This window comes from Antedon bifida, chromosome 5, assembly GCF_963402885.1.
Source record: "Antedon bifida chromosome 5, ecAntBifi1.1, whole genome shotgun sequence".
Classification (NCBI taxonomy): domain Eukaryota; kingdom Metazoa; phylum Echinodermata; class Crinoidea; order Comatulida; family Antedonidae; genus Antedon; species Antedon bifida.
The window spans coordinates 22,836,153-22,980,331 of record NC_136230.1 but is presented as its reverse complement, the minus strand read 5'-3'; the positions used below and the strand labels follow the sequence as shown (position 1 = coordinate 22,980,331).

The window sequence follows — 144,179 nt, the reverse complement described above, 5'->3', positions numbered from 1 at the left end:
TAAATCTATTTGCTGCCACATTTTTAGTATTATCCATATGGATATTAAAATCTCCACAAAAGACAATTTCAGCCGAAAAGAGAATATAGTCAAACAACATTTTTTCAAAATCATTGAGGAATTTTGTAACAGACAAGATTGGTGGTCGGTATATGTTAACTAAACGAAGAGATTTCGAGTTAGACGTAATCTGCACATGTATAGCCTCAAATGATGCATATGTACTGTACATCAGTTTTCATGTTTACAACTAAGCTAGACTTAGACAGAATTCCAACACCACCCCCTGTTTTTTCTACCCTAGGGACATGCACAAAACGATATCCAAGTGGAGTTATATCTCCAATCACAAGATCATCATCTTGCCTTAACCAGGTTTCAGACACCGCCACTACATCTAGATTATAGCTACCAACTAGATCCACAATCACACTTATTACGCAGTGAACGTGCATTTAGAACGCCAAAATTAAGATGTGATAGTGCTTTTACTCTGGACCTATATGCTTTTTTCTGGATTGAATATAGCCGAGATTAAATTGTTAATGTAAAGATAACGGTATAAGCGGAAAACCACGTAGCTTGTTCTGTACGGGAACAACCCATCCGCGTTGTGTGTAAATTCTATATCTTTCTTACCGTTACGTAGTCTGGGCTCCAGACAGAGCTTTGTCTTAATATTAGTAAAAATATAAATATTTTTGCACATATGGCGTTTCATACGTGTATTACTTGAGTTTGGATACGCCGTCTGTCTGGGCATGGACAAAGAATATATATCACAAGAATGAGTATTCCGCGATTTTTGCATGAGAAATTTGTAACAGAGAGCTCCAGAGAGTGATGCCCGCCCTCATAAGGGCGGATGTATACATACTAAATAAGACTTGAGTTAATAGATATTATACATGTCACATTAAATAGAATTATGATAATATATTTTGCAATTGTAAACTATTTTATAATACATATTTATTAACAAACTAGTGTACATTCACTTTTACAGACAATTATTTACTAACATGCTAAATTAGTTCACAAAAAAGGCCTAACACAGCAACACCAAAAATCAACGAATCGTTACTCAACGGCCTATTCTTTACCATTGCCGCGTACTACTCTACGCCCGGTAAATTAAGTATTGTTTTTATGATATAAATTAGTATAAAATACATGTTATTAATAGGATAAAATGTTAAATTTCATTAACATTTATTAACACCAACACGCCCGGTCACGCTATCGTAGCGCCCGGTTGATAAAGCGAGCTGTTTATACGGAAGTTTTTACTAAATAAATTGCCTAAAACGAACAATTAAATATCCAAACAGCATTTAACATGATGTTGGCATGTAGTTGATAACATTTTTTAACATGAAAATACTACCGGTGGTCCAGCCTTTGATTAGTGAAACCGTCACAAAAAGTTGTATACATCCCAGATACATCCTCACTTATGGCGGCGCCCTACCACATGGACAATATTACTGTTACAGGGAAAATCGCGGATTACTCATTCTTGAGATATATATTCTTTGGCATGGATTAAAGAATTCTTTAATCCATGGTCTGGGGAAACACGCACAAGTCACGTGGTTTGACTCCAAGAATTCTTGGTGCATAAATTATCCAGTTGACTAGTTTCAGCCGCATGCCATTGGCTACTCACTCGTACGCAGTTTTAATATTCATATTTCAGAATGTCAAAGCCTCAACGTCTAAGACATGCGCTATGTTACGTTTAGACAATGTATACTTTTGGGTACATTGATGAAAGTTTCTGAAGGCTAGAAATTATTTTATATGCCTATATAATAGTAGTCTGGTAAACATTTGATGGGATTTTTCCCAAGAACATGAAAACTCGTCTTGACATGATAGGCTAGCTTCTCCGCAAATCAAACATTGAATGTGGATCATTTATTATGCGGAGATAATTTGATTTAATTCCCACCCAGACCCTGTCCTGTTCTATGTGGTGGTGTAGCCCTGTTGTGTGCCGGTCGGTGGTGGTATGTACCTTATTGGCGTTTTATTTGGCAGGTCATACGTACGAGTTGAGTAGCCTTACGAAGGAGGGCCAGGCCAGGACTAAACAATTAATAAACAAAACAACTTGGCAACACGATTTTATATTTCAACAGTTGTTGTCTTGAACGTACATTCAGCACTATACGCATTCGATCTTTTTCATTTTGAAACAAAATGATCATTGGTTGATTCGAAATCCATATTTACATACCGCCCGCCCCATATAGCCAAATACGGTATGATAACCTACGTCATTCGTATCGGATGTTTGCGGTCTGCAAATCGATTTCTATACGTGTTTCACAAGTCTGTATTTTCAGACAAAAATCGCGATCGAAATAAAAACAAATAAATAAAAAAAAGACAATAAATACAGACTTGGGGGCAAGTCTAACCGTTACGCTACCGTCTGTGTAATTTGGTCTTAGGGGGTAGTAATTTCCTGACGAATACATGCTCATTCAGCAGTGCTTCTGCTCTGCAATTCCACCTCCCAAAAGGATGTGTGTCTGAGTTAATACTCATGATGTGACATATTAATCAGAATGTTGGTAAATCTCTTGAACGGTGGTTCTGGAGGAGTTGCACATGTGATGTCATGTTGTCGTTAACTTTTAAATATTCCGCCGACACATACATGCATGGAAATTATGATTTCGGTGGGCCATGGTGCATGCTGGCAGTTTGACATTCCATCCTATCGCATTAACATTAACGATAACATTGTAAATAAAACAAAATAAAAAATTAACTGTTGACCCCGAGTATTATTATTATTATTATATTGCATTGTTTCATTGTCTCTAGCTAGTAAACTTTAAAATAAATATATATTAATAAATATGATGTATTACAGCGATGTCCAGCAAAAAACGAAGTGGTGCGGTTTATCAAGGAAAGGGAACTATTATTCTCTGTTCAAGCCACTGGGTTTTCAAAGGCCTCTTTGTGGAAAGTGGTCAGGTTGAAACCTTACCAACCGTACTGGTGGCTACGGCCCTGTATTATTACAGATCTGGTGTGAGGTAATACAAATCCTCGAGTTCGTGCATTATTATCATCATCATGCGATATAGACGGAAGCGCGTTATCTTATGCGATTATATGCACACGTCACATCGGAAATGCGCCTTGTACGCACGCGCTGTCTCGTTGTCATCGTTTCGTTGCCCTGGCAAACAAACTTAGTCTATTATAATAGCATAGCAGGCAAACTTAACTGATTTCTCTCGCAAAATTGTTGTTTTTAACGAATTTATACTGTATTAACTGAAAAACTTCCATTGAATTCACAATGATGAAAACAGGTATGCAAAATTGTATTGTTTTTAGTTAAATATTCTATATTGCATTGCGAGTTTACGGCGCCTGTTTGATCACTGTTGAGGTAGAGTTGATTGAACAAAAAATGTTATTCTTCCGCTATTATAGATAGGGATGGGAATATGTAATTCATAAATTTTATGATATGTACTTTAATTTTAAAAATAACATTAATTAAGTGTCATTATATTTAGACATTATTAATTAGTATACAAGGAGGGTTAGGCTTACAAGATAAATATTAATAAACAAAATATTATAAGAAAATCACATTATTGCTACACTGCATGTTTGTATATATTTGTTATTATAGAATTATCAGATCATAAAGCAGACTGGTGGGAGGCTCCGGCAATTGTAATCCCTCTGACGGATTCCATAGCTCATTATCTCGACTGTGATCCCAGACCATTTTGGTACTACCGAAACTATCCGAAGACTGACCCGATTGAAGGCCGATGTCGATCAACCAAAGTGGTCCGACATCGTGCGTGCAGTGAAATGTGCGCCAAGTGTGTCTGGATGATGCAAAAGGATTACACTAACGAATCTGTATATGACACCGAGCGATCCTTTTCTAGTAGAGAAACATCTCCTAAGAAAACTCCAGATATTCAGTCAGAAGAAGAAGAAGATGATGATGATTCAGCGAGTTTTTATTCTGTTGATACCTCAATGTCAGAATATGAATATCAATCATGCTACGACTTCACGTTCACAGGTAATTCTTCATTTTAAAAAAGGGATATGGCCTAATAAAATACGAAAAATACATTGTAATATTGGTTACAAACACATTTTGTCAAAGTTCCTGAGTCTCAAATAAAATGTTATCACTAGGAAAGAGTCACTCTTTCCTGGTCATCACTCAAGTACTGGCATGTTTCTTTCCCACTAAATACTCACATTCGAAAATGTGAAATTTTAATTAATATTTATATCAAAATTAATATATAGGCCTGTATAGACATATGTGTACTTTAGACTTCCCTTGTTGGTTTCAAATTAGATATTTACCAATTTAACCGAGTACGAAGACGAAATGGTTCTGTCGCCACAACTGAAGACTTACCACAGTTAGAAGTGATCGAAAGTAATATTCCAGTGGTTCTTCCAAAAACACAGGAGTTAGAAGTGATCGAAAGTAATATTGCAGTGGTTCTTCCAAAAACACAGAAAAAGCAAAAGAAAAGGAGATGCAACTTATTCAGAAAAAAGAAGAATGTTAGTAAAGAGAATGAGGTTAAGAGGAACGAAGTGAACGCTGTTAATATAGAAGATGGTGATGAGAGCTCGCAAATTAAACAAAAACGCGGGGTATTACAACGCATCAAGAGTTTATTTTGTTGCTTTGGTGGTTGAAACATGTATTTTTTTAGAAGATTCTCAAGACTTTTCAAAACAATTATGACACATTTCTTAAAGCACAGAGGACACTGAAGATCAAACCAATCAATAAGGATTACACGTAGCGTAGGCATTGATAGCCTTAATATAATGAAGTTAATGACGTCTTTCAGCTGAAAACATGAATCAAGATGTTAAGCCGGAACCAACAGAAGGAAAGTTCCGAGTGGATCTTACGTGTAATTGCAGTTCTTCTTCTCGTATTAAAATTTAAAAAAAATTAAAATTAAAACCAAAACAATTTGAACGTGGGGTATTACAACGCATGCATCAAGAGTTTACTTTGTTGCTTTGTTGGTTGAAACATGTATTTTTTTAGAAGATTCTCAAGACTTTTCACAACAATTATGACACATTTCTTATACGTACCGAGGCAGTAATCCATAAAGCACAGAGCACACTGAAGATGCAAACCAATTAATCAGGATTACACGTAGCGTAGGCATTGGTAGCCTTAATATAATGAAGTTAATGACGTCTCTCAGCTGAAAACATGAATCAAGATGTTGAGCCGAAACCAACAGAAGGATAAAAAAAAAAAATTTAAACCAAAACAATTTGAACGTGGGATATTACAACGCATCAAGAGTTTATTTTGTTGCTTTGTTGGTTGAAACATGTATTTTTTTAGAAGATTCTCAACTTTTTCAAAACAATTATGACACATTTCTTATACGTACCGAGGCAGTAATCCATAAAGCACAGAGCACACTGAAGATCAAACCAATCAATCAGGATTACACGTAGCGTAGACATTGATAGCCTTAATATAATGAAGTTAATGACGTCTTTCAGCTGAAAACATGAATCAAGATGTTAAGCCGGAACCAACAGAAGGAAAGTTCCGAGTGGATCTTACGTGTAATTGCAGTTCTTCTTTTCGTATTAAAATTAAAAAAAAAATTAAAACCAAAACAATTTGAACGTGGGGTATTACAACGCATCAAGAGTTTATTTTGTTGCTTTGGTGGTTGATAGAAGATTCTCAAGACTTTTCAAAAAAATTATGACACATTTCTTATACGTACCGAGGCAGTAATCTATAAAGCACAGAGCACACTAAAGATGAAAACCAAGCAATCAGGATTACACGTAGCGTAGGCATTGATAGCCTTAATATAATGAAGTTAATGACGTCTTTCAGCTGAAAACATGAATCAAGATGTTGAGCCGGAACCAACAGAAGGAAAGTTCCGAGTGGATCTTACGTGTAATTGCAGTTCTTCGTAATAAAAATTTTAAAAAAAATAAAAAAAATTCAAACCAAAACAATTTGACTTGACTTAACTTAATTTGCTGTTAACCTTAAATTAGGCCTACTCTTCGATACATCGAGCTTGGAAAAGATAATATTGACTTTGATTATTAGCATAGCCATGCTGGTAGTTTGAAATAAAAGTAAATAAAACGAAATGAAATATAACTTTTGTTATCCCATGTATTATTATTAGTATACTTACGACGACGACTAGGATTCAGCAAGTTTTTATTCTGTAGACTTCTGTCAGAGAGTGGATAGCAAGCCTGTCATGACTTCACGTTCATGAAAACAAAAATGTAATGATGATGAGATTTTATTTTGCTGTGTTGGATGAAGGGGATTCTCAAGACAGATTGCTTGTACTGAGGAGGCAGCATTCATACTTTGAATTGAAAGCCAGCTGTGTGATTATATGATCTACATAATAGACGTTTCGCTCATAAAATCATGAACTAAGGTTTGAATCGAGACAAACAGAACAGCTGCGTAGGTCTGAAGAAAATAATTTAAAGAAGAAATTTAATTTAATTTCGTATAGAACATGCAAAAAAAAAACAAGTTGATAAAAAAATAATAATTATCATAATATCATAAATAATTGATGAGATTTTCAATATAATAATAATAATAATAATAATAATAATAATAATAATAATAATAATAATAATAATAATAATAATAATAATAATTATAATAATAATAATAATAATAATAATAACAGGATTTTTATAGCGCACATACCACTCAAGAGTGCTCAAGGCGCATTAAAAAAAAAGATAAAACAAATCATACAAATGCCCGACAAATAAAATGCAATTTCTTTGGAGGGTCCCCATCCGTTCTCGTTCTGTCGCGGTCCCGGACCCCTACCTAGGTGACCAAACAAAGGAACAGGATACACATTTGCCTTGCCACAGACGACCGGGTGCTCAGAGACAACAACCAAGACAGAGGCACCCCAAAGATAATGCTGGTCAGGAAAAAGTATACTATACAATTCTAGAACTTTAAGAAACCTCATGATTTCCATATGCCTTAATGAATAAATGTGTTTTTAATAATTTTTTAAAAGTAGCAACAGTTTTGCAAAATCTGATAGAGCTCGGTAGAGCATTCCATAGACGAGGAGCAGTAACGGTGAAAGCTCTGTCTCCCCCATGAGTGGTGAGACTTAGGTTGATGTAGAAGCAGCGTGTCACTAGAACGCAGATTCCGTCTGGGAACATACAGCCTAAGCATGTCAGAAATATATTCTGGAGCCATGCCATTAATAGACTTAAAAACAAAGAGTAATATTTTAAAAACAATGCGGTACCTAACAAGAAGCCAATGCAAATTTTCCAAGGTATTTGATATGTGTGCATATCTTGGTAGTTTTTTAACAACTCGTGCCGCTGTATTTTGAATAAGCTGAAGCCTGTGGAGTTGTTTTTGTGGTAGCCCATATAGCAATGAGTTTCCCATATCCAGTCGTGAAGTGACAAAAGCATGAACAAGTTGTTTAGCTGCTGCCTCATTAATAAACTTTCGAATCCTTCGGATGTTTCGTAAGTGAAAAGACGACGTAGAAATAGTTTTTGAGATATGAGAAATCATAGTCATACCCGCATCCATTTCAACCCCTAGATTTCTAACCTGCCTAGCCGGGTCTATTTGGGTTTCACCAAAGAACTTATAACACAAGAATCTCCTGTTATCAATTTGCATTCAAAACACAGTATCGGAAGTACAGGGTTAAAAGGTCAAACTGGGCGACGCCATTTCACAGCATGGAGAAGCGCCCCCTCCAAACTAGGAAGTCAATTACTCTACCCCCATAGAGTATTAGCAGATCCCCTCTATGGTTTTGACTTTCTAATTTGATGCGGGCGCCCTACTCCTCAGTCAATTACTCGACCCCCCCTAGAGTATTAGCAGATCCCCTCTATGATTTTGACTTTCTAATTTGATGCGGGCGCCCTACTCCATGGCTCACAATGGCGCCACCCATAGCTCTATTCTATCCCACAATGCCTTTCGAAATTGTTACGCGCTTCGGACGAACAGGAGATTCTTGTGTTATAAGTTCTTTGGTTTCACCAATGTAAATAAAACTTGGTGGCAGTTTTTCCAACTGCAGCTTTGATCCAAAGAGAATATATTCTGTTTTTTCATCATTTAATTTAAGAAAGTTGTTTTTCATCCAGACACGCAATTCATGGATACAATGTTGGAGCAGTTCCAAAGAAATGTCAATGTGTGTCATTGTAGGTTTAAAAGAAATATAAATCTGAGTATCATCAGCGTAAACATGATAGTACAGATCATATTTACTAATGATATCCCGTATTGGGTGTAAATAAATTGTGAACCATTGCGGCCCAAGAACAGATCCTTGTGGTACCGAAAAGTTTAAAAAAGAAGCTGTTGAGATATCATCACCAATACATACGTGTTGAGGCCTTTTTTCCAAATATGACCGACACCAATCAAGTGCTTTTCCTTCAATACCAATATACGTACTGAGTCTATTTAACAACACGGAATGGTCAACCGTATCAAATGCTGCACTTAAGTCTAATAATACTAGAGCAGTTAGCTTTCCATCATCCATTGCACGTAGGATATCGTTATTTACACGAAGTAATGCAGTTTCAGTACTATGATGCACTTTATAGGCAGATTGATACGGATCAAGTAGACTATGGTTTTGTACATGCGACAATATCCGTTTAGAAACAACCTTCTCAATTATTTTTCCTAAAAAACTAAGATTCGAGATAGGTCTGTAGTTTTTCAGAATCTCATGGATCTAGACCTATTTTTTTCAATGTGGGTCGAACATGAGTGACTTTAAGAGACTCTGGGAAAGAACCACTTTCAAGAGACTTATTTACAATATGTGTGATTAATGGAATAAATGCAGAAGTACATTTCTTTATCAGTGAAGTTGGTACCGGGTCAAGTGCACACGATTTTGAGGGAGAATTTTTGACAATATTTAGAATTTCCTCCTCACTTGCAGGTTCGAACTGAGAAAGCTGTATGGACCTAGTTAAATCATAAGATTTATTTATATTTATACATTTACCAGAAGCAGTTGTAACTTCTGCAGTATTTTCATTTTCTAGTGAATCACGAATTGATTTAATTTTATTTATAAAAAAAACAGAAAATCTTTCAGCAAGAGCTTCATCTGAGACAGACGAAGGAAGGACTGATGACTTGGAACGATGTAAAAGTTTATTTACTAAATCAAAAAATGTCTTTTGATCACCTGTGCAGTCACTAACCAGACTAGAGTAATACCGCGTCTTGGCCTTTTCAATCAGTCCATTTACAATACATCTTTGGTCACAGTATTCCTGTCTATCCTTAAGAAGCTTTGATTTCATCCACTTACGTTCAAGTTGACGACGTAATTTCCTTTCAGATCGAATTTCATCTGTATACCACGGTTAGCTTCCTTTTGCCTAATTGTTTTTTTCTGAACTGGCGCATGTAAATCAAGTACAGCTCTGAGATGAGAATAGTTTTCTACACTATCTTCAAGAATCACACTTACATCGGTTATATTAGACACACACGCTTGAATGTCATTTTGGAATTTCTCAATATCAATTTGTTTTAGGTTGCGACTTTTCCTTACAGTTTTACGGGTTGTGGGCCGTTTAAGATCAAACTTGCAAAATATGGCAAAATGATCTGACAGGCCAGGATGTATCTTAACATCCGGGAGCAGTAGATCATCTCTAGTGATTATAAGGTCAAGGCAGTGCCCACAGTGTGTGGGTTCATTTATATGCTGCTGGAGACCAAACGATCTAAGCATTGTTTTAAATCTATTTGCTGCCACATTTTTAGTATTATCCATATGGATATTAAAATCTCCACAAAAGACAATTTCAGCCGAAAAGAGAATATAGTCAAACAACATTTTTTCAAAATCATTGAGGAATTTTGTAACAGACAAGATTGGTGGTCGGTATATGTTAACTAAACGAAGAGATTTCGAGTTAGACGTAATCTGCACATGTATAGCCTCAAATGATGCATATGTACTGTACATCAGTTTTCATGTTTACAACTAAGCTAGACTTAGACAGAATTCCAACACCACCCCCTGTTTTTTCTACCCTAGGGACATGCACAAAACGATATCCAAGTGGAGTTATATCTCCAATCACAAGATCATCATCTTGCCTTAACCAGGTTTCAGACACCGCCACTACATCTAGATTATAGCTACCAACTAGATCCACAATCACACTTATTACGCAGTGAACGTGCATTTAGAACGCCAAAATTAAGATGTGATAGTGCTTTTACTCTGGACCTATATGCTTTTTTCTGGATTGAATATAGCCGAGATTAAATTGTTAATGTAAAGATAACGGTATAAGCGGAAAACCACGTAGCTTGTTCTGTACGGGAACAACCCATCCGCGTTGTGTGTAAATTCTATATCTTTCTTACCGTTACGTAGTCTGGGCTCCAGACAGAGCTTTGTCTTAATATTAGTAAAAATATAAATATTTTTGCACATATGGCGTTTCATACGTGTATTACTTGAGTTTGGATACGCCGTCTGTCTGGGCATGGACAAAGAATATATATCACAAGAATGAGTATTCCGCGATTTTTGCATGAGAAATTTGTAACAGAGAGCTCCAGAGAGTGATGCCCGCCCTCATAAGGGCGGATGTATACATACTAAATAAGACTTGAGTTAATAGATATTATACATGTCACATTAAATAGAATTATGATAATATATTTTGCAATTGTAAACTATTTTATAATACATATTTATTAACAAACTAGTGTACATTCACTTTTACAGACAATTATTTACTAACATGCTAAATTAGTTCACAAAAAAGGCCTAACACAGCAACACCAAAAATCAACGAATCGTTACTCAACGGCCTATTCTTTACCATTGCCGCGTACTACTCTACGCCCGGTAAATTAAGTATTGTTTTTATGATATAAATTAGTATAAAATACATGTTATTAATAGGATAAAATGTTAAATTTCATTAACATTTATTAACACCAACACGCCCGGTCACGCTATCGTAGCGCCCGGTTGATAAAGCGAGCTGTTTATACGGAAGTTTTTACTAAATAAATTGCCTAAAACGAACAATTAAATATCCAAACAGCATTTAACATGATGTTGGCATGTAGTTGATAACATTTTTTAACATGAAAATACTACCGGTGGTCCAGCCTTTGATTAGTGAAACCGTCACAAAAAGTTGTATACATCCCAGATACATCCTCACTTATGGCGGCGCCCTACCACATGGACAATATTACTGTTACAGGGAAAATCGCGGATTACTCATTCTTGAGATATATATTCTTTGGCATGGATTAAAGAATTCTTTAATCCATGGTCTGGGGAAACACGCACAAGTCACGTGGTTTGACTCCAAGAATTCTTGGTGCATAAATTATCCAGTTGACTAGTTTCAGCCGCATGCCATTGGCTACTCACTCGTACGCAGTTTTAATATTCATATTTCAGAATGTCAAAGCCTCAACGTCTAAGACATGCGCTATGTTACGTTTAGACAATGTATACTTTTGGGTACATTGATGAAAGTTTCTGAAGGCTAGAAATTATTTTATATGCCTATATAATAGTAGTCTGGTAAACATTTGATGGGATTTTTCCCAAGAACATGAAAACTCGTCTTGACATGATAGGCTAGCTTCTCCGCAAATCAAACATTGAATGTGGATCATTTATTATGCGGAGATAATTTGATTTAATTCCCACCCAGACCCTGTCCTGTTCTATGTGGTGGTGTAGCCCTGTTGTGTGCCGGTCGGTGGTGGTATGTACCTTATTGGCGTTTTATTTGGCAGGTCATACGTACGAGTTGAGTAGCCTTACGAAGGAGGGCCAGGCCAGGACTAAACAATTAATAAACAAAACAACTTGGCAACACGATTTTATATTTCAACAGTTGTTGTCTTGAACGTACATTCAGCACTATACGCATTCGATCTTTTTCATTTTGAAACAAAATGATCATTGGTTGATTCGAAATCCATATTTACATACCGCCCGCCCCATATAGCCAAATACGGTATGATAACCTACGTCATTCGTATCGGATGTTTGCGGTCTGCAAATCGATTTCTATACGTGTTTCACAAGTCTGTATTTTCAGACAAAAATCGCGATCGAAATAAAAACAAATAAATAAAAAAAAGACAATAAATACAGACTTGGGGGCAAGTCTAACCGTTACGCTACCGTCTGTGTAATTTGGTCTTAGGGGGTAGTAATTTCCTGACGAATACATGCTCATTCAGCAGTGCTTCTGCTCTGCAATTCCACCTCCCAAAAGGATGTGTGTCTGAGTTAATACTCATGATGTGACATATTAATCAGAATGTTGGTAAATCTCTTGAACGGTGGTTCTGGAGGAGTTGCACATGTGATGTCATGTTGTCGTTAACTTTTAAATATTCCGCCGACACATACATGCATGGAAATTATGATTTCGGTGGGCCATGGTGCATGCTGGCAGTTTGACATTCCATCCTATCGCATTAACATTAACGATAACATTGTAAATAAAACAAAATAAAAAATTAACTGTTGACCCCGAGTATTATTATTATTATTATATTGCATTGTTTCATTGTCTCTAGCTAGTAAACTTTAAAATAAATATATATTAATAAATATGATGTATTACAGCGATGTCCAGCAAAAAACGAAGTGGTGCGGTTTATCAAGGAAAGGGAACTATTATTCTCTGTTCAAGCCACTGGGTTTTCAAAGGCCTCTTTGTGGAAAGTGGTCAGGTTGAAACCTTACCAACCGTACTGGTGGCTACGGCCCTGTATTATTACAGATCTGGTGTGAGGTAATACAAATCCTCGAGTTCGTGCATTATTATCATCATCATGCGATATAGACGGAAGCGCGTTATCTTATGCGATTATATGCACACGTCACATCGGAAATGCGCCTTGTACGCACGCGCTGTCTCGTTGTCATCGTTTCGTTGCCCTGGCAAACAAACTTAGTCTATTATAATAGCATAGCAGGCAAACTTAACTGATTTCTCTCGCAAAATTGTTGTTTTTAACGAATTTATACTGTATTAACTGAAAAACTTCCATTGAATTCACAATGATGAAAACAGGTATGCAAAATTGTATTGTTTTTAGTTAAATATTCTATATTGCATTGCGAGTTTACGGCGCCTGTTTGATCACTGTTGAGGTAGAGTTGATTGAACAAAAAATGTTATTCTTCCGCTATTATAGATAGGGATGGGAATATGTAATTCATAAATTTTATGATATGTACTTTAATTTTAAAAATAACATTAATTAAGTGTCATTATATTTAGACATTATTAATTAGTATACAAGGAGGGTTAGGCTTACAAGATAAATATTAATAAACAAAATATTATAAGAAAATCACATTATTGCTACACTGCATGTTTGTATATATTTGTTATTATAGAATTATCAGATCATAAAGCAGACTGGTGGGAGGCTCCGGCAATTGTAATCCCTCTGACGGATTCCATAGCTCATTATCTCGACTGTGATCCCAGACCATTTTGGTACTACCGAAACTATCCGAAGACTGACCCGATTGAAGGCCGATGTCGATCAACCAAAGTGGTCCGACATCGTGCGTGCAGTGAAATGTGCGCCAAGTGTGTCTGGATGATGCAAAAGGATTACACTAACGAATCTGTATATGACACCGAGCGATCCTTTTCTAGTAGAGAAACATCTCCTAAGAAAACTCCAGATATTCAGTCAGAAGAAGAAGAAGATGATGATGATTCAGCGAGTTTTTATTCTGTTGATACCTCAATGTCAGAATATGAATATCAATCATGCTACGACTTCACGTTCACAGGTAATTCTTCATTTTAAAAAAGGGATATGGCCTAATAAAATACGAAAAATACATTGTAATATTGGTTACAAACACATTTTGTCAAAGTTCCTGAGTCTCAAATAAAATGTTATCACTAGGAAAGAGTCACTCTTTCCTGGTCATCACTCAAGTACTGGCATGTTTCTTTCCCACTAAATACTCACATTCGAAAATGTGAAATTTTAATTAATATTTATATCAAAATTAATATATAGGCCTGTATAGACATATGTGTACTTTAGACTTCCCTTGTTGGTTTCAAATTAGATATTTACCAATTTAACCGAGTACGAAGACGAAATGGTTCTGTCGCCACAACTGAAGACTTACCACAGTTAGAAGTGATCGAAAGTAATATTCCAGTGGTTCTTCCAAAAACACAGGAGTTAGAAGTGATCGAAAGTAATATTGCAGTGGTTCTTCCAAAAACACAGAAAAAGCAAAAGAAAAGGAGATGCAACTTATTCAGAAAAAAGAAGAATGTTAGTAAAGAGAATGAGGTTAAGAGGAACGAAGTGAACGCTGTTAATATAGAAGATGGTGATGAGAGCTCGCAAATTAAACAAAAACGCGGGGTATTACAACGCATCAAGAGTTTATTTTGTTGCTTTGGTGGTTGAAACATGTATTTTTTTAGAAGATTCTCAAGACTTTTCAAAACAATTATGACACATTTCTTAAAGCACAGAGGACACTGAAGATCAAACCAATCAATAAGGATTACACGTAGCGTAGGCATTGATAGCCTTAATATAATGAAGTTAATGACGTCTTTCAGCTGAAAACATGAATCAAGATGTTAAGCCGGAACCAACAGAAGGAAAGTTCCGAGTGGATCTTACGTGTAATTGCAGTTCTTCTTCTCGTATTAAAATTTAAAAAAAATTAAAATTAAAACCAAAACAATTTGAACGTGGGGTATTACAACGCATGCATCAAGAGTTTACTTTGTTGCTTTGTTGGTTGAAACATGTATTTTTTTAGAAGATTCTCAAGACTTTTCACAACAATTATGACACATTTCTTATACGTACCGAGGCAGTAATCCATAAAGCACAGAGCACACTGAAGATGCAAACCAATTAATCAGGATTACACGTAGCGTAGGCATTGGTAGCCTTAATATAATGAAGTTAATGACGTCTCTCAGCTGAAAACATGAATCAAGATGTTGAGCCGAAACCAACAGAAGGATAAAAAAAAAAAATTTAAACCAAAACAATTTGAACGTGGGATATTACAACGCATCAAGAGTTTATTTTGTTGCTTTGTTGGTTGAAACATGTATTTTTTTAGAAGATTCTCAACTTTTTCAAAACAATTATGACACATTTCTTATACGTACCGAGGCAGTAATCCATAAAGCACAGAGCACACTGAAGATCAAACCAATCAATCAGGATTACACGTAGCGTAGACATTGATAGCCTTAATATAATGAAGTTAATGACGTCTTTCAGCTGAAAACATGAATCAAGATGTTAAGCCGGAACCAACAGAAGGAAAGTTCCGAGTGGATCTTACGTGTAATTGCAGTTCTTCTTTTCGTATTAAAATTAAAAAAAAAATTAAAACCAAAACAATTTGAACGTGGGGTATTACAACGCATCAAGAGTTTATTTTGTTGCTTTGGTGGTTGATAGAAGATTCTCAAGACTTTTCAAAAAAATTATGACACATTTCTTATACGTACCGAGGCAGTAATCTATAAAGCACAGAGCACACTAAAGATGAAAACCAAGCAATCAGGATTACACGTAGCGTAGGCATTGATAGCCTTAATATAATGAAGTTAATGACGTCTTTCAGCTGAAAACATGAATCAAGATGTTGAGCCGGAACCAACAGAAGGAAAGTTCCGAGTGGATCTTACGTGTAATTGCAGTTCTTCGTAATAAAAATTTTAAAAAAAATAAAAAAAATTCAAACCAAAACAATTTGACTTGACTTAACTTAATTTGCTGTTAACCTTAAATTAGGCCTACTCTTCGATACATCGAGCTTGGAAAAGATAATATTGACTTTGATTATTAGCATAGCCATGCTGGTAGTTTGAAATAAAAGTAAATAAAACGAAATGAAATATAACTTTTGTTATCCCATGTATTATTATTAGTATACTTACGACGACGACTAGGATTCAGCAAGTTTTTATTCTGTAGACTTCTGTCAGAGAGTGGATAGCAAGCCTGTCATGACTTCACGTTCATGAAAACAAAAATGTAATGATGATGAGATTTTATTTTGCTGTGTTGGATGAAGGGGATTCTCAAGACAGATTGCTTGTACTGAGGAGGCAGCATTCATACTTTGAATTGAAAGCCAGCTGTGTGATTATATGATCTACATAATAGACGTTTCGCTCATAAAATCATGAACTAAGGTTTGAATCGAGACAAACAGAACAGCTGCGTAGGTCTGAAGAAAATAATTTAAAGAAGAAATTTAATTTAATTTCGTATAGAACATGCAAAAAAAAAACAAGTTGATAAAAAAATAATAATTATCATAATATCATAAATAATTGATGAGATTTTCAATATAATAATAATAATAATAATAATAATAATAATAATAATAATAATAATAATAATAATAATAATAATAATAATAATAATAATTATAATAATAATAATAATAATAATAATAACAGGATTTTTATAGCGCACATACCACTCAAGAGTGCTCAAGGCGCATTAAAAAAAAAGATAAAACAAATCATACAAATGCCCGACAAATAAAATGCAATTTCTTTGGAGGGTCCCCATCCGTTCTCGTTCTGTCGCGGTCCCGGACCCCTACCTAGGTGACCAAACAAAGGAACAGGATACACATTTGCCTTGCCACAGACGACCGGGTGCTCAGAGACAACAACCAAGACAGAGGCACCCCAAAGATAATGCTGGTCAGGAAAAAGTATACTATACAATTCTAGAACTTTAAGAAACCTCATGATTTCCATATGCCTTAATGAATAAATGTGTTTTTAATAATTTTTTAAAAGTAGCAACAGTTTTGCAAAATCTGATAGAGCTCGGTAGAGCATTCCATAGACGAGGAGCAGTAACGGTGAAAGCTCTGTCTCCCCCATGAGTGGTGAGACTTAGGTTGATGTAGAAGCAGCGTGTCACTAGAACGCAGATTCCGTCTGGGAACATACAGCCTAAGCATGTCAGAAATATATTCTGGAGCCATGCCATTAATAGACTTAAAAACAAAGAGTAATATTTTAAAAACAATGCGGTACCTAACAAGAAGCCAATGCAAATTTTCCAAGGTATTTGATATGTGTGCATATCTTGGTAGTTTTTTAACAACTCGTGCCGCTGTATTTTGAATAAGCTGAAGCCTGTGGAGTTGTTTTTGTGGTAGCCCATATAGCAATGAGTTTCCCATATCCAGTCGTGAAGTGACAAAAGCATGAACAAGTTGTTTAGCTGCTGCCTCATTAATAAACTTTCGAATCCTTCGGATGTTTCGTAAGTGAAAAGACGACGTAGAAATAGTTTTTGAGATATGAGAAATCATAGTCATACCCGCATCCATTTCAACCCCTAGATTTCTAACCTGCCTAGCCGGGTCTATTTGGGTTTCACCAAAGAACTTATAACACAAGAATCTCCTGTTATCAATTTGCATTCAAAACACAGTATCGGAAGTACAGGGTTAAAAGGTCAAACTGGGCGACGCCATTTCACAGCATGGAGAAGCGCCCCCTCCAAACTAGGAAGTCAATTACTCTACCCCCATAGAGTATTAGCAGATCCCCTCTATGGTTTTGACTTTCTAATTTGATGCGGGCGCCCTACTCCTCAGTCAATTACTCGACCCCCCCTAGAGTATTAGCAGATCCCCTCTATGATTTTGACTTTCTAATTTGATGCGGGCGCCCTACTCCATGGCTCACAATGGCGCCACCCATAGCTCTATTCTATCCCACAATGCCTTTCGAAATTGTTACGCGCTTCGGACGAACAGGAGATTCTTGTGTTATAAGTTCTTTGGTTTCACCAATGTAAATAAAACTTGGTGGCAGTTTTTCCAACTGCAGCTTTGATCCAAAGAGAATATATTCTGTTTTTTCATCATTTAATTTAAGAAAGTTGTTTTTCATCCAGACACGCAATTCATGGATACAATGTTGGAGCAGTTCCAAAGAAATGTCAATGTGTGTCATTGTAGGTTTAAAAGAAATATAAATCTGAGTATCATCAGCGTAAACATGATAGTACAGATCATATTTACTAATGATATCCCGTATTGGGTGTAAATAAATTGTGAACCATTGCGGCCCAAGAACAGATCCTTGTGGTACCGAAAAGTTTAAAAAAGAAGCTGTTGAGATATCATCACCAATACATACGTGTTGAGGCCTTTTTTCCAAATATGACCGACACCAATCAAGTGCTTTTCCTTCAATACCAATATACGTACTGAGTCTATTTAACAACACGGAATGGTCAACCGTATCAAATGCTGCACTTAAGTCTAATAATACTAGAGCAGTTAGCTTTCCATCATCCATTGCACGTAGGATATCGTTATTTACACGAAGTAATGCAGTTTCAGTACTATGATGCACTTTATAGGCAGATTGATACGGATCAAGTAGACTATGGTTTTGTACATGCGACAATATCCGTTTAGAAACAACCTTCTCAATTATTTTTCCTAAAAAACTAAGATTCGAGATAGGTCTGTAGTTTTTCAGAATCTCATGGATCTAGACCTATTTTTTTCAATGTGGGTCGAACATGAGTGACTTTAAGAGACTCTGGGAAAGAACCACTTTCAAGAGACTTATTTACAATATGTGTGATTAATGGAATAAATGCAGAAGTACATTTCTTTATCAGTGAAGTTGGTACCGGGTCAAGTGCACACGATTTTGAGGGAGAATTTTTGACAATATTTAGAATTTCCTCCTCACTTGCAGGTTCGAACTGAGAAAGCTGTATGGACCTAGTTAAATCATAAGATTTATTTATATTTATACATTTACCAGAAGCAGTTGTAACTTCTGCAGTATTTTCATTTTCTAGTGAATCACGAATTGATTTAATTTTATTTATAAAAAAAACAGAAAATCTTTCAGCAAGAGCTTCATCTGAGACAGACGAAGGAAGGACTGATGACTTGGAACGATGTAAAAGTTTATTTACTAAATCAAAAAATGTCTTTTGATCACCTGTGCAGTCACTAACCAGACTAGAGTAATACCGCGTCTTGGCCTTTTCAATCAGTCCATTTACAATACATCTTTGGTCACAGTATTCCTGTCTATCCTTAAGAAGCTTTGATTTCATCCACTTACGTTCAAGTTGACGACGTAATTTCCTTTCAGATCGAATTTCATCTGTATACCACGGTTAGCTTCCTTTTGCCTAATTGTTTTTTTCTGAACTGGCGCATGTAAATCAAGTACAGCTCTGAGATGAGAATAGTTTTCTACACTATCTTCAAGAATCACACTTACATCGGTTATATTAGACACACACGCTTGAATGTCATTTTGGAATTTCTCAATATCAATTTGTTTTAGGTTGCGACTTTTCCTTACAGTTTTACGGGTTGTGGGCCGTTTAAGATCAAACTTGCAAAATATGGCAAAATGATCTGACAGGCCAGGATGTATCTTAACATCCGGGAGCAGTAGATCATCTCTAGTGATTATAAGGTCAAGGCAGTGCCCACAGTGTGTGGGTTCATTTATATGCTGCTGGAGACCAAACGATCTAAGCATTGTTTTAAATCTATTTGCTGCCACATTTTTAGTATTATCCATATGGATATTAAAATCTCCACAAAAGACAATTTCAGCCGAAAAGAGAATATAGTCAAACAACATTTTTTCAAAATCATTGAGGAATTTTGTAACAGACAAGATTGGTGGTCGGTATATGTTAACTAAACGAAGAGATTTCGAGTTAGACGTAATCTGCACATGTATAGCCTCAAATGATGCATATGTACTGTACATCAGTTTTCATGTTTACAACTAAGCTAGACTTAGACAGAATTCCAACACCACCCCCTGTTTTTTCTACCCTAGGGACATGCACAAAACGATATCCAAGTGGAGTTATATCTCCAATCACAAGATCATCATCTTGCCTTAACCAGGTTTCAGACACCGCCACTACATCTAGATTATAGCTACCAACTAGATCCACAATCACACTTATTACGCAGTGAACGTGCATTTAGAACGCCAAAATTAAGATGTGATAGTGCTTTTACTCTGGACCTATATGCTTTTTTCTGGATTGAATATAGCCGAGATTAAATTGTTAATGTAAAGATAACGGTATAAGCGGAAAACCACGTAGCTTGTTCTGTACGGGAACAACCCATCCGCGTTGTGTGTAAATTCTATATCTTTCTTACCGTTACGTAGTCTGGGCTCCAGACAGAGCTTTGTCTTAATATTAGTAAAAATATAAATATTTTTGCACATATGGCGTTTCATACGTGTATTACTTGAGTTTGGATACGCCGTCTGTCTGGGCATGGACAAAGAATATATATCACAAGAATGAGTATTCCGCGATTTTTGCATGAGAAATTTGTAACAGAGAGCTCCAGAGAGTGATGCCCGCCCTCATAAGGGCGGATGTATACATACTAAATAAGACTTGAGTTAATAGATATTATACATGTCACATTAAATAGAATTATGATAATATATTTTGCAATTGTAAACTATTTTATAATACATATTTATTAACAAACTAGTGTACATTCACTTTTACAGACAATTATTTACTAACATGCTAAATTAGTTCACAAAAAAGGCCTAACACAGCAACACCAAAAATCAACGAATCGTTACTCAACGGCCTATTCTTTACCATTGCCGCGTACTACTCTACGCCCGGTAAATTAAGTATTGTTTTTATGATATAAATTAGTATAAAATACATGTTATTAATAGGATAAAATGTTAAATTTCATTAACATTTATTAACACCAACACGCCCGGTCACGCTATCGTAGCGCCCGGTTGATAAAGCGAGCTGTTTATACGGAAGTTTTTACTAAATAAATTGCCTAAAACGAACAATTAAATATCCAAACAGCATTTAACATGATGTTGGCATGTAGTTGATAACATTTTTTAACATGAAAATACTACCGGTGGTCCAGCCTTTGATTAGTGAAACCGTCACAAAAAGTTGTATACATCCCAGATACATCCTCACTTATGGCGGCGCCCTACCACATGGACAATATTACTGTTACAGGGAAAATCGCGGATTACTCATTCTTGAGATATATATTCTTTGGCATGGATTAAAGAATTCTTTAATCCATGGTCTGGGGAAACACGCACAAGTCACGTGGTTTGACTCCAAGAATTCTTGGTGCATAAATTATCCAGTTGACTAGTTTCAGCCGCATGCCATTGGCTACTCACTCGTACGCAGTTTTAATATTCATATTTCAGAATGTCAAAGCCTCAACGTCTAAGACATGCGCTATGTTACGTTTAGACAATGTATACTTTTGGGTACATTGATGAAAGTTTCTGAAGGCTAGAAATTATTTTATATGCCTATATAATAGTAGTCTGGTAAACATTTGAAGGGATTTTTCCCAAGAACATGAAAACTCGTCTTGACATGATAGGCTAGCTTCTCCGCAAATCAAACATTGAATGTGGATCATTTATTATGCGGAGATAATTTGATTTAATTCCCACCCAGACCCTGTCCTGTTCTATGTGGTGGTGTAGCCCTGTTGTGTGCCGGTCGGTGGTGGTATGTACCTTATTGGCGTTTTATTTGGCAGGTCATACGTACGAGTTGAGTAGCCTTACGAAGGAGGGCCAGGCCAGGACTAAACAATTAATAAACAAAACAACTTGGCAACACGATTTTATATTTCAACAGTTGTTGTCTTGAACGTACATTCAGCACTATACGCATTCGATCTTTTTCATTTTGAAACAAAATGATCATTGGTTGATTCGAAATCCATATTTACATACCGCCCGCCCCATATAGCCAAATACGGTATGATAACCTACGTCATTCGTATCGGATGTTTGCGGTCTGCAAATCGATTTCTATACGTGTTTCACAAGTCTGTATTTTCAGACAAAAATCGCGATCGAAATAAAAACAAATAAATAAAAAAAAGACAATAAATACAGACTTGGGGGCAAGTCTAACCGTTACGCTACCGTCTGTGTAATTTGGTCTTAGGGGGTAGTAATTTCCTGACGAATACATGCTCATTCAGCAGTGCTTCTGCTCTGCAATTCCACCTCCCAAAAGGATGTGTGTCTGAGTTAATACTCATGATGTGACATATTAATCAGAATGTTGGTAAATCTCTTGAACGGTGGTTCTGGAGGAGTTGCACATGTGATGTCATGTTGTCGTTAACTTTTAAATATTCCGCCGACACATACATGCATGGAAATTATGATTTCGGTGGGCCATGGTGCATGCTGGCAGTTTGACATTCCATCCTATCGCATTAACATTAACGATAACATTGTAAATAAAACAAAATAAAAAATTAACTGTTGACCCCGAGTATTATTATACAGATATTGCCTGCTTAGAGGTGAAATATAAGATTTGACATCCCCGAGGGAATGATATTATTATTATGTTCGAGGGAATATATATATCCCGAAGCGGCAGCTGAGGGATATATAATTCCCCGAGAACATAATATCATCCCGAGGGGATGTTAAATCTTATATTTTACCGATATAAAAGGCGATATCTGTTATATTATATAGCCAAGAACAAGTCTGCTGGTGAAGCTAGGCTAGGCCTCCTATTCTATAGTATTTGTATTGTATGTAAACAAGCCTCCTGCCTAGACACCTTACCTTGCGAAGAATAAGATACAGATAATTACTAATTAATGATTCCTTGGCAATAAAATATTCACTTAGGCCTAGGTCGTTTAAATTAACAGAAGAATTTCCATCAATAAGCCTATTAATAATAATATTATAATCAGGTAGGCCCAGAGCCATATATATAAAGAGTTACGACATTGGATTATAGTCACGTGATATGCAGATCAATTTGTGTCAAACTTGTCTCCGTTAATGCATGTAAAGTATAGGAGCAAGAAAATACTTTAAACTTTTTCTTATATTTAACAAAATGTAATTGCACATTTTACGGTGAAATATCGATGTGCACAGCGTACAGAAGTACTTGCGGCAAAGAATATTGCGCGCGCGTGCGCTAGTACATTATAAAGTTCGATTGATTGATTTTGGAACGAAACATCCCATAACTACGTCCTATTAACAACAATTATGTAATATTTTCAATTCATAATGCATGCTTTGATGACTAAATAAAATAATAGAGTGTCGTGGATATATTTGTTAATATATTGAATAGGGTATGAACAATATTAGAATAATAAAGGCAAATTATTACAAATGAAATGATGAACGAGTCTCTGAAAGCTTGTGTCAAAAACACACAGAGAGCCATATACTGTATAAAAAGAGGGGTGAATTTGTGTGTTTTTTGTATTGGTTCATGCTTTGATGTATCCTGACTTGCATGTAGGCCCTAGCATTTATTCTTTTGTTATTATAGACACAATATATATATGTTACCAAATTAATACCATTAATAAAATTAAGTACTAAAATAAAAACGGAATATAAGCGTTATTTCATAGACAAAAAAATCTAAAAATAATGCATGAACTACAGGAAAACGCTATACAAAATAGACGCGCGCGCCCTCAGCGTGCGAATTCTTTGACACAAAAATGGCTTCTAATTTTCAATGTCGTAACTCTTTATATATATGGCTCTGGGTAGGCCGAATAAACAATTCATCGTCTTCTCTCTTCGAGGAGCTAGCCGAATCACCGGATGTTCAGCGCGTAGTTACTAGGTTACTACCGTGAGTATTGACCAATCACAAACGGTGTTTCATCACATTTAGGGAGGACTAATAACAAATGAGGGCGCTATGTATGCATAGTTTAAAGGGGGATTCTGGGTTTGAAATTTTAAATATCGTTTATTTAATAAATAAAAAATATTATAACAATATAGACATGTCAGAATGAAGAAGTAATAACAAGAAATTAAAAAAATTAAATTTCATATACATTTTAGGGTAAATTCATGGAAAGTCTGTTTTTCAGCAGCTTAGGGAAGCTCATTAATATTCATGAGATATTAACAAAATCACGTCATCAGTGGATTCCAAACTCGCGACGTCAAGCTTGTACGTTGTGTTTGTCAACTTGCATCTCTCTCCCCTGTCAAACGACGACCACCCGATCATTGTGAAATACATTTTTTTGTAGATTTTCTAAGCTAGGCCTAAAGTGTAATAATAACAGTAGTAGCATATATTTATTTGACATTTAATGAAATACAAAATTTAGTACAGATTACGGAGTCATAAATTATACTATTTTTATACCTCGAATAGTACAGATCGTATATCGGCTTCACATACTAGGCTAGGCCTAGCCTAAATCATTTTATTCATGGGTGAGAGCCATTTCTGACTAGGGATTCCATGCCACGATGGCTACGCTAAAACATTGGGGCCATCATGGGCCTAGCTAGCCTACTACTAAACGATTGGCCCATTAATAACAAAACTCAGTGGATTCCAAACCCATCCTATCAACCAAACTCCTAAACAATCTAAACCTAAAACGTTCTACAAAATCGGCTGTAAATATTGAGGCAAAACAAGGTCCGATCGCCGTCCGCACGTATATGGTGTCCCGATCGTCTAATAAGTAGGCCTACAATAGGCCTAGTTTACTCTCCAAAAAAGCGGATACTGCATCAAGCAAGTAGATCAGGTAGTAGGAAGGAGACCTAGCCGATCCGGCCCAGTTAAAAATTGAGCTAGCTAGTGTAGTAGACCCTATGCGAATTGATACCACCAGGCCTTTTACTATAGGCTACACTTTTTAAAATTAGCAATACTTATCATATTCATATGTTTAAAAATATTCCAACTCTCTCATTCGAGCTATATTATCTATACCATTCCGGTAGGTCGAGTCGACCTTCAATCAAATACTGTACATCGTTCATGTTGTGATTATAGACGGGGTATACTCGACCCGACCAGTTTGGTATTGTATATTGTATCTGCTTATCACGTGACGATGCCAGGCATGGGCAGAGAGAGCACGTGTATCGTCGTCTCGCTCTCCTCGCTCAGCAGGAATGTATACGTTACGCTTCATTGATTTTGAAGGCTTTCCCTAAGTCAGTGCGAAAATCGGCAAACGTAAAGTGCAAACATATCTAATTTTTCACTGTTTTGATGGATTTTCATAAAAAATTGACTTTATAAATGGGAAGACCGACTAAAATTACATCAGATAAGTATAATTTTACAAAAGTAATTGATATGGTTAATGATAACGAGTCGTCGGAAGATTGACCATTTCACGAATGTCCTATTCTGTAACCACAGTGTGATTTTGCCGTAGCTGCACTTGTAATCTGGCCTCATTTCACAGCCTTCGTTCTGCTTCACTGGGCGCTTATATAAATTGAAACTTTTACCGTTCAAGAGACAAACAAATATATTTTACATTTTTTACTATTCATTTTAAACCCGGAACCCCCCTTTAAATAGTTTAGATGAATAATTTCTTCAAGCAAGCTGCGTGGCGCAACGGTGGAAGCGTTGTCTTGCGATGGAGTGACAATTCCACCCGAGTTCAAATCCAGTAGATGACTTTTGTTTATTTATCGGCAAACGCGAGTGTTGCCACACGAAAATTACACAGTCAATATCATCGAACTCGAGAATGTATATGTTTAATGACAAGGGGACACGATAATTACGCGAAAATTAATCGGTCAATATCATCGTTCTCGAGGATATATACGATTTACGATCCTCGCAGCGGTAGTCATGTGACGCAGTTTCAACCAATCACGTTCACGTATTTACATAGGCTATGTAATATTATTATTATATTGCATTGTTTCATTGTCTCTAGCTAGTAAACTTTAAAATAAATATATATTAATAAATATGATGTATTACAGCGATGTCCCGCAAAAAACGAAGTGGTGCGGTTTATCAAGGAAAGGGAACTATTATTCTCTGTTCAAGCCACTGGGTTTTCAAAGGCCTCTTTGTGGAAAGTGGTCAGGTTGAAACCTTACCAACCGTACTGGTGGCTACGGCCCTGTATTATTACAGATCTGGTGTGAGGTAATACAAATCCTCGAGTTCGTGCATTATTATCATCATGCGATATAGACGGAAGCGCGTTATCTTATGCGATTATGCACACGTCACATCGGAAATGCGCCTTGTACGCACGCGCTGTCTCGTTGTCATCGTTTCGTTGCCCTGGCAAACAAACTTAGTCTATTATAATAGCATAGCAGGCAAACTTAACTGATTTCTCTCGCAAAATTGTTGTTTTTAACGAATTTATACTGTATTAACTGAAAAACTTCCATTGAATTCACAATGATGAAAACAGGTATGCAAAATTGTATTGTTTTTAGTTAAATATTCTATATTGCATTGCGAGTTTACGGCGCCTGTTTGATCACTGTTGAGGTAGAGTTGATTGAACAAAAAATGTTATTCTTCCGCTATTATAGATAGGGATGGGAATATGTAATTCATAAATTTTATGATATGTACTTTAATTTTTAAAATAACATTAATTAAGTGTCATTATATTTAGACATTATTAATTAGTATACAAGGAGGGTTAGGCTTACAAGATAAATATTAATAAACAAAATATTATAAGAAAATCACATTATTGCTACACTGCATGTTTGTATATATTTGTTATTATAGAATTATCAGATCATAAAGCAGACTGGTGGGAGGCTCCGGCAATTGTAATCCCTCTGACGGATTCCATAGCTCATTATCTCGACTGTAGAGAAACATCTCATAAGAAAACTAATACAGATATTCAGTCAGAAGAAGAAGAAGATGATGATGATTCAGCGAGTTTTTATTCTGTTGATACCTCAATGTCAGAATATGAATATCAATCATGCTACGACTTCACGTTCACAGGTAATTCTTCATTTTAAAAAAGGGATATGGCCTAATAAAATACGAAAAATACATTGTAATATTGGTTACAAACACATTTTGTCAAAGTTCCTGAGTCTCAAATAAAATGTTATCACTAGGAAAGAGTCACTCTTTCCTGGTCATCACTCAAGTACTGGCATGTTTCTTTCCCACTAAATACTCACATTCGAAAATGTGAAATTTTAATTAATATTTATATCAAAATTAATATATAGGCCTGTATAGACATATGTATAATTTAGACTTCCCTTGTTGGTTTCAAATTAGATATTTACCAATTTAAACGAGTACGAAGACGAAATGGTTCTGTCGCCACAACTGAAGACTTACCACAGTTAGAAGTGATTGAAAGTAATATTCCAGTGGTTCTTCCAAAAACACAGGAGTTAGAAGTGATCGAAAGTAATATTGCAGTGGTTCTTCCAAAAACACAGAAAAAGCAAAAGAAAAGGAGATGCAACTTATTCAGAAAAAAGAAGAATGTTAGTAAAGAGAATGAGGTTAAGAGGAACGAAGTGAACGCTGTTAATATAGAAGATGGTGATGAGAGCTCGCAAATTAAACAAAAACGCGGGGTATTACAACGCATCAAGAGTTTATTTTGTTGCTTTGGTGGTTGAAACATGTATTTTTTTAGAAGATTCTCAAGACTTTTCAAAACAATTATGACACATTTCTTAAAGCACAGAGGACACTGAAGATCAAACCAATCAATAAGGATTACACGTAGCGTAGGCATTGATAGCCTTAATATAATGAAGTTAATGACGTCTTTCAGCTGAAAACATGAATCAAGATGTTAAGCCGGAACCAACAGAAGGAAAGTTCCGAGTGGATCTTACGTGTAATTGCAGTTCTTCTTCTCGTATTAAAATTTAAAAAAAATTAAAATTAAAACCAAAACAATTTGAACGTGGGGTATTACAACGCATGCATCAAGAGTTTACTTTGTTGCTTTGTTGGTTGAAACATGTATTTTTTTAGAAGATTCTCAAGACTTTTCACAACAATTATGACACATTTCTTATACGTACCGAGGCAGTAATCCATAAAGCACAGAGCACACTGAAGATGCAAACCAATTAATCAGGATTACACGTAGCGTAGGCATTGGTAGCCTTAATATAATGAAGTTAATGACGTCTCTCAGCTGAAAACATGAATCAAGATGTTGAGCCGAAACCAACAGAAGGAAAGTTCCGAGTGGATCTTACGTGTAATTGCAGTTCTTCTTTTCGTATTAAAAATAAAAAAAAAAATTTAAACCAAAACAATTTGAACGTGGGATATTACAACGCATCAAGAGTTTATTTTGTTGCTTTGTTGGTTGAAACATGTATTTTTTTAGAAGATTCTAAACTTTTTCAAAACAATTATGACACATTTCTTATACGTACCGAGGCAGTAATCCATAAAGCACAGAGCACACTGAAGATCAAACCAATCAATCAGGATTACACGTAGCGTAGACATTGATAGCCTTAATATAATGAAGTTAATGACGTCTTTCAGCTGAAAACATGAATCAAGATGTTAAGCCGGAACCAACAGAAGGAAAGTTCCGAGTGGATCTTACGTGTAATTGCAGTTCTTCTTTTCGTATTAAAATAAAAAAAAAATTAAAACCAAAACAATTTGAACGTGGGGTATTACAACGCATCAAGAGTTTATTTTGTTGCTTTGGTGGTTGATAGAAGATTCTCAAGACTTTTCAAAAAAATTATGACACATTTCTTATACGTACCGAGGCAGTAATCTATAAAGCACAGAGCACACTAAAGATGCAAACCAAGCAATCAGGATTACACGTAGCGTAGGCATTGATAGCCTTAATATAATGAAGTTAATGACGTCTTTCAGCTGAAAACATGAATCAAGATGTTGAGCCGGAACCAACAGAAGGAAAGTTCCGAGTGGATCTTACGTGTAATTGCAGTTCTTCGTAATAAAAATTTAAAAAAAAATAAAAAAAATTCAAACCAAAACAATTTGACTTGACTTAACTTAATTTGCTGTTAACCTTAAATTAGGCCTACTCTTCGATACATCGAGCTTGGAAAAGATAATATTGACTTTGATTATTAGCATAGCCATGCTGGTAGTTTGAAATAAAAGTAAATAAAACGAAATGAAATATAACTTTTGTTATCCCATGTATTATTATTAGTATACTTACGACGACGACTAGGATTCAGCAAGTTTTTATTCTGTAGACTTCTGTCAGAGAGTGGATAGCAAGTCTGTCATGACTTCACGTTCATGAAAACAAAAATGTAATGATGATGAGATTTTATTTTGCTGTGTTGGATGAAGGGGATTCTCAAGACAGATTGCATGTACTGAGGAGGCAGCATTCATACTTTGAATTGAAAGCCAGCTGTGTGATTATATGATCTACATAATAGACGTTTCGCTCATAAAATCATGAACTAAGGTTTGAATCGAGACAAACAGAACAGCTGCGTAGGTCTGAAGAAAATAATTTAAAGAAAAAATTTAATTTAATTTCGTATAGAACATGCAAAAAAAAAAACAAGTTGATAAAAAAATAATAATTATCATAATATCATAAATAATTGATGAGATTTTCAATATAATAATAATAATAATAATAATAATAATAATAATAATAATAATAATAATAGGATTTTTATAGCGCACATACCACTCAAGAGTGCTCAAGGCGCATTAAAAAAAAAGATAAAACAAATCATACAAATGCCCGACAAATAAAATGCAATTTCTTTGGAGGGTCCCCATCCGTTCTCGTTCTGTCGCGGTCCCGGACCCCTACCTAGGTGACCAAACAAAGGAACAGGATACACATTTGCCTTGCCACAGACGACCGGGTGCTCAGAGACAACAACCAAGACAGAGGCACCCCAAAGATAATGCTGGTCAGGAAAAAGTATACTATACAATTCTAGAACTTTAAGAAACCTCATGATTTCCATATGCCTTAATGAATAAATGTGTTTTTAATAATTTTTTAAAAGTATCAACAGTTTTGCAAAATCTGATAGAGCTCGGTAGAGCATTCCATAGACGAGGAGCAGTAACGGTGAAAGCTCTGTCTCCCCCATGAGTGGTGAGACTTAGGTTGATGTAGAAGCAGCGTGTCACTAGAACGCAGATTCCGTCTGGGAACATACAGCCTAAGCATGTCAGAAATATATTCTGGAGCCATGCCATTAATAGACTTAAAAACAAAGAGTAATATTTTAAAAACAATGCGGTACCTAACAAGAAGCCAATGCAAATTTTCCAAGGTATTTGATATGTGTGCATATCTTGGTAGTTTTTTAACAACTCGTGCCGCTGTATTTTGAATAAGCTGAAGCCTGTGGAGTTGTTTTTGTGGTAGCCCATATAGCAATGAGTTTCCCATATCCAGTCGTGAAGTGACAAAAGCATGAACAAGTTGTTTAGCTGCTGCCTCATTAATAAACTTTCGAATCCTTCGGATGTTTCGTAAGTGAAAAGACGACGTAGAAATAGTTTTTGAGATATGAGAAATCATAGTCATACCCGCATCCATTTCAACCCCTAGATTTCTAACCTGCCTAGCCGGGTCTATTTGGGTTTCACCAAAGAACTTATAACACAAGAATCTCCTGTTATCAATTTGCATTCAAAACACAGTATCGGAAGTACAGGGTTAAAAGGTCAAACTGGGCGACGCCATTTCACAGCATGGAGAAGCGCCCCCTCCAAACTAGGAAGTCAATTACTCTACCCCCATAGAGTATTAGCAGATCCCCTCTATGGTTTTGACTTTCTAATTTGATGCGGGCGCCCTACTCCTCAGTCAATTACTCGACCCCCCCTAGAGTATTAGCAGATCCCCTCTATGATTTTGACTTTCTAATTTGATGCGGGCGCCCTACTCCATGGCTCACAATGGCGCCACCCATAGCTCTATTCTATCCCACAATGCCTTTCGAAATTGTTACGCGCTTCGGACGAACAGGAGATTCTTGTGTTATAAGTTCTTTGGTTTCACCAATGTAAATAAAACTTGGTGGCAGTTTTTCCAACTGCAGCTTTGATCCAAAGAGAATATATTCTGTTTTTTCATCATTTAATTTAAGAAAGTTGTTTTTCATCCAGACACGCAATTCATGGATACAATGTTGGAGCAGTTCCAAAGAAATGTCAATGTGTGTCATTGTAGGTTTAAAAGAAATATAAATCTGAGTATCATCAGCGTAAACATGATAGTACAGATCATATTTACTAATGATATCCCGTATTGGGTGTAAATAAATTGTGAACCATTGCGGCCCAAGAACAGATCCTTGTGGTACCGAAAAGTTTAAAAAAGAAGCTGTTGAGATATCATCACCAATACATACGTGTTGAGGCCTTTTTTCCAAATATGACCGACACCAATCAAGTGCTTTTCCTTCAATACCAATATACGTACTGAGTCTATTTAACAACACGGAATGGTCAACCGTATCAAATGCTGCACTTAAGTCTAATAATACTAGAGCAGTTAGCTTTCCATCATCCATTGCACGTAGGATATCGTTATTTACACGAAGTAATGCAGTTTCAGTACTATGATGCACTTTATAGGCAGATTGATACAGATCAAGTAGACTATGGTTTTGTACATGCGACAATATCCGTTTAGAAACAACCTTCTCAATTATTTTTCCTAAAAAACTAAGATTCGAGATAGGTCTGTAGTTTTTCAGAATCTCATGGATCTAGACCTATTTTTTTCAATGTGGGTCGAACATGAGTGACTTTAAGAGACTCTGGGAAAGAACCACTTTCAAGAGACTTATTTACAATATGTGTGATTAATGGAATAAATGCAGAAGTACATTTCTTTATCAGTGAAGTTGGTACCGGGTCAAGTGCACACGATTTTGAGGGAGAATTTTTGACAATATTTAGAATTTCCTCCTCACTTGCAGGTTCGAACTGAGAAAGCTGTATGGACCTAGTTAAATCATAAGATTTATTTATATTTATACATTTACCAGAAGCAGTTGTAACTTCTGCAGTATTTTCATTTTCTAGTGAATCACGAATTGATTTAATTTTATTTATAAAAAAAACAGAAAATCTTTCAGCAAGAGCTTCATCTGAGACAGACGAAGGAAGGACTGATGACTTGGAACGATGTAAAAGTTTATTTACTAAATCAAAACATGTCTTTTGATCACCTGTGCAGTCACTAACCAGACTAGAGTAATACCGCGTCTTGGCCTTTTCAATCAGTCCATTTACAATACATCTTTGGTCACAGTATTCCTGTCTATCCTTAAGAAGCTTTGATTTCATCCACTTACGTTCAAGTTGACGACGTAATTTCCTTTCAGATCGAATTTCATCTGTATACCACGGTTAGCTTCCTTTTGCCTAATTGTTTTTTTCTGAACTGGCGCATGTAAATCAAGTACAGCTCTGAGATGAGAATAGTTTTCTACACTATCTTCAAGAATCACACTTACATCGGTTATATTAGACACACACGCTTGAATGTCATTTTGGAATTTCTCAATATCAATTTGTTTTAGGTTGCGACTTTTCCTTACAGTTTTACGGGTTGTGGGCCGTTTAAGATCAAACTTGCAAAATATGGCAAAATGATCTGACAGGCCAGGATGTATCTTAACATCCGGGAGCAGTAGATCATCTCTAGTGATTATAAGGTCAAGGCAGTGCCCACAGTGTGTGGGTTCATTTATATGCTGCTGGAGACCAAACGATCTAAGCATTGTTTTAAATCTATTTGCTGCCACATTTTTAGTATTATCCATATGGATATTAAAATCTCCACAAAAGACAATTTCAGCCGAAAAGAGAATATAGTCAAACAACATTTTTTCAAAATCATTGAGGAATTTTGTAACAGACAAGATTGGTGGTCGGTATATGTTAACTAAACGAAGAGATTTCGAGTTAGACGTAATCTGCACATGTATAGCCTCAAATGATGCATATGTATGTACATCAGTTTTCATGTTTACAACTAAGCTAGACTTAGACAGAATTCCAACACCACCCCCTGTTTTTTCTACCCTAGGGACATGCACAAAACGATATCCAAGTGGAGTTATATCTCCAATCACAAGATCATCATCTTGCCTTAACCAGGTTTCAGACACCGCCACTACATCTAGATTATAGCTACCAACTAGATCCACAATCACACTTATTACGCAGTGAACGTGCATTTAGAACGCCAAAATTAAGATGTGATAGTGCTTTTACTCTGGACCTATGCTTTTTTCTGGATTGAATATAGCCGAGATTAAATTGTTAATGTAAAGATAACGGTATAAGCGGAAAACCACGTAGCTTGTTCTGTACGGGAACAACCCATCCGCGTTGTGTGTAAATTCTATATCTTTCTTACCGTTACGTAGTCTGGGCTCCAGACGACAGAGCTTTGTCTTAATATTAGTAAAAATATAAATATTTTTGCACATATGGCGTTTCATACGTGTATTACTTGAGTTTGGATACGCCGTCTGTCTGGGCATGGACAAAGAATATATATCACAAGAATGAGTATTCCGCGATTTTTGCATGAGAAATTTGTAACAGAGAGCTCCAGAGAGTGATGCCCGCCCTCATAAGGGCGGATGTATACATACTAAATAAGACTTGAGTTAATAGATATTATACATGTCACATTAAATAGAATTATGATAATATATTTTGCAATTGTAAACTATTTTATAATACATATTTATTAACAAACTAGTGTACATTCACTTTTACAGACAATTATTTACTAACATGCTAAATTAGTTCACAAAAAAGGCCTAACACAGCAACACCAAAAATCAACGAATCGTTACTCAACGGCCTATTCTTTACCATTGCCGCGTACTACTCTACGCCCGGTAAATTAAGTATTGTTTTTATGATATAAATTAGTATAAAATACATGTTATTAATAGGATAAAATGTTAAATTTCATTAACATTTATTAACACCAACACGCCCGGTCACGCTATCGTAGCGCCCGGTTGATAAAGCGAGCTGTTTATACGGAAGTTTTTACTAAATAAATTGCCTAAAACGAACAATTAAATATCCAAACAGCATTTAACATGATGTTGGCATGTAGTTGATAACATTTTTTAACATGAAAATACTACCGGTGGTCCAGCCTTTGATTAGTGAAACCGTCACAAAAAGTTGTATACATCCCAGATACATCCTCACTTATGGCGGCGCCCTACCACATGGACAATATTACTGTTACAGGGAAAATCGCGGATTACTCATTCTTGAGATATATATTCTTTGGCATGGATTAAAGAATTCTTTAATCCATGGTCTGGGGAAACACGCACAAGTCACGTGGTTTGACTCCAAGAATTCTTGGTGCATAAATTATCCAGTTGACTAGTTTCAGCCGCATGCCATTGGCTACTCACTCGTACGCAGTTTTAATATTCATATTTCAGAATGTCAAAGCCTCAACGTCTAAGACATGCGCTATGTTACGTTTAGACATTGTATACTTTTGGGTACATTGATGAAAGTTTCTGAAGGCTAGAAATTATTTTATATGCCTATATAATAGTAGTCTGGTAAACATTTGATGGGATTTTTCCCAAGAACATGAAAACTCGTCTTGACATGATAGGCTAGCTTCTCCGCAAATCAAACATTGAATGTGGATCATTTATTATGCGGAGATAATTTGATTTAATTCCCACCCAGACCCTGTCCTGTTCTATGTGGTGGTGTAGCCCTGTTGTGTGCCGGTCGGTGGTGGTATGTACCTTATTGGCGTTTTATTTGGCAGGTCATACGTACGAGTTGAGTAGCCTTACGAAGGAGGGCCAGGCCAGGACTAAACAATTAATAAACAAAACAACTTGGCAACACGATTTTATATTTCAACAGTTGTTGTCTTGAACGTACATTCAGCACTATACGCATTCGATCTTTTTCATTTTGAAACAAAATGATCATTGGTTGATTCAAAATCCATATTTACATACCGCCCGCCCCATATAGCCAAATACGGTATGATAACCTACGTCATTCGTATCGGATGTTTGCGGTCTGCAAATCGATTTCTATACGTGTTTCACAAGTCTGTATTTTCAGACAAAAATCGCGATCGAAATAAAAACAAATAAATAAAAAAAAAGACAATAAATACAGACTTGGGGGCAAGTCTAACCGTTACGCTACCGTCTGTGTAATTTGGTCTTAGGGGGTAGTAATTTCCTGACGAATACATGCTCATTCAGCAGTGCTTCTGCTCTGCAATTCCACCTCCCAAAAGGATGTGTGTCTGAGTTAATACTCATGATGTGACATATTAATCAGAATGTTGGTAAATCTCTTGAACGGTGGTTCTGGAGGAGTTGCACATGTGATGTCATGTTGTCGTTAACTTTTAAATATTCCGCCGACACATACATGCATGGAAATTATGATTTCGGTGGGCCATGGTGCATGCTGGCAGTTTGACATTCCATCCTATCGCATTAACATTAACGATAACATTGTAAATAAAACAAAATAAAAAATTAACTGTTGACCCCGAGTATTATTATTATTATATTGCATTGTTTCATTGTCTCTAGCTAGTAAACTTTAAAATAAATATATATTAATAAATATGATGTATTACAGCGATGTCCCGCAAAAAACGAAGTGGTGCGGTTTATCAAGGAAAGGGAACTATTATTCTCTGTTCAAGCCACTGGGTTTTCAAAGGCCTCTTTGTGGAAAGTGGTCAGGTTGAAACCTTACCAACCGTACTGGTGGCTACGGCCCTGTATTATTACAGATCTGGTGTGAGGTAATACAAATCCTCGAGTTCGTGCATTATTATCATCATCATGCGATATAGACGGAAGCGCGTTATCTTATGCGATTATATGCACACGTCACATCGGAAATGCGCCTTGTACGCACGCGCTGTCTCGTTGTCATCGTTTCGTTGCCCTGGCAAACAAACTTAGTCTATTATAATAGCATAGCAGGCAAACTTAACTGATTTCTCTCGCAAAAGTGTTGTTTTTAACGAATTTATACTGTATTAACTGAAAAACTTCCATTGAATTCACAATGATGAAAACAGGTATGCAAAATTGTATTGTTTTTAGTTAAATATTCTATATTGCATTGCGAGTTTACGGCGCCTGTTTGATCACTGTTGAGGTAGAGTTGATTGAACAAAAAATGTTATTCTTCCGCTATTATAGATAGGGATGGGAATATGTAATTCATAAATTTTATGATATGTACTTTAATTTTAAAAATAACATTAATTAAGTGTCATTATATTTAGACATTATTAATTAGTATACAAGGAGGGTTAGGCTTACAAGATAAATATTAATAAACAAAATATTATAAGAAAATCACATTATTGCTACACTGCATGTTTGTATATATTTGTTATTATAGAATTATCAGATCATAAAGCAGACTGGTGGGAGGCTCCGGCAATTGTAATCCCTCTGACGGATTCCATAGCTCATTATCTCGACTGTAGAGAAACATCTCCTAAGAAAACTCCAGATATTCAGTCAGAAGAAGAAGAAGATGATGATGATTCAGCGAGTTTTTATTCTGTTGATACCTCAATGTCAGAATATGAATATCAATCATGCTACGACTTCACGTTCACAGGTAATTCTTCATTTTAAAAAAGGGATATGGCCTAATAAAATACGAAAAATACATTGTAATATTGGTTACAAACACATTTTGTCAAAGTTCCTGAGTCTCAAATAAAATGTTATCACTAGGAAAGAGTCACTCTTTCCTGGTCATCACTCAAGTACTGGCATGTTTCTTTCCCACTAAATTAATACTCACATTCGAAAATGTGAAATTTTAATTAATATTTATATCAAAATTAATATATAGGCCTGTATAGACATATGTATAATTTAGACTTCCCTTGTTGGTTTCAAATTAGATATTTACCAATTTAACCGAGTACGAAGACGAAATGGTTCTGTCGCCACAACTGAAGACTTACCACAGTTAGAAGTGATCGAAAGTAATATTCCAGTGGTTCTTCCAAAAACACAGGAGTTAGAAGTGATCGAAAGTAATATTGCAGTGGTTCTTCCAAAAACACAGAAAAAGCAAAAGAAAAGGAGATGCAACTTATTCAGAAAAAAGAAGAATGTTAGTAAAGAGAATGAGGTTAAGAGGAACGAAGTGAACGCTGTTAATATAGAAGATGGTGATGAGAGCTCGCAAATTAAACAAAAACGCGGGGTATTACAACGCATCAAGAGTTTATTTTGTTGCTTTGGTGGTTGAAACATGTATTTTTTTAGAAGATTCTCAAGACTTTTCAAAACAATTATGACACATTTCTTAAAGCACAGAGGACACTGAAGATCAAACCAATCAATAAGGATTACACGTAGCGTAGGCATTGATAGCCTTAATATAATGAAGTTAATGACGTCTTTCAGCTGAAAACATGAATCAAGATGTTAAGCCGGAACCAACAGAAGGAAAGTTCCGAGTGGATCTTACGTGTAATTGCAGTTCTTCTTCTCGTATTAACATTTAAAAAAAATTAAAATTAAAACCAAAACAATTTGAACGTGGGGTATTACAACGCATGCATCAAGAGTTTACTTTGTTGCTTTGTTGGTTGAAACATGTATTTTTTTAGAAGATTCTCAAGACTTTTCACAACAATTATGACACATTTCTTATACGTACCGAGGCAGTAATCCATAAAGCACAGAGCACACTGAAGATGCAAACCAATTAATCAGGATTACACGTAGCGTAGGCATTGGTAGCCTTAATATAATGAAGTTAATGACGTCTCTCAGCTGAAAACATGAATCAAGATGTTGAGCCGAAACCAACAGAAGGAAAGTTCCGAGTGGATCTTACGTGTAATTGCAGTTCTTCTTTTCGTATTAAAAATAAAAAAAAAAATTTAAACCAAAACAATTTGAACGTGGGATATTACAACGCATCAAGAGTTTATTTTGTTGCTTTGTTGGTTGAAACATGTATTTTTTTAGAAGATTCTAAACTTTTTCAAAACAATTATGACACATTTCTTATACGTACCGAGGCAGTAATCCATAAAGCACAGAGCACACTGAAGATCAAACCAATCAATCAGGATTACACGTAGCGTAGACATTGATAGCCTTAATATAATGAAGTTAATGACGTCTTTCAGCTGAAAACATGAATCAAGATGTTAAGCCGGAACCAACAGAAGGAAAGTTCCGAGTGGATCTTACGTGTAATTGCAGTTCTTCTTTTCGTATTAAAATAAAAAAAAAATTAAAACCAAAACAATTTGAACGTGGGGTATTACAACGCATCAAGAGTTTATTTTGTTGCTTTGGTGGTTGATAGAAGATTCTCAAGACTTTTCAAAAAAATTATGACACATTTCTTATACGTACCGAGGCAGTAATCTATAAAGCACAGAGCACACTAAAGATGCAAACCAAGCAATCAGGATTACACGTAGCGTAGGCATTGATAGCCTTAATATAATGAAGTTAATGACGTCTTTCAGCTGAAAACATGAATCAAGATGTTGAGCCGGAACCAACAGAAGGAAAGTTCCGAGTGGATCTTACGTGTAATTGCAGTTCTTCGTAATAAAAATTTAAAAAAAAATAAAAAAAATTCAAACCAAAACAATTTGACTTGACTTAACTTAATTTGCTGTTAACCTTAAATTAGGCCTACTCTTCGATACATCGAGCTTGGAAAAGATAATATTGACTTTGATTATTAGCATAGCCATGCTGGTAGTTTGAAATAAAAGTAAATAAAACGAAATGAAATATAACTTTTGTTATCCCATGTATTATTATTAGTATACTTACGACGACGACTAGGATTCAGCAAGTTTTTATTCTGTAGACTTCTGTCAGAGAGTGGATAGCAAGTCTGTCATGACTTCACGTTCATGAAAACAAAAATGTAATGATGATGAGATTTTATTTTGCTGTGTTGGATGAAGAGGATTCTCAAGACAGATTGCATGTACTGAGGAGGCAGCATTCATACTTTGAATTGAAAGCCAGCTGTGTGATTATATGATCTACATAATAGACGTTTCGCTCATAAAATCATGAACTAAGGTTTGAATCGAGACAAACAGAACAGCTGCGTAGGTCTGAAGAAAATAATTTAAAGAAAAAATTTAATTTAATTTCGTATAGAACATGCAAAAAAAAAAACAAGTTGATAAAAAAATAATAATTATCATAATATCATAAATAATTGATGAGATTTTCAATATAATAATAATAATAATAATAATAATAATAATAATAATAATAATAATAACAGGATTTTTATAGCGCACATACCACTCAAGAGTGCTCAAGGCGCATTAAAAAAAAAGATAAAACAAATCATACAAATGCCCGACAAATAAAATGCAATTTCTTTGGAGGGTCCCCATCCGTTCTCGTTCTGTCGCGGTCCCGGACCCCTACCTAGGTGACCAAACAAAGGAACAGGATACACATTTGCCTTGCCACAGACGACCGGGTGCTCAGAGACAACAACCAAGACAGAGGCACCCCAAAGATAATGCTGGTCAGGAAAAAGTATACTATACAATTCTAGAACTTTAAGAAACCTCATGATTTCCATATGCCTTAATGAATAAATGTGTTTTTAATAATTTTTTAAAAGTATCAACAGTTTTGCAAAATCTGATAGAGCTCGGTAGAGCATTCCATAGACGAGGAGCAGTAACGGTGAAAGCTCTGTCTCCCCCATGAGTGGTGAGACTTAGGTTGATGTAGAAGCAGCGTGTCACTAGAACGCAGATTCCGTCTGGGAACATACAGCCTAAGCATGTCAGAAATATATTCTGGAGCCATGCCATTAATAGACTTAAAAACAAAGAGTAATATTTTAAAAACAATGCGGTACCTAACAAGAAGCCAATGCAAATTTTCCAAGGTATTTGATATGTGTGCATATCTTGGTAGTTTTTTAACAACTCGTGCCGCTGTATTTTGAATAAGCTGAAGCCTGTGGAGTTGTTTTTGTGGTAGCCCATATAGCAATGAGTTTCCCATATCCAGTCGTGAAGTGACAAAAGCATGAACAAGTTGTTTAGCTGCTGCCTCATTAATAAACTTTCGAATCCTTCGGATGTTTCGTAAGTGAAAAGACGACGTAGAAATAGTTTTTGAGATATGAGAAATCATAGTCATACCCGCATCCATTTCAACCCCTAGATTTCTAACCTGCCTAGCCGGGTCTATTTGGGTTTCACCAAAGAACTTATAACACAAGAATCTCCTGTTCTTCAATTTGCATTCAAAACACAGTATCGGAAGTACAGGGTTAAAAGGTCAAACTGGGCGACGCCATTTCACAGCATGGAGAAGCGCCCCCTCCAAACTAGGAAGTCAATTACTCTACCCCCATAGAGTATTAGCAGATCCCCTCTATGGTTTTGACTTTCTAATTTGATGCGGGCGCCCTACTCCTCAGTCAATTACTCGACCCCCCCTAGAGTATTAGCAGATCCCCTCTATGATTTTGACTTTCTAATTTGATGCGGGCGCCCTACTCCATGGCTCACAATGGCGCCACCCATAGCTCTATTCTATCCCACAATGCCTTTCGAAATTGTTACGCGCTTCGGACGAACAGGAGATTCTTGTGTTATAAGTTCTTTGGTTTCACCAATGTAAATAAAACTTGGTGGCAGTTTTTCCAACTGCAGCTTTGATCCAAAGAGAATATATTCTGTTTTTTCATCATTTAATTTAAGAAAGTTGTTTTTCATCCAGACACGCAATTCATGGATACAATGTTGGAGCAGTTCCAAAGAAATGTCAATGTGTGTCATTGTAGGTTTAAAAGAAATATAAATCTGAGTATCATCAGCGTAAACATGATAGTACAGATCATATTTACTAATGATATCCCGTATTGGGTGTAAATAAATTGTGAACCATTGCGGCCCAAGAACAGATCCTTGTGGTACCGAAAAGTTTAAAAAAGAAGCTGTTGAGATATCATCACCAATACATACGTGTTGAGGCCTTTTTTCCAAATATGACCGACACCAATCAAGTGCTTTTCCTTCAATACCAATATACGTACTGAGTCTATTTAACAACACGGAATGGTCAACCGTATCAAATGCTGCACTTAAGTCTAATAATACTAGAGCAGTTAGCTTTCCATCATCCATTGCACGTAGGATATCGTTATTTACACGAAGTAATGCAGTTTCAGTACTATGATGCACTTTATAGGCAGATTGATACGGATCAAGTAGACTATGGTTTTGTACATGCGACAATATCCGTTTAGAAACAACCTTCTCAATTATTTTTCCTAAAAAACTAAGATTCGAGATAGGTCTGTAGTTTTTCAGAATCTCATGGATCTAGACCTATTTTTTTCAATGTGGGTCGAACATGAGTGACTTTAAGAGACTCTGGGAAAGAACCACTTTCAAGAGACTTATTTACAATATGTGTGATTAATGGAATAAATGCAGAAGTACATTTCTTTATCAGTGAAGTTGGTACCGGGTCAAGTGCACACGATTTTGAGGGAGAATTTTTGACAATATTTAGAATTTCCTCCTCACTTGCAGGTTCGAACTGAGAAAGCTGTATGGACCTAGTTAAATCATAAGATTTATTTATATTTATACATTTACCAGAAGCAGTTGTAACTTCTGCAGTATTTTCATTTTCTAGTGAATCACGAATTGATTTAATTTTATTTATAAAAAAAACAGAAAATCTTTCAGCAAGAGCTTCATCTGAGACAGACGAAGGAAGGACTGATGACTTGGAACGATGTAAAAGTTTATTTACTAAATCAAAAAATGTCTTTTGATCACCTGTGCAGTCACTAACCAGACTAGAGTAATACCGCGTCTTGGCCTTTTCAATCAGTCCATTTACAATACATCTTTGGTCACAGTATTCCTGTCTATCCTTAAGAAGCTTTGATTTCATCCACTTACGTTCAAGTTGACGACGTAATTTCCTTTCAGATCGAATTTCATCTGTATACCACGGTTAGCTTCCTTTTGCCTAATTGTTTTTTTCTGAACTGGCGCATGTAAATCAAGTACAGCTCTGAGATGAGAATAGTTTTCTACACTATCTTCAAGAATCACACTTACATCGGTTATATTAGACACACACGCTTGAATGTCATTTTGGAATTTCTCAATATCAATTTGTTTTAGGTTGCGACTTTTCCTTACAGTTTTACGGGTTGTGGGCCGTTTAAGATCAAACTTGCAAAATATGGCAAAATGATCTGACAGGCCAGGATGTATCTTAACATCCGGGAGCAGTAGATCATCTCTAGTGATTATAAGGTCAAGGCAGTGCCCACAGTGTGTGGGTTCATTTATATGCTGCTGGAGACCAAACGATCTAAGCATTGTTTTAAATCTATTTGCTGCCACATTTTTAGTATTATCCATATGGATATTAAAATCTCCACAAAAGACAATTTCAGCCGAAAAGAGAATATAGTCAAACAACATTTTTTCAAAATCATTGAGGAATTTTGTAACAGACAAGATTGGTGGTCGGTATATGTTAACTAAACGAAGAGATTTCGAGTTAGACGTAATCTGCACATGTATAGCCTCAAATGATGCATATGTACTGTACATCAGTTTTCATGTTTACAACTAAGCTAGACTTAGACAGAATTCCAACACCACCCCCTGTTTTTTCTACCCTAGGGACATGCACAAAACGATATCCAAGTGGAGTTATATCTCCAATCACAAGATCATCATCTTGCCTTAACCAGGTTTCAGACACCGCCACTACATCTAGATTATAGCTACCAACTAGATCCACAATCACACTTATTACGCAGTGAACGTGCATTTAGAACGCCAAAATTAAGATGTGATAGTGCTTTTACTCTGGACCTATATGCTTTTTTCTGGATTGAATATAGCCGAGATTAAATTGTTAATGTAAAGATAACGGTATAAGCGGAAAACCACGTAGCTTGTTCTGTACGGGAACAACCCATCCGCGTTGTGTGTAAATTCTATATCTTTCTTACCGTTACGTAGTCTGGGCTCCAGACAGAGCTTTGTCTTAATATTAGTAAAAATATAAATATTTTTGCACATATGGCGTTTCATACGTGTATTACTTGAGTTTGGATACGCCGTCTGTCTGGGCATGGACAAAGAATATATATCACAAGAATGAGTATTCCGCGATTTTTGCATGAGAAATTTGTAACAGAGAGCTCCAGAGAGTGATGCCCGCCCTCATAAGGGCGGATGTATACATACTAAATAAGACTTGAGTTAATAGATATTATACATGTCACATTAAATAGAATTATGATAATATATTTTGCAATTGTAAACTATTTTATAATACATATTTATTAACAAACTAGTGTACATTCACTTTTACAGACAATTATTTACTAACATGCTAAATTAGTTCACAAAAAAGGCCTAACACAGCAACACCAAAAATCAACGAATCGTTACTCAACGGCCTATTCTTTACCATTGCCGCGTACTACTCTACGCCCGGTAAATTAAGTATTGTTTTTATGATATAAATTAGTATAAAATACATGTTATTAATAGGATAAAATGTTAAATTTCATTAACATTTATTAACACCAACACGCCCGGTCACGCTATCGTAGCGCCCGGTTGATAAAGCGAGCTGTTTATACGGAAGTTTTTACTAAATAAATTGCCTAAAACGAACAATTAAATATCCAAACAGCATTTAACATGATGTTGGCATGTAGTTGATAACATTTTTTAACATGAAAATACTACCGGTGGTCCAGCCTTTGATTAGTGAAACCGTCACAAAAAGTTGTATACATCCCAGATACATCCTCACTTATGGCGGCGCCCTACCACATGGACAATATTACTGTTACAGGGAAAATCGCGGATTACTCATTCTTGAGATATATATTCTTTGGCATGGATTAAAGAATTCTTTAATCCATGGTCTGGGGAAACACGCACAAGTCACGTGGTTTGACTCCAAGAATTCTTGGTGCATAAATTATCCAGTTGACTAGTTTCAGCCGCATGCCATTGGCTACTCACTCGTACGCAGTTTTAATATTCATATTTCAGAATGTCAAAGCCTCAACGTCTAAGACATGCGCTATGTTACGTTTAGACAATGTATACTTTTGGGTACATTGATGAAAGTTTCTGAAGGCTAGAAATTATTTTATATGCCTATATAATAGTAGTCTGGTAAACATTTGAAGGGATTTTTCCCAAGAACATGAAAACTCGTCTTGACATGATAGGCTAGCTTCTCCGCAAATCAAACATTGAATGTGGATCATTTATTATGCGGAGATAATTTGATTTAATTCCCACCCAGACCCTGTCCTGTTCTATGTGGTGGTGTAGCCCTGTTGTGTGCCGGTCGGTGGTGGTATGTACCTTATTGGCGTTTTATTTGGCAGGTCATACGTACGAGTTGAGTAGCCTTACGAAGGAGGGCCAGGCCAGGACTAAACAATTAATAAACAAAACAACTTGGCAACACGATTTTATATTTCAACAGTTGTTGTCTTGAACGTACATTCAGCACTATACGCATTCGATCTTTTTCATTTTGAAACAAAATGATCATTGGTTGATTCGAAATCCATATTTACATACCGCCCGCCCCATATAGCCAAATACGGTATGATAACCTACGTCATTCGTATCGGATGTTTGCGGTCTGCAAATCGATTTCTATACGTGTTTCACAAGTCTGTATTTTCAGACAAAAATCGCGATCGAAATAAAAACAAATAAATAAAAAAAAGACAATAAATACAGACTTGGGGGCAAGTCTAACCGTTACGCTACCGTCTGTGTAATTTGGTCTTAGGGGGTAGTAATTTCCTGACGAATACATGCTCATTCAGCAGTGCTTCTGCTCTGCAATTCCACCTCCCAAAAGGATGTGTGTCTGAGTTAATACTCATGATGTGACATATTAATCAGAATGTTGGTAAATCTCTTGAACGGTGGTTCTGGAGGAGTTGCACATGTGATGTCATGTTGTCGTTAACTTTTAAATATTCCGCCGACACATACATGCATGGAAATTATGATTTCGGTGGGCCATGGTGCATGCTGGCAGTTTGACATTCCATCCTATCGCATTAACATTAACGATAACATTGTAAATAAAACAAAATAAAAAATTAACTGTTGACCCCGAGTATTATTATTATTATATTGCATTGTTTCATTGTCTCTAGCTAGTAAACTTTAAAATAAATATATATTAATAAATATGATGTATTACAGCGATGTCCCGCAAAAAACGAAGTGGTGCGGTTTATCAAGGAAAGGGAACTATTATTCTCTGTTCAAGCCACTGGGTTTTCAAAGGCCTCTTTGTGGAAAGTGGTCAGGTTGAAACCTTACCAACCGTACTGGTGGCTACGGCCCTGTATTATTACAGATCTGGTGTGAGGTAATACAAATCCTCGAGTTCGTGCATTATTATCATCATCATGCGATATAGACGGAAGCGCGTTATCTTATGCGATTATATGCACACGTCACATCGGAAATGCGCCTTGTACGCACGCGCTGTCTCGTTGTCATCGTTTCGTTGCCCTGGCAAACAAACTTAGTCTATTATAATAGCATAGCAGGCAAACTTAACTGATTTCTCTCGCAAAAGTGTTGTTTTTAACGAATTTATACTGTATTAACTGAAAAACTTCCATTGAATTCACAATGATGAAAACAGGTATGCAAAATTGTATTGTTTTTAGTTAAATATTCTATATTGCATTGCGAGTTTACGGCGCCTGTTTGATCACTGTTGAGGTAGAGTTGATTGAACAAAAAATGTTATTCTTCCGCTATTATAGATAGGGATGGGAATATGTAATTCATAAATTTTATGATATGTACTTTAATTTTAAAAATAACATTAATTAAGTGTCATTATATTTAGACATTATTAATTAGTATACAAGGAGGGTTAGGCTTACAAGATAAATATTAATAAACAAAATATTATAAGAAAATCACATTATTGCTACACTGCATGTTTGTATATATTTGTTATTATAGAATTATCAGATCATAAAGCAGACTGGTGGGAGGCTCCGGCAATTGTAATCCCTCTGACGGATTCCATAGCTCATTATCTCGACTGTAGAGAAACATCTCCTAAGAAAACTCCAGATATTCAGTCAGAAGAAGAAGAAGATGATGATGATTCAGCGAGTTTTTATTCTGTTGATACCTCAATGTCAGAATATGAATATCAATCATGCTACGACTTCACGTTCACAGGTAATTCTTCATTTTAAAAAAGGGATATGGCCTAATAAAATACGAAAAATACATTGTAATATTGGTTACAAACACATTTTGTCAAAGTTCCTGAGTCTCAAATAAAATGTTATCACTAGGAAAGAGTCACTCTTTCCTGGTCATCACTCAAGTACTGGCATGTTTCTTTCCCACTAAATTAATACTCACATTCGAAAATGTGAAATTTTAATTAATATTTATATCAAAATTAATATATAGGCCTGTATAGACATATGTATAATTTAGACTTCCCTTGTTGGTTTCAAATTAGATATTTACCAATTTAACCGAGTACGAAGACGAAATGGTTCTGTCGCCACAACTGAAGACTTACCACAGTTAGAAGTGATCGAAAGTAATATTCCAGTGGTTCTTCCAAAAACACAGGAGTTAGAAGTGATCGAAAGTAATATTGCAGTGGTTCTTCCAAAAACACAGAAAAAGCAAAAGAAAAGGAGATGCAACTTATTCAGAAAAAAGAAGAATGTTAGTAAAGAGAATGAGGTTAAGAGGAACGAAGTGAACGCTGTTAATATAGAAGATGGTGATGAGAGCTCGCAAATTAAACAAAAACGCGGGGTATTACAACGCATCAAGAGTTTATTTTGTTGCTTTGGTGGTTGAAACATGTATTTTTTTAGAAGATTCTCAAGACTTTTCAAAACAATTATGACACATTTCTTAAAGCACAGAGGACACTGAAGATCAAACCAATCAATAAGGATTACACGTAGCGTAGGCATTGATAGCCTTAATATAATGAAGTTAATGACGTCTTTCAGCTGAAAACATGAATCAAGATGTTAAGCCGGAACCAACAGAAGGAAAGTTCCGAGTGGATCTTACGTGTAATTGCAGTTCTTCTTCTCGTATTAACATTTAAAAAAAATTAAAATTAAAACCAAAACAATTTGAACGTGGGGTATTACAACGCATGCATCAAGAGTTTACTTTGTTGCTTTGTTGGTTGAAACATGTATTTTTTTAGAAGATTCTCAAGACTTTTCACAACAATTATGACACATTTCTTATACGTACCGAGGCAGTAATCCATAAAGCACAGAGCACACTGAAGATGCAAACCAATTAATCAGGATTACACGTAGCGTAGGCATTGGTAGCCTTAATATAATGAAGTTAATGACGTCTCTCAGCTGAAAACATGAATCAAGATGTTGAGCCGAAACCAACAGAAGGAAAGTTCCGAGTGGATCTTACGTGTAATTGCAGTTCTTCTTTTCGTATTAAAAATAAAAAAAAAAATTTAAACCAAAACAATTTGAACGTGGGATATTACAACGCATCAAGAGTTTATTTTGTTGCTTTGTTGGTTGAAACATGTATTTTTTTAGAAGATTCTAAACTTTTTCAAAACAATTATGACACATTTCTTATACGTACCGAGGCAGTAATCCATAAAGCACAGAGCACACTGAAGATCAAACCAATCAATCAGGATTACACGTAGCGTAGACATTGATAGCCTTAATATAATGAAGTTAATGACGTCTTTCAGCTGAAAACATGAATCAAGATGTTAAGCCGGAACCAACAGAAGGAAAGTTCCGAGTGGATCTTACGTGTAATTGCAGTTCTTCTTTTCGTATTAAAATAAAAAAAAAATTAAAACCAAAACAATTTGAACGTGGGGTATTACAACGCATCAAGAGTTTATTTTGTTGCTTTGGTGGTTGATAGAAGATTCTCAAGACTTTTCAAAAAAATTATGACACATTTCTTATACGTACCGAGGCAGTAATCTATAAAGCACAGAGCACACTAAAGATGCAAACCAAGCAATCAGGATTACACGTAGCGTAGGCATTGATAGCCTTAATATAATGAAGTTAATGACGTCTTTCAGCTGAAAACATGAATCAAGATGTTGAGCCGGAACCAACAGAAGGAAAGTTCCGAGTGGATCTTACGTGTAATTGCAGTTCTTCGTAATAAAAATTTAAAAAAAAATAAAAAAAATTCAAACCAAAACAATTTGACTTGACTTAACTTAATTTGCTGTTAACCTTAAATTAGGCCTACTCTTCGATACATCGAGCTTGGAAAAGATAATATTGACTTTGATTATTAGCATAGCCATGCTGGTAGTTTGAAATAAAAGTAAATAAAACGAAATGAAATATAACTTTTGTTATCCCATGTATTATTATTAGTATACTTACGACGACGACTAGGATTCAGCAAGTTTTTATTCTGTAGACTTCTGTCAGAGAGTGGATAGCAAGTCTGTCATGACTTCACGTTCATGAAAACAAAAATGTAATGATGATGAGATTTTATTTTGCTGTGTTGGATGAAGAGGATTCTCAAGACAGATTGCATGTACTGAGGAGGCAGCATTCATACTTTGAATTGAAAGCCAGCTGTGTGATTATATGATCTACATAATAGACGTTTCGCTCATAAAATCATGAACTAAGGTTTGAATCGAGACAAACAGAACAGCTGCGTAGGTCTGAAGAAAATAATTTAAAGAAAAAATTTAATTTAATTTCGTATAGAACATGCAAAAAAAAAAACAAGTTGATAAAAAAATAATAATTATCATAATATCATAAATAATTGATGAGATTTTCAATATAATAATAATAATAATAATAATAATAATAATAATAATAATAATAATAATAACAGGATTTTTATAGCGCACATACCACTCAAGAGTGCTCAAGGCGCATTAAAAAAAAAGATAAAACAAATCATACAAATGCCCGACAAATAAAATGCAATTTCTTTGGAGGGTCCCCATCCGTTCTCGTTCTGTCGCGGTCCCGGACCCCTACCTAGGTGACCAAACAAAGGAACAGGATACACATTTGCCTTGCCACAGACGACCGGGTGCTCAGAGACAACAACCAAGACAGAGGCACCCCAAAGATAATGCTGGTCAGGAAAAAGTATACTATACAATTCTAGAACTTTAAGAAACCTCATGATTTCCATATGCCTTAATGAATAAATGTGTTTTTAATAATTTTTTAAAAGTATCAACAGTTTTGCAAAATCTGATAGAGCTCGGTAGAGCATTCCATAGACGAGGAGCAGTAACGGTGAAAGCTCTGTCTCCCCCATGAGTGGTGAGACTTAGGTTGATGTAGAAGCAGCGTGTCACTAGAACGCAGATTCCGTCTGGGAACATACAGCCTAAGCATGTCAGAAATATATTCTGGAGCCATGCCATTAATAGACTTAAAAACAAAGAGTAATATTTTAAAAACAATGCGGTACCTAACAAGAAGCCAATGCAAATTTTCCAAGGTATTTGATATGTGTGCATATCTTGGTAGTTTTTTAACAACTCGTGCCGCTGTATTTTGAATAAGCTGAAGCCTGTGGAGTTGTTTTTGTGGTAGCCCATATAGCAATGAGTTTCCCATATCCAGTCGTGAAGTGACAAAAGCATGAACAAGTTGTTTAGCTGCTGCCTCATTAATAAACTTTCGAATCCTTCGGATGTTTCGTAAGTGAAAAGACGACGTAGAAATAGTTTTTGAGATATGAGAAATCATAGTCATACCCGCATCCATTTCAACCCCTAGATTTCTAACCTGCCTAGCCGGGTCTATTTGGGTTTCACCAAAGAACTTATAACACAAGAATCTCCTGTTCTTCAATTTGCATTCAAAACACAGTATCGGAAGTACAGGGTTAAAAGGTCAAACTGGGCGACGCCATTTCACAGCATGGAGAAGCGCCCCCTCCAAACTAGGAAGTCAATTACTCTACCCCCATAGAGTATTAGCAGATCCCCTCTATGGTTTTGACTTTCTAATTTGATGCGGGCGCCCTACTCCTCAGTCAATTACTCGACCCCCCCTAGAGTATTAGCAGATCCCCTCTATGATTTTGACTTTCTAATTTGATGCGGGCGCCCTACTCCATGGCTCACAATGGCGCCACCCATAGCTCTATTCTATCCCACAATGCCTTTCGAAATTGTTACGCGCTTCGGACGAACAGGAGATTCTTGTGTTATAAGTTCTTTGGTTTCACCAATGTAAATAAAACTTGGTGGCAGTTTTTCCAACTGCAGCTTTGATCCAAAGAGAATATATTCTGTTTTTTCATCATTTAATTTAAGAAAGTTGTTTTTCATCCAGACACGCAATTCATGGATACAATGTTGGAGCAGTTCCAAAGAAATGTCAATGTGTGTCATTGTAGGTTTAAAAGAAATATAAATCTGAGTATCATCAGCGTAAACATGATAGTACAGATCATATTTACTAATGATATCCCGTATTGGGTGTAAATAAATTGTGAACCATTGCGGCCCAAGAACAGATCCTTGTGGTACCGAAAAGTTTAAAAAAGAAGCTGTTGAGATATCATCACCAATACATACGTGTTGAGGCCTTTTTTCCAAATATGACCGACACCAATCAAGTGCTTTTCCTTCAATACCAATATACGTACTGAGTCTATTTAACAACACGGAATGGTCAACCGTATCAAATGCTGCACTTAAGTCTAATAATACTAGAGCAGTTAGCTTTCCATCATCCATTGCACGTAGGATATCGTTATTTACACGAAGTAATGCAGTTTCAGTACTATGATGCACTTTATAGGCAGATTGATACGGATCAAGTAGACTATGGTTTTGTACATGCGACAATATCCGTTTAGAAACAACCTTCTCAATTATTTTTCCTAAAAAACTAAGATTCGAGATAGGTCTGTAGTTTTTCAGAATCTCATGGATCTAGACCTATTTTTTTCAATGTGGGTCGAACATGAGTGACTTTAAGAGACTCTGGGAAAGAACCACTTTCAAGAGACTTATTTACAATATGTGTGATTAATGGAATAAATGCAGAAGTACATTTCTTTATCAGTGAAGTTGGTACCGGGTCAAGTGCACACGATTTTGAGGGAGAATTTTTGACAATATTTAGAATTTCCTCCTCACTTGCAGGTTCGAACTGAGAAAGCTGTATGGACCTAGTTAAATCATAAGATTTATTTATATTTATACATTTACCAGAAGCAGTTGTAACTTCTGCAGTATTTTCATTTTCTAGTGAATCACGAATTGATTTAATTTTATTTATAAAAAAAACAGAAAATCTTTCAGCAAGAGCTTCATCTGAGACAGACGAAGGAAGGACTGATGACTTGGAACGATGTAAAAGTTTATTTACTAAATCAAAAAATGTCTTTTGATCACCTGTGCAGTCACTAACCAGACTAGAGTAATACCGCGTCTTGGCCTTTTCAATCAGTCCATTTACAATACATCTTTGGTCACAGTATTCCTGTCTATCCTTAAGAAGCTTTGATTTCATCCACTTACGTTCAAGTTGACGACGTAATTTCCTTTCAGATCGAATTTCATCTGTATACCACGGTTAGCTTCCTTTTGCCTAATTGTTTTTTTCTGAACTGGCGCATGTAAATCAAGTACAGCTCTGAGATGAGAATAGTTTTCTACACTATCTTCAAGAATCACACTTACATCGGTTATATTAGACACACACGCTTGAATGTCATTTTGGAATTTCTCAATATCAATTTGTTTTAGGTTGCGACTTTTCCTTACAGTTTTACGGGTTGTGGGCCGTTTAAGATCAAACTTGCAAAATATGGCAAAATGATCTGACAGGCCAGGATGTATCTTAACATCCGGGAGCAGTAGATCATCTCTAGTGATTATAAGGTCAAGGCAGTGCCCACAGTGTGTGGGTTCATTTATATGCTGCTGGAGACCAAACGATCTAAGCATTGTTTTAAATCTATTTGCTGCCACATTTTTAGTATTATCCATATGGATATTAAAATCTCCACAAAAGACAATTTCAGCCGAAAAGAGAATATAGTCAAACAACATTTTTTCAAAATCATTGAGGAATTTTGTAACAGACAAGATTGGTGGTCGGTATATGTTAACTAAACGAAGAGATTTCGAGTTAGACGTAATCTGCACATGTATAGCCTCAAATGATGCATATGTACTGTACATCAGTTTTCATGTTTACAACTAAGCTAGACTTAGACAGAATTCCAACACCACCCCCTGTTTTTTCTACCCTAGGGACATGCACAAAACGATATCCAAGTGGAGTTATATCTCCAATCACAAGATCATCATCTTGCCTTAACCAGGTTTCAGACACCGCCACTACATCTAGATTATAGCTACCAACTAGATCCACAATCACACTTATTACGCAGTGAACGTGCATTTAGAACGCCAAAATTAAGATGTGATAGTGCTTTTACTCTGGACCTATATGCTTTTTTCTGGATTGAATATAGCCGAGATTAAATTGTTAATGTAAAGATAACGGTATAAGCGGAAAACCACGTAGCTTGTTCTGTACGGGAACAACCCATCCGCGTTGTGTGTAAATTCTATATCTTTCTTACCGTTACGTAGTCTGGGCTCCAGACAGAGCTTTGTCTTAATATTAGTAAAAATATAAATATTTTTGCACATATGGCGTTTCATACGTGTATTACTTGAGTTTGGATACGCCGTCTGTCTGGGCATGGACAAAGAATATATATCACAAGAATGAGTATTCCGCGATTTTTGCATGAGAAATTTGTAACAGAGAGCTCCAGAGAGTGATGCCCGCCCTCATAAGGGCGGATGTATACATACTAAATAAGACTTGAGTTAATAGATATTATACATGTCACATTAAATAGAATTATGATAATATATTTTGCAATTGTAAACTATTTTATAATACATATTTATTAACAAACTAGTGTACATTCACTTTTACAGACAATTATTTACTAACATGCTAAATTAGTTCACAAAAAAGGCCTAACACAGCAACACCAAAAATCAACGAATCGTTACTCAACGGCCTATTCTTTACCATTGCCGCGTACTACTCTACGCCCGGTAAATTAAGTATTGTTTTTATGATATAAATTAGTATAAAATACATGTTATTAATAGGATAAAATGTTAAATTTCATTAACATTTATTAACACCAACACGCCCGGTCACGCTATCGTAGCGCCCGGTTGATAAAGCGAGCTGTTTATACGGAAGTTTTTACTAAATAAATTGCCTAAAACGAACAATTAAATATCCAAACAGCATTTAACATGATGTTGGCATGTAGTTGATAACATTTTTTAACATGAAAATACTACCGGTGGTCCAGCCTTTGATTAGTGAAACCGTCACAAAAAGTTGTATACATCCCAGATACATCCTCACTTATGGCGGCGCCCTACCACATGGACAATATTACTGTTACAGGGAAAATCGCGGATTACTCATTCTTGAGATATATATTCTTTGGCATGGATTAAAGAATTCTTTAATCCATGGTCTGGGGAAACACGCACAAGTCACGTGGTTTGACTCCAAGAATTCTTGGTGCATAAATTATCCAGTTGACTAGTTTCAGCCGCATGCCATTGGCTACTCACTCGTACGCAGTTTTAATATTCATATTTCAGAATGTCAAAGCCTCAACGTCTAAGACATGCGCTATGTTACGTTTAGACAATGTATACTTTTGGGTACATTGATGAAAGTTTCTGAAGGCTAGAAATTATTTTATATGCCTATATAATAGTAGTCTGGTAAACATTTGAAGGGATTTTTCCCAAGAACATGAAAACTCGTCTTGACATGATAGGCTAGCTTCTCCGCAAATCAAACATTGAATGTGGATCATTTATTATGCGGAGATAATTTGATTTAATTCCCACCCAGACCCTGTCCTGTTCTATGTGGTGGTGTAGCCCTGTTGTGTGCCGGTCGGTGGTGGTATGTACCTTATTGGCGTTTTATTTGGCAGGTCATACGTACGAGTTGAGTAGCCTTACGAAGGAGGGCCAGGCCAGGACTAAACAATTAATAAACAAAACAACTTGGCAACACGATTTTATATTTCAACAGTTGTTGTCTTGAACGTACATTCAGCACTATACGCATTCGATCTTTTTCATTTTGAAACAAAATGATCATTGGTTGATTCGAAATCCATATTTACATACCGCCCGCCCCATATAGCCAAATACGGTATGATAACCTACGTCATTCGTATCGGATGTTTGCGGTCTGCAAATCGATTTCTATACGTGTTTCACAAGTCTGTATTTTCAGACAAAAATCGCGATCGAAATAAAAACAAATAAATAAAAAAAAGACAATAAATACAGACTTGGGGGCAAGTCTAACCGTTACGCTACCGTCTGTGTAATTTGGTCTTAGGGGGTAGTAATTTCCTGACGAATACATGCTCATTCAGCAGTGCTTCTGCTCTGCAATTCCACCTCCCAAAAGGATGTGTGTCTGAGTTAATACTCATGATGTGACATATTAATCAGAATGTTGGTAAATCTCTTGAACGGTGGTTCTGGAGGAGTTGCACATGTGATGTCATGTTGTCGTTAACTTTTAAATATTCCGCCGACACATACATGCATGGAAATTATGATTTCGGTGGGCCATGGTGCATGCTGGCAGTTTGACATTCCATCCTATCGCATTAACATTAACGATAACATTGTAAATAAAACAAAATAAAAAATTAACTGTTGACCCCGAGTATTATTATACAGATATTGCCTGCTTAGAGGTGAAATATAAGATTTGACATCCCCGAGGGAATGATATTATTATTATGTTCGAGGGAATATATATATCCCGAAGCGGCAGCTGAGGGATATATAATTCCCCGAGAACATAATATCATCCCGAGGGGATGTTAAATCTTATATTTTACCGATATAAAAGGCGATATCTGTTATATTATATAGCCAAGAACAAGTCTGCTGGTGAAGCTAGGCTAGGCCTCCTATTCTATAGTATTTGTATTGTATGTAAACAAGCCTCCTGCCTAGACACCTTACCTTGCGAAGAATAAGATACAGATAATTACTAATTAATGATTCCTTGGCAATAAAATATTCACTTAGGCCTAGGTCGTTTAAATTAACAGAAGAATTTCCATCAATAAGCCTATTAATAATAATATTATAATCAGGTAGGCCCAGAGCCATATATATAAAGAGTTACGACATTGGATTATAGTCACGTGATATGCAGATCAATTTGTGTCAAACTTGTCTCCGTTAATGCATGTAAAGTATAGGAGCAAGAAAATACTTTAAACTTTTTCTTATATTTAACAAAATGTAATTGCACATTTTACGGTGAAATATCGATGTGCACAGCGTACAGAAGTACTTGCGGCAAAGAATATTGCGCGCGCGTGCGCTAGTACATTATAAAGTTCGATTGATTGATTTTGGAACGAAACATCCCATAACTACGTCCTATTAACAACAATTATGTAATATTTTCAATTCATAATGCATGCTTTGATGACTAAATAAAATAATAGAGTGTCGTGGATATATTTGTTAATATATTGAATAGGGTATGAACAATATTAGAATAATAAAGGCAAATTATTACAAATGAAATGATGAACGAGTCTCTGAAAGCTTGTGTCAAAAACACACAGAGAGCCATATACTGTATAAAAAGAGGGGTGAATTTGTGTGTTTTTTGTATTGGTTCATGCTTTGATGTATCCTGACTTGCATGTAGGCCCTAGCATTTATTCTTTTGTTATTATAGACACAATATATATATGTTACCAAATTAATACCATTAATAAAATTAAGTACTAAAATAAAAACGGAATATAAGCGTTATTTCATAGACAAAAAAATCTAAAAATAATGCATGAACTACAGGAAAACGCTATACAAAATAGACGCGCGCGCCCTCAGCGTGCGAATTCTTTGACACAAAAATGGCTTCTAATTTTCAATGTCGTAACTCTTTATATATATGGCTCTGGGTAGGCCGAATAAACAATTCATCGTCTTCTCTCTTCGAGGAGCTAGCCGAATCACCGGATGTTCAGCGCGTAGTTACTAGGTTACTACCGTGAGTATTGACCAATCACAAACGGTGTTTCATCACATTTAGGGAGGACTAATAACAAATGAGGGCGCTATGTATGCATAGTTTAAAGGGGGATTCTGGGTTTGAAATTTTAAATATCGTTTATTTAATAAATAAAAAATATTATAACAATATAGACATGTCAGAATGAAGAAGTAATAACAAGAAATTAAAAAAATTAAATTTCATATACATTTTAGGGTAAATTCATGGAAAGTCTGTTTTTCAGCAGCTTAGGGAAGCTCATTAATATTCATGAGATATTAACAAAATCACGTCATCAGTGGATTCCAAACTCGCGACGTCAAGCTTGTACGTTGTGTTTGTCAACTTGCATCTCTCTCCCCTGTCAAACGACGACCACCCGATCATTGTGAAATACATTTTTTTGTAGATTTTCTAAGCTAGGCCTAAAGTGTAATAATAACAGTAGTAGCATATATTTATTTGACATTTAATGAAATACAAAATTTAGTACAGATTACGGAGTCATAAATTATACTATTTTTATACCTCGAATAGTACAGATCGTATATCGGCTTCACATACTAGGCTAGGCCTAGCCTAAATCATTTTATTCATGGGTGAGAGCCATTTCTGACTAGGGATTCCATGCCACGATGGCTACGCTAAAACATTGGGGCCATCATGGGCCTAGCTAGCCTACTACTAAACGATTGGCCCATTAATAACAAAACTCAGTGGATTCCAAACCCATCCTATCAACCAAACTCCTAAACAATCTAAACCTAAAACGTTCTACAAAATCGGCTGTAAATATTGAGGCAAAACAAGGTCCGATCGCCGTCCGCACGTATATGGTGTCCCGATCGTCTAATAAGTAGGCCTACAATAGGCCTAGTTTACTCTCCAAAAAAGCGGATACTGCATCAAGCAAGTAGATCAGGTAGTAGGAAGGAGACCTAGCCGATCCGGCCCAGTTAAAAATTGAGCTAGCTAGTGTAGTAGACCCTATGCGAATTGATACCACCAGGCCTTTTACTATAGGCTACACTTTTTAAAATTAGCAATACTTATCATATTCATATGTTTAAAAATATTCCAACTCTCTCATTCGAGCTATATTATCTATACCATTCCGGTAGGTCGAGTCGACCTTCAATCAAATACTGTACATCGTTCATGTTGTGATTATAGACGGGGTATACTCGACCCGACCAGTTTGGTATTGTATATTGTATCTGCTTATCACGTGACGATGCCAGGCATGGGCAGAGAGAGCACGTGTATCGTCGTCTCGCTCTCCTCGCTCAGCAGGAATGTATACGTTACGCTTCATTGATTTTGAAGGCTTTCCCTAAGTCAGTGCGAAAATCGGCAAACGTAAAGTGCAAACATATCTAATTTTTCACTGTTTTGATGGATTTTCATAAAAAATTGACTTTATAAATGGGAAGACCGACTAAAATTACATCAGATAAGTATAATTTTACAAAAGTAATTGATATGGTTAATGATAACGAGTCGTCGGAAGATTGACCATTTCACGAATGTCCTATTCTGTAACCACAGTGTGATTTTGCCGTAGCTGCACTTGTAATCTGGCCTCATTTCACAGCCTTCGTTCTGCTTCACTGGGCGCTTATATAAATTGAAACTTTTACCGTTCAAGAGACAAACAAATATATTTTACATTTTTTACTATTCATTTTAAACCCGGAACCCCCCTTTAAATAGTTTAGATGAATAATTTCTTCAAGCAAGCTGCGTGGCGCAACGGTGGAAGCGTTGTCTTGCGATGGAGTGACAATTCCACCCGAGTTCAAATCCAGTAGATGACTTTTGTTTATTTATCGGCAAACGCGAGTGTTGCCACACGAAAATTACACAGTCAATATCATCGAACTCGAGAATGTATATGTTTAATGACAAGGGGACACGATAATTGGTACTGGTACTGGTACTGGTTCAAATAACCGTCTCACAGAGACATCTGGTAGCCATTGACTTAAAGTTGGCATTTGGATGTGTTACTTTTAAATGTAGGCCTACAGTATGAGAGTGACTACTACCAAATTACACAGTCACAAAACAACTTATAAACAGTTCATATATACAGTTAAAACATTGCTGGGAATTATAAATTTCTGTTGAAGCAGGCTCTAATGAAGTTGCATCTAGTAAGTTGACTTTGTTGTACAACTCTATCAAGTATTGATGGTATCTTCCGACCTCTTCGTTTACTTTGGGTTGTGTGAAAAGTAAGAATTTTTGTAGGATCTTCATTTTCTTTTCTAATTACATGTCCGATCCAGTTGAATTGTTGCTTGTAGACATATTCTTCTAGCGGTTGACAGCCAGTAATTTTGTAGAGATCGTCATTATCAATAACGTAACGCCAGTCTATATAGTTTTCATCTGTTTCTTCATCTGAGGATATGTCTACATGGTTTGGTGGGCAGACTCTTTGAAAGCCATTCACTAGCATTCTTCTTAGGAAGGTTTTGTATGTTGTGCTAAGTTTGGACATTTCACTTCCTGTTGCCCTCCAAGCATGGCAACCATAGGTGAGTCTACTCCTAACTAGACCATTAAGAAACATCATTCTTGTTTGTAAGTGGATCGTTCTGTTGGTAAGCAATGCTCTATTCTCTGCAAATGCTCCTTTGGCTGAATTGATTCTGTATTTTACTTCTTGATCTCCAATATGAACATCATTGTAGGTAGCCCATACACCAAGGTATCTAAAGTGTGTTACGTTGTTAATGTGTACGCCGCCAATTTGTATGATGCATCTTGGGTATTCTTCAACTTCCTCTTTCCAGTTCCATATAATGGTTTCTGTTTTGGGGGCACTAATTCTTAGACCAAATTCCAGACAAACTTTATTCAAGATGTTCACAATGGTTTGCAGTTCTTCTTGTGACCAGGAGCTTACAGCAAAGTCATCAGCATAGCCACTTTCAAAGTCGTCATAGATGCCCCTTGATGGTGCTTTACGTCTTTGAGCACGATTTGTAGCTTCAATAGGAATTAGGTATTGTATCATTAGGCCATCCAAACTAGCATCTTTACAGCGTTGTTTGAACACTCTAATAACGTAATCAAAATATTGGTTAAACATGCTGGTACTCTCAATACCACCCTGTCGCACCCCAGAAGATGTTTCGAACTTATCATCACTCGGATCGTCGTCAGCAAGGTATGCTTTCGTTGAGCTGTACAGTGATTGTATAATGTCAATCATAGTAGTAGACTGGTTTAAGTGAAACCTATTACGAACGCTTAGGAAAAGAAGATTACGATTCACATGGTCGAATGCTGCTGTTAAATCAATGAAGCATGTATAGAGTTTGCGATTTGAGCGATACGCAATTTCCTGGATCTGCTTGATTACATATATAGCATCATTGCACCCTCTGTTGGACCTGAATCCAAACTGTGTGCGTAGAAGTTGACTTTCATAAAAGATGGAAAAACGTGAAAGAATGATAACCATAAGTATCTTTGAAAATGTAGACCCAATCGATATTCCTCTATACATTGATGGATCAAGTGGACTGCCTTTTTTTTTCCAAATGGTTGTTAATTTGGACAGTCCCCAATCACTTGGTACTTCTTTCGTTCTCCAAATTTCCTCAAACAGTCTATGTACATGGTCGACGAATACTGGGTTCTCTGTGGCGACTTGCAACATTTCAGAAGCGACATCTAGGGTAGCTTTGCGACCTTTTAGATGTCCGATTGCATCAATAATTTCTTTCTTGGACGGAGGTTCATTGTCTATCTCAAATTCTGGTTGTCTCAGGTTGATAATATATTCTGGAGGTGTGCTAATTTCATCTGGGATTTTAAGGCTAGATTGGTCTGGATTAAAGTGATCTTTAAAGTGTTCACGTAATCCAGGACATTTTATAGGCTTTGGTGCTTTTCTTATAACATCACCGTGCTCCTTAGCTTTTCTCCATAAATCAAATATTTTTCTATTTTGGTGGGCTTCATTTAACTTGCTTGCTTCTTCATACAAATATTCATTCCGTAGTTCCTTAACCCTTATCTTAATTGCTTTCTGCATAGCCTTGATCTCCTCTTCTTTGTAGGTAACTGTGCTTTTGTTAATATTCTTTCTTTCTTTTATAAGCTGTTGTAGTCTTTCATCACCATCCCAGGGATGAGCATTTTGGTTTCTTGTTTTCTTCGGGACTTCTTCAACTGCCTTATTTAGCACTGTCATAAGTGTTGTATAGCGCTCAGTTGATGTAGTGGTTGTTGTCTTTTCAGGAGAAGTAATTTTATTAATTTTTTTTTTATTAATTTTATTAATTTCTTCTTCTATCTTTGTTTTAACATTATTTCTTACTTCTCGATCTTTAAGTTTACTCATGTTGGCTCTTTTGCTCTGTTTTTTCTTTTTATGCTTCTTCCACCTGGCTGCTTTGTTGGCTGGTGTTGTCATATTACTCACAAGGATTCTATGATCAGACGAAAGATAATAGTTGTTATAGACTCTTGTGTCAGTAACATACTTCCTCAACCAGTGATCACATATGTTGTAATCTAGTGTTTTCTTTGTAACACCATCGTTGCTATGCCAAGTGATCCGATGAACGTTTGAATGGTCAAACCAGGTGTTCAGTATGCATAGCTTGAAGTCAGAGCAGTAGTTGATGAGTCTTGTGCCATTGTCGTTACTAATGTCATCTGTGTCTTGAAATCTATGTAGGTTTCCATCAAAGAGTGATTTTCTGGTTGTTATTGTTGATGTTGCATTAAAGTCTCCCATCAGTAAGAGTTTTGTGTTGTTCTCGACTCTTGTTACTTTGGAGAGTTTTGCATAGAAAATATCCTTTGATGATTCTGAACCGGATTCCGTAGGAGAGTACGCAGACACAATTCTTAATTTACAATTTTTTATTGTGACGTCTATTGCCATTAGACGTTCATATACATTATAAACATTAGACACTTTGATATGGGGTGACTGTTTGATGGCAATAGCAACTCCATACATCTTTTTGATTTTCAGTCCAGTCCAGTCCAATTACGCGAAAATTAATCGGTCAATATCATCGTTCTCGAGGATATATACGATTTACGATCCTCGCAGCGGTAGTCATGTGACGCAGTTTCAACCAATCACGTTCACGTATTTACATAGGCTATGTAATATTATTATTATATTGCATTGTTTCATTGTCTCTAGCTAGTAAACTTTAAAATAAATATATATTAATAAATATGATGTATTACAGCGATGTCCCGCAAAAAACGAAGTGGTGCGGTTTATCAAGGAAAGGGAACTATTATTCTCTGTTCAAGCCACTGGGTTTTCAAAGGCCTCTTTGTGGAAAGTGGTCAGGTTGAAACCTTACCAACCGTACTGGTGGCTACGGCCCTGTATTATTACAGATCTGGTGTGAGGTAATACAAATCCTCGAGTTCGTGCATTATTATCATCATGCGATATAGACGGAAGCGCGTTATCTTATGCGATTATGCACACGTCACATCGGAAATGCGCCTTGTACGCACGCGCTGTCTCGTTGTCATCGTTTCGTTGCCCTGGCAAACAAACTTAGTCTATTATAATAGCATAGCAGGCAAACTTAACTGATTTCTCTCGCAAAATTGTTGTTTTTAACGAATTTATACTGTATTAACTGAAAAACTTCCATTGAATTCACAATGATGAAAACAGGTATGCAAAATTGTATTGTTTTTAGTTAAATATTCTATATTGCATTGCGAGTTTACGGCGCCTGTTTGATCACTGTTGAGGTAGAGTTGATTGAACAAAAAATGTTATTCTTCCGCTATTATAGATAGGGATGGGAATATGTAATTCATAAATTTTATGATATGTACTTTAATTTTTAAAATAACATTAATTAAGTGTCATTATATTTAGACATTATTAATTAGTATACAAGGAGGGTTAGGCTTACAAGATAAATATTAATAAACAAAATATTATAAGAAAATCACATTATTGCTACACTGCATGTTTGTATATATTTGTTATTATAGAATTATCAGATCATAAAGCAGACTGGTGGGAGGCTCCGGCAATTGTAATCCCTCTGACGGATTCCATAGCTCATTATCTCGACTGTAGAGAAACATCTCATAAGAAAACTAATACAGATATTCAGTCAGAAGAAGAAGAAGATGATGATGATTCAGCGAGTTTTTATTCTGTTGATACCTCAATGTCAGAATATGAATATCAATCATGCTACGACTTCACGTTCACAGGTAATTCTTCATTTTAAAAAAGGGATATGGCCTAATAAAATACGAAAAATACATTGTAATATTGGTTACAAACACATTTTGTCAAAGTTCCTGAGTCTCAAATAAAATGTTATCACTAGGAAAGAGTCACTCTTTCCTGGTCATCACTCAAGTACTGGCATGTTTCTTTCCCACTAAATACTCACATTCGAAAATGTGAAATTTTAATTAATATTTATATCAAAATTAATATATAGGCCTGTATAGACATATGTATAATTTAGACTTCCCTTGTTGGTTTCAAATTAGATATTTACCAATTTAAACGAGTACGAAGACGAAATGGTTCTGTCGCCACAACTGAAGACTTACCACAGTTAGAAGTGATTGAAAGTAATATTCCAGTGGTTCTTCCAAAAACACAGGAGTTAGAAGTGATCGAAAGTAATATTGCAGTGGTTCTTCCAAAAACACAGAAAAAGCAAAAGAAAAGGAGATGCAACTTATTCAGAAAAAAGAAGAATGTTAGTAAAGAGAATGAGGTTAAGAGGAACGAAGTGAACGCTGTTAATATAGAAGATGGTGATGAGAGCTCGCAAATTAAACAAAAACGCGGGGTATTACAACGCATCAAGAGTTTATTTTGTTGCTTTGGTGGTTGAAACATGTATTTTTTTAGAAGATTCTCAAGACTTTTCAAAACAATTATGACACATTTCTTAAAGCACAGAGGACACTGAAGATCAAACCAATCAATAAGGATTACACGTAGCGTAGGCATTGATAGCCTTAATATAATGAAGTTAATGACGTCTTTCAGCTGAAAACATGAATCAAGATGTTAAGCCGGAACCAACAGAAGGAAAGTTCCGAGTGGATCTTACGTGTAATTGCAGTTCTTCTTCTCGTATTAAAATTTAAAAAAAATTAAAATTAAAACCAAAACAATTTGAACGTGGGGTATTACAACGCATGCATCAAGAGTTTACTTTGTTGCTTTGTTGGTTGAAACATGTATTTTTTTAGAAGATTCTCAAGACTTTTCACAACAATTATGACACATTTCTTATACGTACCGAGGCAGTAATCCATAAAGCACAGAGCACACTGAAGATGCAAACCAATTAATCAGGATTACACGTAGCGTAGGCATTGGTAGCCTTAATATAATGAAGTTAATGACGTCTCTCAGCTGAAAACATGAATCAAGATGTTGAGCCGAAACCAACAGAAGGAAAGTTCCGAGTGGATCTTACGTGTAATTGCAGTTCTTCTTTTCGTATTAAAAATAAAAAAAAAAATTTAAACCAAAACAATTTGAACGTGGGATATTACAACGCATCAAGAGTTTATTTTGTTGCTTTGTTGGTTGAAACATGTATTTTTTTAGAAGATTCTAAACTTTTTCAAAACAATTATGACACATTTCTTATACGTACCGAGGCAGTAATCCATAAAGCACAGAGCACACTGAAGATCAAACCAATCAATCAGGATTACACGTAGCGTAGACATTGATAGCCTTAATATAATGAAGTTAATGACGTCTTTCAGCTGAAAACATGAATCAAGATGTTAAGCCGGAACCAACAGAAGGAAAGTTCCGAGTGGATCTTACGTGTAATTGCAGTTCTTCTTTTCGTATTAAAATAAAAAAAAAATTAAAACCAAAACAATTTGAACGTGGGGTATTACAACGCATCAAGAGTTTATTTTGTTGCTTTGGTGGTTGATAGAAGATTCTCAAGACTTTTCAAAAAAATTATGACACATTTCTTATACGTACCGAGGCAGTAATCTATAAAGCACAGAGCACACTAAAGATGCAAACCAAGCAATCAGGATTACACGTAGCGTAGGCATTGATAGCCTTAATATAATGAAGTTAATGACGTCTTTCAGCTGAAAACATGAATCAAGATGTTGAGCCGGAACCAACAGAAGGAAAGTTCCGAGTGGATCTTACGTGTAATTGCAGTTCTTCGTAATAAAAATTTAAAAAAAAATAAAAAAAATTCAAACCAAAACAATTTGACTTGACTTAACTTAATTTGCTGTTAACCTTAAATTAGGCCTACTCTTCGATACATCGAGCTTGGAAAAGATAATATTGACTTTGATTATTAGCATAGCCATGCTGGTAGTTTGAAATAAAAGTAAATAAAACGAAATGAAATATAACTTTTGTTATCCCATGTATTATTATTAGTATACTTACGACGACGACTAGGATTCAGCAAGTTTTTATTCTGTAGACTTCTGTCAGAGAGTGGATAACAAGTCTGTCATGACTTCACGTTCATGAAAACAAAAATGTAATGATGATGAGATTTTATTTTGCTGTGTTGGATGAAGGGGATTCTCAAGACAGATTGCATGTACTGAGGAGGCAGCATTCATACTTTGAATTGAAAGCCAGCTGTGTGATTATATGATCTACATAATAGACGTTTCGCTCATAAAATCATGAACTAAGGTTTGAATCGAGACAAACAGAACAGCTGCGTAGGTCTGAAGAAAATAATTTAAAGAAAAAATTTAATTTAATTTCGTATAGAACATGCAAAAAAAAAAACAAGTTGATAAAAAAATAATAATTATCATAATATCATAAATAATTGATGAGATTTTCAATATAATAATAATAATAATAATAATAATAATAATAATAATAATAATAATAACAGGATTTTTATAGCGCACATACCACTCAAGAGTGCTCAAGGCGCATTAAAAAAAAAGATAAAACAAATCATACAAATGCCCGACAAATAAAATGCAATTTCTTTGGAGGGTCCCCATCCGTTCTCGTTCTGTCGCGGTCCCGGACCCCTACCTAGGTGACCAAACAAAGGAACAGGATACACATTTGCCTTGCCACAGACGACCGGGTGCTCAGAGACAACAACCAAGACAGAGGCACCCCAAAGATAATGCTGGTCAGGAAAAAGTATACTATACAATTCTAGAACTTTAAGAAACCTCATGATTTCCATATGCCTTAATGAATAAATGTGTTTTTAATAATTTTTTAAAAGTATCAACAGTTTTGCAAAATCTGATAGAGCTCGGTAGAGCATTCCATAGACGAGGAGCAGTAACGGTGAAAGCTCTGTCTCCCCCATGAGTGGTGAGACTTAGGTTGATGTAGAAGCAGCGTGTCACTAGAACGCAGATTCCGTCTGGGAACATACAGCCTAAGCATGTCAGAAATATATTCTGGAGCCATGCCATTAATAGACTTAAAAACAAAGAGTAATATTTTAAAAACAATGCGGTACCTAACAAGAAGCCAATGCAAATTTTCCAAGGTATTTGATATGTGTGCATATCTTGGTAGTTTTTTAACAACTCGTGCCGCTGTATTTTGAATAAGCTGAAGCCTGTGGAGTTGTTTTTGTGGTAGCCCATATAGCAATGAGTTTCCCATATCCAGTCGTGAAGTGACAAAAGCATGAACAAGTTGTTTAGCTGCTGCCTCATTAATAAACTTTCGAATCCTTCGGATGTTTCGTAAGTGAAAAGACGACGTAGAAATAGTTTTTGAGATATGAGAAATCATAGTCATACCCGCATCCATTTCAACCCCTAGATTTCTAACCTGCCTAGCCGGGTCTATTTGGGTTTCACCAAAGAACTTATAACACAAGAATCTCCTGTTATCAATTTGCATTCAAAACACAGTATCGGAAGTACAGGGTTAAAAAGTCAAACTGGGCGACGCCATTTCACAGCATGGAGAAGCGCCCCCTCCAAACTAGGAAGTCAATTACTCTACCCCCATAGAGTATTAGCAGATCCCCTCTATGGTTTTGACTTTCTAATTTGATGCGGGCGCCCTACTCCTCAGTCAATTACTCGACCCCCCCTAGAGTATTAGCAGATCCCCTCTATGATTTTGACTTTCTAATTTGATGCGGGCGCCCTACTCCATGGCTCACAATGGCGCCACCCATAGCTCTATTCTATCCCACAATGCCTTTCGAAATTGTTACGCGCTTCGGACGAACAGGAGATTCTTGTGTTATAAGTTCTTTGGTTTCACCAATGTAAATAAAACTTGGTGGCAGTTTTTCCAACTGCAGCTTTGATCCAAAGAGAATATATTCTGTTTTTTCATCATTTAATTTAAGAAAGTTGTTTTTCATCCAGACACGCAATTCATGGATACAATGTTGGAGCAGTTCCAAAGAAATGTCAATGTGTGTCATTGTAGGTTTAAAAGAAATATAAATCTGAGTATCATCAGCGTAAACATGATAGTACAGATCATATTTACTAATGATATCCCGTATTGGGTGTAAATAAATTGTGAACCATTGCGGCCCAAGAACAGATCCTTGTGGTACCGAAAAGTTTAAAAAAGAAGCTGTTGAGATATCATCACCAATACATACGTGTTGAGGCCTTTTTTCCAAATATGACCGACACCAATCAAGTGCTTTTCCTTCAATACCAATATACGTACTGAGTCTATTTAACAACACGGAATGGTCAACCGTATCAAATGCTGCACTTAAGTCTAATAATACTAGAGCAGTTAGCTTTCCATCATCCATTGCACGTAGGATATCGTTATTTACACGAAGTAATGCAGTTTCAGTACTATGATGCACTTTATAGGCAGATTGATACAGATCAAGTAGACTATGGTTTTGTACATGCGACAATATCCGTTTAGAAACAACCTTCTCAATTATTTTTCCTAAAAAACTAAGATTCGAGATAGGTCTGTAGTTTTTCAGAATCTCATGGATCTAGACCTATTTTTTTCAATGTGGGTCGAACATGAGTGACTTTAAGAGACTCTGGGAAAGAACCACTTTCAAGAGACTTATTTACAATATGTGTGATTAATGGAATAAATGCAGAAGTACATTTCTTTATCAGTGAAGTTGGTACCGGGTCAAGTGCACACGATTTTGAGGGAGAATTTTTGACAATATTTAGAATTTCCTCCTCACTTGCAGGTTCGAACTGAGAAAGCTGTATGGACCTAGTTAAATCATAAGATTTATTTATATTTATACATTTACCAGAAGCAGTTGTAACTTCTGCAGTATTTTCATTTTCTAGTGAATCACGAATTGATTTAATTTTATTTATAAAAAAAACAGAAAATCTTTCAGCAAGAGCTTCATCTGAGACAGACGAAGGAAGGACTGATGACTTGGAACGATGTAAAAGTTTATTTACTAAATCAAAAAATGTCTTTTGATCACCTGTGCAGTCACTAACCAGACTAGAGTAATACCGCGTCTTGGCCTTTTCAATCAGTCCATTTACAATACATCTTTGGTCACAGTATTCCTGTCTATCCTTAAGAAGCTTTGATTTCATCCACTTACGTTCAAGTTGACGACGTAATTTCCTTTCAGATCGAATTTCATCTGTATACCACGGTTAGCTTCCTTTTGCCTAATTGTTTTTTTCTGAACTGGCGCATGTAAATCAAGTACAGCTCTGAGATGAGAATAGTTTTCTACACTATCTTCAAGAATCACACTTACATCGGTTATATTAGACACACACGCTTGAATGTCATTTTGGAATTTCTCAATATCAATTTGTTTTAGGTTGCGACTTTTCCTTACAGTTTTACGGGTTGTGGGCCGTTTAAGATCAAACTTGCAAAATATGGCAAAATGATCTGACAGGCCAGGATGTATCTTAACATCCGGGAGCAGTAGATCATCTCTAGTGATTATAAGGTCAAGGCAGTGCCCACAGTGTGTGGGTTCATTTATATGCTGCTGGAGACCAAACGATCTAAGCATTGTTTTAAATCTATTTGCTGCCACATTTTTAGTATTATCCATATGGATATTAAAATCTCCACAAAAGACAATTTCAGCCGAAAAGAGAATATAGTCAAACAACATTTTTTCAAAATCATTGAGGAATTTTGTAACAGACAAGATTGGTGGTCGGTATATGTTAACTAAACGAAGAGATTTCGAGTTAGACGTAATCTGCACATGTATAGCCTCAAATGATGCATATGTATGTACATCAGTTTTCATGTTTACAACTAAGCTAGACTTAGACAGAATTCCAACACCACCCCCTGTTTTTTCTACCCTAGGGACATGCACAAAACGATATCCAAGTGGAGTTATATCTCCAATCACAAGATCATCATCTTGCCTTAACCAGGTTTCAGACACCGCCACTACATCTAGATTATAGCTACCAACTAGATCCACAATCACACTTATTACGCAGTGAACGTGCATTTAGAACGCCAAAATTAAGATGTGATAGTGCTTTTACTCTGGACCTATGCTTTTTTCTGGATTGAATATAGCCGAGATTAAATTGTTAATGTAAAGATAACGGTATAAGCGGAAAACCACGTAGCTTGTTCTGTACGGGAACAACCCATCCGCGTTGTGTGTAAATTCTATATCTTTCTTACCGTTACGTAGTCTGGGCTCCAGACGACAGAGCTTTGTCTTAATATTAGTAAAAATATAAATATTTTTGCACATATGGCGTTTCATACGTGTATTACTTGAGTTTGGATACGCCGTCTGTCTGGGCATGGACAAAGAATATATATCACAAGAATGAGTATTCCGCGATTTTTGCATGAGAAATTTGTAACAGAGAGCTCCAGAGAGTGATGCCCGCCCTCATAAGGGCGGATGTATACATACTAAATAAGACTTGAGTTAATAGATATTATACATGTCACATTAAATAGAATTATGATAATATATTTTGCAATTGTAAACTATTTTATAATACATATTTATTAACAAACTAGTGTACATTCACTTTTACAGACAATTATTTACTAACATGCTAAATTAGTTCACAAAAAAGGCCTAACACAGCAACACCAAAAATCAACGAATCGTTACTCAACGGCCTATTCTTTACCATTGCCGCGTACTACTCTACGCCCGGTAAATTAAGTATTGTTTTTATGATATAAATTAGTATAAAATACATGTTATTAATAGGATAAAATGTTAAATTTCATTAACATTTATTAACACCAACACGCCCGGTCACGCTATCGTAGCGCCCGGTTGATAAAGCGAGCTGTTTATACGGAAGTTTTTACTAAATAAATTGCCTAAAACGAACAATTAAATATCCAAACAGCATTTAACATGATGTTGGCATGTAGTTGATAACATTTTTTAACATGAAAATACTACCGGTGGTCCAGCCTTTGATTAGTGAAACCGTCACAAAAAGTTGTATACATCCCAGATACATCCTCACTTATGGCGGCGCCCTACCACATGGACAATATTACTGTTACAGGGAAAATCGCGGATTACTCATTCTTGAGATATATATTCTTTGGCATGGATTAAAGAATTCTTTAATCCATGGTCTGGGGAAACACGCACAAGTCACGTGGTTTGACTCCAAGAATTCTTGGTGCATAAATTATCCAGTTGACTAGTTTCAGCCGCATGCCATTGGCTACTCACTCGTACGCAGTTTTAATATTCATATTTCAGAATGTCAAAGCCTCAACGTCTAAGACATGCGCTATGTTACGTTTAGACATTGTATACTTTTGGGTACATTGATGAAAGTTTCTGAAGGCTAGAAATTATTTTATATGCCTATATAATAGTAGTCTGGTAAACATTTGATGGGATTTTTCCCAAGAACATGAAAACTCGTCTTGACATGATAGGCTAGCTTCTCCGCAAATCAAACATTGAATGTGGATCATTTATTATGCGGAGATAATTTGATTTAATTCCCACCCAGACCCTGTCCTGTTCTATGTGGTGGTGTAGCCCTGTTGTGTGCCGGTCGGTGGTGGTATGTACCTTATTGGCGTTTTATTTGGCAGGTCATACGTACGAGTTGAGTAGCCTTACGAAGGAGGGCCAGGCCAGGACTAAACAATTAATAAACAAAACAACTTGGCAACACGATTTTATATTTCAACAGTTGTTGTCTTGAACGTACATTCAGCACTATACGCATTCGATCTTTTTCATTTTGAAACAAAATGATCATTGGTTGATTCAAAATCCATATTTACATACCGCCCGCCCCATATAGCCAAATACGGTATGATAACCTACGTCATTCGTATCGGATGTTTGCGGTCTGCAAATCGATTTCTATACGTGTTTCACAAGTCTGTATTTTCAGACAAAAATCGCGATCGAAATAAAAACAAATAAATAAAAAAAAAGACAATAAATACAGACTTGGGGGCAAGTCTAACCGTTACGCTACCGTCTGTGTAATTTGGTCTTAGGGGGTAGTAATTTCCTGACGAATACATGCTCATTCAGCAGTGCTTCTGCTCTGCAATTCCACCTCCCAAAAGGATGTGTGTCTGAGTTAATACTCATGATGTGACATATTAATCAGAATGTTGGTAAATCTCTTGAACGGTGGTTCTGGAGGAGTTGCACATGTGATGTCATGTTGTCGTTAACTTTTAAATATTCCGCCGACACATACATGCATGGAAATTATGATTTCGGTGGGCCATGGTGCATGCTGGCAGTTTGACATTCCATCCTATCGCATTAACATTAACGATAACATTGTAAATAAAACAAAATAAAAAATTAACTGTTGACCCCGAGTATTATTATTATTATATTGCATTGTTTCATTGTCTCTAGCTAGTAAACTTTAAAATAAATATATATTAATAAATATGATGTATTACAGCGATGTCCCGCAAAAAACGAAGTGGTGCGGTTTATCAAGGAAAGGGAACTATTATTCTCTGTTCAAGCCACTGGGTTTTCAAAGGCCTCTTTGTGGAAAGTGGTCAGGTTGAAACCTTACCAACCGTACTGGTGGCTACGGCCCTGTATTATTACAGATCTGGTGTGAGGTAATACAAATCCTCGAGTTCGTGCATTATTATCATCATCATGCGATATAGACGGAAGCGCGTTATCTTATGCGATTATATGCACACGTCACATCGGAAATGCGCCTTGTACGCACGCGCTGTCTCGTTGTCATCGTTTCGTTGCCCTGGCAAACAAACTTAGTCTATTATAATAGCATAGCAGGCAAACTTAACTGATTTCTCTCGCAAAAGTGTTGTTTTTAACGAATTTATACTGTATTAACTGAAAAACTTCCATTGAATTCACAATGATGAAAACAGGTATGCAAAATTGTATTGTTTTTAGTTAAATATTCTATATTGCATTGCGAGTTTACGGCGCCTGTTTGATCACTGTTGAGGTAGAGTTGATTGAACAAAAAATGTTATTCTTCCGCTATTATAGATAGGGATGGGAATATGTAATTCATAAATTTTATGATATGTACTTTAATTTTAAAAATAACATTAATTAAGTGTCATTATATTTAGACATTATTAATTAGTATACAAGGAGGGTTAGGCTTACAAGATAAATATTAATAAACAAAATATTATAAGAAAATCACATTATTGCTACACTGCATGTTTGTATATATTTGTTATTATAGAATTATCAGATCATAAAGCAGACTGGTGGGAGGCTCCGGCAATTGTAATCCCTCTGACGGATTCCATAGCTCATTATCTCGACTGTAGAGAAACATCTCCTAAGAAAACTCCAGATATTCAGTCAGAAGAAGAAGAAGATGATGATGATTCAGCGAGTTTTTATTCTGTTGATACCTCAATGTCAGAATATGAATATCAATCATGCTACGACTTCACGTTCACAGGTAATTCTTCATTTTAAAAAAGGGATATGGCCTAATAAAATACGAAAAATACATTGTAATATTGGTTACAAACACATTTTGTCAAAGTTCCTGAGTCTCAAATAAAATGTTATCACTAGGAAAGAGTCACTCTTTCCTGGTCATCACTCAAGTACTGGCATGTTTCTTTCCCACTAAATTAATACTCACATTCGAAAATGTGAAATTTTAATTAATATTTATATCAAAATTAATATATAGGCCTGTATAGACATATGTATAATTTAGACTTCCCTTGTTGGTTTCAAATTAGATATTTACCAATTTAACCGAGTACGAAGACGAAATGGTTCTGTCGCCACAACTGAAGACTTACCACAGTTAGAAGTGATCGAAAGTAATATTCCAGTGGTTCTTCCAAAAACACAGGAGTTAGAAGTGATCGAAAGTAATATTGCAGTGGTTCTTCCAAAAACACAGAAAAAGCAAAAGAAAAGGAGATGCAACTTATTCAGAAAAAAGAAGAATGTTAGTAAAGAGAATGAGGTTAAGAGGAACGAAGTGAACGCTGTTAATATAGAAGATGGTGATGAGAGCTCGCAAATTAAACAAAAACGCGGGGTATTACAACGCATCAAGAGTTTATTTTGTTGCTTTGGTGGTTGAAACATGTATTTTTTTAGAAGATTCTCAAGACTTTTCAAAACAATTATGACACATTTCTTAAAGCACAGAGGACACTGAAGATCAAACCAATCAATAAGGATTACACGTAGCGTAGGCATTGATAGCCTTAATATAATGAAGTTAATGACGTCTTTCAGCTGAAAACATGAATCAAGATGTTAAGCCGGAACCAACAGAAGGAAAGTTCCGAGTGGATCTTACGTGTAATTGCAGTTCTTCTTCTCGTATTAAAATTTAAAAAAAATTAAAATTAAAACCAAAACAATTTGAACGTGGGGTATTACAACGCATGCATCAAGAGTTTACTTTGTTGCTTTGTTGGTTGAAACATGTATTTTTTTAGAAGATTCTCAAGACTTTTCACAACAATTATGACACATTTCTTATACGTACCGAGGCAGTAATCCATAAAGCACAGAGCACACTGAAGATGCAAACCAATTAATCAGGATTACACGTAGCGTAGGCATTGGTAGCCTTAATATAATGAAGTTAATGACGTCTCTCAGCTGAAAACATGAATCAAGATGTTGAGCCGAAACCAACAGAAGGAAAGTTCCGAGTGGATCTTACGTGTAATTGCAGTTCTTCTTTTCGTATTAAAAATAAAAAAAAAATTTAAACCAAAACAATTTGAACGTGGGATATTACAACGCATCAAGAGTTTATTTTGTTGCTTTGTTGGTTGAAACATGTATTTTTTTAGAAGATTCTAAACTTTTTCAAAACAATTATGACACATTTCTTATACGTACCGAGGCAGTAATCCATAAAGCACAGAGCACACTGAAGATCAAACCAATCAATCAGGATTACACGTAGCGTAGACATTGATAGCCTTAATATAATGAAGTTAATGACGTCTTTCAGCTGAAAACATGAATCAAGATGTTAAGCCGGAACCAACAGAAGGAAAGTTCCGAGTGGATCTTACGTGTAATTGCAGTTCTTCTTTTCGTATTAAAATAAAAAAAAAATTAAAACCAAAACAATTTGAACGTGGGGTATTACAACGCATCAAGAGTTTATTTTGTTGCTTTGGTGGTTGATAGAAGATTCTCAAGACTTTTCAAAAAAATTATGACACATTTCTTATACGTACCGAGGCAGTAATCTATAAAGCACAGAGCACACTAAAGATGCAAACCAAGCAATCAGGATTACACGTAGCGTAGGCATTGATAGCCTTAATATAATGAAGTTAATGACGTCTTTCAGCTGAAAACATGAATCAAGATGTTGAGCCGGAACCAACAGAAGGAAAGTTCCGAGTGGATCTTACGTGTAATTGCAGTTCTTCGTAATAAAAATTTAAAAAAAAATAAAAAAAATTCAAACCAAAACAATTTGACTTGACTTAACTTAATTTGCTGTTAACCTTAAATTAGGCCTACTCTTCGATACATCGAGCTTGGAAAAGATAATATTGACTTTGATTATTAGCATAGCCATGCTGGTAGTTTGAAATAAAAGTAAATAAAACGAAATGAAATATAACTTTTGTTATCCCATGTATTATTATTAGTATACTTACGACGACGACTAGGATTCAGCAAGTTTTTATTCTGTAGACTTCTGTCAGAGAGTGGATAGCAAGTCTGTCATGACTTCACGTTCATGAAAACAAAAATGTAATGATGATGAGATTTTATTTTGCTGTGTTGGATGAAGGGGATTCTCAAGACAGATTGCATGTACTGAGGAGGCAGCATTCATACTTTGAATTGAAAGCCAGCTGTGTGATTATATGATCTACATAATAGACGTTTCGCTCATAAAATCATGAACTAAGGTTTGAATCGAGACAAACAGAACAGCTGCGTAGGTCTGAAGAAAATAATTTAAAGAAAAAATTTAATTTAATTTCGTATAGAACATGCAAAAAAAAAAACAAGTTGATAAAAAAATAATAATTATCATAATATCATAAATAATTGATGAGATTTTCAATATAATAATAATAATAATAATAATAATAATAATAATAATAATAATAATAATAATAATAATAATAACAGGATTTTTATAGCGCACATACCACTCAAGAGTGCTCAAGGCGCATTAAAAAAAAAGATAAAACAAATCATACAAATGCCCGACAAATAAAATGCAATTTCTTTGGAGGGTCCCCATCCGTTCTCGTTCTGTCGCGGTCCCGGACCCCTACCTAGGTGACCAAACAAAGGAACAGGATACACATTTGCCTTGCCACAGACGACCGGGTGCTCAGAGACAACAACCAAGACAGAGGCACCCCAAAGATAATGCTGGTCAGGAAAAAGTATACTATACAATTCTAGAACTTTAAGAAACCTCATGATTTCCATATGCCTTAATGAATAAATGTGTTTTTAATAATTTTTTAAAAGTATCAACAGTTTTGCAAAATCTGATAGAGCTCGGTAGAGCATTCCATAGACGAGGAGCAGTAACGGTGAAAGCTCTGTCTCCCCCATGAGTGGTGAGACTTAGGTTGATGTAGAAGCAGCGTGTCACTAGAACGCAGATTCCGTCTGGGAACATACAGCCTAAGCATGTCAGAAATATATTCTGGAGCCATGCCATTAATAGACTTAAAAACAAAGAGTAATATTTTAAAAACAATGCGGTACCTAACAAGAAGCCAATGCAAATTTTCCAAGGTATTTGATATGTGTGCATATCTTGGTAGTTTTTTAACAACTCGTGCCGCTGTATTTTGAATAAGCTGAAGCCTGTGGAGTTGTTTTTGTGGTAGCCCATATAGCAATGAGTTTCCCATATCCAGTCGTGAAGTGACAAAAGCATGAACAAGTTGTTTAGCTGCTGCCTCATTAATAAACTTTCGAATCCTTCGGATGTTTCGTAAGTGAAAAGACGACGTAGAAATAGTTTTTGAGATATGAGAAATCATAGTCATACCCGCATCCATTTCAACCCCTAGATTTCTAACCTGCCTAGCCGGGTCTATTTGGGTTTCACCAAAGAACTTATAACACAAGAATCTCCTGTTATCAATTTGCATTCAAAACACAGTATCGGAAGTACAGGGTTAAAAGGTCAAACTGGGCGACGCCATTTCACAGCATGGAGAAGCGCCCCCTCCAAACTAGGAAGTCAATTACTCTACCCCCATAGAGTATTAGCAGATCCCCTCTATGGTTTTGACTTTCTAATTTGATGCGGGCGCCCTACTCCTCAGTCAATTACTCGACCCCCCCTAGAGTATTAGCAGATCCCCTCTATGATTTTGACTTTCTAATTTGATGCGGGCGCCCTACTCCATGGCTCACAATGGCGCCACCCATAGCTCTATTCTATCCCACAATGCCTTTCGAAATTGTTACGCGCTTCGGACGAACAGGAGATTCTTGTGTTATAAGTTCTTTGGTTTCACCAATGTAAATAAAACTTGGTGGCAGTTTTTCCAACTGCAGCTTTGATCCAAAGAGAATATATTCTGTTTTTTCATCATTTAATTTAAGAAAGTTGTTTTTCATCCAGACACGCAATTCATGGATACAATGTTGGAGCAGTTCCAAAGAAATGTCAATGTGTGTCATTGTAGGTTTAAAAGAAATATAAATCTGAGTATCATCAGCGTAAACATGATAGTACAGATCATATTTACTAATGATATCCCGTATTGGGTGTAAATAAATTGTGAACCATTGCGGCCCAAGAACAGATCCTTGTGGTACCGAAAAGTTTAAAAAAGAAGCTGTTGAGATATCATCACCAATACATACGTGTTGAGGCCTTTTTTCCAAATATGACCGACACCAATCAAGTGCTTTTCCTTCAATACCAATATACGTACTGAGTCTATTTAACAACACGGAATGGTCAACCGTATCAAATGCTGCACTTAAGTCTAATAATACTAGAGCAGTTAGCTTTCCATCATCCATTGCACGTAGGATATCGTTATTTACACGAAGTAATGCAGTTTCAGTACTATGATGCACTTTATAGGCAGATTGATACAGATCAAGTAGACTATGGTTTTGTACATGCGACAATATCCGTTTAGAAACAACCTTCTCAATTATTTTTCCTAAAAAACTAAGATTCGAGATAGGTCTGTAGTTTTTCAGAATCTCATGGATCTAGACCTATTTTTTTCAATGTGGGTCGAACATGAGTGACTTTAAGAGACTCTGGGAAAGAACCACTTTCAAGAGACTTATTTACAATATGTGTGATTAATGGAATAAATGCAGAAGTACATTTCTTTATCAGTGAAGTTGGTACCGGGTCAAGTGCACACGATTTTGAGGGAGAATTTTTGACAATATTTAGAATTTCCTCCTCACTTGCAGGTTCGAACTGAGAAAGCTGTATGGACCTAGTTAAATCATAAGATTTATTTATATTTATACATTTACCAGAAGCAGTTGTAACTTCTGCAGTATTTTCATTTTCTAGTGAATCACGAATTGATTTAATTTTATTTATAAAAAAAACAGAAAATCTTTCAGCAAGAGCTTCATCTGAGACAGACGAAGGAAGGACTGATGACTTGGAACGATGTAAAAGTTTATTTACTAAATCAAAAAATGTCTTTTGATCACCTGTGCAGTCACTAACCAGACTAGAGTAATACCGCGTCTTGGCCTTTTCAATCAGTCCATTTACAATACATCTTTGGTCACAGTATTCCTGTCTATCCTTAAGAAGCTTTGATTTCATCCACTTACGTTCAAGTTGACGACGTAATTTCCTTTCAGATCGAATTTCATCTGTATACCACGGTTAGCTTCCTTTTGCCTAATTGTTTTTTTCTGAACTGGCGCATGTAAATCAAGTACAGCTCTGAGATGAGAATAGTTTTCTACACTATCTTCAAGAATCACACTTACATCGGTTATATTAGACACACACGCTTGAATGTCATTTTGGAATTTCTCAATATCAATTTGTTTTAGGTTGCGACTTTTCCTTACAGTTTTACGGGTTGTGGGCCGTTTAAGATCAAACTTGCAAAATATGGCAAAATGATCTGACAGGCCAGGATGTATCTTAACATCCGGGAGCAGTAGATCATCTCTAGTGATTATAAGGTCAAGGCAGTGCCCACAGTGTGTGGGTTCATTTATATGCTGCTGGAGACCAAACGATCTAAGCATTGTTTTAAATCTATTTGCTGCCACATTTTTAGTATTATCCATATGGATATTAAAATCTCCACAAAAGACAATTTCAGCCGAAAAGAGAATATAGTCAAACAACATTTTTTCAAAATCATTGAGGAATTTTGTAACAGACAAGATTGGTGGTCGGTATATGTTAACTAAACGAAGAGATTTCGAGTTAGACGTAATCTGCACATGTATAGCCTCAAATGATGCATATGTATGTACATCAGTTTTCATGTTTACAACTAAGCTAGACTTAGACAGAATTCCAACACCACCCCCTGTTTTTTCTACCCTAGGGACATGCACAAAACGATATCCAAGTGGAGTTATATCTCCAATCACAAGATCATCATCTTGCCTTAACCAGGTTTCAGACACCGCCACTACATCTAGATTATAGCTACCAACTAGATCCACAATCACACTTATTACGCAGTGAACGTGCATTTAGAACGCCAAAATTAAGATGTGATAGTGCTTTTACTCTGGACCTATGCTTTTTTCTGGATTGAATATAGCCGAGATTAAATTGTTAATGTAAAGATAACGGTATAAGCGGAAAACCACGTAGCTTGTTCTGTACGGGAACAACCCATCCGCGTTGTGTGTAAATTCTATATCTTTCTTACCGTTACGTAGTCTGGGCTCCAGACGACAGAGCTTTGTCTTAATATTAGTAAAAATATAAATATTTTTGCACATATGGCGTTTCATACGTGTATTACTTGAGTTTGGATACGCCGTCTGTCTGGGCATGGACAAAGAATATATATCACAAGAATGAGTATTCCGCGATTTTTGCATGAGAAATTTGTAACAGAGAGCTCCAGAGAGTGATGCCCGCCCTCATAAGGGCGGATGTATACATACTAAATAAGACTTGAGTTAATAGATATTATACATGTCACATTAAATAGAATTATGATAATATATTTTGCAATTGTAAACTATTTTATAATACATATTTATTAACAAACTAGTGTACATTCACTTTTACAGACAATTATTTACTAACATGCTAAATTAGTTCACAAAAAAGGCCTAACACAGCAACACCAAAAATCAACGAATCGTTACTCAACGGCCTATTCTTTACCATTGCCGCGTACTACTCTACGCCCGGTAAATTAAGTATTGTTTTTATGATATAAATTAGTATAAAATACATGTTATTAATAGGATAAAATGTTAAATTTCATTAACATTTATTAACACCAACACGCCCGGTTTGACTCCAAGAATTCTTGGTGCATAAATTATCCAGTTGACTAGTTTCAGCCGCATGCCATTGGCTACTCACTCGTACGCAGTTTTAATATTCATATTTCAGAATGTCAAAGCCTCAACGTCTAAGACATGCGCTATGTTACGTTTAGACAATGTATACTTTTGGGTACATTGATGAAAGTTTCTGAAGGCTAGAAATTATTTTATATGCCTATATAATAGTAGTCTGGTAAACATTTGAAGGGATTTTTCCCAAGAACATGAAAACTCGTCTTGACATGATAGGCTAGCTTCTCCGCAAATCAAACATTGAATGTGGATCATTTATTATGCGGAGATAATTTGATTTAATTCCCACCCAGACCCTGTCCTGTTCTATGTGGTGGTGTAGCCCTGTTGTGTGCCGGTCGGTGGTGGTATGTACCTTATTGGCGTTTTATTTGGCAGGTCATACGTACGAGTTGAGTAGCCTTACGAAGGAGGGCCAGGCCAGGACTAAACAATTAATAAACAAAACAACTTGGCAACACGATTTTATATTTCAACAGTTGTTGTCTTGAACGTACATTCAGCACTATACGCATTCGATCTTTTTCATTTTGAAACAAAATGATCATTGGTTGATTCGAAATCCATATTTACATACCGCCCGCCCCATATAGCCAAATACGGTATGATAACCTACGTCATTCGTATCGGATGTTTGCGGTCTGCAAATCGATTTCTATACGTGTTTCACAAGTCTGTATTTTCAGACAAAAATCGCGATCGAAATAAAAACAAATAAATAAAAAAAAGACAATAAATACAGACTTGGGGGCAAGTCTAACCGTTACGCTACCGTCTGTGTAATTTGGTCTTAGGGGGTAGTAATTTCCTGACGAATACATGCTCATTCAGCAGTGCTTCTGCTCTGCAATTCCACCTCCCAAAAGGATGTGTGTCTGAGTTAATACTCATGATGTGACATATTAATCAGAATGTTGGTAAATCTCTTGAACGGTGGTTCTGGAGGAGTTGCACATGTGATGTCATGTTGTCGTTAACTTTTAAATATTCCGCCGACACATACATGCATGGAAATTATGATTTCGGTGGGCCATGGTGCATGCTGGCAGTTTGACATTCCATCCTATCGCATTAACATTAACGATAACATTGTAAATAAAACAAAATAAAAAATTAACTGTTGACCCCGAGTATTATTATACAGATATTGCCTGCTTAGAGGTGAAATATAAGATTTGACATCCCCGAGGGAATGATATTATGTTCGAGGGAATATATATATCCCGAAGCGGCAGCTGAGGGATATATAATTCCCCGAGAACATAATATCATCCCGAGGGGATGTTAAATCTTATATTTTACCGATATAAAAGGCGATATCTGTTATATTATATAGCCAAGAACAAGTCTGCTGGTGAAGCTAGGCTAGGCCTCCTATTCTATAGTATTTGTATTGTATGTAAACAAGCCTCCTGCCTAGACACCTTACCTTGCGAAGAATAAGATACAGATAATTACTAATTAATGATTCCTTGGCAATAAAATATTCACTTAGGCCTAGGTCGTTTAAATTAACAGAAGAATTTCCATCAATAAGCCTATTAATAATAATATTATAATCAGGTAGGCCGAATAAACAATTCATCGTCTTCTCTCTTCGAGGAGCTAGCCGAATCACCGGATGTTCAGCGCGTAGTTACTAGGTTACTACCGTGAGTATTGACCAATCACAAACGGTGTTTCATCACATTTAGGGAGGACTAATAACAAATGAGGGCGCTATGTATGCATAGTTTAAAGGGGGATTCTGGGTTTGAAATTTTAAATATCGTTTATTTAATAAATAAAAAATATTATAACAATATAGACATGTCAGAATGAAGAAGTAATAACAAGAAATTAAAAAAATTAAATTTCATATACATTTTAGGGTAAATTCATGGAAAGTCTGTTTTTCAGCAGCTTAGGGAAGCTCATTAATATTCATGAGATATTAACAAAATCACGTCATCAGTGGATTCCAAACTCGCGACGTCAAGCTTGTACGTTGTGTTTGTCAACTTGCATCTCTCTCCCCTGTCAAACGACGACCACCCGATCATTGTGAAATACATTTTTTTGTAGATTTTCTAAGCTAGGCCTAAAGTGTAATAATAACAGTAGTAGCATATATTTATTTGACATTTAATGAAATACAAAATTTAGTACAGATTACGGAGTCATAAATTATACTATTTTTATACCTCGAATAGTACAGATCGTATATCGGCTTCACATACTAGGCTAGGCCTAGCCTAAATCATTTTATTCATGGGTGAGAGCCATTTCTGACTAGGTATTCCATGCCACGATGGCTACGCTAAAACATTGGGGCCATCATGGGCCTAGCTAGCCTACTACTAAACGATTGGCCCATTAATAACAAAACTCAGTGGATTCCAAACCCATCCTATCAACCAAACTCCTAAACAATCTAAACCTAAAACGTTCTACAAAATCGGCTGTAAATATTGAGGCAAAACAAGGTCCGATCGCCGTCCGCACGTATATGGTGTCCCGATCGTCTAATAAGTAGGCCTACAATAGGCCTAGTTTACTCTCCAAAAAAGCGGATACTGCATCAAGCAAGTAGATCAGGTAGTAGGAAGGAGACCTAGCCGATCCGGCCCAGTTAAAAATTGAGCTAGCTAGTGTAGTAGACCCTATGCGAATTGATACCACCAGGCCTTTTACTATAGGCTACACTTTTTAAAATTAGCAATACTTATCATATTCATATGTTTAAAAATATTCCAACTCTCTCATTCGAGCTATATTATCTATACCATTCCGGTAGGTCGAGTCGACCTTCAATCAAATACTGTACATCGTTCATGTTGTGATTATAGACGGGGTATACTCGACCCGACCAGTTTGGTATTGTATATTGTATCTGCTTATCACGTGACGATGCCAGGCATGGGCAGAGAGAGCACGTGTATCGTCGTCTCGCTCTCCTCGCTCAGCAGGAATGTATACGTTACGCTTCATTGATTTTGAAGGCTTTCCCTAAGTCAGTGCGAAAATCGGCAAACGTAAAGTGCAAACATATCTAATTTTTCACTGTTTTGATGGATTTTCATAAAAAATTGACTTTATAAATGGGAAGACCGACTAAAATTACATCAGATAAGTATAATTTTACAAAAGTAATTGATATGGTTAATGATAACGAGTCGTCGGAAGATTGACCATTTCACGAATGTCCTATTCTGTAACCACAGTGTGATTTTGCCGTAGCTGCACTTGTAATCTGGCCTCATTTCACAGCCTTCGTTCTGCTTCACTGGGCGCTTATATAAATTGAAACTTTTACCGTTCAAGAGACAAACAAATATATTTTACATTTTTTACTATTCATTTTAAACCCGGAACCCCCCTTTAAATAGTTTAGATGAATAATTTCTTCAAGCAAGCTGCGTGGCGCAACGGTGGAAGCGTTGTCTTGCGATGGAGTGACAATTCCACCCGAGTTCAAATCCAGTAGATGACTTTTGTTTATTTAATGAAAATTACACAGTCAATATCATCGAACTCGAGAATGTATATGTTTAATGACAAGGGGACACGATAATTACGCGAAAATTAATCGGTCAATATCATCGTTCTCGAAGATATATACGATTTACGATCCTCGCAGCGGTAGTCATGTGACGCAGTTTCAACCAATCACGTTCACGTATTTACATAGGCTATGTAATATTATTATTATATTGCATTGTTTCATTGTCTCTAGCTAGTAAACTTTAAAATAAATATATATTAATAAATATGATGTATTACAGCGATGTCCCGCAAAAAACGAAGTGGTGCGGTTTATCAAGGAAAGGGAACTATTATTCTCTGTTCAAGCCACTGGGTTTTCAAAGGCCTCTTTGTGGAAAGTGGTCAGGTTGAAACCTTACCAACCGTACTGGTGGCTACGGCCCTGTATTATTACAGATCTGGTGTGAGGTAATACAAATCCTCGAGTTCGTGCATTATTATCATCATGCGATATAGACGGAAGCGCGTTATCTTATGCGATTATATGCACACGTCACATCGGAAATGCGCCTCTTACGCACGCGCTGTCTCGTTGTCATCGTTTCGTTGCCCTGGCAAACAAACTTAGTCTATTATAATAGCATAGCAGGCAAACTTAACTGATTTCTCTCGCAAAATTGTTGTTTTTAACGAATTTATACTGTATTAACTGAAAAACTTCCATTGAATTCACAATGATGAAAACAGGTATGCAAAATTGTATTGTTTTTAGTTCAATATTCTATATTGCATTGCGAGTTTACGGCGCCTGTTTGATCACTGTTGAGGTAGAGTTGATTGAACAAAAAATGTTATTCTTCCGCTATTATAGATAGGGATGGGAATATGTAATTCATAAATTTTATGATATGTACTTTAATTTTAAAAATAACATTAATTAAGTGTCATTATATTTAGACATTATTAATTAGTATACAAGGAGGGTTAGGCTTACAAGATAAATATTAATAAACAAAATATTATAAGAAAATCACATTATTGCTACACTGCATGTTTGTATATATTAGTTGTTATAGAATTATCAGATCATAAAGCAGACTGGTGGGAGGCTCCGACAATTGTAATCCCTCTGACGGATTCCATAGCTCATTATCTCGACTGTAGAGAAACATCTCATAAGAAAACTCCAGATATTCAGTCAGAAGAAGAAGAAGATGATGATGATTCAGCGAGTTTTTATTCTGTTGATACCTCAATGTCAGAATATGAATATCAATCATGCTACGACTTCACGTTCACAGGTAATTCTTCATTTTAAAAAAGGGATATGGCCTAATAAAATACGAAAAATACATTGTAATATTGGTTACAAACACATTTTGTCAAAGTTCCTGAGTCTCAAATAAAATGTTATCACTAGGAAAGAGTCACTCTTTCCTGGTCATCACTCAAGTACTGGCATGTTTCTTTCCCACTAAATACTCACATTCGAAAATGTGAAATTTTAATTAATATTTATATCAAAATTAATATATAGGCCTGTATAGACATATGTATAATTTAGACTTCCCTTGTTGGTTTCAAATTAGATATTTACCAATTTAACCGAGTACGAAGACGAAATGGTTCTGTCGCCACAACTGAAGACTTACCACAGTTAGAAGTGATCGAAAGTAATATTCCAGTGGTTCTTCCAAAAACACAGGAGTTAGAAGTGATCGAAAGTAATATTGCAGTGGTTCTTCCAAAAACACAGAAAAAGCAAAAGAAAAGGAGATGCAACTTATTCAGAAAAAAGAAGAATGTTAGTAAAGAGAATGAGGTTAAGAGGAACGAAGTGAACGCTGTTAATATAGAAGATGGTGATGAGAGCTCGCAAATTAAACAAAAACGCGGGGTATTACAACGCATCAAGAGTTTATTTTGTTGCTTTGGTGGTTGAAACATGTATTTTTTTAGAAGATTCTCAAGACTTTTCAAAACAATTATGACACATTTCTTAAAGCACAGAGGACACTGAAGATCAAATCAATCAATAAGGATTACACGTAGCGTAGGCATTGATAGCCTTAATATAATGAAGTTAATGACGTCTTTCAGCTGAAAACATGAATCAAGATGTTAAGCCGGAACCAACAGAAGGAAAGTTCCGAGTGGATCTTACGTGTAATTGCAGTTCTTCTTCTCGTATTAAAATTTAAAAAAAATTAAAATTAAAACCAAAACAATTTGAACGTGGGGTATTACAACGCATGCATCAAGAGTTTACTTTGTTGCTTTGTTGGTTGAAACATGTATTTTTTTTAGAAGATTCTCAAGACTTTTCACAACAATTATGACACATTTCTTATACGTACCGAGGCAGTAATCCATAAAGCACAGAGCACACTGAAGATGCAAACCAATTAATCAGGATTACACGTAGCGTAGGCATTGGTAGCCTTAATATAATGAAGTTAATGACGTCTCTCAGCTGAAAACATGAATCAAGATGTTGAGCCGAAACCAACAGAAGGAAAGTTCCGAGTGGATCTTACGTGTAATTGCAGTTCTTCTTTTCGTATTAAAAATAAAAAAAAAAATTTAAACCAAAACAATTTGAACGTGGGATATTACAACGCATCAAGAGTTTATTTTGTTGCTTTGTTGGTTGAAACATGTATTTTTTTAGAAGATTCTCAACTTTTTCAAAACAATTATGACACATTTCTTATACGTACCGAGGCAGTAATCCATAAAGCACAGAGCACACTGAAGATCAAACCAATCAATCAGGATTACACGTAGCGTAGACATTGATAGCCTTAATATAATGAAGTTAATGACGTCTTTCAGCTGAAAACATGAATCAAGATGTTAAGCCGGAACCAACAGAAGGAAAGTTCCGAGTGGATCTTACGTGTAATTGCAGTTCTTCTTTTCGTATTAAAATAAAAAAAAAATTAAAACCAAAACAATTTGAACGTGGGGTATTACAACGCATCAAGAGTTTATTTTGTTGCTTTGGTGGTTGATAGAAGATTCTCAAGACTTTTCAAAAAAATTATGACACATTTCTTATACGTACCGAGGCAGTAATCTATAAAGCACAGAGCACACTAAAGATGCAAACCAAGCAATCAGGATTACACGTAGCGTAGGCATTGATAGCCTTAATATAATGAAGTTAATGACGTCTTTCAGCTGAAAACATGAATCAAGATGTTGAGCCGGAACCAACAGAAGGAAAGTTCCGAGTGGATCTTACGTGTAATTGCAGTTCTTCGTAATAAAAATTTAAAAAAAAATAAAAAAAATTCAAACCAAAACAATTTGACTTGACTTAACTTAATTTGCTGTTAACCTTAAATTAGGCCTACTCTTCGATACATCGAGCTTGGAAAAGATAATATTGACTTTGATTATTAGCATAGCCATGCTGGTAGTTTGAAATAAAAGTAAATAAAACGAAATGAAATATAACTTTTGATATCCCATGTATTATTATTATTAGTACTTACTTACGTTACAAGCAATTTATTAAAATGAAACGGTTACTGAGTAAACAGATTACGCAGCGACTCTCGCCTACCTCGTCCTACACGTTACATTGCAAATAACAGAAAGTGAATTCCTCCTTGTCAAAACATGGATTAATAATGATTACGCCATGTTCAAAATTAAATGTTTAAATCATGTCAAGGTGTCATTGGTCAAAACTTGACCATATGATACGGAGGCCATTGTAAAACATTTGTCCACTGAAAGCGTCAGGAGCTGTTTTTCTGGAACTACTAATTGCTGCCTTTCGTACGGTATATAACCTCTTAATCAGTATGATCATTATTGGTATGAAATTAGTTATCACAATCATTAAGCGAAAGTACAAAGCATATCGTATAATTTTATGTCCAAAACTAAAACCTCGGCTTTATTTTAACGTTGAAAAACAAGATGCTTGATTCTATGAATTGCACGTTGAAAATCTTTGTAAACCATGCAATAGATGAATGGATTTGCCGCCATATTTAATTCCAAACATACTACAGAAAAGTTGTACGTATTTTCATTTCATTTCATTTCAAAAGACATTTATTTTCCTCCATAGCAAAACAGTACAAAATAATAAACAAAAATGGTAAGGAATATAAAAAATGAAATAGATGTTTGTTGTATAAACAACAGAAAAGTGAATTTATGAAAATTGGCTATGGAGGAAGGCATAATCCCGAGAAGATGAGGAAATCTTGTGCTGGGTATGCCTATGCAAATAAAATGGATAATTGAATAAGAGTGGAAATAAAGAGAAACAAACAAGACAAAAAAACGCACACAAAAGGAAAAATAAAAAATAAATAAATAAATAAATAAATAAATAAATAAATATATAAAATAAATAAATAAATAAATAAATTGAAAAAAATAGATCAATCAAATTGTAGAATCAGAAAATAAAACTCAAAAACCACAGTAGATCAATGTTCAGCAGCATAAATCAAATTGCGACATTCGATTGTTGTCTTTTTAATACTTTAACATTAGGTGTTGTTTTAATTTTTTGGAAAATAAAGAAATTAAAACAGCATTTGTAATTGGGGGTGGTAAACTGTTCATCATTGATGGACCAGAGTATCTAATACTGTTTTGAAAATAATTGGTGTTGTGGATAGGTATGTGTATATTAGTTCTAGAACGTGTAGGGTAATTGTGAATAGAAAATAGAAAAATTCGGAATAAACATATTGTTTAACCTTCGTAACATCGGTATTCCATATGAAATGTATCCATGTACAAATGATATGTGGAGTTATTGTCACAACATACACAGTTGCTATCAAAGCAAGTGTTTTGATTAAATTTAGATGATGAACAGGTCGAGTGATGCTACTTGGTTGTAATTGTGGTATTACTATTACTTTATTTCTTGAAACATTCAATGCCTACGTCATTTTCACGTAAGAGTACATTATACCGATCATGGGTAAGAACCAAGAGGTAGTTACAATAATGGCAGAAGGTAATCCGCTTAATTCCAAGTTGCACCGTCGAAAATCAACATCTAGGCCTACCAGCATTGATACAGATGCACTACACAAAATACTAAGAAAACCGACAAGATACGGTAACAAAATTGATAAATAAACAAATTTACCGCTTAACGACCTCTTTCGATAACTTACAGGATGAACGATAGCGATGTATTTTTCAATAGTAAGGATGGCAAAGTTGTATGAAGACGCTGATGACAAATAAAAAAAGAAGGCTCTTACATTACATAATCTTTCGCCAGAATTATTAGGACCATAAAACGTCCAAAATGATACCGAACCCAAGAGATCAATCACAGTCTGGTTTAAAATTAGTTTAAGCGACAAAGACTTTTTGTACGTTTTGTCGTAAACAAATACAGCAATAACCATACAGTTTGCAATAATACCTGTTGAAGCAACAAGCCACTGGAGTACCACCAGTACCAATTGATGTTGCCACTCGACCGCACTAGACGAGGTATCATTTCCAACAGCAGCCATGATAGTTTGCCTTTAACGTATTGATGATTGTTATAATGGGTGGGATTTGAATAACTAACAATCCGTATGTACTTTTCTTATAACTCGAAGAACATGCGTCATAGAAAGCTCTCCAGATGCATTACACAGTTCAAAGACTATCGTCTACATCTGCTCTGTTTCCGAAACTTATACTTTATATAGAGCATCCGTGATAAACTGTGACCTTCACCAATGACGCTTCATTATTACACAGTATAAAGACTGTCATCTACTTCTGTAGCCTATTCTTTCCGAACTTATATTTTATATAAATCTAGTAGCATATACGTCATAAAGTGTGACCTTTACCAATGACGCTTCATCATTGCACAGTAAAAAGACTGTCGTCTACTTCTGTATTCTTTCCGAACTTATATTTTATATACATCTAGTAGCATCCGTCATAAAGTGTGACCTTTACCAATGACGCTTCATCATTGCACAGTAAAAAGACTGTCGTCTACTTCTGTATTCTTTCCGAACTTATATTTTATATAAATCTAGTAGCATCCGTCATAAAGTGTGACCTTTACCAATGATGCTTCATCATTGCACAGTAAAAAGACTGTCGTCTACTTCTGTATTCTTTCCGAACTTATATTTGATATAAATCTAGGAGCATCCGTCATAAAGTGTGACCTTCACCAATGATGCTTTATCATCAATGCACAGTAAAAAGACTGTCGTCTACTTCTGTATTCTTTCCGAACTTATATTTGATATAAATCTAGGAGCATCCGTCATAAAGTGTGACCTTCACCAATGATGCTTTATCATCAATGCACAGTAAGTACAGAATGTTGAATATACATAATACCTTGACATTTTTATCTTATCATTAAAAATACCAAAAGTAATAACCATGGTAATTAAATACAAGCACTCCAGTATTGTGCAGGCCCATTTGAACCAGTTCTCATCAATAAATAACAATTCCCAAAATGTATAATATTTTATTCATTAAAAACAATTACATTTAAATATGCGATGAAGAATTTTAATTATGTCTAAATATTTTGGTTATACCGACCATTTTGTGGAGGAGTTCAGATATATTTTTGTCTGTGATATCTGTGTGAGCGTTTGTCTTTTAGCAGGATAACGTCAAACCAAGCTCTGCCTACACTATTCAAAGTTTATGTAACAAAAAAAATGGGATGCTACCTTATTTAAGCATATCACATTTTATTTTTGCGACCGAAACGTACATTTAGAATAATTTTCAAAAAAAAGCTAAGAAAGGGCGACTTAATTCTTTGATTTTGTTCACTCTCGAATTAGTGCCACCAGTGAAAACTAAAAAAAAACTCCAGAGTAAAGATACAAATACATTCCACTGAGGTAGTTACATTCGGTTCATCAGACAGGATTTTAAATACTATCAAAATGTTTAAATATGGTGTAATGTTATAAAACGTAAATTCCCCAGGAGAGGATCGAACTCTCGACCTCCGCATTACCTAACCAGTAAGGGCGAAGCCATGTACTGTTTATAAGTACGGCGCGCTAACCGACTGAGCCACTGGGGAACACGAATACCACTTTGAATAAATAAATATTAATTGAAATGTTACACGCATATATACATTGATTGTTATTAATTATCTCGAAAAATCGTTGGTAATAACAAATAGAAAATATAAAATATACAAACAAACGGAATGGTTAATAATAATTATAGGCCCGTATTATATTTAAAACAAAATAGGCATCTAAATAAAATGTGTCAATTAGCAAAACAACATTACGCACGCACTACGCGCTGTCCTCTGCCAAAAAGCACTTGCGCTGCCTGCAAGTTCTAGAGTAGTAGGACCCACTCACACACTCACTTTAGATATATATATATATTATTTTTAGAAAAAATATTGTGATTTTTTGTTCCAGTTGGGAACGAATCTTAATTAAAGAGATAGTAATTGAAATTGTAAGTTTTTGGTGTCATACCTACCGATAAATTCGATTGTGGTGATTCAGGCAGCAGTTTTTTCGTCGCCGTGACTGTTAACGTGTTGATGGCTGAGTTCTTGACGTGAAACTTTCTTATTAATAATGCAAATTACATGATAACCTAGTGTCATTTCGATTGGCTGAATCTTCCGTCATGTCGTTGATGTAGGTCGTTGATTGGTGAATTTACAAGTAGGCCTACTGTATACTTACAAAAATCCAGCACAACGATTGGACCAGAGCCGTATACTACAATTGAAATACTGTACACATTCTTTTTCAAAGTAAGATAACAGTTACAGTAGTAATTTAACATAACAATAGAGAGGGAGATAGACTTGTTTTCAAGGCTCTCAGGGTGGGGGTGGTCGTCCGGCACAAAATCACTGTCTATTATTATTAATTTAATATCCATCATCAGAAAACGAAAATTGTTCAGTTATTTTTATTTTTTTTATTTGATAATCAATGTTAATCACAACATAGAAATAGAAAAACAATTGCACAGAAAACGGGGCAAGAAAAATGTAAAAAAACTAATTTCCATGGGTCCTCTAAAAACTTATTTCCACTTGGTGTCCTTATTATTCAGTTTATTAACACTTTACTTATGAATGGTTAATTGTTAGTACTCACTAAAACGTTCATAACAACATTTAATATTTGAATAGCTTAGCTGGATATCTATAATAAGAAAAATTGACAGAATGGACAGATAGTCCTCTCTTTTTTCGATGCCCACCTCAAAATAGATAATAATATATATAGCCCCCTCAATATCAACAGCCTACAACAGCGCCATTTTGAATAGTTGTCTTAGCAGCCAGACGCCGAAAACTGTTCAACCAAAACAAACATTTGTTAACAAAAGTACGTAAAAATTAAACCTATTTGTAGGAAACGAAATACCTTTTAGCAATAAATACATAAATGCATGAGACCTTAATAGCCCCTACTAGTACTAGCCTAGGCCTAGCTAGAGGACTGGGAATACCCGGACTCTATTTATTATTATGCTAGGCCTAGAGGCTAGCCTAGCTAGGTAGCCTGCGAGGCCGGCCCAACTAGCCTAGGCCTAGTTAGAGTAGAGTAGCCTAGTAGTAGGCCTAGGGGGCCTAGTCCTATTAGGCCCTAGAAGGCCTAGAGTAAGTACTAAGGCCCTAGGCCCTAGCTAGCCCATATATCATAATTTAATAGCCTCTCTCCTACTAGCCTATCAGTATCTCTAGCTAGCTAGTAGGCCTGCCTGGCTAGGCTAGTAGTAGGCTAGGACTAGGGGCCTAGCCTAGCCTCACTCAGGCTCTAGCCTAGGGCCTAACTTGAATTAATAAAGTTAAATATTAATAGGCCTTGGCCTAGATTATTGAAATTTAGTTGAATAAAATTTACTATAGTATAAGGAAGGGCCTTGCCCTGTCTTGTTCTTTCTCCTATTCTATAGATAGGCCTAGGCCTACTGTGTATACAGTATAATACATGCCGCACCTAACTATTAAGTATTAATAATAACTTATTATAAGGCTAATAAGCTGTAGACTATTAGTTAGTACTAGTAGGCACATTTATAAACAAAATATTTTTTATGATATGCTGTGTTTTTTAGCTTTCCACATTTTATACCATCTACTGTACAGTATTTTGTCAACTCTCTGAGGATCAAGTAGATGACAATGACTTCAAAGAGGGCCTTCAATACATCAAGCAAAAACCCACTATCAACTAAACTAAGGTAAGGCTTTTCAGCGCATATCAACGTTTAATATCCATCCATTTGTATATCTTAATAAAGAAGTAACAAAAAATGTAACTGACCAAAAAAGCAAGTATTTGCTTCTCATTTTGCGTAACATAAAATCACAATTAATTAATTTAATGATTAAATAATTTTAAATTCTTCATTATTTATACAGTGAACAAATGTTTTTATATTCATTTTTTTTTTATAAAGAACCTTCAATGCTTCAAAATCAGCAACAAGGCAGCTGGAGATTGATAGCCGAAAAATGGAAGAGCGCCTCCGCGAGTTAAAAATGACAATGAGCCAGGAAAAACAGGAACGAGAGTAAGTTTACTAATTATAATTTGCTAATTATATTATATAATAATTATAATGGTAGCCTTATATTTTATGACGCCTAATACAATGTTTCTAAGCACTTTACAGAAAATCAATCCATAAAATATCTTAAGAAAATCACAAAAACGAAGATGATGCAGAGTAATCATTTTCACCGCTCCATTCTCCAGGGGCGGATTGCTATAAGCGGTCTTAGCGCCTAGCCGGCTATAATTTGTGACGTAGCAAGTAGTCTTTATTATAGACCATTGCTATACTGCGGTCTATCCTGTAAACGGTCTTTAAAACTAAAGCCTGCTCGAAGGAGTCTTAAAACAGGCTTAAACCTCTCTTTTTGTTGCTTATTATACATATTATTGTTTCGTGAAAGACAACCAATTTAACAAGTTTTAAGTGTTAAATCAAATAATAACGGTGGTTTTATTCTTATATAGGCCTAGAATAGATTCGCGTATAATTGTACGTACTGTTATAATTGTGAATTGAACAAGCGTGACAAACATTACCTTATTTGGTATTCTATGCGTAATTCTGTACACGGTCTTAGTTAAAACTGTTTTATAGCAATGGTCTAACTAACAGGGGTGTCTTTAGTAAGACCGTCTGAACTTTGAAACTCCCATATGAGAGCTCGTCGGAACAGAAGCTCTATTCTGTCCAATAAAAAAAAGTAATCAAAAAAAGATTTTTAAAAAAGATAACCAAAGTAAGAAGAAATGCTTTAAGACTCTAAGAAACGATTGATTGAGTTCTTCTTTGTCGATATTGGGATGCTTTCAGTATCGGGTCAACATAATCTTAGCTTTTTTTTCTTTTTCAAACTGTTTATATAGACGCCAAGGAAGTGGTGGTTACTGGCGGTCTGGCAAGGAAGGAGCTTTGGCAGGACATGGGCCTAATAGCAGCAGGAACACCAGAAATTATACTGAAATGCCTAGGTCCACTAAGGTAGGAAAGTGTAGTGGATTTTAGCACTTTAAAGATGTATTCCCTCAGAAACATGAGAAATAGACCGACCTTCAATAAAAAATTTGGGGTGGAGGAGACAAAAGGGAACAATATATCTTTAATAATCTTTTCCATTCCCCTTTTCAATAGTGTATAAACATTTAATATATAAGTAGGACTTCATATTTTCTAGTCCTCTACCACCACCACCACTTTTTTTATTTCACATGATCGTTCTCCTTTACCGGTGATGAAAAAAAAGTGTGGTTATTATCAATGTTGTTAAAAAGGTTTACATTTTATAATAAACAATAGAAAATGTATACCCGGATGCGGGAATGCGATATGCAGGAGAAAAGAAAAAAGTGATGAATTTCTAGTCTATATTCTGTGTTTTTTTTTCAAATGTTTTTCAGCCAAAGAAAATAACAGTTTTGAAAGATGGTCCTATCAGTAAGTATTTTTAAAATTAAATTCTTCAAACCATGAATCTATCCAATTAGACAACTTACATAGAAACAGACATATTTTTTTAATTTTCATTTTCTTTATTTTCATTTTTTAAATTATTACAATTAAACAATTAAAAGGCTGCTCAATCTCAAAACATGTTTATACCTAAAGCTATCTGAAGATAGAAATGTAAATTAAATTTGTATGTGCACTATTACAAACCCTGGGGGTATGAAGGGATATATCTCTCCTCCCTTTTCTTTTCAAACCCATCATTTTGTACACAGCGTTTTGTTTTTATTCTCATATTCCACTGTTTTCTCTCTCCCCCCAACCCCCTCACCCCTACCACCACCTTTCATTTTCAAAAAGTATTCATAAACAGATCTGCATCTTTGAACATATAAATATGGTCCATATTTATAGAACAATTGTATTCATTGAATAAATGTTTACATTTTTTTTCCCTAAAGAAGCTCCAAAGCGGGCTGTGAGACCAAAGCTAACTGCAAGAAAGACATTTGATGGTCCTGCTTGTGGACAATGTGAAGAAAAGGCTGGAGCACTTGTAAGAATGACAACAATATTATCACATGACATTTGTTGTTTTTCTTCATACTGAATTTCTTAATTAAGTGAGGGAGGAGTAATTTGGATATTGTTATAGTTATTATTATTATTATTGGTGGTTTGATTAATAAAGTATAGACATTTTGAATGAATTTCTCAATAATGAATATCAGCAGCAACACCATTTATTATATATCATAGTTTATATTACATTACAAGACTTTGTTTACACCCCTTATCGAGTTCATTTTGTATTCAACAGTCGTGTATGGAATGTGCTGAACTGTACTGTGCTGCATGCTTTGCACAATTCCACTTGAAAGGTGCACTGAAACTACACCGCTCTGTACCATACCAAGCTGGCCAAGAACTAAGACGAAGCAAAAAGTAAGTTTCTGATTCGATTCTACATTATTTATTCCGTTATTCCACTGCTATAGTATGCTGGAGTTCATGTCATACTAAAATGATAGACATGTATCTTGGATCCTAGCTCTTGACCATACTGCGTTGAAACACCGGTTTGCGTAAGATTACTGCAGTTAAGCAACGTTAGGCCCGGTTCAATTCAGGATGGAAGACCGTCCGGGAATCATGGCGGGTGCTATATATACCAGAGAGTGATGGTGTAATGATAATATCAGACTAGCATGTGATACACATGAGTTCGAGCCTATCTATACCGTACTAATTGAATCCTGAGATTTACTCTCATTACCATGTCCTTCAGATGGGACGTAAAGCCGTTGGTCACGTGTCGAAAGGAGTAAGGGGTTGTCTCTCGGTGTGCTGATCTTGTAGGCACTCCACTGCTGGCTGCCGTGGATGGCCTAATCCGAATTTCCTCAGCTTTCAGGAGGAGGACCAGAATAAATACATTTAACATCAGACTACATATATATATATAAAGTAGTCCCCTATTGGAGACATAATATTTATCTACCAGTAATTATATATTTTTTTTAGTGATGGTCCACTTAGTCCTCGAGCTATCACATTGAAATCAAACCAGCAAACCGAGAGAAGTAGTATTGATTCCACAATCGCACCCGAAGCCATGTCTTCTGTTGAATCCCGTCAGCAGAAGAAGTCACCAGTTTTATTATCCAATCAACAGGTATTTCTTCATCATCATAATACTGTTGTTGATTTATTTTTTGTTTAGTTCATTCGTTGCTATTTTTAGTTTTGTCATAATTAACTGCTAACCTACAAAATATTAGCCTTAAATACACGTACATATTCAAGTCACGGTACAGATCAAATCTGTAACTGTTTCTAATGTAAATAAAAAACAAAGTGACGAGAGGTATAATTTTTATATTGTCACGAAAACTTACAAAACGCTCATTTAATTTCTAGGGTTCTCTGTAATCATTGTTTGCAATTCATAAAATGTTTTCTTTTTATTTTTCAGGTATCAAATGGGCCCTCTTTGTTAAATGGTGATTATAATGAAGCAGAAAGCTCTGCCTCTTTTGCTGCAGCATTAGCTGAGTGGAGAGGTCAGCCACAAGTGACCTCTAAGCCCACCTCAAGTCCTCATCAATCTAAACCTGGTATTTGTCACCATTCATAGTTTTGTATACAGTAAATGTAAATTTAGTATGGGGAAGAAACACTAGTAAACTAAAGCTCTGTCTACACTATGAAACTTGATGTGACAAAAAATGTGATGCGCCCATGGACACGATGATGTCTACTACTATATTTGGGCACATCACACTTTTTTTGTCAAACTAGTTTGATAGTGTAGACAGAGCTTTAGGTGTGTGGTACATGTGATTTCCAAGAGGAGAAAGTAAAGTTGAGAATTTCATTACTCCAGAAACTGAAACATCAAGATTTTCTCAACTTTACCTCCTTTTTAAAATCACACAATGTACCATATTATACTTTCTTTACCAGTCCTTGTGGGATGTTACTATAATATTGCCTAAAATTGAATGTTTTCAATTTATTTTCACTATATTTTTCTCACAACTAGGTGTAACAACAGTGAATGAGAGTACAGGAACTGAACAAGAACCCAAGCATGAGATAAAGATTGAGTTTAAAGAATGCATGAGCTATGCTGATAAACTACTTCTGAAGAAGCATCGGCGTACTGAATTACCTCAGATACAAACACCACGACTTGAGACTGGGAGAGAGTCCAACTCCAGAATGTACACTCAGAGTGTTAGTCCAAGAGAAACGTTAAATGCTAGTTCTTCAAATGGTTGGTTTTATTACTGTTTTTCTTTTGATTAATAGCATACAAAATGTCATTATTGTCCGAAAAGTGGAAATAACCATTGTTGACTGCCACAACTATTTATCTTATATTATCTTCTATATATATGATATCTTACCCCAGCTTGGCAGGATGAGTAACTGTCATTTAATGTGGCATCATTCTAAAAATAAAAAAAAGTGGAACGTCTGCTTAAATATTTGTATCTTGCTCTCATTTATACTGGCGTACCAGACATCAAGTATTGTGCCGCCGATGGAGGTTATTAGAATGTGTTTATGAATCAAGTATTGTTATATTATTTTAATACCTAAATCCATATATACAAAAGCATAATGTACTGTTGAAAGTGACTTCCAGAGCTCTGTTCTGTACTAGACTATTTAAGGAAGTTATTTTTAAATAATACTATATGTTTTGTTTGTATTAGGCTTGGTTGATTTTGACGATGGTGAGGAATTAGAACTTGAACTGCAAGAAGAGCACTTAAGATATGCAAGTATGTTTTCAACAACTTCACCAGTAGCTGATGGTGAGATCAGATGCAATAGTGTGGTCACCATTACTCCACTACCAGAAGTAAGTTGTTTTTATGATGATGTTAAGTACTGTACATACTTTCCACTAGGATTATTGACAGTTTTCAGGAAAGAATTGGTGGATGCAAAGAGAGACATGATTCCTGCAATAGTTGAATTGAAAACACATGCATAGTCATATTTTCACCTACTTTCTTAGTAAATTGCCTTACATACAGACTTAATGTAACATACTGTAGGTCTGTTATGTATTATTCTAAGGCTATGTTCGGACTTCAAACTTAATTACATGTGTAACCTAAATTACTCTTGGGACTATCCAGATGAACTATTCAGACTATGAAACAATTTACACATGTAAACTGAAAACAATTTACCCAGCAAGTCATATTTCATGTATCTTTTTACACTAGTAAGGTCAAATTTCTCCTTATCGTGTGGCTAATCAGCTTTTAGTTTAAGGTATAATTGAACAAATTGAAAGTTGGGTTTTTGAAACAGCTGTTTTATCTCAAATTTTAAACCAAGTACAAACAGGCTCCATGCCTCACATATTTTACATTCTTTGATCAGTCATTGCTACATCACATATATTTTACATTCCTCCTTATTAGAATATTGATACTAGTGTCATTGAGGAGCAGACTTCATATTTGGTACAAGAAGAGCCAGATGATAAGCCCATTATGTACACTGCTCAACAACCACAGATAGCAACCACCAAAGGGTTTGTTACTAAAGCTTTTTTTAAGTGTGAAATCCTTATAGATATATTGTCCCCCTAAACATTTTTTTTTTTTCAAATTTGTTGTTGAATATGCCATTTTAATGTCACGTAATAGTTATTCACTTTGACCAATAACTGGATCGAAAAAAAAATTATTTACCTGAAAAAACGTAATTTAATTAAAGCAAAAAAAATGCTTATTTGAACTGGTTTTTGGTTAAAATTAACCGATTCTTTTGTCTTTTTATAAGTGAAATAATTTTTTTTTTTTAACAGAAGTGAATAACTTATTAAAACTGCAAAATGGCCTATTTAAAGTCTGATTTTATTAATCTTCTATTTCCATGTTTTTTGGGGACAATACATCTTTAAGTTTTAGTGTATTTGACAACTATAAATTTTGAATTCTTTTAATTTTTATTTATATGACAGTAATTATTTTGCTGTAGCCATAGATTCAACCACATGTTTGTTATGTACATACATTGTCAGACCAGAGGTGCTATCAAATGTTGACAATTACCTCAGACTTAAAAAAATAGAAATATATTGGCATCTATAATAGTAAACATGGGTATTTCATGGCGTACCAAAGGTGGAAAATGTCGGGAATATTGTATTTTAGTTGGAAATGATATGAAATATCGGAAGACTATCTACTATTACTACTATTTTTTATGTTTATCCAAAATATATCAGGCAAAATTATAGCTTTGTGGGAGATGACAGAAAATATCACAAGACTCTCACCATTATGGAGAGAGTTGGGAGATCTGCATTTTCAGTAGATATTGCATACCAATCGAAATGTAGTGGTTGAATGATCCCTACATGGATTGTGCTTACTCTGGTTTCGTTGGAGATGAGCTTGTATATTATGATCAGTTTGTACAAATAATGATATTAATTAGTTTTTTGTTGAATATGCAATCTTCTTTTAGCAAATGTACTAATTGAATTTATTTCCTGTGCTAGAAATAATAAAAAAACTTCAGAATCAGCAAAAATAAATAGAAAAGATGAAAATGGAAACAATGTAAAGAAACAACATGAAAAGAAAAGTGCATCAGAAAAACAAAAGAGGTATCTTCCAAGGCCTCCGTCTGATAATTCTAAAAGAAAATCTACAGAAAATAACAAGATCGAAAATAAGGGCGAGTCAAAGCAAGATATCGAAGATGGAAAAAACATTGATAAAAACAGGTACAATGTTAATGGACCGAGGAGAACAAGTAGCAGAAACAGAAAGTTAAAAATATCACCTGACATCATGGACAATGATAGCTCTTATAAGAAACTGGAAAGTGATCAACAAAACCAAGATGTTAAAAGAGTTGGCAAGAGGTTGCCAAAAAGACCTGTTTCTGTTCAAAATCAACAGAAAACTTCTAGTGAGGCATCAAAAGATAATGTCAGAGCGTCAAGGGAGAAAAAGAGGGCAGCATCTGCAGGTGAGGGCGGTATTTCTCACACTTTGTATTTTATGGTGCTATCAAAGTATAATGTACAGTTTTTTTAGAAAAAAATTACAAAAATACACCACACACATTGTTCTTAGGAATATTCAATATTGTTTTCCTTAGGTATAACAAGGCAACCAAGTGAAGACTTGGTCAAAACAAGCAAGCTAGCCTGGAAAGCCCAGCATCAGTATCAGCATGGTCTTGATGAGTTCTTCACAGCAGGAATGGGTGGTCAGGGATCAAAACCTGCACAAAAAACCATTGAGCCTAGCAATACAATTATTACAAGTCTTCCAAAGTGCTCATTTCAAGGTGATACCAAACCTAAAAATCATTTGAATAAAAAAATGTCTGGGCAACGATTTATCAATCTTTTGCTTAAGTCAGAGCTTAAGTGAAAACTGAGGCTCTTTATTTTATCAAACCACTTATTTTTGTCTTATTGAATGATTTAATAAATCTAACCAACAATTTTTGCAATTATTTTAGAAATATAAATTTCTTTTTTTATCATATCAAATGCTGAAAGCACTAAATCTTATTTGTATAATTTAAATTTTTGTGTCTAGGAGCTGGCTATTGGCGTCCAGATAGCAGTCTTTCTACAGCGGATGTTACGTACACAACCGTTACACAATTCAATGCAGAAGACCGCAATCAAGCCTCATCCAAACAACAATCTCGGTCAACTATATCATATAAGCTGAGCCAAGATAAGAAAAACTATTCGGGGAGCCTGGACAGGAAGTCAGCCACACCTACCCAGAGAAAACCCAGTAAGAATGTGGATAGAACACCTCCAAATGGCAGGGACTCCCGGCCTAAGAGTTGTATTGAAATCGAGGGAGATGATTTTAGGATCTATGATGAAGATTATTTGAAACTTGGAAAAGAAGTTACAGCTGATGATGAAGATACTTTAGAGCAGCTTGCATTAGAGCTAGAGTCGGGAAGAAATTCAGGTAAACAACTTTTACTAGGTTTAGGTTTTTCATGACATCATTTGTTATTTTCTTTACTGTTTACTTTCTTTAAATTGAGTTTTATAGTTCAGGTTAAAAGCCAAAACTTGTAAGTATGATCATTATGTACTGTCATCAATTAATATATTGTACCAAACTTGAGTCCTTTTCATGGAAAAAAATGTTTTGGTAACATACCATCGATTGATTGGTCGAGTGATTAAGAGAGTGGAATCGTAATATACTTGGCCATAATATCAGCAAGGGTTCGAGGCTCACTCTCTCGCTGATGGTAGAACAAGCCTTCTTGGATAAGGACTATATGCCGTTGGTCCAGTGTACACAAAATGCTTGTAAAAGCCATTGTCACCCACTACCTTGAGAGGGATAGGCTATGCTAGGTGTATTTGCCCTTGACACACCACACATTACGAAGCAACCCTAAAACCACACCCGGTCACAGGACCAGTTACTGTAACAATCGATTGCATATAACAATTTATTACCTGTCTTGCAGAAGTTGATGGTCCTTTATCTAGACTCAGTATGTTGGAAGATTTCCCTGATGGGGAGTACGAGGACCAACTAGGGATAGTACAAGATGATGGCTTAGGCTCCGGTCTTAGCACTCCATGTGAGGAACTGAACATTGAGCATGAAATGGATGAGGAGTCTTTGAAGAGTGACTTTAAAGAGGAGGAACGTGCACAAAGTGTTATGGAGGTGAATGCACTTCAGTAGAGTCTAGGTAACCAGACCTGCTTTAGCATTAGGTTCATTTCACTGAAGATTATTATATTACAGTAGTATTTTAGACAATAATTTATTTATTCTGCAAAATATTACATAAAAAATACAATGGAAGTGGAGTGCTGAATAATTTGTTTTAAAGTGTAGAGGCATAGAATTTAACTCCCTGTGGGGACACCTTAAGTACCCATAACAGTTACTAAAGCCTGCTTGCTCTTCACATTTATTTGGTCTCCTCGTCAGTGGTAACACCTTACCATACATAACCTGGAGTTTTTGGTATTTGAGAACACCACAAAATATTGAACATAAGCATGCTGAAAAAGGTTGCTTGTATCATTGAGAGTTTATGTGGTCGAACGCGTGTGTTTCTTTCTATGTTTGTTAGCAGGATTACTCAAAAAGTTATTGCCCGATTTTAAAGGATGGTTTTATAGCTATTTGGGAGCATAACATTTTCATATGCCTTGGCGGAGGTTTGCGCTCTCTCAGTTCCCTTGCCCTATACTGTATATAATTGTTGTCACTATAATTGTTTATCAGAAAATAAGTATATAGTTATATTATTCATGATTATCGGCAGAATATATAAATCTATCAAATATATGTAAAACAAATAATAATAATTTACAGTAATTAGTTTGATTATATATACTGTAGTATGTAACTTCTCATGTAATGTACTTCAGGTCTGACTTAAATGTGCAATTTCACACACATTTTATTAAATTGTAGTATATTATTAGTTGAATTTTATTGTCTGGCAGTCTTATTGTATGGTGGACGTTCATTCAGTAATAACAATTACAGAGTATTATAAATGTAAAAACTGAAAAAAATGACAATGTAGTGGGTACAGTATCAGTTGATGGATCTCAATGGAGATACAAATAGTAGTAGTAGTGGAGCTGTAGCTTGGTGGTTAACATGCTTCCCTTCCAATCCCAAAATACAGGGTTCAATCCTGACCTAGTGCCAGGGTTGTAACCCACGACTCTTTCAACTCCACTCAAATGAGTAAATTATAATATTATAGTTTATCCATCCTGTAATTGGTGTGTGGTTCACTGTTGAATGCATATGAAAAGGTAAAAAAAGTAAAGGTGAGTCCCGTGTTCATTCTGAACGTAGGGGAATAAGCTGTTAGGAGCTCATTGTACTAAGCCTCGGCATTATGTGGTAGGGTGGCCAGTTCCTTTCCACGCCGCCTTTTTTCTCCCTAGTATTTTCAACTAGGTACTCAATTACAGCTGAGTGGACTGGGAGTTGTCGGGAATTGAACCCAGGTCTCTCTGTATGACAGTCAAGTGTCCTAACCACTCTGCTATCCAACTCCGAATGCATATGAAATGAACAAAAATATATAAAATAAGCAAAAGACTAAATCAAAATGGTAAAGGACGATGACATCTCTAAAATTAGCCTAGACCAATCAAGCATAACCCCCAAGCATAATCAAGTAAACATTGAAAGCACACAAAACTCCAAAAATTGTTTATATAACCTTTTTATTCCATAAACCCATTAAAAAATGTATAGCATAAGCCGAAACAAAAATACAGATCACAATTCACAGTTTCATTTTACATGAAAATTCCAAATTTTAATCTAAAAAAACACAAGTATTTGTAAATGCTATAAATATATCCTGCATAATATGGTTTTTTAATTAATATGTGGTGATTGCATTGTTGTAGTACAGTACATTTATTTGTTGTACCATGGACCTTTCTAATTTATTTGTACATATATTTGTTTCCAACATTTTAAAAACTATATTATCAAAATTAATCATTACAATACCCTTCCACCAAACTGTATAAGGATGGAAAAATAAAATACATATTCTGTATACAACAATATAAAAACATGAAAATACAAACTAAGAAAAAACAATACACATCACACAGATAACTACAGTACAGTATCCTAATAATAAACCAATTAATGCTGTTTCTATGAAAAATATACAATACAAATCATACCAAAACATATTAAGAAAGAAATTATAAAAGGACAATTATTTTATGCTATGCTATTCTGTAAAAAAAGGTTGCTGATATTGCAAAATACAGGTTTCAGACATGGAATGTGTTATAAAATGGCAGTTACAGAAAAAGGTATATTTTTGTCATCTTAAATTTACATAAGCCATTAATGTTTATTCACATACAATTAATACAATACAAACACTATAGGAAAAATACAAATTCTAAATATTAAATATAATATATAAATAATATATAAAAAACTAGAATAAAATCCTAAAGTACTGAACCTCAAACATATCAAATTGGACCCCAAACCATCTATTCTAACTACAGTAGATTAAATCAAATGAACATCAATATAACATTGTTTTTATAATATTGTTCCTTTACTGCCATGTATTCCATTGATTGCCAAATATTTTTTGGCTAAGAATTTGGTTAAATCTTAAAGAAAACCATAATGTTATTAGATTATAATAGTTTGAAGCTCTTTGCAAAATTCATGTGGCTAAGTAAAGATTGTTTGAATTCTGGTAGTTAAAACCTTATTTGTTTATTTCTTGAGTTTCACTTGCATTAAAACACAAAAATAAACCATAAACCAAATCATAGAAAAATATTAATACTACCTTAGTTATAAGTAATAGAAACATTTGTTGAACCAACAACAACGATGTTGTTGTCTCCTGAGACATTGACTGAAAAAAATGAAAACAACAGTATTTTATATTCCACACAAAACATTATTAATTAACTTCTGTATAAAATTATTTAATTACAAATCATCATTAACAAGGACAAAAAGAATAATAATCATATTATTAGTAGGAACTAGAGGGTACTCCGAGATTACAAACCTCCGCCTACTGTAAAATTCCCCTACATAAAATGTCCCCAGAAAATATATATTATTTTTTTTATTAGTTCTAAGTGTAAATAGGCTAACTGCACACTACAAAGTTGTGGATGAGAGTTTGGTGTAATGGTTATGTATCCGGCCTCTCACAGTTGAGATCGCTGGTTCAAGTCCCGCTGAGGTTTTTTTTTTATTATTATTTTTTATTTATTTATTTTTTTTGTGGACCTTGATCTTTGACCCTGACCCTTCAAAATTTAACCACAATTATATGATGAGTCATTGATCATTGTGGCTAAGTTTGGTGAGAATCGGATGTGGTCTCTAGGCAGTAAAATAGTTTTTTGTTAGTTGTGACCTTGACCTATGACCTTTTCCCCTCAAAATCGAACTCGTCCGAGCTTTTGGGGCATAGATCATTGTGGCCAAATTTGGTGAGAATCGGATAAAAACTGTGGCCTCCAGGCTGTTCACAGACTCACACACAGACATATGCAAACATACAGGGGTGAAAACATAACCTCCTTGGCGGAGGTAATAATGTAGATTTAATCTAGGGCAAAGAGTTAAATAAAAAAAAGGCTATTTATTATTATTTTTTTTTAAACTACAATAACAATCCCCTGATCAATAAACCACAGTTTAATGATTGGTTGGCCCTTTTTAAGATGTATCTCTGGTCCGTTAAGAAAGAATATAATTGAACAGGGTTGTTGAACTGGTTGGATGTAGGCCTAGTTGGAAAGCAATATCAATTTAATCTATTCATTCATTATTTACTGTATTGCTGGAGAACTGGTATTCATTGTCAGTCTCTTATTTCTTGGTTTTGACATGTAGACCAACTAGATAAAGTCAGTGGGACACACCTGCTGCCGAACCCAGAGGTTAGACAGAAAACTTTACAGTAAATTATCCACAATTTCCAACTTTCTATACAAGGCCTAGTTGGAGAATTCAAACTTGCACTAGTTATACAGAAAATAAATTAAAATCTAACAAAATTTCACTTTTTCAATAACAATTTTCGTAAGAAATTATTTTGATTCTTGCGACAGAATAAAATAATTATGTAAGTAAGTAAGTATTTATGTGTGGCTATGAAGTATAGTGTATCATCATCATATAGGATTATTATAATAGTGAATATTAATATATTACACTATAATATCTATGGTAGTTTACATTATAGCATCCGATTGTTTTTTTCTAGGCCACCAGCCGATGCGTACTTAACTGTATCAATACCACCTATTTACATTGATATATTTAATTTCCTCAACAAATTGCTGTAACTGAGAAATATATATATATTTTCTTCTCACTTAAAATGTGCTTTTTCGGGGCTGCCCCTCAGACGTACGTTTGCATTGAACTTGAACGCAAAACAAAATACAGAGTGAATGACCAAACAATCAGCGGTTCTGCCAAGAGCATGTGCATCTAACAACAAAATGTCCTTTAAATAGTCCACGTTTGTGAGGGGGAGGAAAAATTAAGTATAATCGTTTTGCTCATTGGTAGCATGCTGCATGAGAGTGTCTTTTCCGGCCAGTTGGAGGTGCCATTTATCATGAATTTTATGTGCAAGAGTACCATTTCCGGCCATCTAGGGGTATCATTTAACAAAATTTGCTTTGCCTCAGGCCCCACCAGGGGGGAAGGGACGCTGATGGGCGGTGACCCAAATACTTAGTGTCCAGGCTACGGCCCTGAAGGCGCTTGCACACATAATGTCTGGATCTCAAGAGAAATGATTTTTGGGCATTTTTGTTTCAAAATAATCATAATTCATCTTACTAGCTTTTTGTTTGCAAAGCTCTATAACCTCTGATATTAGGCTTTTCAACATTCTTTCCAAATCATCATTTTTCTTGGAAAAGTCTTCCAAAGTCTTCTGAAGACGGTCTGCATTCTATAAAATTGTTTGATTGTAAATTTTGAAATTATTATTCAGCATCACAAAATAGGGTAGGTATATACACATACATAGAATGACAGTGGACTGAAAAAACCTATGGCAAAATGGCCTAGGTATTTCAACATGACATTTTTAAAAATTATGGTTTTAGGGGGAAAATACTGTATATCTTTAAAAGAAATTACCAAACCTCTCAACTTAGAAAGATGAATATTAGGAGTTTTTGTTTTTTTTCCTATTTTTTAATAGCAAAAAACTCAAGGAATGTTTTTTTTCATCATAGTTAATTGGCTATGTGGAAACAAATTATACTGTACCTCATCAGATTTGTCTTCCATGCGCTTAAGTTTTTCTTTCAATTCAGAAAAATACTGCTTTATAACACCATTCTCAATATCATTTGCACTCTCATAACTGTATAAATAGCAAAAAATAATCTTAACAATATTAGTTTCTCCCAACACAAAATAACTTCTTATTTGTTATAGCCATACTATCTGGGGTCTTATTGTGCAATAAATTATATAGCTGCATGGCATTAAATAATTAATTTTTTATACAAACAATTAACATACAATAATTCTCTTAAATTCGAAAGATAAAAACATACCCAGCTTCTACTGACTTGCCATCAATGATTTCCAAATGTACTTTTAACAGCTGAAAAATGATGAAATAGCATATTAAATAAGAAAGAAATGTGTTTCCTATGATATATCACAAAGAGAAGAAAATCGACCACTTGGCAACATCATATCAGGTCTGATTTTGCACTGTAGTTGGTAGTAGCATCCCTTTTACACTTACAGTTTGCACATTGGGTATATACTGTAACTATAATCACTGGTCACCATAATAAATCAAATTGAAATACTAAACATAAAAAAGAGTGTTCTTGCTAAACTTGATGGATGCTTCAAATTCATGACTAACATTCACATGCTACTTATTTATGAAACATTTTTACAAGAAACTTATTTCTAAATGTAGGCCTACCCCATTTGTCAAAATAGTCATGCCAGTAATTAACATAATTTTATGCTTATAATGTAAACAAACAGTTAATTGTTTAAAGGCCTGAATACTATATCATATTTGAAACTTGATCGGCTTCTAGGTGATTTTTCATATAATGGCTATAAATACAAAAATTAATTAACCTGACCTGATTATCTATTTGCAAAAATAAAAACATCACATAAATGTTATAATCTTACTTTAACAGCATCACGTTTATATTGTAATGTCTCATTTTTGTATTTTTCAAATTTCTTATCAGTCTTGTAGATGTTGCATACTGCATCCAACGTACTCTGAATATGATTTAGAAAATCCTTGAAACTTTCATTTGACATATTCATGTTAGAATGCATAAGTTTGTTTCGGATTTCAAGAATCTAAAAAAGATTGATAGAGATTTAGACTTAAGATTCAATTCATTTCAGTGGCATAAATTAAAATTTGAAAAAAAAATGAAAAACCTAGTCACTCCACACTTTTTAACTATAAACCAATATTAAAGCAACAGTTTTAGTTATCGTAATTGTTAACACATAATTGCTAGATACCTCAGCTCAGTGCTATTCTTGCAATGAGACATGCTCTGGAGCAGGTATCTTGTATATATTGAAATCTTGAAATACACTATAGAGTTCTACGGTGCTGACGCGAGCGCCAGAGCCATATATATAAAGAGTTACGACATTGGATTAAAGTCACATGATGCAGATCAAATTGTGTCAAACTTGTCTCCACTAATGCACGTAAAAGTATAGGAGCAACAAAATACTTTCAACTTTTTCTTATATTTTTAAAAATGTAATGCCTGAGTGACTTTAAGGTCACCAATGGTTTGGAATAGGCCTATTGAAGTAGTCATTTTAAAACTATCATTTTCAATAAGAACAAACTAAAATTTCAAAAGATCACTAAAGATCTATTTATTCTTCAACTACAGTTTAAGTTTAAAAAAATCAAGCTAAGATACATAATTTGATATACAGATCTATATAGTTTATCAACATAGTAGCGTTGAACGCATTTTTGGTTGCGCTAGCAACCACGCAGCGCCATATATCGCTGTGACGTCACACTACAGAACTCTATATTTCGAATGCAAACAAATTTAAGACTACCACAATTATTTCAAACCTACAAACATTTGTTTAGAACAATGCAAAAATGAACGCAAAACGCGGTTCGACCTACTCTGTGAGCCATTCTCTTAATAAAAGAGCCACCAAAAAAATAATATACAACTCTATGATATCTTAAATAGTTTTATCAAAATCACACAATGCTTACGTTGAAATAGAAATGTCATTTCAACAACAAAATTGTTTGGCCATTTCAAACTTTAGTCCCTGCTTTAGTCATTTAAATTATTCCAAAAAAATCAACATCATTAAAATATACCCTGTACATACCTTTCTAATTCTCTTTCCTGTCAACTCTTTGGGAAATAACTTACAGTTAAGCATGAGGTTAAGGAGAGAGCTTGAATCGGGCTTGTAGTCATCCCCTGGCTTTAGTCCACTATTCATGTATGTCTTTGCGACTTCCCACATGTGAGTTGGCCACTTCTTTGGGTCTATGTTATCCCAAATTATCTCACTTGTTTTAATAGTTGACTTGTCAAGTATTTCTGTCTTCCATGGCATACATACTCCACACATTGGTTCTTTTCCGGCCTCACATTTACATGACTCACCTTCTTTGCCAGTTGTAGTACTTTCTTTTAAATATTCATGAAAATCGTTTATCACTACTTCACATAGTGGAATAATACTGTCATTAAATATCTTCAGTCCTTGGCCTAATTTTATCCAGTTTTTATATTCTGAATCATTCATACGTCTCTGCAAACTTTCCGACATAGGCTTAGCCATGTTTATAGAATGTTGTTCTATGCAAAAGAAACAAAAATCTTTGAATCATTTATTTAGCAATCTGATCTGGAAGTGTAAATAATGGGTTCTTGTTATTTCTGAATCACTGAATCAGGTATATTTGTGTTCAAACTTTATAATTAAAAATATTTTGAAATATTTATAATTAATAAAATAATTGGTTACTAATAATTAATTACTATTATTTTCATCGAAGACTAAAGTTATAGTTCTATCTATTGGTTCTACAACAGGATAGTCCCTATTTTCAAATTATCAGAAGGCAATTTACAGTATAAATGTGTAGGTATTTCTGAATTACCATGAAAAAAACATGACTATAAAATATATGCCCAGCGATCTTGAATGTTCACTGTTCATATATTCACAGTGGTATTAGAGTGTTATCTGATTTCATCAATAACATTTCACTTTTTAGAGCGGCATTTTTTCTTAAAAAATGTTTAAATGGGTCTTCTTCAGTAAGTGCCTAAAATCTTTTCCCGATACTTTGGTGGGATAGAGATTGAAAATTCATCATTAAAAAATAAGATTCTTGACATAATCAACATTATTATAGTAAATATAATTAATTACATAAACCAAAGATAAGAACATTGATTTTTTAATAAATTGTTATAAAAATGTTTCAGGCAACCCTAAAACCTCATGTCCCGATCGTACATCTTCAATTTTATGATCGCCGTATATATTTGATAACAGGACTTTAGTTCATGAAAATATTGTAAAAAGTTAGTTAATCATGATTTCATGCGATTTTATTATTCAAAATACATCTCTACATACATTAAATCTCAAACTTGAAAGTTTGTGTTTGGAAAAAGCTTTAAATGTGCCGTCTACAGATTATTGGACGGCGGGGAAAAAATTGTGCTTTGTAAATATGCGAAGATATGGAAATAAAACTAGCCGCACATTATTTTTTGAAATCCCTAAACTTGTTTAGCCAACCTCCTATCGCAGTTTCAATGACAGATTCTGAAAGTAGATTCAACCGGATATGTTCTGCCTTTTCAGATATTTTAATTCATAATATTGCTAAATGAAAATGTTATAATACTAAAAAAGAGTGCTTCCAAGGCCAAAAATAGGGATGGGCGTGGCACATTTTTAAACAGATATTTTTGAATTTTTGTCATTATTATTAAACACATCAAGATACAAACATATTCAATTTTTAGACAACCTGGAGACACTGGTTTAATTTGGCATGGAATTAACCCGTGTAGTAGACACAGTGCACACCAGGGAGTTGTAATAACTAACTACAAATAACATATTATTATTACAACTTCCTGACGTGTAACTTTGTGTTGTTAACTTCTTGTGGGCACACCGACGTCACACACCTGAGTGACTGAGTTGCCTGCACACCCTACAATTTTCAAAAGACAAGACATCGATATATGTACTATTAGGCCTTACTACATTACTAACTAAACTTATTTCTTACGATAGTTAGGCTCAAGTAGGTCTAGAGCTGTGTGTGAGAGGAACCAAATCGATACGAGGCACACCACACCTGTTTTTGGTACAGACACCAACTGATTGGATTCCAAGTTCAGAAACCCCTCACTTAACAAAACTCTGGAAATTCCCAAAATGAATTTTACTTTTTCATGAAATTGGTGGCGCTATGCTGATTTTAGTCAAAGATGTCTTTGAGTGTACACTTTAGTAAACATAGTATAATAATAATAATAATTTATTTTAAAGATGTATTGTCCCTTTGACCAATTCAAAAAAAATTTTTTTTTTTTTAATTTCGAAAAAAGTGGGTCATTTTGAAGTATCATAATAGTTATTAACTTTCACCAAAAATTAGTAAAAAAAAAAATTATTTAACCGAAATACAGACATTTTTTTGTTCAAAAAATAACTTTGACTTCCAGTCAAAGTTTTCGATCAAAACATATCTCATAATGCAACGCGCTTGTTTGGCTACTCTGTATGCATAATCATAAAACTTCCTCGCGATCTGTGTGAAAACACCTTCTCAACCGCGACGAGTTGTAAACAATCCTAATTAGCACCATGTATAATGCATACTCGTGGTTTGAAATCTTTGTTTACTTTCGCTTGTGATGATTTTCCAGACGAAATGTAATCAAATTAATTTACCTGTTAATTACGTAAACTTGTTGTTTTTGGCTCAAATTTTCGACATAAAGTGAATACCTTTAATATTACTTTGATATGGCCAATTTAAATTTAGAATATTTTTTTTTTCATTTTTTGTGTTTCAAGGGACAATACATCTTTAAGCTACACTTTTAAAACAGTGGCACACCTTGAATGAACGTGCGTCCAGAGTAAGTAAAATAAAAGTTGGAGAAAAAACGATTTAACAATAGGCCTATTTACAGTACAAGGAAACTTAAAGATGTATTGTCCCCCAAAAACATGAAAAATGAAGATTAATTAAATCAGACTTTGAATATGTTATTTTGTAGTTTTAATAATCACTTCCATAGAAAAAAAACCAAAAAAATAATGTTTTCACTTACAAAATGATAAAATAAATGGTTAAATTCAACCAAAAATCCATTGGCTGGCAGCCAATTTGACCATTTTTTGCTTTAAATTACATTTTTTCAGGTAAATACATTTTTTTCAATCCAATTTTTGGTCAAAGTGGATAACTATTATGTTACATTAAAATGGAATATTAAAAAAAAAATTATTTTTTCAGGGGGAAAAAACATCTTTAAACTAAATTATGTACAAGATATACAAATTAACAAAAGTAATACATGATTTAAAAAACAAAGAACTAATCATTTTCATTGTTGATTTCCTTTCTCTTTTCCACGCCCGTTTGCAAAATCTATCGAATGCAACTTAAATATCTATCAAGATCAAGTACAGTGAACAGTGAACCAAGAACATACATTATTTTTTGGTCTATTGTTCCATTATTAAATTGGTTCCAAACATCAATTGCATTCGATAGACTGCTCGAGCATTGCCAATTCCTCCACCAGATTAATATTCTGGAGCGTACGACATTTAGAGTTATATAGGGTACATAGACCGTCTTTATTGCTTTTATCTGACCATCTTGAAGTTACGTCTGTTTAATGGTAACGTATACATCGCAATTTAAATTGTATGCTTGCGCTTTCGAAGTCTAATGGCTCAAGAAAATATTTTTCTAGGCAGCTCAGGGTGTTTCTTTAACAATTTGATAAAAAGAGAAGATACATAATATTAGAATTTTTCAAAATTATCGTCTGTAGTATAAATGGCCCTTATATATATATTGCAGACTATAACATCATTAGTTTCGAAAGAACTGCAGGGTCCGGTCTCTGAAATAAAAGTATAGTCCAGTAAAAGTATGGTTGAACCTAGAAAAAATTGCAACAGAGAATGTTATTGTTAGAAAATTGTTTTCCTGCAGTTTCTGCATTTGTTAGCATAGGATAATGTCATTTAAGCAGTAAAACATAACATATGACGTCACAACTACCTTATGACATCATAGTTACGTCATAATTTGAATTTAAATGTGCTAATTGGAAAGTTTAATATCACATTATCTACGCTCCCAATGCACTTAGGTGGTCTAAAACCAACCGTTAAAGAGATACGGAGCTTCAAAATGGTATAGTAGTAAATAGCGGCCATTTTGAATGTATGCTAATTAACCCACTTCCTGAACTGAACTGAACTTTTATTGTATCTCTTTTAAATCAGAGGCACAGTCTCAATGAGATGTGCAACAAGTTTACAGTAAAAAATAATACATACACACTTAAATATAAATACAAAACAAGAAATTAGACATAAGAACAAATTACCAAAAAAAACATCCGATTTTGGTAAACTTTGGAAATGATGTTCATTTCAACAAGGAGAATGTTAAGAAACTTTTTTTCTTGCCGTTTCTAATTTTTTTGCATAGTAGGCTGTCATAATCAATTATAACATAATATATATTAATTTGGACCATATCAATCAGACAAAAAAATCTGTTGCAATTTGTTCTAAGTTGACACTATTTTTTACTTATCTTTATTTTGTCTTTAATGATTGAACAACATTCATTATTTGTATATTAACGAATGTTCAAATGATAGAGACAATGATTAGAAGAAGAGGGACAACGTAATACAACATATTTTCTTTCGATTAGGAGAGCGAATAGGCCCTAGTAAAAAAACAAAAGCCTCACAAAGACGCATTAAGTCTCAGTATGGAAGGGTATCTCACTTTAAAGGTATATGTCAATGAAGACATTTCTTGAATATATCAATGGGTGAAAAAAAGTGAATTCACGAAAACGAAAATGGTCTATGTGAATGAAAGAAATTTAGCATGTGATTTCATGCTTACAGAAATTTGGAATAATCACTCCGACACACAATTAAAGGTAGAGATTAACAATACTTGGATAACAGTACTGGCGTCCTGTAAATGCTAAATTCAGATTATAACACTCACTCATATAGAATAGCCTACGATTAATTATTAGGAATACATAAAGGTTGTTTTGGAGGAGAAAACGTTTGTTAGAAGACCTACTTTTCTACACAGACCAACAATTGATGGGGTGATAGTAATTCAGACATCAGAAAAGCTTTGATTTCAATTAATATACTGTAGTAGACATGATATGTTGAAGAAAAGGTTTAATTGGGATGAGATATTGTAATAAAAAGGTTTCAATGTAAAGTTGACGATGGTTGAGTTTCTGAGTTTTTATGATGGACAAGATTGTCAAAAGCATATTTTAAGAAAACAGAAAATCTGTCGCAAAATATTTGTATAATTATTTTATTGGTTTAAACTTGGTTCTCAATGAAAAAAGTTCTGCCGCAATGTAACGGATGCAACATAAGAAAATACTCTTATATCAAATTTACATCTGCAACTTTATGATGTAGACAAAGCATTCGCTACCTTGAGATGCAGTGGAAAGTTACATTGATTAAACTTTTGGCAATCAACACAAGATCTGCCGCAAGAAGAACAAAGTTGAATAGCATCTTACATCACTTGCTCTAAACCCTTGATTGTACATATGTATTTTTAATCGTATATACTGTTTATTAAATCCTTATTTTTATATATTTATCCTTTAGCAATAAGAGTTGATTGCATGTAATACTGTATATAGTAGTATCTTCAAGTTCATCATACTGTTGTCCCGCAACGACTATGAAAATGATACTCCCAGCTCATTTTTGTCTAGTCCTCCAACATCTAATTACCTCATCGACTAACACATCTGTTTCTGAAGTAACTTGGAGCAACATCATTCAACCAATCAGGATCTACTACACAAAGGTTACTATAGATATAAAAAAGAAAAATTGATTTGAATTGAAAAATGATCGATTTGCAAATGCTTCACTGTAACATTATTAACTAGAAAAGTGACTATAATTTTGGACAAATGTGGATCAATTAACCCCAATTTCTTGGCAGAAGAAACAGGACAAATTTTCAGTAACCATTTAAATAGCAGCCTGAAAATAATGGTTAAAAACACCAAATGAAATCTGTGTTAGAACTTTAACTATTGCTGAGCAACTTATAGCTGCAAAACAAAATAATAGTTATTTGATTGACAGCTGATTTAAACTGTTATTTTAGAGCACAAATTTAGCAGAAAGGCAGTTGATATAAAAATTATATTTTAAATCTATTTTGAAAACGGTTTATTCAGTGCTATGCAGCAGAAACAGACCCATAGCCCAAGACTCCATTAAAAACTATTACCTTCCTATTAAAAATAAAGATAGCATGCTGTGCGCAAGTGGCATGTCCAAAATGTTGAAATGGAGATGATTATTGATTTGACCAAACCAAATATGGTTGGAAGTAGTATGAAACATCATTCAGCCACCATATCTTGAATGCAATTTAAGTGCAATACTCTTGAAATCACTGGACCCTATGGAGTACTTTTACAGATATATTCAGAAAAGCCCAAGCCTGCCATATTGAATAAGATTGTTATAGACAACACAACAATATTTCTTACCGCATATAACACTTGGATGTATGTACCAACTCCTGATAGAGGACATAGGCTGGTTTGCATTGAAATAAGCAAGATGAAGGGTGTATGCTAACTGTCTGCCTGTTATTATCAAGCTTAAAAGAATAAAGATACAGTGAAAGGAATATAACAGTTACAATACTTGCTTTGTCCTGAATCATAGAGATGGGTTATATTAGTTCACACATTGCCAGTCTATTGTCTTGGTTTGTGACCTCACCTTAAGCTCTGCAAACTTTATATATGGACATCACTACCATAATTTGGGCACATCACACTTTTTTTGTTAAACTAGTTTGATAGTGTAGACAGATCTTTAGACTTTGCTTTTTTAAATTCGAAAAACATCTCTACTAGCCTAGCATTCTCCAGAAGACAGTTATAGCATTACAACCGAAATGTTGAGACATTCTCAACCATACTTTCTTTCCTTTTGAAAACACATGGTGTACTGAAAACTTAACTTAACTAGTGTTATTATACTGTATTTAAATAATAACGCGTTTTAATAAATATTTATTTTCAAAATTTTCAGTAAGAAGAAATTATGATTGAGATTATCTGATGTATAAATTTATGAATATCTGAGCAAAACATCTGGGTGCACAAAATTGGCATTTATATAGTATACTGTATTCATCGTTTCTGAGATGATTAAAAATACCAGTGATAAAATAAATATATTGTTACCGTTTTGTAAGTTCCATCTCTCTGAAGCTCAGCAGAATTCATAAACAAACCCACTGTTAAACATTTCCTAAGTAAAAATATTTTAACAAAAATTGTAAATGAAAGCCTGATCCAAACTTCTATATTAATTACGCACTTATGTAGTAAGAAATGTGTTGACCTCTGTCATATGCTGAAAGAGAAATAGACTCACCACATCCGTGCACTATAGTATGTCATTTTGGATGTGTGGACTAACTACTAATTATTAAGTAGTCCACATTTCTAAAATTAATGAATGACTATGTAATAAAGCAGTTTAATTAATTGTGAGAAGACAGTGTACATCTGCATTAAGCCAATCTTATTTCCAGAGTAAAACCATACCGTAAGTTCAATTCTTATAACAAACCTAATAGACGTTGTGTCCTTTCCGCAAGTACTACGTGGTATATTCTCCCGAACACACAGATCTCTTAACTGTTTACGTATGTCTTCAACCTGCTTCATGCTACGACTGTTGACAAAGTTTTCATGACACCAATCCTAATGGAAATATTCAAATAAATGTATGTACTGTATATAATAAATATAGACTGCTGCAATATTCTGTATAACTGTATGTTCAAATACTCTTTACAATTCAGTTCAGTGGAATATAGCATTACTTTAAAATTGCATGTCGGTGCAATAGTGATTATACAGGTATGCCTGCTTCTGTAGCATATAATAAATACATATCAGAAGGCCAGAAGCACTGTGGGCATTACCCAGGCCAGTACGGTTGGTAAGGTTTCAACCTGACCACTTTTTGACAGATACTGTAGGTCTTTGACAACCCTGTGGAGATTGTCCCCTTTTTTGAAACCACACACCACTTTAATGTCTACTATACATTCTACATTTACAACTTGACAGAATTTGATCTATTCTTTTTACATAGCAATAAGAATTGAGCAAAATTTACAGAATTAAAAAATAAATGGCTTTATGGTATACCTTGTTTCCATGAACCCCTCTATATGCCCTAAAAATGTTTAAGTAGGTCATGTGATCACCTTCACTTGATAGAAATTTCTTTCTTGCTGCATGTGCCTCTTCCCTCTGTCAATGAAATATATAATACGCAAGCACTTAAAATTGCTGTTAGATTTTTTTTAAATTTGTCTTCTTAGTACAAATGAGTATTCTACTCAGGAAAACCCAATTAATCCTAGAAAAAGAATTATTAAAAAGTTACCTTGTTGTTTGGCGTGACTAGAATGGATTCAACAGACAGCATTGAAACAATAGTTAATACCTCTTCTCTATAAAATAAAATACACATTTTTTAAAGTTTAAATTAACTTGCATATTTTAATTCACCTAATCAAATATCAGTGCAAAGCCCATTTCCACAATACTTTAGTGACGGATCTATATCAACATCAGTATAAAAACGAAATAAATATGGCCTATGTATAAATAACAGGCACACACTGAATACTGTAATAGGCCTAATATAAAAACATTTAGCATTCATATTCCTGTTGTTCATACTTTCTTTAAGCTGTAAGTATTTGTTACTTTATACTTTTAAAATTTGAATAACTACTATTAAATAAAACATACTTACAAGCAACTGTACTGCCTTGAAGAAATAAGAATCTTTGCAAGTCTGGGTTCCAATGGGAACACAGACATCTGTTTACCTACTGATGTTAACTAGATTTAAAAACAATAAAGGCTAATAATAATTTGAGGGCAACTGTTATGTATTATAATTATTATTACTCTACATCTTAAAATATGATTACAATGCTATGCAAAAACATAATTGTGTGGAAATGAATATCTCAGTAATGAAGTATGTATATATTGGTATTACAAGTAAAGAATGTTATGAGTTGAATGGTGAGAATATTCTATGAGTTGAAAAACAGAGCACCAACTTTGAAATGTGGATCATTCAACAACCTTGTATAGCAAAAATTCTCAAATATTTACAAAAAAGCTGAAAGTGCATTAGAGCGTACTAAATCACCATTATATATTATTTTTTATTAGGTAGCTCTGATGTCGAATGACACGTGATGCGTAATTAACTAATAAAATTACAAAAATACAAGGTGTGTGATCATTTTTGTTACCTCATTATTGTTTCTCTGATATATGGCTCCTAATAATTCCAACTGATTTAAAGCATCAACTAAATTCTAAGAGGAAAGAAAGAAACAAAACAATCACTTAATAGGTTAAATCAATGAAGAACATAAATTTAAGTCAACAGGTTTTTCTCAATAAATAATAATACAGAATTCATTTTCATTGAAAAGTAAATTTCAACTATAACATGGTTGTTTGTTATATATATTTTCCATACTTCACACATCAATACTAGTAACATTTGGAGTATCAAAATGACCGTAATTATACTGGGAATTATGTTTAAATAAAATGTTAACATTATCTGACCTGTTGGATTCAACATAGCAGCCAAAATGGGGTTTAAATGCTCCAGTTTTCCCCACTTAGGATTTTACACATTTTTGCTACTACATGCATCCATACATATGGGGTATCAAAATGACCGCAATTGTACTGGGAAGGTTTTAAAATACATTTCAAAAAGATGGTTGAGAGAGTTTGTAGTGGTAGGAAGAGTTTGGAGTACCCACTCTAAGGCTGGTAACTTCTCTAGTTGATTATCCAAGGCCTCTAACCATTTGCTTTACCAGATAACTTTGGAGGGAACCAGTACAGTTAATATTGCTTGATTTTAAGTTTTGTATTTTATAATTTAAAGAAACATCCTTTTGTACCATCCACCAAGCACCAGCCACTTTGTAGCATTCCTAGCGTATCCACCCCAACACCCTTTTTAGCCACATAACTCTCAATACTTGGAAACAAAGACATATGCTACTACAATACCTCTTGTGATGGTGGATCTAAGAAGTCAAAATGCAGCACATCTCGTATATTTAATGTTAAAAGATGAAGAACTACACTACTTAAATTTGACCTGAAACAATATTGGAGACAAAATGAAAAATTAGTGATAGTGCTAGGCTTTTGTTGCGATTGGTAATGTGGTGATAGAAGTGGTTGATTAATTTTAAACAATGCAACAAATGCTAACCTTTGTATCTCTGGAACAGTGTTTGGCTTTAAGTTTTCATATTCCTCTTCAGTGTACAAACGCCAACATACACCACTATTGACAATACAAAAATACCGTTTTATATTGGCATCTGTAATGACTTTATTATGCTGGAGCCCATATTAGAAATGTATATGAATACACAAGAAGATCTAATGGGTACTAAACAGCATCATTATATTAGATTAATAAAACTGGCAAAGATGAGTTTTGAAATTTACTACACATTGGAACTTACCTTCTTTCTCTACCAGCTCTTCCCATTCGTTGCCACGCTTGTGCTTGAGATATACGTTGCACCTTGAGAATATCTAAGCCACTTCCTGCTTTAAAACTCCTATCAAAGCACATCAGTGTGAGCATTATAGATCATTTTTTTATATAAAAAAATGGTTAAAATAGAGAGCAGTAGACTGTAACCAGACACAGAGCAATATTTGAAGCAACATTGAATGAAGCCCTTTTATGTCTAAGTCGCACGCTCCATGAAGACTCCATGCATGTTCTATGTAGTTAAGGAATTACTTATTTTCTAAAAAAAGTGTTTAAACAAAGAGATTGTTTAATATTAAAGTTGATAGTTAAGGCCTTGTGCACGGTATATGTTCAAAGGATTCGACTCCATACTATACATAGAATAGTTGGACACAAAGATGGCCGGTGTTTTTAAAAGTAATGAAACTCTTATGGCTTTGACCAGACACAGGGAACTTACTTTGCTTTGACACGACCTGTATCAATTACATGTTTGATCCCAGGTATCGTAACAGATGTTTCTGCAATATTTGTTGATAGAATAATTTTTCTCCTTCCCTATAAAAAGAAAAGTAAGTATATGACAATATAAGGTAATCTAAACACTTTTTATATTTAGATATCTACAAATACACATTAAAATTGAACATATAATAAATTTAGTGGAGAAAAGTAACAAAATAATTAAAGACCCCTTCCCTGCAATTTTGGACGTTTTTTGGAAAATAATACATATATATCACTTTAAAAACATTAAACCATGTCATTCCTTGTCTTAAATGTATGTTTTATGGTAAATTATGATAAAAAGTGAGAAACAATGCACTACCTAAGTAGCTCGCGGCGATCGACCTCTCGTGACGGTCTTAGGCCTAGCCTAGCTAGGCTTAGTTTTGCAGGCCTAGCTGGTAAACATCGGTAACGTACGAACATCGTACGCTAGCTATATACCTAGCCTGACGTTGTATAGTTGCTGCATTAATTGTCTTTCTATTTTTGCCAGACTCCGTTGATACAAATTGGGGAAAACCCGGTATTTTCGCTGAAAAGTTAGGAGTCTTCCATTTGTTTTGGCCTCACGATCGATCGAACAGTGGGCGAATTACAGGTGAAAAACAAAAATATAATGCGCAATGCATTTTGGGATTTATAGCGGGCCGCTATAATTATTAGAATCGACTTATTTTTCACATTTTTAACCGTTTAAAGACGAAAAAAGTTATCACAATAGGACCATATAGTATTATTTTTACATTAAATATAGTTTGTGATCTTAAATTAGATCTAAAAAACGTAGGGAAGGGGGCTTTAAATGTTTACTGGAATCTGTATAATCTATCTATTAAAGCAAAAACATATTTGTAAAATCTTACTCTTGGAGCTGGATTGAATATTTTTAGTTGCATTGATGGAGGCAGTGATGCATACAATGGTAATACCTGAACACCTGGACAGTCTGAAAATAGTTTTAAAAAGTAAAACTATTATTTTCCACATTGATGTATGAAAATGTTATTCAGTCTCTACTGTGTTTAGCTAAAGAGCTTAGGACACTAGAGGCTAATGAGAGTTTCCCTGTGTGAAACTACCATACTCATCATTTTGTTGTTTTTATTGTTTATGCTGGAAATAATATAGGCCCACAATAAATCACATTATGTCATCATACTAATAACAATTGGCCAATTTATAAAATTTCAAACATATTACACTATTATCATATTAAGAACATTTTTTTTTTGTTTTATTGCATTTTCTTTTCATTTTTTTTTTATGGATTCAAAATTGATTTGATTAACTGATTTACTTAATTACATATCAAGTATGTCATCAAAAAAATAAAAGTGAGTACAACATTATTCTGGGAAAAGATCTGTATTTTAGTGTGAAATCACTAAATCTCGTCTACACTATCAAACTTTATGTGACAAACAATGTGATGTGCCCATATATGGACATGCTGATGTCATATCACTACCACATTTGGGTATATCATTACCATATTTGGGCACATTACACTTTTTTGTCAAACTAGTTTAATAGTGTAGCTTTAGTCTCATTCAAACCATCATGTAAAGGTTCTGAGTATAGTTGTACCGAATTTGGGAATTGTGCCATGTGGATCTGTACTTACCATCAGGACAATCTTGCGCAACATCTTTGACTGCTTTTAACAATGATTCTATCTCCTCTTGGCCTGTTAGGAACACAAGTATATCTTCCCTAGAAAAATTAAACATAACGTATGTAGCTGTAAATACTATAGGGTTAATTAAAAAAGAAATATAGGTTTCTTATAGTGAAGAAATATAGGTTTCTTACAATGTCTAGGGGACTTGGAGGGAAAACACAGGGGCGTTAAAGCAATTTTCCCCCGTTGGACCTGCTACTTAAAATAAAAGGAATACATACATTTTGTATGCAAAAATACAACTCACTCTGCTGATTCTTTTTGATGGATTTGAAATATTGCTACTAATGCTGCATGTATGTAATCACTTTGGCTCTCATTTGCATAAAATAACTGGAAAAGAAATGATTACATAAAGGAAAATAATATCAGGTTAATTACAACACAAAAGGAACAGAGTACTGATCTGCCAAAAGAAAAAATAAATGTTTAATAATAGGACTTTTATATATCACCAGTTTTGTGGTCAACAAATAATTAAATTTTATACAATTAATTTGTTTCTTGTTTTTCTTTAAATTCACATTTTGAGTGGCTTTAAAACAAACATTATTTTATTAATAGTATATTTTTACTTCTTATGATTAAGAGTACTTTAAACCAGAGAAAAGAGGAATAAAATGGTATTGCATTCTTTCAATCTTAACTAGCCTTTCAGATTTATGTAGTATTTTAGGGTCAATTGAATATCAAGATAATTTGCATAACACACACCTGTATGGGATGTTGCCGTCCCTGAATGTAAAACACAGGAGCATGATTGAAATAACGAGAAAAATGATCCACGTCCATTGTTGCAGACATTACAATTACCTGACGAAACAAATTATTAAAATAATTAATTCACATTCTATATGAACTCGTTACGGCCAATCATGCATGTAATTTAAAGTTTTATTCATGCATGGTCGACCATGCATGCAAATTAGTATTTTTATCAGCACAGTTGACCACAACAGTAATAAAAAATATTTCCTTTAGTTTATAATTATATGAAATAAGGTCAACCTTAAAGGAGTATTTATTTACTGTTGTATTGTAAATTTAGAAATAAAAGACAAATTTGTACTGCAGAAACAAGTACTATTCAGTTGTTAATAGTTAAATTCCAAATACCAGATATTTAAATTTGTATACATTAATCTTTTAAAAGTTGACAACCTACTTTGTTAAAATCATTATAATATAAATTGTATACAAAATGTTAGCAATTAAAAAAAAAGTCCTCACAATTGTAATGCATTATATTATATTACTTACTAGGAAGGAAGAGTGTTATCTACAATTTTGTATTTATTGTTTTGCTTTTCACTTTATTAGTACTTTCAATGAGCCACTGATACAAAACATTGTCATTTTGTCAGTAATTTGTCTTTTGATTTATAAATTATAATACATTTATGGAATACAATAAAATAAGATTTTAAAAGTTTCTTCTGAGAATGTATCAGTTTGGGATTTTAACTGAAAGTATTTTACTTTCTTCTCACCTTGAGTGGAGGTAGAATACTATGGGTTCTATGTTCCTGGGCTCCTTTCACTATACCAAGCAAGACATCGGTGTGAACAGTGCGTTCATGAGCTTCGTCCAGTATGATAATGGAATACCTAGAATGTAGATGTTTTATAGTATTATAAATAAAACACGTATGGAAACAAAGGCTGTTTATTTGCCATGGATAAAGAGTTGATAATCTTATATTACTATAATAATTCACCAAATCTTTAGTTTGCATTTGTTATGTCGTCAGAGTCAAAGGTCAAGGTCAAATCTCACAGTTTTCAAATTGCTTTGATCAAGCTGAAACTTGGGGACAATAAACCAGAGGATAGGGTGAGTATAAATTTTATATCGAGGACGGTGCCACCCAAGGTCATGCTATGTCAAAGATCAAGTTAAAATTTAAAAATTGCTCTGATAGACCTGACACTTTTAAATTACTACCCCAGTCACACTTGGATCAAAATCATATGGAACACACCATAACATTGCAATTAGTAATCAGTGCAGTTGATCCTACTAGATAGATTTGTACACCTTTGTGAAGACAGTTATAAAAGCCAAACAATATAAACTCACTTTTTTAATACCGGATCAAGAATAGATTCTCTTAACAGCATACCATCCGTCATGTACTAAAAAATAAAAATCACTCAGTTAGTGACATTATTACTAATTGAATCCAGAGTGCAGTCTTGTACTAGTTGGTAGTTTAAGATGCTAAAAATGAAGATTGTAGGTCTTAAATCAAGAATAATTCTTGATAATTTTAACCCTGTAAAACATGTTAGTTGAATACTGTATATTATACAAAGGTCGCATAATATTAAGCATTAAGTATTTTTAAACTTGTATATTTCATTCAATAAATTAATCGTACAATAGAACAATATTTACTGTAGATGTTAATGTTTATACAATACATGTTAATATAATTATTATATTGTTTGTTTTTAAGTATTTACCTTTATTCGTGTCTTTGAAGAAGTACAATCATCAAAACGGACACAGTATCCAACCTAAACATTTAGTCAGAGCAAAAACATCAATAAAAAGTTTGTATGAATGCCTGTGCATCGGATGTACCTATTTAATACTTGTCAACTCTCACACATGTCTCACGAATGAGGCCGATTTTTTAGGTCTCACACATTATGTGACCATTTTTCACACATCTGTGAAAATGTCATTATTCATTAGTTTAGCCTCTAGGCCTATGTTCATATGTATTTTTATGGTCAATATAGCACATGAACACCTACCTATTGGGTGGGATTTAAACAGAGGATGATATATTGTTATTTTGTCTCACCAAAAATTTGGCAGGTAGAGTATTAATAAGGGTACTAGAATAAGATGAGACCCATGCCACATATTTACTTACCTCTTCACCAAGTTCGGAGTTTTGTTCAAGCGCAACTCTCTCAGCAATAGTAATAGCTGCAACCCGGCGAGGCTGGAAATACATGCCAAATAATTAATATTTATTATTTTTTATTATTCAATATTACTTAGAGGCTCCTCACAAGGCACAGCCTTTTTCAAATTTATTTGGTTATATGGTAGTTCTGTATACTGTAGAGTTAAAAATCAAAAGCTTGGCCTAAAAAAACTTTAGGGAAAATTGTCATTTAAAAGTTTCAAATTTATAGGTAAATTATGTAACATTCAAACAGCACAATTAATAACTAAATATTAATTATCTCTTACCTGTGTACAGGCTATAACATCATAACCAGCTAAACCACTCTCTAATAAATACTATGTGATATAACAAAAGGAAAACATTATTTTTAACAAATAACGTCAAGAACTATTATTGTTTAAAGGTATTGTGTCCCCCAAATCATGAAAATAAAGATGAATAAAATCAAACTTTAAATAGGCAATTTTGTAGCTTTAATAAAGTTATTAATCAATTTTACCAAAAATACAGCATACTCACTTTATAAAGACAAAATAAACAGTCTGACAGACTTAATCTTTTCATTAAATTATGTGTTTTAGAGATAATAAATGTTTTTTGTTTTTCAATTTTTGGTCAATTATTATGTGAAAATTAGAACAATAATACTGTACATTTATTCAAATTTTTATTTTGCAATCTCTGGTCAATAGATTTCATATAAAATACTAATACTAATTTCAATTATAAATTTTATCTAATTTGATATATCATCATACATTAGTACCTGAGGAATTTGAGTTGTTTTTCCACTTCCAGTTTCTCCTATAACAATAGCTGTGTGTGTCCGTCGTATCTCAGCAAGGAAACGCTGTTTCGCTGTATAGATGGGTAAATCTTTCCTTCTATTTGCTATAGACATTTCATCTCCTCCATTGCTGGAGCTCCATGACCGCTTCCTGTTGAATGATGATGAGTTCTTCGAATTCATTTTCAGGTCTTAGTCCTATATAAGTAAAAACATTTTTACGTTTAAACAATTATATTATTATAGGACTAATTTATGTTTCGATAGGGTATTGAATGAATATATTTCAAACAACTAGCGGCCTCCTAGTACTTAGTAGTAAGCTGGTCTAGGCATAGCTATAGTACAGACAGGGCTACCCGAGTACAGGCCTTACTTATTGTAGTTTTGGCTAGGCCTAGCATTTTAGTTTTAATTTTTGTAGTACTGTCTGTAAAAGTGTATGCGTGGTGTCTGTGAGTGATGGATTCTTACCTTTAGTAAAGTTAAGAGGCAATGAGTTTTTAAACTCGTAGGGAGCCTCTTCTCTCATATGTGTGTATGTGTGTGTGTTTGTCAAGTTTGTTTTTGAATGAATTTACACTCTTGCTATTGACAACAGATTCGGGCAGCGAGTTCCACTTGTTAATTACTCTTGTATCAAAAAAATTATTCCGTTTAGTTGAGTTCCATCTAGGTTTCTTTAATTTAAAAGTTGAGCCTCGAGTGATATTTGGACCAACTTCAGATGCTAATTTAAAAAAGGAGTGGCGATCTATATTTTCGTAACCATTCAAAAATTTAAAAACTTCGATGAGGTCTCCGCGTTCCCTTCTTTCCTGTAAAGTTGGTAAACCAAGCTGTATCCTGCGCTCTTCATAAGGCAAATTTCTGAGTTCTGGTACAAGTTTTGTTGGTCGTTGTTGGATTTTCTCAAGTTTATTGATGTCTTGTTGTAGATATGGTGACCAGGCTTGAACTGCATACTCCATAACCGGATGCACAAGAGAAGAATAAAGCGACATATAAACATCTGTTTATCCATATATGTAAAGGATTTCCGTAGTAGAGGCAGCCTACCTAGTAAGTAGTAGATAGCTAGGGCCTACTATAGGGCGGGATAGGCCCTAGCTAGTAATAGTACTGCTACTACTACTAGTAGGCTAGGCCCTAAGACTAGGTAGTAGTATAGGCGCGCCTAGGGGCCTAGCCCTAGAGCTAGCTAGTAGTAGCTAGCTACACTTACACTAGTAAGTAGTAGGCCTACTAGCTAGCTAGTGCCAGCCAGGCAGTTACACCAGGGCCAGGCACTACAGTACCTAGCTAGGACCTAGCCTAACTAACTAGCTAGACTGATACGTGTGCGTGTTAACTAACTTAAACTTCGTTAATTATTATATAATAACTTACAAGTTTATTGAACAGGGCTAGCCTATTTAGTATTATGTTCTAGCCTGGATTTATTTATGGCGGCTGCAACAATAACAACAAATCTCAAATCTTCCTCGTGAAAATCAATAGACCGTGACGACCCTTGACCTTCTTTTTTGTCAAAAAATAAAAAATCTCCCACAATTCAACTTTTGTTTCAACCATCCGTTGGAACAACAGGGTCATTGATTGGCTTAATTAAGTAAAGAAAAAAGTCAATAACTCAACTGTTTGAACAATTATCCACCTAAATGTCGTTCTATGCTATTTTTTCATTAAATAAATTACCTTTTTGTTTATAGATGCTACACTTACGCGAATTGTTTTGAATTTGGGAAATTTATTAGTAGATTGTCCAATAGAATCATTGTTTATAAAGCGCCTGGCCTCTTTCATATGACGTCATTTACTGGCCGGCATTTTGGAAGATTTCATAGCCTGCTATTTCGTAGTTCCTTTACGAAGTTTAGTTGAACTTTACTTGGATTTTGTGAGATCGTCTTTGGTAATTCTAACGTCAAAGATGTCTTTTGATATGAACAATGAAGAGGGACTTTCTGTCAGCAGGTTAAAACATTTTAAAAACAAAGGAAAAGATCAAGAGGTTTGCTTTTTATGTTCATTTTAAAAGCCTGGCACTGGGTGGTTCATTAACAACGCAGACCGCGTTGTTGTGGCGTACAGCGTGCCCGATCGGAGCACTTTCGCCAGGCTTATTTCTGTTTTTTGGTTTGGAAGTTGCGTAAGAAATGGCTTAGTTCTGAGAAAGTTGTTTTCTATGCAAATCACTCTGTTTTAGCTAAAATGTGTTTAATTTACTATTTATATAAATATCATGATGTTTATTTAATATTTTGTTGTCTGTTGAATTAAACCTAAAAATAAAAAAAAATGAAAAACAAGGAAGTCAACCGTTTATTTCATTGAAGAAGGGTTACATTTTTCTGTAGTGTAAAGCTAGCCTAAATACTTATAGTAATAGTATTAACTTATAAGCCTGTCTATGATGGCTTGGCCAATTAATTTGGCCTAAAGATACTGTAGGCCAATATTCATCGTTAATTCTATTCATCTCCTGTTGCTGTCCTGTTTTATTTTATCTTTCTGTTTATACCTTTTTATTTCATTTTTTACGTTTATTAAATATTAATCAATTGATTCTACTGTACTTGCATCTTTTTGTTAATCTATTGAATAAACATTAAGAAGTTTTTATATAGTTGATCAATTAATGTATGTCATCTAGGATACATAGAAATAAAATTCAGCGCACTGTACTGCAAATTCAAGATATCGATCTGTCTAGTAATTTGAAAGTTTTGTTTTTAACTTGCTTATGATTCATTGATATGACTAGCCAGAATTAGTTGATGGGAATTCTTCATGACTAACTTGTGTTGGAAGGGGTAAATTTCCTTCTGTTTGGGGTTTAGTCATCACAGTTGTACTTCCTATAAACATAAGTTCTCTGCCAACATGTTAAAGTGTTTTCCACTGTATTGTTGGTACGTTGCCAAAAAGAAACTAAATCCAAAACAAACTATTATCAAACAGATTATACAGTCCCCATGTTTGATGTTCCTTTTGTTGTCAAATCTACAGTGTTTGTTTGTGAATGTTTATACTGTATTCACGAAAAGTATGCAATTTATACAGTAAACAATTTTATTCAAAAGGACTATTTTCACTTTCATGACAATTATTGGGTTGCTGAAGTAGTTGTAACAAATTACTCATTTAGTTTTTAAACTAATTCATCTAATAGATGGATCCATTTTCACCGATAAAATTTTGCAATTGAGAAAAAGAATATAATTTTTAGATAAAAATGAAAATAAGGAAAATTGCTCTAAACAATTAATGTATGTTATTATTTCTACAGGAGATGAGAAGAAGGCGAAATGAAGTTACTGTTGAGCTTAGAAAAAACAAAAGAGTAGAAGCTATTTTAAAACGAAGGAACGTTCCAGAGCTAGAACCAGGAGAGGAAGAGGATGACAAACCCGTTGTAATTATTCATATTTTCTTTAAAGATGTATTGTCCCTTTGGCTAATTCCCCAAAAAAATTTTTTTTTATATTTCGAAAAAAAGTGTGTCATTTTAAAGTATCATATTAGTTATTAACTTTCACCAAAAAAAAAACATTTAACTGAAATACAGACGTTTTTTTGTTCAAAAAATAACTTTGACTGGAAGTCAAAGTTTTCGATCAAAACATATCTCATAATGCAACGCGCTTGTTTGGCTACTCTGTATGCATAATCATAAAATTTCTTCGAGATCTGTGTGAAAACACCTTCTCAACTGTGACGAGTTGTAAACAGTCCTAATTAGCATCATGCATAATGCATACTCGTGATTTGAAATCTTTGTTTACTTTCGCTCGCGACGATTTTCCAGAAGAAATGTAATTACATTAATTTACCTGTTAATTACATAAACTTGTTGTTTTGGCTTGAATTTTCGACTTAAAGTGAATAACTTTAATATTACTTTGATATGGCCAATTTAAATTTAGAATATTTTGACCTTCATTTTTTTGTGTTTCAAGGGACAATACATCTTTAAACATACTGTGTTTAGTAAAGCTTGGCTCCCACTAGGATGTAGACGTAATCGAAAAGTACTGTAAGAAGGATTGCAATAAGGAGAATTCAACTTGTCAGGGCAATGCAAAATTCATAGATCGAGTGATTTCTTATGTTGCGTTGCGGCAGAATTTTTTCTCTAGTGGGAATCAATCTTTGAACCTGGGTGGTAATAAATCTTTATACCAATACCTTGCATTTAATTCATAGTCATGTTCTAGCCTGCAAATTAACCTTGAAAATTACACATTTGCACTGTGTCTGAACCCTCATGTTAAGATTGTTAACAGTGTCTGTACTGATTATGCACATGAAGCCATTGTTGTGGTTAGAGTACAATTGAAAAAGCTTTACATTTGCATTGACCACATTGTCTCTATTTTTATTTACTTTTGTTAAAATTGAATAAAGCTATTATGAATACTGTATTGTATTTCAGGTTTGTGTAAACAATTTTAACTATACATATACTGTACATTGTTTGCATACTGAATTTAATTACTGTACTTTGCTTCAGTATACAAAAGTCTTGTACAACAGTACTATATATTTCTTGATACATTATTTGTTTTAGATATTAGTGTGGATCATGACTTTGTCTCTCATAATTTGGAGTCAGTTTATACTAAGAAGCATGTTTAAATTAATTGTTTTAATATTTGTTGTTGGTGGAAAATAATGCAATACTTGCAATCATTTCAGAATACCAATTTAGAGAGTATTGTAAACGATGCTAAAAGTCTGAAACCTGAAGTACAATTAACTGCAATCCAAGCTGCTAGGAAACTATTATCAAGTGATCGTAACCCACCTATTGATGAACTTATTGCATCTGGAATCCTACCTATCCTAGTACAGTGTCTCACTCGAAATGATAAGTAAGTCAGTTTGCTTAACATACTTAATTTTGTTGAAAGGCATAAAGCTGACTGGTGATAAAAGATTTATCATTTCAGCGTGTGTACAGGGAACATTTTCATTTAAAAATGATAATAAAAATAAACTAACTGCTGAGTTTGAAGTAGGAAACATTGTATTACGTTTTTTGCTGTACCTTAGCAAAAGTGGTATTGTGTACCATATTGGCTATGGTTGCTGTACTGGCAATACCATAAATAGCATTTAGATATTTCTGGCCCTAGAGGTAGGTTGGAATGATGAAAATATTCAACAAACTACAGTAAACTATGTCTTTGTCAGAAACACAGTGTAGCGGGAATATTTAATGTTATTTTAGCTTCACTTTAGTATTATTTACTTGCAGTCCGTCTCTTCAGTTTGAAGCAGCTTGGGCCCTGACCAACATAGCATCAGGCACATCAACACAGACGCAAGCCGTTGTACATGCAGGAGCTGTGCCATTATTTTTACAACTATTAGAATCATCTCATCAGAATGTATGTGAACAGGCAGTCTGGGCTCTTGGCAACATTATTGGTGAGTTGAATAATACTGATCATGGCTTGCTTAACCAGAGCAAGAAAGTAGAGTGTTGATACAGGGTGTTTTTTCCAATATTAAAGCCACTCGGCCGCAATGCAAGGATGTAAGTTACAAATGACCAATAACAAGCGACAGTTTGAATAATCGAGCACTTTTGATTGGTCAGTTTGCTTGCATTGCGGCTTACATACTTGCATTGTCATAGTGGGAACCATTATTTTGGAGATCTATACCAGCTATTTTTTTTTAGTAGGATATGGAGAATGATCATACTAATTGTTTATGAGTAGGTACACTAAATAAAAACTGTTTACCTAAGTATTTGTAGACATACTGGGTACCTGTATAGATTAGTAAGCTTTTGATACAGGAGGCATAAATGAATAAAAAAAAACCAAGACCTCTTGTTTCCTGCCATCTCTGTTTCAGGCTTATTTTATTGCTAACTAATGATTTTATTTGATTTTGTTTATATAGGCGATGGACCATCATGCAGAGATTATGTAATCAGTCTTGGAGTTGTGGAGCCTTTACTAAAGTTTATCAACCCAAATATTCCTCTATCATTCTTACGCAATGTTACGTGGGTGATAGTTAACTTGTGCCGTAATAAAAACCCTCCACCAAGTATCGATACAATTAGAGAGATATTGCCAGCCCTATATGCATTAATCCAACACAGAGATGTAAATGTAAGTGTTCTTTTGTTGTATTTGGTGCATATTTTTTATGGTTTAAAAATTTCAGTTTTCTTATTCAAACCAATGTCCTTAATAGTTAGTAAAATCGTTCTTGAATAACCAACATGTTTTCATAAAGTTTGCGGTACACCACGTTTAGTTCTAACAAGAACTGTTGAGTTTCTCAATGTTTCGATCAATATACTTTGATCGTCCTAAGGAATCCGTCCTCAGGAGTGATAATATAAATCCTGAGGACGATGCAGCTATATTGATTGAGAAACTCAACAGTTCTTTTCAGAACTAAATAATGTGGTGTACCGCAAAATTATATAAACATTAATTTCGCCTTGCAAACAATATACAACATGTTTTCCTTGTGCTAATGACAATATAACTAATGATAAATCAACAAGATCAAGTCAGTATTTTCAGTGCATTTGTCAATTTAACTAGAAAAGACAAGAACTCTCATTCTCTTGGTTTTTATACAGGAAGGTTAAGATGGTGGTCCACACTGTGTAAATGCACAAAACAAACTAGCGTCCTTTTTCTCTCTGAAGCCTGCCTTCGTTTTTTAGGCTTTGTCCTCCATCTTAATATTGTACAGTATTTGTTTTTTTGTGTGATTTTGATGGATATAACGATTGATTGATTGTTTCTTTTACTGTACATTATTGGCTTATTTTATGAGTGTGTGTAATGTAACATAAATAATAATAAACTGTACATCTTATTTGTAGATTTTAGTAGACACAGTGTGGGCATTGTCATATCTAACGGATGGAGGTAATGACCAGATTCAGATGGTGATTGATTCAAATGTTGTACCATTGCTTGTTCCATTACTAAGTCACACAGAAGTTAAAGTACAGGTATGCAAGTTGATTATGCTTTATGTAAAACTCCTTAATGATAATAGTAATAATGAGCATTTGTTGTTATAAAGCGCTCTTAAACTGCTGTTTCAGCCAAGGGTCTAATTGAACAAGTGAGTTTAAAATGACTTTCATTGCATTAAGCCTAAGGATATACTGTAGACTGACACTGTGAAGTGAAAGTTGATTCCATATCAAAGGCGCTTGAGCAAAAATACTTTTTGAGTCTGATTTTATATTTTAGTATTTTCTTGATAATAAGGATTAGGATATAATATGTTCATTGTTCAACTTATTGTCTACTGTGATCTGGAGACTGAGACGAAATAGTTAGTAAAAATCAGTTAGATCATATGAACCATGACCTAATACAACAGCAGCCTGCCAGTTTTAACATACTGAAACCTGCTATCAGTACTAGTCATGTGCTAATAAAATTTAATGTTCATCTGGTAATAGTAAATTTTATTTGGCATTTTCACTTGAAGACTTTCTAACATTGACGGACAAGGACAACTTGACCGAGGACAGTATTTTTACAATGTATTGGGGATGTACATATGATTTCAGAACAATCGCGACTGTGACGTCACAGGTGCATCGCAAAATCTACTTAATGATTCCAGATAAGCAAAAGAAACAATAAAAAACATCAACATTTATATTTTTTACGATTTATTTACAAAGTGTGTTTACTAGAAATGTTCGCGATTTGCCAGACTTTGCCAGAAAACTGTACATCCCTAATACGTTGTTAAAATATGATCCTCAAGTTGTCCTTTAAGTACTGTATGTTTTATAGTTAAGTGTATGTTTTAACTGAAGGTTATCCAATGAAATACACTGGTTTTAAAAGGAGATATATATATTTTGATTAGACTGCAGCATTAAGAGCAATAGGGAATATAGTGACAGGAACAGATGAACAGACACAAGTAGTGCTAAACTGCAATGCACTCGGCCATTTCCCTGGATTACTCAACCACACAAGAGACAAGATTAATAAGGTAACTTCTATCTTCTCTTTTAATCAACAGTTCCTGCACTAGGCTTTATCCTAGCGTTCTTATATTTGTGATGTGTGTGATATATCTACATTCACACTAGTTTCCATTTCACGGAACGAAAGTTGACAAAGTAATGAAAAAGGAATAATAATATATAGTAATCTGTTGTTCTTAATAACCTCTAAAACCAAAGTCATTCATTGCCAAGTCAACTTATAGAGGTTTTGAGAGAAAAAAAAAATATAATTCCTATAGCTATCGGCTGAGCCAACTGGCATGAATAACACTTTGCTCAAAAAAGTATGCGCTGGACAATTTGTGAAGAATCGAAAAATATCTATCGTGTTTAATATTTTTTGTCGCACATGTCATTTTCCTCATGTGTGCTCCGAACGTGAGCTAACAGCTCACTAAAAAATTTCACTGCGCATGACATGTTCTAATTTATTATGATATGTCAGCGCGTGCCATATAGCGTAGTAAGTAATTATCCAATCATAAACTCGCGTACTGAAGGTGTTTAATATGCATCCAATAGAACGCGATCACGGCTTGCGGCAAATGTTTTAGTGAGCAAAGTGTTATTCGTGCTAATTTGCCCAGCTGATAGCTACAGTGTGCGCCTGGCTTGATTCAAGCATGAGCTCTTAATTCTCTGCATAAACCTATAAATAATACATTTTGTAATTGTTGCAGAATATGCCGTCCTAGTCTTTTTTTCTTGCTTGGACAATGATATTTTTGTCATTTTACCAAGGATGGCATAGATATTTAAGCCACATCGAATGCCATCTCTAACCTATTTTATTAATATTCTCAGTTGTTAATTTTTAAATTGTTGACTTTGTCTTTTAGGAGGCTGTGTGGTTTTTATCAAATATTACAGCAGGAAACCAACAACAAGTACAACAAGTTATTGATGCCAACCTCATCCCTCGTGTTATTGCACTTCTAGAGTTTGTAAGTCCACATTCATTGATACAGTACAAAAAGAAATTACTGCTTCGTATCTACGCATAACCTTTCGTAGCCTACGCGTAAGTAGATCGTAGGTCATTGTTCTCTGAACGTAACCTACGAAGTATTGTTCGTTGTACCTACAATATTGTTATGATAATTATCTACCGGTCGATTGTTGGGTGGTTCGTAGGGTTAGTAAACACCATTGTCATCGCCTTTAGAAGCATGGACAATGCAGAGAGAGTTTCGGAGGCATACACTATAAATAATTTAATCCTACCTTGGGTTAGCAAATTATAAAAACAACGACTAGGCTAGGACACCAACAAAATATATGCAAAATAAATATATATTCCATGTTAAGATTTAACATAGGCCTTCCTTTTAAATAATTATTGCGACATGTGTAAAGAAAAAGGCCCCAGGGGAAAAACATGCGAGTCGTGGGAACAGTTTAAAGCTGAGAGAGTATTACGTTTCATGTCATTTGACACAAAATCCAGTTACACAACCTTAATTACTGTTTTGCAACCACCCCTTGTACCAAATTTTTTAAAAAACAGGAGAGGTTGTGGTAAAACAGAGAGTAACACGTTTCATGCCATGTGACCAAAAAAACTAGGTCTGTATTAATTACTTCTGTTGGCAGTCTTTTTGAGCGACCGACTAAACGTTCTTTTTTGTTTTTTCTGTTTCTGGATCGACTGGAAATTGTAGGGTTGTTTATTAAGGTTACGAACTCCCTATGAGGGTATTGCTAAACTGCACAAACACTGCGCAAACAACAAAAAAAGCTGCGCAAACCTCCTTCAAAACAATTATTATTGATTAGAACACAACTAGAACTATATAGGGAGACAATTTATGAGAAAAAAAATTTGAAATTCCTTTAAGTTTGCCTTTTTTTGGGTGAAAAACTTCAATTTTTGGGAAAATTACTGATTTCACAGCGCAAACAACAAAAAAAGCTGCGCAAACCTCCTTTAAATCAATTAATATTGATTAAAACACAACTAGATCTATATAGGGAGACAATTTATGGGGAAAAAATTTGAAATTCCTTTAAGTTTGCCTTTTTTTGGGTGAAAAACTTCAATTTTTGGGAAAATTACTGATTTCACAGCGCAAACAACAAAAAAAGCTGCTCAAACCTCCTTCAAAACAATTAATATTGATAGAACACAACTAGAACTATATAGGGAGACAATTTATGAGAAAAAAAATTTGAAATTCCTTTAAGTTTGCCTTTTTTTGGGTGAAAAACTTCAATTTTTGGGAAAATTAATTACTGATTTCACAGCGCAAACCCCCCAAAAAAGCTGCGCAAACCTCCTTCAAACCAATTAATATTTATTAGAACACAACTAAAACTATATAGGGAGACAATTTATGGGGAAAAAATTTGAAATTCCTTTAAGTTTGCCTTTTTTTTGGTTAAAAACTTCAATTTTTGGGAAAATTACTGATTTCACAGCGCAAACAACAAAAAAAGCTGCTCAAACCTCCTTCAAAACAATTAATATTGATAGAACACAACTAGAACTATATAGGGAGACAATTTATGAGAAAAAAAATTTGAAATTCCTTTAAGTTTGCCTTTTTTTGGGTGAAAAACTTCAATTTTTGGGAAAATTACTGATTTCACAGCGCAAACAAAAAAAAACCTGCGCAAACCTCCGGAAAATTACTTACATTGATGACACAATAAATGGAAAATATGTAGCTGTTCACGAATACAGAGGAGTGTTAAACGTAACTGCACCACATGGGAACTCTAAATACAATCATATGTACTGTAAGGACAGACCCTGAAATTCTTAATAAAGTAAGGAATCAATGCCACTTTAAAACTCCATCCGAAACATATAGAGACACTCAAGATGAACTACGGAATAGAAAGCCAATTTATAACTTAAAACAAAACGATAAAAGGAACAGCAAATGTTGTCGTTGTAAACCATACACCCAAAATTACGCTGATGAAGTTTTAGAAGTTTTCAACATGTTGACAGAAAATGATTTTCTACAAAAAGCGGTATTCATCAAAGGCCAAGCACCTGCATTTGTGCTTTTCGCAAAAGAACAACTTAATGACATTAAACGGTTTTGTTGCTCTGGAAAAACTGTTTTGGGCATTGACAAAACCTTCAATTTAGACAAAACCTATCTTACGCTTATGGTCTATAAAAACCTATCTGTCACTAAAATGGACAATGAACATCCAGTTTTTTTTGGCCCTATGTTACTTCACCATAAGAGTGACCAATTAGCCTTTGCGGAATTTTACAATTTTCTAAAGTATAATTTAATAAGTATTGGCGTTAAAGATTTTAGTAATTTGATAGTAGGAACAGATGACGAATTGGCTATGCACAAAGCATTTGTGGACACTTTCCATTGTAAACATGTACTATGCAGAAAACATATGCTTGAAAACCTGTCCAACTATTTGACTAATAAAGTTGGAGTTGCAAGAAATGTAAGAACCTCTATACATAAAAAAGTAATACAATTGCTCAACACAAATTTAGAAGAATCTTTTGCAATAACAGAAAATTTGCTACGAGAATTTGTTGGTAATGTTGTACCAGATGCACTGGATTACACGAATAAGATGATTCCAAAATTAAAGGAAAAGCTTTGGCGGCACAAGAAATTAATAGGCAGTTGGACAAATAACAACAATGAATCATTCAATTAAAGCCTTTGCAGATTGGAAGCAAAAGAAACTGCTGGATTTAGTTCTTATGTTGGAAAAAATGGTTACGGGTCAATATAAAGACGTTAAAATGTCTTTTGTAAATATGGGAGGATACAAACTATCAAATGATTTCAAGAAATTTGAACTCGATCAATTAATGTGGAGCTCGATGACTGAAGAAGAAAGAAATGCACACTTTGAGTTTTCTCAATTCGTACCGAAAATTAAAAACGAAAATGTTACTACCTCCACAAATGGACAGTTGTCAACAACTAATCCATATACTAGTGGCAAAAAAAGGGACAAAATACTTCAAAAAGGGCTAACAAAACCAGAAAAAAAGAAAAAAGAGCATTGTAAATGTAAAGCTTTATGTTGATTTGGAAATACAGTAGAATGTTATAAAAAAACCTTAAAGGTAAATAATTGCGAAACATTTCATTAAATAAAGTTATATTTGAAAAAAAATTTTTTTCTTGTTTCTGTTTTTTTTAAAGTTTGCGTTGTGAAATCTGTAATTTTCCCAAAAATTGTTTTACCCAAACAAAGGCAAACTTACAGGAATTTCAATATTGTTTTTTCATAAATTGTCTTCCTATATAGTTCTAGTTGTGTTCTTATCAATATTAATTGGTTTGAAGGAGGTTTGCGCAGCTTTTTTTGTTGTTTGCGCTGTGAAATCAGTAATTTTCCCAAAAATTGAAGTTTTTCACCCAAAAAAAGGCAAACTTAAAGGAATTTAAAATTTGTTTTCCCATAAATTGTCTCCCTATATAGTTCTAGTTGTGTTCTATCAATATTAATTGTTTTGAAGGAGGTTTGCGCAGCTTTTTTTGTTGTTTGCGCTGTGAAATCAGTAATTTTCCCAAAAATTGAAGTTTTTAACCCAAAAAAAGGCAAACTTAAAGGAATTTCAATTTTTTTTTTCTCATAAATTGTCTCCCTATATAGTTCTAGTTGTGTTCTAATCAATAATAATTGTTTTTAAGGAGGTTTGCGCAGCTTTTTTTGTTGTTTGCGCAGTTTAGCAATACCCCCCTATGAAGTTCAGAACGTAGCTCATTGAAAGTTGTTTATTGAGGTTACGAAGCCAAACAAATGTAACCTACGAAGCCAACAACATAGCCTACGTTCTATCTACAAAGCTACTTCGTAGGAAAAGTTGCAGTATTTTCTTTCTGTACTGTAGCTCATACCAGCTCAAATACACCACCAAATAAAAAAGATTTTACATTTCCTTAATTGGCAACACATTGACTGATGTTAATAGGAGTGTCTCCTTAATATAGGTTGGCTCTAGTCCAGAAACAAATATTTCCTTCATTCGTTTCACATGAAAGTGTTTACGCACTAGCAGTATTCCCTGAAAAGGTTTTTCTTAGCGAGTGATTTTTTTTAATGTATAATAATTTAATAACAATAAGGCAAGTTAGTGGAAAAATGACAATACTGTGGGATGCTGAATCAAAAAGAATAAAATTAAATAAGCAAAACGCAATCACGAATCTTTCTGTTCAAATCTTTATCAAATATTCATCATATTTTGTTTCATCAGTAATTGTTGATTATTGCTAAATGTTACTCTCGTTTTTGTTGTTTAGGGTGAATTTCAAACGCAGAAGGAAGGTGCTTGGGCAATTAGTAACCTAACAATCAGTGGTACTCGAGAACAGATTCGTTACTGTATTGACAATGGTGTTGTGATACCGTTATGTAACCTATTAACAGTGAAAGATACGCAGGTTGTGCAAGTCGTCATCGATGCCATTAATAATATTTTGAAAGCATCTGGCGACCAAAGCAGTCAAGTTGCACATGTCATTGAAGAATGCAAAGGTAATCTTTTTAAGATTTTCTGTTATTAAAAAAAAACTTTTATAAGAATACTTTCTATAAATAATTATATACAATCAGGGTTCTTACTCCAAATGCAAATTGTAGTTGTTTTGTAGTGTTTTTTTTATAGTGTTTTCTTATTTTTTGGACAAGTAGTTAATATTTTTAATTAAATTTAAAATGTTGTGCAATAACAATAGCGATAATCAATGTGTAAATCTTAATTTAATTGTAAATATACAGTATACGCGGATGACATTTTAATAATGATTTATAACAAATTACCTTTTTTGTTCTGTATTGGGAGAGTAGAAAAGGATCATACTATGAGCAGTAATAGTAATATCTTGATCCTCTAGCACTCCATTTCAAACATTTGTCTCATTATAATTTTTGGTAATCATTAGTATCTTGGCATTTTCATTTATTATGTATATTTCATTTTTTAGGTTTGGATAACATTGAAGCCCTGCAGCACCATGAGAATGGTGAAATTTACAAGATTGCATATGAAATTGTAGATACATATTTTTCGGACAATGTAAGTGTGAACTATTTCTAACATGGTATACTGTACAGATAAATTACGTGTTTAAACCAGTCATCATGTAATCTTTCCTAATATGATGTTAGATGTTCTACTTTTCTTTATTTTTGTCAACTTTAATTAGAGAGGGTAACTATTTCTAACATGGTATACTGTACAGATAAATTACGTGTCATCGTGTAATTTTTCCTAATACTATGTTAGATGTTCTACTTTTATTTATTTGTTTCAACTTTAATTAGAGAGGGTAACCCTTCCAGGTGAACCCGCATACCAGCTGATATCCAGGGGCCCTCTTTAGAATGATAATAAACATCTACACTTAACTAAATTCTCTAAAACTCTTTACAATATAAAATACAATAAAATATTACAATTTAACAATTACGATAGAATATGTTTTTTTCAACTTGAATTTCATACTTCTAATAGCATTTAAAGTACTCTACAATAAAACTAAACGATTAGAGTATGGTAAATTTACTCTAGGGTTTCTGGCAAGCCCTTTCTAGTAAATATAACACATCAAGTCAAGTTATATTTTGCCCTCGCATTATTTGTCTATTTAAAGTTGGGAGAATAATCTTTGCCTTGCAGCCTACTGAGCTAAATTGTGCACAGTCGTGGATGGCAAAAAAACCCTAAGCTATGAATCTTTTAATTACATAGATATAGTTTGCAGAGCTGCTTCTTAAACCGCTCGATCACTTGACTCAACAAAATATACGATGGTAACCTATACCTTGTGAAAGAAATAATAGATAGATTGTGATTACTTTATATTTTTTAGCTCACTGACGAAGATCCTGCTCTGGCTCCAGAGACAGAACCTCAAGGATTTCAATTTGAGGCTAGCGCCGCAATACCGCAAGAAGGTTTCAAATTTTAGATGACAAGGAGAAGGACGAACAACAACAAGAAAAGAAAAACAAGATTTACGGTTGTCACTAGAAATCTCCACTTGGCACTTGTCGTGAGGAGTTCATCTCGTTTTTAAAGACTACTGGTTATTCTCTAGTATCCATTTAAAAATGTGCTCAACTGGAGCAAATGTGTGTGAGAAGAGTAGTCCTGTGTTGATGATCATGTGAGATGATGCTGACATTGTGCAACGTTACTGTTGTCACATGATGTCAGGCTACCATCAAGAACCATCTGTGGTAATGAGAATGTGACTGTGTGCTTGTGAGCGATTTAAAATTCAAAGGTGTCTGCGAGTGTGGCGTGATAAGATACGTCGTCAGAGGATCAAAACGTGCACTGCGCCGTCCCGTGTGGTTGGTGCAATGAGTGCGTGTATAGATGTGTGATAGTTATACGTGAGATCGGATGCAAGTTTATCAGCTCCAGTAAAGGTGATGATGATAGTAGCTAATTTATACAAAAGCTATGGCTTAATAATCGCAGGCTTCATCGCTTGTCTTAACCAAGTTTCTGTATGCTACAATCAAGTCAACTCTATGGGCACATGTACATATTTTTTTATAGTAGAATAAAATAAAAATAATTAAAATACATTGGTGGAAATTAATAAAATCTACAAAAAGCAATGCATTATTATTTGAAAAAAATAAATAAGTCCTGATGATTATCGAATAATAAAATACATGCTCATCTTTAGATTAGGTATAATAAAGGATAGAACATATTACACATCATTCTTCTATACATAGTACGTACAGTAGTATATTACCTTTCATCTATAATCAAAACTTTATACATGACATTAAAATACACACTTTTTGGCTTTGAAAGCCATTTTGTTTGATAAGTAACCCTTTGTAACCCCAAAAGTGTGTACAATAATCACCAAACAAATCTATGTACACTTATTTTTATTGCCCATTTTGTGTTGAATGATTTTAGGATGGTAAGCAATTTTCCTGCGATAGAGTATTTTTCAAAATGTCTGGTCCTCCAAATGCATTTTACATAGTTTAATAACTTTTAAAAATCTGGTTTTGGGAAAGTTTCCAGTTTTTAGAGAGAGTGTTAACAACATTTTATTTACAACTACGTTTCTAACACTATCCAGTACTAATAATCGTTCAAATAATAAAAATAAAACACAAAATTAAAATACAACATGCAGTGCTTTAGAAATGTACCATTTGCCTAAGAGACTAAAACAATTTAAAAATTATTATAAAAAAACAAAATATTCTTTAAAAGTTATATACTGTATCATTTGGATGACTTTCCTATATATTTATATCCTGCAAAATTATTATATATAGTCTGGCTTCTCCAGCGATGGTTCCACCAATGTTCTTATAAACTTAGTACTCAAGATTTTTAAATAATTTAATAAATTCATAGATTTGGGTTCTACAATTGGAAAATAAAAAATGTACTTGGATAGCTGGGAAAATAGTTATGGCATACACAATGCGGCATGTTTGTTTTGGGAAGGTTCGTTATTGCAAGGGTGGTTTTTGATAAGACTTATATTTTTAAATGTTACCTCTAAAAAATAAGTATTTATTGTCAAATGAACTCTCCGTATATTTTCTACCCAAGTCATAACATCGTCTTCTGTGATAAGTTACAATATGAAATAAATTCAAAATCTACAATAATAGGGCTACCATGACCACCAAATATGGTCACTTATTTACTATAAAAGAAAATAATTAATTTTGTTTGTAGATTGGAAAGATAAATGCCTTAATCTGTAGTGGGAGTCCGTATATTAATATTTTTTACTGAATATTTTTATTTTAGAATATGTTTTTACAGTCCTAATATTTTTAATGAATATTTTACATGGCAGTCTCAAGTATTTGGTGTGCAATTTTTCTGTTATTCCTCTCAATGGTTTTTATATTGTTATATCTCCTGTTTTTTGTTTTGTTACATAAATGGACAACTAAAAGTTATTTTAACAGTAGGTTAACAGTAGTCTGAAGTTGATTGAAATATTTTAAGACTTTTGAGTTTAATGTAATACAGTAACTTACTATTATGATTCTAATGAAATATAATAAGAATGAGATGCACCGTCACTGCTTAGCATTTGTCTTAGCTAATCATTAACATGAAGTTTTTTTTAAAAGAGTTTTTTGTTTTCTTCACATATTAGCACATTTTACAGCTTTCTTAACCCTCTTAGAGAAAGCATGATTGGGGTTTATAGAAGATTATTTCCCAAGTTTAGCTTATTTCATTGCTTGTAAAGTGTCTGTAGTATTTTAAAATACTGTACAGTAATCTCTTACTTCTCAGACCATTTATAGTTTAAAATGTTGTAAAATTCCTTTTGCAATGCAAATATAAAACCTATGCTGTAAACCTAATACAGTAGAGTCGTTACTGCTACTACCTTATTCCAAATCATCATTGATTACTACTGTACTTGCTAAATTTATCATTTTCTTTAATTTCTTTAAGTTGGTACATGAAAAACATTGATTTTGTCCATGCCTCATGTAGAAATACTAATAAATGTTTAACCCACAGAAAAAGTTTTGTTGTTGAAAAGAAAGTTTTTCTCTCGTTTTTAGTTTTGTTAAAACTACTAGGCCTAATCTCAAATATCAACAAGGCCATACATGGCTGCAGTTGCGTGCTCAAATTTGAGTTAGTGTTTACCGACCGACCAACCGACATAGTGAGCTGTAGAGTCGCGTTTGCACGCGACTAAAAAATATTCGCTTACTGGTTGAATGCGTCAATATGTTTTGTGCAAAATGTTTGTTTATGAGTTGAATGTGGAGAATATTTTCATGACTGAAAGATTTACAATCTTTCAACGAATGAAATGTTCCAATTGAATGAATACAAAGCATTCAATTACAGTATTTGTTTTATAAGTTTGCAAAATGATGACTATGACGTTCCCGCGTGCGAGCAGTGTTTGCGGGCTGGTAAACTTTTAACCGTTGTCAGTTTGTCCAGGTAAGCGGCACTCAGAGTACTAACATCACTATTAGTGTGTGCATAGAGAGATATTATAGTGTACTATAATATCTATAATGGTTTCTGTAATTGTAACACTCCTACTGTTCCAAGGTACGCTTGTATTCAGTTAGTCTGCTGATTTGATCTCTAATCTGGTTTTTTTCTTATTTTTAGTGGCGTGCAGAGGGCGACTCTACAGCTCACTATGTCGGTCGGTTGGTCGGTCGGTAAACACTAACTCAAATTTTTATGTATATGACCTTTTTTAAACGGCGTTAGTTTTCAAACGTAGTAACTCTTATTAAAATTAGTTTAAAAACCTCCCGTGCAATAGAACCATTCAATATAACTTTTTACCATGTAATATCACTAATAGCAGTCTCTACTGAACTACACCTAGTACGAAATTAACTAATCAAATGGCGAGGATACACTCAGGTGTGTTATAAATGTTTGATTCTTCCACATGTTAGTTCTCTTAATTGAAAACTTTTTTAACATGTATAACCTAAATGTACATTTTGTCATTAATTAATTAGTCGCAATTAGCTTCCATGGTCTGCAATCGATACAAAGGCAAGTTTAATTGAACCCTTGACAAGTTGATTAGTTCGACGGTGATAGTACGTGACCAGGGTAAAGCTCTCGTGATTGGGTCGCGCTACATCAAAGACTTAAACAAACTTAAACACCTTACACATTTCTATTGTCTGTTTATTACGATGAATTAAGTACTGTACATACACGTTACCCACATCTAACTAAAAGCTAGTGTGAATGGCCAGACAAGTTACTAATTTGCAATTTAGTATCCGAGGTGGAACAAGAACAACGTTAGTCGGATCGGTGAACTATTTCTCACAGCCTATTATCATTATACCTTTTCGAAAATATCCTGTTTGGAGTTCGAGCTAGCGGTAAGTTTTTTAAGCTGTCATGTTGAATTCTCGTAATTGATTATAATTTCGTCGTCGTAAATGTTAACATTTCGCCGACGTAATTCACTGCACCATCTAATATAATCTATTTTTTTCTAACTATTCCTTTAGTATTCATCTTTGTCCTTGTCTGAAACTCCTCTGTTATTATTGCATCTCTATAGTTCATCAGCATCATATCATAATCAGCATCATCATCAACAACAGCACAGCGACAACATCGTCATAACATCGTCATCATTGTCGTTGTCTTCATCATCATCATCATCATCATCATCATCATCATCATCATCATCGTCGTCGTCGTCGTCGTCGTCGTCGTCGTCGTCGTTGCTGTCATTATCATCGTCGTCGTCGTCATCATCATTGGCAATTGATTCATCGTTGCCATCATTTTAGGCCTATCTTCATCTTCGTTCTTTATTCTTATATCTCCCCAGTAACCATTATACATTAGCGAACGATTCGCAACATCATTATCCTCATTCTCCTTTGCTTTGGTTTTTTTACACCATTGTATATCTGTTTTATCTTTTAATAACCACAACAACTCACAACACAATCATCCACTACACGCATTTGAATTTAAGCAAAGGCCTAGTCATTATTCTAATTTGTGTCTTATACAATTTACAGGTACATAATCGTAACATATACATCATCACATTAATATGAACATACACCACAGGCCTACCTCCCATACTAAAATTACTATTTATTTAAAATGTCATCGATTTTTAGCCTGTACAATTATTTCTTATTTCAATTTTAGAAACAAGATTTTTCATGAATGTGCTCAGGAG

At 34.6% G+C, this 144,179-nt stretch overlaps 4 protein-coding genes and 1 non-coding gene across 5 annotated transcripts; 2 read left to right on the top strand and 3 right to left on the bottom strand.

Moving 5' to 3' along the window:
- Positions 1–89,575: 89,575 nt before the first annotated feature.
- On the bottom strand, positions 89,576–89,683 carry Trnai-uau (transfer RNA isoleucine (anticodon UAU)). Its single transcript has 2 exons — positions 89,646–89,683; positions 89,576–89,611 (listed from the first exon to the last, which is right to left on the bottom strand). It is a non-coding gene; the product is annotated as a tRNA-Ile (tRNA).
- A 1,231-nt stretch (positions 89,684–90,914) lies between these two features.
- LOC144842136 (uncharacterized) lies at positions 90,915–101,580 on the top strand. Its single transcript, XM_078698518.1, has 16 exons — positions 90,915–90,974; positions 91,739–91,833; positions 92,053–92,166; positions 93,015–93,129; positions 93,546–93,582; positions 94,056–94,150; positions 94,415–94,539; positions 95,119–95,269; positions 95,570–95,711; positions 96,140–96,373; positions 96,819–96,967; positions 97,542–97,654; positions 98,630–99,105; positions 99,238–99,429; positions 99,687–100,079; positions 100,597–101,580. The coding sequence occupies exons 2-16, from the start codon at positions 91,769–91,771 to the stop codon at positions 100,818–100,820; spliced, it is 2,625 nt and encodes an 874-aa protein (XP_078554644.1). The 5' UTR covers positions 90,915–90,974; positions 91,739–91,768; the 3' UTR covers positions 100,821–101,580.
- Positions 101,581–102,320: 740 nt separating this feature from the next.
- LOC144843002 (uncharacterized protein CXorf38-like) lies at positions 102,321–110,037 on the bottom strand. The gene is made up of 7 exons (XM_078699635.1): positions 109,960–110,037; positions 108,024–108,502; positions 106,815–106,994; positions 106,208–106,257; positions 105,915–106,011; positions 105,477–105,591; positions 102,321–103,518 (listed from the first exon to the last, which is right to left on the bottom strand). The coding sequence occupies exons 2-7, from the start codon at positions 108,483–108,485 to the stop codon at positions 103,451–103,453; spliced, it is 972 nt and encodes a 323-aa protein (XP_078555761.1). The 5' UTR covers positions 108,486–108,502; positions 109,960–110,037; the 3' UTR covers positions 102,321–103,450.
- Positions 110,038–113,271: 3,234 nt separating this feature from the next.
- On the bottom strand, positions 113,272–125,984 carry LOC144842043 (ATP-dependent RNA helicase DHX33-like). The gene is made up of 23 exons (XM_078698384.1): positions 125,877–125,984; positions 124,467–124,685; positions 123,985–124,035; positions 123,659–123,730; positions 123,240–123,293; positions 122,854–122,909; positions 122,264–122,381; positions 121,488–121,586; positions 121,021–121,106; positions 120,717–120,805; positions 119,956–120,038; positions 119,043–119,140; positions 118,566–118,664; positions 118,307–118,381; positions 118,099–118,189; positions 117,315–117,380; positions 116,801–116,889; positions 116,426–116,492; positions 116,185–116,289; positions 115,598–115,731; positions 115,207–115,273; positions 114,499–114,611; positions 113,272–113,802 (listed from the first exon to the last, which is right to left on the bottom strand). Exons 2-23 carry the CDS (start codon positions 124,668–124,670, stop codon positions 113,724–113,726), a joined length of 1,995 nt encoding a protein of 664 aa, XP_078554510.1. The 5' UTR covers positions 124,671–124,685; positions 125,877–125,984; the 3' UTR covers positions 113,272–113,723.
- A 320-nt stretch (positions 125,985–126,304) lies between these two features.
- LOC144843701 (importin subunit alpha-3-like) lies at positions 126,305–142,002 on the top strand. The gene is made up of 11 exons (XM_078700593.1): positions 126,305–126,501; positions 127,780–127,905; positions 129,189–129,364; positions 129,751–129,923; positions 130,407–130,621; positions 131,353–131,484; positions 132,366–132,494; positions 133,350–133,454; positions 137,757–137,991; positions 138,441–138,532; positions 139,329–142,002. Exons 1-11 carry the CDS (start codon positions 126,421–126,423, stop codon positions 139,425–139,427), a joined length of 1,563 nt encoding a protein of 520 aa, XP_078556719.1. The 5' UTR covers positions 126,305–126,420; the 3' UTR covers positions 139,428–142,002.
- The last annotated feature ends 2,177 nt before the right edge of the window (positions 142,003–144,179 follow it).

Excerpts from the sequence above, each read along its gene's own strand:
- LOC144842136 (XM_078698518.1), top strand. The coding sequence starts at position 91,769 with ATGACAATGACTTCAAAGAGGGCCTTCAATACATCAAGCAAAAACCCA. Across the intron at positions 92,167-93,014 it reads CAGGAAAAACAGGAACGAGA|ACGCCAAGGAAGTGGTGGTT; the intron begins GTAAGTTTACTA and ends CTGTTTATATAG. Across the intron at positions 95,712-96,139 it reads TCCTCATCAATCTAAACCTG|GTGTAACAACAGTGAATGAG; the intron begins GTATTTGTCACC and ends TCTCACAACTAG.
- LOC144843002 (XM_078699635.1), bottom strand. The coding sequence starts at position 108,485 with ATGGCTAAGCCTATGTCGGAAAGTTTGCAGAGACGTATGAATGATTCA. Across the intron at positions 106,995-108,023 it reads CAGGAAAGAGAATTAGAAAG|ATTCTTGAAATCCGAAACAA; the intron begins GTATGTACAGGG and ends AATCTTTTTTAG. Across the intron at positions 106,258-106,814 it reads ATAAACGTGATGCTGTTAAA|CTGTTAAAAGTACATTTGGA; the intron begins GTAAGATTATAA and ends ATCATTTTTCAG.
- LOC144842043 (XM_078698384.1), bottom strand. The coding sequence starts at position 124,670 with ATGAATTCGAAGAACTCATCATCATTCAACAGGAAGCGGTCATGGAGC. Across the intron at positions 118,190-118,306 it reads ACTGTTCCAGAGATACAAAG|GTCAAATTTAAGTAGTGTAG; the intron begins GTTAGCATTTGT and ends ATATTGTTTCAG. Across the intron at positions 116,890-117,314 it reads ATCAGAGAAACAATAATGAG|TTAACATCAGTAGGTAAACA; the intron begins GTAACAAAAATG and ends TTTTAAATCTAG.
- LOC144843701 (XM_078700593.1), top strand. The coding sequence starts at position 126,421 with ATGTCTTTTGATATGAACAATGAAGAGGGACTTTCTGTCAGCAGGTTA. Across the intron at positions 127,906-129,188 it reads AAGAGGATGACAAACCCGTT|AATACCAATTTAGAGAGTAT; the intron begins GTAATTATTCAT and ends CAATCATTTCAG. Across the intron at positions 138,533-139,328 it reads ATACATATTTTTCGGACAAT|CTCACTGACGAAGATCCTGC; the intron begins GTAAGTGTGAAC and ends TATATTTTTTAG.